We start from the raw sequence: 126,680 nt of genomic DNA, 5'->3' as shown, positions 1-126,680 counted from the left end.
ATGCCGTAACACACATAAAAAAAAAATAAAAAAAAAAAATATACCGACGAATTGAATACCTCCTTCTTTTGGGAAGTCGGTCAAAAATGGAACACCATCGGTTTTGCCGACTGTATCTAGGAGTACGTTTTTAAAATGTTTTAAAAGTTAGATATGTTTAAAATTTAAAAGAAAAATAATGTTACATACAGCCGCTTGCTTGATACAATGTTAGACTACATACTTTAGAACTTAGCTCCCGAAGGAAGCATAAATAGGGGAGAGACATTGCCGCAGAGAAAGCCAAAGGCGCTCGCGAAATTTTACAATCTTTTTAAAATAACCGAGTGTGCATTTACGAGTGTAACTTGAGTTTACATTACTCAAACATGTATGTAAACATATATTTTCTTCTCCAAAGAGCATGACAAAAAGCAAATTGTTTTAATAAACACGACTGAGACAATGTTGGCTTAATATGTAGTTGGAACCTACATCAGGCGAATTTTTAGTTGACTTTATAACCTCTGAACATTAAGGTTTCAACATATTCGAGGAATCAAGCTCGATCAAGGAACACAAAACTTTACCAATATAAATATGTTTTGTAACTTTGTATGCGGGCGGTTGTATGGCGGCGTGGGGGGAGGGGGGGTTTATTTTGAATTTGGAACTTTTACCATTTGAACAGGATTTACGAGCAAACTTGCAACTTACGAAAACATGTTTTCGCTTTACTTGAGCACTACTTAATATGTATGAAGTGGGGAACAATTATATTTGTATTGGAATATATCGGAAAATTAAAAAAAAGAAAAACGATAAAATTGTCCATTTTTAGGCGAAGTAATTTATGAAAATCGATCATCACTACCTACACGTCAAGGTTACATGCGTGAATTACAGTTGTTTTAGAAGCGTTCCATTACAGTTTACCAGATAACCTTAAAAACTCAGATATAGGAGCTATTTAAGATACTAAACAGATATTTACTGCATCAATTTTAATATATCTTAATACACCGCTGCATAGAAGCCGCGATGTCACACTTTACGAGGAACTCCCGCAATGAAGATTGATGTACGAAATGCGTTCCAAACTTTGCTGCGTTAGTCAAAATGTTATAAATAAAGTAAGAGTATACAAGCTTGACTTTAATCCCTTTTCCTTCCCACCCTTTTCTTATAAGTATAGGATTATAAGGGAACGTAGATTTGACGGTAGAGGAGACGTACAGGAAGGGAAAACATCATGTTATGTGCGTCTCCTCTGTCAGTTAAGGGTAGGCAACGCATTCGCTATTGCGATTGTCTATGGGCAGCGGTCGCTTCGACAAATTGGCGGATTCACGTGGCCACTTACTCATTTGTCATCCTATGAAAAAAAAGCTTCTTTATGTAACCTAATAACGTATGTGGTAACTGTTATTTTAAGAGGCATCTAAACTATCGCATCACTGTAGTGCGATTGTCGATTGTTTCGCAGCCAATTCAACTGTTTAGTTTCACGAATAAATATCTAGCAATGTGCACCATTTAAGCTCATAGGATTCAACGCGCGACTAAACAGTTGTGCGATAGTTTAGTCAAAGGCGCGCTCGCTAAGATTTAAGCACGAAGACTTTTCACCAAACGCTGATGAATACGTTACCTAATACAAAATCTTTGTTTTAAATTCTATTAACTGTTTAACAATATTTATAAATCTTAATTGGAAGTAATTGGATAGGAATTTCCTAACATAAACAATTGAAACGTATTTCTCAAATTGCCAAAACACATTACTATGTTTAAATCAACTCACGTGAAATGTTTTTGAATAAATTGTTTCTTGGGATTACGTCCTCGGCGGCGCAGAATCCGAGGTGGGATCAAATTAACAGTCGCCGTGCGGGAATCAATGGTGGCGTAATAAACAGAACGTTTACCACTACTATTGTATACTTACTCACTCTTTACTCGAATTTATCAATAAAATTCGAGTATGAAGCGAGTAAGAAAACAAGTCTTCAAGTGATTAAAATTTCATGTTCAGCATTTAAATCTACGCACACTTGTAAAGTGAATAATAACTATGATGTTATAAAATTAATGTAGTTTGTTCACAAAGCCGTGAAAGTCGCATAAAAAATGTTTCTCAACTTTACATTAACAGTTTTTTCTTATTTGATGAAAAATTTTATTTAGTATTTTCCAAACGAATGTAATTATTTTTTCCAAACTTTTTTTTTATTGGTATAGAATTTTATTTAAACGATATTTTTTTAAAATAAAATTATGTTCGAGTTAAAGTCAATTGTTCTATAAATAACAGAAACCTATGGTAGGGGTAAGAGACACTAAGAATGGAACCTTAAGCGTGAATTCCTGTTCAAGCGACGTGATGGAAGACAATTTCTTTGTTTTGTTTGCGGAAGATACTAAGAGATAGGGATTAGTGCCTAAATATACTTAGTTCCCTGATTTGGTTACTTATTTACCTACGTCTTCATGCTGTAGTTGCTTAGGTTTACTGTTTAGTATAATGAGTTAGGCATCTAGAAATAAATACTTAACTCGATACAAATATTCAAACATATTCTAAATTAAGTATCATTTCATTTAATTTGTTTCGAGGGTCTTGAAGCCTACCCAAGTTCGGGATGATAAGACCATAGTCGAGCTCGCTCGCCTAGTGCTACCTACCTACTACGCCTAGTCACAGACATGTCTTTGAAATTACTCGCCGAAATAAGTGGTCTCGAAGAGTGTGTACGAATCCCTTCGCTGTAAGAATGCCCGACAAATGTACTGTTATCGTCCGTGTGTAGTTTCCTTTTTTATTATTCTTTTAGGTAATGAAATTTAGGAGAAAGATTTGTATTTTGAAATAACTCAAAAACCACTAAGTCGATTTCAAAAATTCTTTCACCATTACAAAGGTAATATATCTGTGAGTAACATAGGGTACATATATATTTTTTTTTTATTTCACGCGGACCAAGTCGCGAGTTGTTACTGTCTACGAGTAACAACTCGCGACTTCGTCCGCGTGAAATTAAGACTAAATCTAATCACTTCATAATTTTAAAGCTTGTCTATTACCACGTCACTTTCATGTCAATAATATATGGTTTTGTTAACATGTTACAAAAAAAGTCTGAATAAAATCGCTACACGTTCAGTAAATACGTCGGCATTTATTTTAAAATGCCAACCAATCATTTGCTCGCGAAACATAAATCCTACGTTTCACTTGACGTTGGTTTAAATGAGTTCACTTGTCGGCCAAACAAATTACTTTATCTCTGAATAGCGATAAATCTGTTACATCAAAATGCTGCTTAATTTCACTGCAATATATAAAACCAAACTGATATGTGTTTTAATACATTGTTATAGGCTTTTGAGAAACGATAATTACTCCCACTAAATCATCTTGATACTTAATTTTAGTCATTCAGACTTTGGTCTTAGATATTTAGTAACCAAACTGTTTAATACTACAACGAGGCCCAACTTTAGTCCCTTTTCCTTCCCACCCTTTTTCTTATAAGAAAAGGATGGGAATGGAACGTGAATTTGACGGTGGAGGAGAAACATAGGAAGGGGAAATATCCTGTTTATGTGCGTCTTCTGCTACGTCATCCACCTCATCCGCTATTGTGAGTGTCTATAGGCAGCTGTCGCTTCGCCACTTCGGCGGATTCAAATGGCCTTTTGCTCGTTTGCCACCGTATAATAAAAAAAACTCTACACAACCCGTCTTTGCAGAGTACCAACAACCTTTTGACGATCCTAAGAAAATGAAGTACCTAATAATGTCTTTAGCAACAATTTGAACGCGTCTTACGGACGTATTTACACAGACATTAGCCTAAAGTGAGAAAGACAAAGTAACTTCTCGACAAGACGTCGCTTCGAGGCTTCAGTCGTAAAGACCTCGTGGAAACGCAATTCGTGTCGTATGCTTTGAGTGCCATTTTTCTACGCCATTATTTACTGCTCGCAATTCCGCTGGGACATCCAGTGAAATGTATTTGAAAGTTTTGTTCTTTGTAAATTGCGACTAAGTGAACAGTTGACGCAACAGCACACATTGCAATGCAAAACTTTAAGCAAATAAAAGTATGGAAAGATCGATGGTTTTTTTTTAAATCAGTGCGCTCAGTTTCGTTCTTTAGGCGAAGGAAAACAACGATGCAATCTGTGCATATCGGTGAAGATTATTGAAGATTTGTAAACTCACCCAAGTGGGCAACGTATATTACGACGAACATTTATGTATCAATGTGCCATTATTTTTCTTCTCTCGGTCTTAGATATGCCGTCGAATAATTTCGACAGCGATTGTTACTTCAATACCATGGTGCACCTACTTCATATTTTTTTCGTAGTGTTTTTATGATTATCGATGGCAAAATGGCACGCGTACCAATGGTTCGCCACCCCTGGTCTAGCCAGTGCCCTAATTACAGGGACATATAGTGTGTGCTGACGATGAATGACACTCAATAGTCAAAACTCGTTAATATTAGGTACATATGTTAACAATTTTGAGTCCTTTTATGACTTTTAACCCTAAATTGACCAACAATAACAGTTTCATTCGCAAATTCTAAACATTTTAACAGTGGTAGAGCTCGCTTTAACACCTTGCACGAATGGGTCGGCTCGCCCGGTGTAATACCACGACCACACAGAAGACAGGCGTGAAGTGGAAGCAATTCCGCGTTTCGTCCGATGAGTGTGCCGGAGGCCCAATTTAGTCCCTTTCCCGTTTCACCCTTTTCTTATAAGGAAAGGATTGGATGGTAATGTGGATTTGACGGCGGAGAAGACGCAAAGGAAGGGTACATATCATCTTTATGTGTGCGTCTTCTCCTCCGTAAATTTAGGGTTGGCGACACATGTGCAATTGCGGATGTCTATGGGCAGCGGTCGCTTCGTTATTTTGGCGGATTTAGGTGGCCGCTTGCTCGTTTGCCGCCTTATTGTATAAAAAAAATTACATTAAATTCTTTTATTTAAACTAAGTAGTTAAGTATAGTAAAATCTTTCCAAAGCAATCTTTATCGATTTATATCCCAGGTGAGGCATCCGTTCTGGAACCTATAACATTCCTAGAATACAATTTTAAAATTCCCCCCGTATGCGGCGCGCGGAATGTACTGCCGCTCGCCATTTTATTACTTTTTATTTTTTACCGCTTGTCACCGACCGCGCCGCGTTTAAAACGACTACGGGTTTCGAATTTCGAACGGAATATCGAATAGTTAGACTAAAATTATATTATGACTGTCCATTGAAAAAGAAAATGGCGGCGGCGAATATTCATTGGTTTTCCATTTTGAAAACAATAAAATATTTTAAATACTGTGTGAATAAATTTTATTGCGTTTAATGCAAAAGAAAAATAAAATAAAACTGCCAACACGCGAAATGCTTCTGTGTGAAAATTTTAAACGTGGAATCAGAGATGTTTGTAAAAAGCCACGTGTGAAATTACCTTTACAATACAAATAAACAATGATTTTTATTGAGTCTTTCAAAATTATTGTCGTTTAAAAAAATATAGATTAACCTCAAACATGATTATCTAGTCTACAAGGCTTCCACTTAGGCCAGAAGACTAGTTAAAATTTCCTATTCTCTTCGTTGTTATTATTCAAAAAACTAAAGGAACCAATTTTATAATTATATTCAGGTTTACAAAAGAAAGTTAATATAGTTATTGCTAAATATCAATTCGCGTGTTCAAAAGAAACGTATACCTTTGCAATTGCTAATAATCAAATAGAAAACCTTGATTCACAAAAGTCATACCAATTTTACATTAGTCATAACTCGTAAATCTATTTTAGTCTCCTTTCCTTTCCACCTTTTACTTAAGGGGAAAAGATGGGAAGAAAAAGTAGATTTAACAGCGGAGGAGAACCAAACGAAGGGGAAATATCCTGTTCTGTGCATCTCCTCGGTCAATTTAGGGTTGGCAACGCATCTTCAATAGCGGATGTCTATGGTCAGCGATCAGCTTCGCCATTTCAGCGGATTTATGTGGCCGCTTGTTCGATTGGCACCTTATGTTAATAAAAAAAAAAAACTCATGAGTCTATCAGCGCAGTATTAAAAGTGTGTATTTTCCTGCGTTCGTTAGTTACCTTCCCGTCGATATCGGGTTAACTCAGATGTTATCATTGTAACATACAGACATTACAATCTAAACTAATATTATACAGAGGAAAAATTTGTATTTTTCTATGTGTTGAAATAACTAAACTACTGGGCCAATTTCAAAAATTCTTTCACCATTAAAAAGTTACGTTATCAGTGATTAACATAGGTTTAATAACATAAGTCGCAGGAAGCTATAAATTGATTGTTGCTTTATGTGTAACAAACGTTATTGTCTTAGGTTTTAATACTGTTTAAGATAATTTAATTAATTTAATTCCTTTTTTTCTCGAAAGTAGAAACTCGATGTCATTTGTATTTAGTTCTTTTTAAAATTAAAAGTACGTCAACTTGCATACGACCAATAAGAGCAGAGCAAGCGGCTCGAGTGGCCTTTATTAGCTCGAGCGGGGTCGAGGCGCAGTTCAGTGCTTAGAGGGCGACGTTTGTAGTGACATGTTGTGGTGCGTGTTGGCAAAGTGGCGAGTCGATTGAGGAGAGTAGTGTAGTAGAAGTACGAACAGGTGCCACGAACCCGCTGCTCGGTCTTGCTTGTTGATTTGCTATGTGATAAGTGTAGATTCCGAATTATATTGTGTTAATCCGTGTCTCTAGTGTTTTAATGCTCGCACTTCACCCAAATGACGCCCACGAAACCAAGACTCGGTAGCAATGATGTCGGGGAGAAAGACCCAACTCCGACATGTTTATTATTATTTTTTTAATTCCACCAGGGCGAAGTCACAACTACCAGCTTTAATATAGATACGTAACGATGACCTATTTTGTTTATTACTAAGATATTAAAATATAACCTACTAGCTGTTCCCATGCGACTTCATCCGCATAGAATTATAAAAATTTCATTTTATTGTTCACATTTGTCAAAATATCAATAGCAAATGTCAAAATGACACGACATGATGTCAAATTATGGCAACCTTACTTCCTTAATGTTGGTAACAACTTATGATCTCTTTCCCACATTAGGGTTTTTATCCAAAATATTTACACCGAAGTTTAACGGCGTGAATATATATAGCCTAAAGCGTGACGTAAGTGTAGGGCTTTTTATTAAAAAAGAGTTATTCGAAAATATGCTGTGATTGCTGACATCTTAGGCAACAAAGAAGTATGTGTCTACGCTTTATTATAATAGTATAGATATCCCATATTTAGTATGAAAATGAAGATTTATTTTCTTGGCTAAGTATATCCTGATGGAATATTAACTTTCAATTTATCCTATTACTTTTAATGAACGAACATCAGAAAAGAAATTGTTATATTAACGAGAACAACAACGGATGTAAAATTATATTTAAATTGCAAAATAATATAAAAAGGACGTTAATTGGTTCTTCATTAGACGTAGTACGGACTTGTAATTGACTTCGTTATTGAAGCTGTGTTTTTGCATTTTTGGTCCCAGAAGTTAAGTGTTCTGGGTTTTAAATGAAATCAAACAATAAAATTTAATATTTTATTACATGTTATCTGAATGAGTTTTAAAATTGTATCAAGAATCGATAACATCTTTTTTAAAATAATAATAAAAAGGTTTATTAATAGCGCTCACCTTAGACTAAACTATCGCACAACTGTTTAGTTGCGTTTTGATTCCTATGACCTTATAAGGATGTGCGAACACTACTCGATTTTTAGTTGCACAAGTAAACAGTTGAATGTGTTGCGAAACAATCTACAAAACAGTGGCGCGATAGTTTAGTCGATAGTGTGCTCACGCAATAAAAGTTTTAGCTTTGCTTGTAATGTTGTTAAAGAAATTAAATTTTAAGAATTCATTAAATTAGAAAACCACTGTAAATAATAAATGAATATAATTATATAAGGAAGTAAATACATGGATTTAAATACTTCGCAAGGCAACTCCAGGGCGCTGCAGAATTCAATAAACACGAGCGCAGCTCCCATATAGGGTTGTCAATATTAGAGCGTTGAAATTACAAAAAATAAAATCATTACTACATTTAATATTTGAATACTCGGGAAATGTTTGCATTTGAAAAAAGTGATTTATAACAATGTAAAGAATTTATTTCTTTAACTCATTCACAAACTACATATGTTTATAGTTAGAAAATTTGTAGTTAATTCTACATTTTTATACAGTCTGTAAGTAATTTTCATATACGAATATGGGCGATTTTCAGGGAACAGTTCTAAACTACATTAGACTAGACTTCAACATCAAATATAATATCAATTAAATTTAGACTTCGGAAACTTATTTCCGATTGTATACAGTCGACAACCCTATCGATAACAGCGCCCGCGAGAACACTCGTCGTGGTTTACACCGACACTCTCAACATCTAAGACAGCGAGCTATTATGAACCAGAGTACTACCAACCATTATAGCAACATCCTTATTAATATTTACAATTTTATAACAATAATTAATGTTATTTATAGAATTGTTGTAATATGTAAGCTCCACACAGAAGACAGGCGTGAAATGGAAGCAATTCCCTGTTTCGTCTGATGAGTGTGGTGCCGGAGGTGTAATTTAAGTCCCTTTCTCTTTACCACCCTTTTCTTATAAGGAGAGGTTGTGAAGAGGAAGTGGATTTGACGGTGGAGGAGATGTATAGGAAGGGGAAATATCCTCTTTATGTGCGTCTCCTCCGCCGTCGTATAAGGGTAACGCATCTGCAATTGCGGATGTCTATGGGCAGCGGTCGCTTCGCCATTTTGGCAGTTTTAGGTGGCCGCTTGCTCGTTTGCCACCTTATGTTATAAAAAAAAAGTACAGCATTTGTCATTGTGAAGAAATTTTTATACCACTGTTTAAACTATAATTACGCGCGCACATCTTTCACTGAACGCACTGCTTTGTTTCGCTTTGATTCCTCTGAGCTTATATGGTGGTGCGCACACTACTTGATTTTTAGTTGTGGAACTAAACAATAGACAATCGCACCACATTATGGGATAGTCTAGTCAAAGGTGTGCGCCCGCTCTAACGCCAATAGATGGCTTTACTTGTCGTCAATCGTCGAAGCCATACAGATTTGAAACAATATCGAAGGGTAATCGTAATAATTAAAATTCTAAACTAAATTTTGCTCGTGACTTCGTCCGCGTGATATTAAAAAGTAATGTATATAGCATATATTATGTAATTATACTGTAGCTTTCTAATGTTGTAAGAATTTTTGAAATCGGTTCAGCAGTTTTTGAAATATTTCAATACATAAAAAATTCAAATCTTGCCTCTTGATATTAGAGGATTGATGGGTACTTTTCAGGGTTCACATATTGTGATCCTAATATTTTTAATAATTTTCAGGTGTACAAGAATAGTAGTTTTAATATTTAATTTTAACGTAGTTCGTATGAAGTTTTTTTTCATAAAAAGCTCGGCAAAGAATCATGTAGAGATTCCGACAGGAGATCGCGGTTTCCAATCATACATTCTCATCCCTCAGGGATACAATTCAATTCCGTACACATAGCAATAAGCACAGTGTAATAAAATATAGAAGGTTTTCAATTAAACATAAATTAATATACAACGTTAACTTATTTACTGTAATAACATAAACACAAGAACTTTCAGGTGTCACATTACTGATAGATTTTTATTGTTATACTAGGTTTCACCCGCGCCTTCATCGGTGTGGAATTAAAAAAAAAAACAAAAGTAAGTAGCCAATGTGTTCTAGAGTATCGTGTACATCTACCTATGCGAAGTTTTATCGAGATTTGTTCTGCGGTTTAGGCCACAGACAAACATTCATCCATCCAAACTTCCGCCTTTTTAATATTTTTCGGAGAAAATTTTTTCGTACTATTATTATACAGGTACCAAAAAACAGGATTCGTCCGATAAGTAAAAAATCGAAAGAATAAGTAAGAAAGGAAAGAAAACATTTTTTTTCTCCTCTAACTCTACCATCCTTCACAGTGCATTAAAAGAATCTTTATAAAAAAGTCTGCAAAACTTTTTAATTAAATGTTCCCTCTACTATAAATTAAACTGTGCAGGCTAACGGATGAAATTGTAAAAGCCTGTCAATACGTTATTGAACGTGTTGCTAATAAAAGACTTGTCAGACAACTTGATGGGTAATCGCTTCGGCAAATGACCTTTAGACACACGTCCGGTGTACAAGCTATGTTTACACTACACACAAACATGTATAAAATATATATGTGACATTTAACTTACTATATTACGCGAAAGTTTAGATGGATGTATGTTAGAGTTTGTAGCCTAAACGGTTGAACGAACGTCGTTGAATTTTGGCCTAGATGTAGTCTCACTAATATTATAAATGCAAACGTTTAGATAGATGGATCTTTGTCAGAGTAGCATAAACTGCTGATCAGATCTAGCATAGATCGGGTATATATGTAGAGAATAGTCTGGAAACACATGGGGTACTTACTTTTGTTTTTTTTTTTATTCCACGCGATTAGAGCCGCGGGGTATAGCTTGTTTAAAATATTGGAATGGAATTATCTTACATTGTTTGTCTTTATTGCTTTCTAGGAACATGGGCATCGCTAGGAGGAGTAGGGTAGGTAAATTGAAAATTACGTATAAAACTACTTAAATTAAATTCATATTAAAGGTAATAGCCCCCTTAGGCCCCACCGTAGGTCTAGTCTAGATCATCGGATGGCACACATGATGCACTATCTAGGTCTTTCCATGTTTAAAAAGATCCTTGGTTCATCTCGGTTCAAATTGTTAAACTATGCTGTTCATGGAACTTCTCAAAAAGTGTTTTAACTTTTTGTTTAAAATTACATTAAAGAAGAAAGGATAGTCTATGTTCCAAAAGAAAAAGGTATAAAAACATAATTTAGTTATTCCGTATATTTCGTATATTTATCAGGGACCTAATTCTTCTTTTAATTATAGCTTCAAATAATACATTATTTAAAACTCCATAGTTCAAAGACAAAACATAGCATATTCTTTCACAAATGTAAAAAATAACAGTACTCAAACAATTACTTCTAACTGTTGCTTTGAAATTTCGACTTAAATACCGCAATTAGTGTTCTGTGAATGTTAGTAACCCTAATTAGTGACGTTGCCGGTCTATTAGACCATTTACAATCGATTCCCTTCACCCCGCCTACATAATTACAGTTACATAATGCCTCAAAAGGTATTAGAGTGCTATTTGTTCCATAACATTAATTTCCCTTTTGTGTTCCGTTAGAAAATGTAATGGTACTGAATGGCAGGAACGAGGTAATTAGTAACCGAAATATTCTATTGAATTTAATCGTTTCCCCGTTCGACAAACGAGATGATGTTTATTTTGAATGCTAATTGTAATCGATTTTATTCGATTGTATTTATATGAGTTGTAATTTATAACGCTACAATGAAATTAATACATCAATACCTTGTCCGTGCGAATGGCGGCTCAATATGTACTGTTCCATACATTTCTATCAGCCATTGTCTCTGAATTCACTCACTTCTTACGAGTATCGACTTTCACACGATACATTCTTCAGTCTCCATCTTCCTTTGTAGCAACTTTGTTTTTTCTTTATTCTTAGATGAAAAACCTGAATTTACTGAAATGATAAAGCGACCGCTGCCCATAATTGATAGAGGAAGAGGCGCAAATAAAGATGTTTTCCCTTCTTATACATCTCCTCCACCATCAAAACCACTTTCCCTTTCCATCCTTTCCTTACAAGCAAAGGGTAGGCCTCCGGCCTCCGGCAGACACACTCAACAGACCAAACACGAAATTGGCCCCACTTGACGCGTGTTTTCTGTATGGTCGTGGTATTGCACTGGGAGAACAGGTCCATTCGTGGGAACACGTTAAGCGGCCTCTACCACTGTCAAACATGCCCTTTGAAGATGATCTTTTAATATCTCCATACATCGCTAACTTAAATATCGAAATAAATTCATGCATAGGAATATCTCCATCATAGTCTGTGGAAACTAGGGATTAAAAATATTTTTTTCATTTCACCCTTACTAGTGTTGCGATACAAAAATAAAAGCTAATAAAAATCTATGCTGTAGTCCAATTTTAATAAGAGCAATTCAAATATTGAAAATATCAACGTTAAGTGCTATCCGATATTCAGTTGCGACGGATTCGAGAATTTTTCGGATACTTTTTTATTTTGTATTTGAAATATTTAAAAATAACTGACTTAATGTGAGTCTGAAATGTTGGAAGTAATGGTTACAGAAAGCAAAAGAAGTAAAAAAAAAGACAAGTTAATATTGTTAGGAATAAAATTAGTACCGTGCTATAGAATTGGCGCAACTCTAGATTATCGGCATAAACGGCACGTCCCTAGCTGACAGCTGTCAATGTCACTAGAAGTATGGATAGATTTGGCGCGCATCCTAAGTCTTGACGAGAAGTATTGCTCTGAGTTAAAAAGCGACAGTATCAATAAAATAAGTTGTCTAATAATATGGAGAAGAATACACCACATAGAAGTATTTATTTAGTATATTACTTAAAGCCGATAATATACATGACAGTCAAACGGAGTAATAGCGAGAATGCGAAGCTTCTAGCTACAACTCTAACAGAGATACCTAAATACCCTAATGAATATGTTAGTCGTCACCAACTCATTATACGTCCCCACCGAGGGGCTCATAACCTACTAAGTAAGGGTGCCTAGGCCATTGTCAACCACGCTGGCCCACTGCGGGTTGGTTGACTTCACACATATCTTTGAAATTCTTCGCCGATATGTGTAGGCATCAGATGATTTCCTTCACCGTAAGAATTAAATTGAAAATATTATCAAACATTTTTAACCTCAATAACTCAAATATCCTTTTTAAATGAAATAATTCAAACAATACCAGCTGCATAATTTGTTTTGTCATTAATCTTAAAGCCAATAAATCAAGCATTTTCAAAATTTATTACCATTTTGTGGTCGCGCGTTGAATGCAAGCGAAAATCAGCATTTACGAATATCGGAGAATTAATTATTATATAATATTTAAGTTTCATAAACACGAAAATAATTTATTATAATTAAAATAGATGTTACGAACTGGGAGGTTCGCTAAAGATTCGTCTTGATTTAAATACTAATAAGTAATCTTGCATTTTATTATTTAGAGCCAATCGAATAGATATTCCTGCCTTCTTCAGCCTCTTCATAATTCTACCAATTTTTCCATACAGAAAATATAATATTTTTGAAGTCTCATCTATGCAATTTCAATTTATTGTTAAGTTATTAAATGCTATATTAAAATTCAGAAAGCGTTATTAGTAACGAAGAGCGTGAATAACGAAAATGAACATTATGATTTAACAGGAAGTGCAATCAGAGCGGCCATTGATGACCAATCATAAACCAATCTATTTATCTCGAATTTTGAATTTGTCAATATTGGATTATTTGATGACCCATTTTGATTTGTGTCATATAGTAATAATCAGACTGGAGGAAATATAATTAGTAATATTTGTGTCTGACCTTGTAGTTTATCTAGGCTAGTTAACCATTTTTAAACTCAAAATGATTAACTAGCCTAGCTAAACTTATTTTATACAGATCCGTTTAGCGGTTTAAGAGATTACCTTCTAACAAATAGTCAACCGACCAGAAATGCGAAAATGTAGATAGATGGATGACTGTTAGAGTTTGTAGCCTAAACGGGTGAACGGTTTCGGATTTGGTATAGATGCAGAGGATTATCTGAAAGAACTACTAGGCTACTACTAACTTTTGTTTTTTTTTAATTTTACGAGGACGGAATCGTGGTCGAAAGCTAGTTTATAATATTAGTAAGATGTAAGCGACAGACACAAAGGTATATTTTACGTAAACAAACTCAAACAAGCAACAAAAAAAATAAAACCTACGTTAAAAGTTTAATTCGCAGTTTATGTTATTAATAATGCATCAGCAATTATAAAAAAAAATTAACAAATCAGCAAATTGCAAATTCTTAGACTAAATCATTTTTATTTTATCTTAATTTCATTTCAAATTTGAATTAAGTATCAAATGAGACATCTTTCCCAAATCATAAAACATTCACGCTTCAGTTTTTACTCAATTTAAATAGCGTTAATTTATCACGTACAAAAATGAGTTAAAATTCAGACAACATAGTTATTGCACATCAACTGCACGATATGAACATTATGAGTTCAGGAAACGCAATCAGTACAGCTATTGTTTCCTTTAACATATTTTATATAGAAGATAAAGCAACGAGCGGTGCAACTGATTTTAAAAACAGCAAAGTACAGATGTACAGAATCATTCATTTTTCAGTTCATTCATTCACTAAATCATCTTAATGGAATGGAAAAACGACCAGGAGTTGGGTCTTCCATACAAGATTGCAGACTTAAAGCGAACGAGTCTTTGGATACTGAAGGTGGAGGACCGCGTTGGTACTAGGTATTGAATGTCGAGAACAAAAATCTCTTGTAGATTTATTTGTAAAAGCTATTGCTTTCGACTTCCGAGTGAAATTAAAAAATTTAAATCCCTTTCTCTTTACCACCCTTTTCTTAGAAGGAGAGGATGGGAAGGGGAAGTGGATTTGACGGTGGAGGAGACGCACAGGAAGGGGAAATATCCACTTTATGTGCGTCTCCTCCTCCGTCGGATAAGGGTAGGCAACGCATCTGCAATTGCGGATGTCTATGGGCAGCGGTCGCTTCGCCATTCTGGCGGATTCAGGTGGCCGCTTGCTCGTTTGTCACCTTATGATATAAAAAAAAATCTTCCCTCTTTATAATATTGGCATAGATACATATGTCAGAGTTGGGTCTTTCTCCCGACATCATTGCTACCGAGTCTTGGTTTCGTGGGCGTCATTTGGGTGAAGTGCGAGCATTAAAACACTAGAGACACGGATTAACACAATATAATTAGGAATCTACACTTATCACATAGCAAATCAACAAGCAAGACCGAGCAGCGGGTTCGTGGCACCGTTCGTACTTCTACTACACTACTCTCCTTAATCGACTCGCCACTGTGCCAACACGCACCACAACATGTCACTACAAACGTCGCCCTCTAAGCACTGAACTGCGCCTCGACCCCGCTCGAGCTAATAAAGGCCACTCGAGCCTCTTGCTCTGCTCTTATTGGTCGTATGCAAGTTGACGTACTTTTAATTTTTAAAAAGAACTAAATACAAAAAAAAGGAATTAAATTAATAATTTTATCTTAAACAATATTAAAACGCAAGACAATAACGTTTGTTACACATAAAGCAACAGTCAATTTATAGCTTCCTGCGACACATATATAACGCTTTTCTGTTCAATTCTAAAAGATTAAGAGGAAAGACAACATGAGTGTTTCGATAAGTGCGTTGAGTTATAACGTGTCATATAAAATTGTAATTTGTTAAATAAACATTAACAACAATAAATTGTGTAAAGGAATGCGAACGAAAATCAAAGTTGAATTCGGATTTGGAGCCGCGCAAGCAGATATTCAATTTCCGAAAGTAATATCCACGCCTTATGATTTACGATTCCTTACCAAGTTTGTCGTCCTTGCGTAATTTGATTTTGTACCTCGCTGTTTCAATACGCCTTTCTATCGCCTCGATCGACTTTATTGGGAACAGCAAGTCGATTGAAAAAGTAAGAAAGCGAACTAGGACATCGCTTGCGATAAAATAAATACAGCAGAACCTCGATAAGAAGTCTAAGTGTAACACAAAATATTTAAGGTTTTTAAGTTACCAAGGTTTGAGTTATCGAGGTTCTACTGTAGTTTACAGTATTATTTAGTCCTAGTAGCTTTGTTTTGGTTTCGGAGGGAAATTTTGAAATAACATTATCTTAACTGCTCTTGGAGTGGATCAGGCTTATGTGGGTTTTCGCTCATTAAAATCCCCTCTAGTTTTACTTAGACCGATTAATGATGTGTTAATCTACAGGCTAATTATGTTGTTTTAAATCAATATATCATATCATCACCAGCTCGCTATACGTTCCCACTGAGTGAATAGGCCATAGGCAACCAAGCTGGTCCAGTGCGGGTTGGTTGACTTCACACATATCTTAGAATTTCTTCGCCGATATGCGCAGGCATCACGGTATTTTCCTTCACTGTAAGACCGTCGGGAAAATGTGTAGTGTGAAATTCGAAAATTACATTGGTATATGGCGGGATTCGAACCCAATATTTGTAGTCACCAAGTCAAGCGCTTAAATCCCTGAGCCTCTTAATAATATATCTAATGTATTATATAAATATTGATAATTTTATTATGAACATTAATTACAAAAACCCATGATATTTATATAAATTTAATTTGATTCAAACAAAATTTTCGCTTCAAAATATTTTGTGCTTGTTTCTCTTTACTTTAATTTAAAACTGAATATATTTTAATATTGTCGACGCAACGTTGTACGTATTTATTATAAAACTTCATATCGAGCCGGTTTTAAAAGTGTGGCATAAAATGAACATTATAAATGAATAACACGCAATCACAGATTTAAATGGTGAATGAAAAGAGAATTTATTGGAGTAAATTCACCATGTGTTTGGCTCACACGTTTTATTTTATATACAGTTTATTTATATCTGACACTAGTCTTTCGCGACTTTGTCTACGTGAAATTAAAAAATTGTATTATAAAAAAAAGTATATAACAGTGGTAGTGCCCGCTTTAACATCTTAGCACGAATGGGCCGGCACGCTCGATGTAATACCACGACCACATAGAAGACAGGCGTGAAATGGAAACAATTCTGTGTTTCGTCTGATGAGTGTGGTGCCGGAGGCCTAATTTAAGTCCCTTTCTCTTTACCACCCTTTTCTTATAAAAAGAGGATGGAAAGAGGAAGTGGATTTGACAGTGGAGGAGATGCATAAGAAGAGGAAATATCCTCTTTATGTGCGTCTCCTCCTCCGTCTGATAAGGGTAGACAAAGCATCTGCAATTGCGGATGTCTATGGGCAGCGGTCACTTCGCCATTTTGGCGATCTCAGGTGGCCGTTTGCTCGTTTGCCACCTTATGTTATAAAAAAAAAAACAGCCTATGTTACTTAGCGATAACGTAGCTATTTATTGGTGAAAGAATATTCTAAATCTGCTCCGTAGTATTTGAGTTATTTAAATAACAATTAAATGAAAACAAAACATTATCTAATTAAAAAAAACAAAACACAAAAAAAAACAAAACTTACAAAATATATCAATTAAATTAAAAAAAAAATTCTTGATCAAAAGGAGAATGTTTAGCTAATACGACTTTCAGTTTGTCACTAAAGGCCGCGCTGGTTTTCAGCATCCCCTTAACAACTAGTACGAATACATGGTTCAATTAATACAGACAAAAATACAAATCTTTCCTCTTGATAATATTAGTATGGCTTTCTATTCAGGCCATAGACGTCCACGCTTTAATTATAAGTGAAACGACCTTACTCGTCAATGCTGGCCCAGTGAGAGTTGAATATACATCTCTGAGTTTCTTCACAGATGTAAGCAGGTTCCATCACTATGCTTGCTAATAAGTATGCTAGTAACTTTAACCTCTAAGGTAAACATTTAGTCTGTTACTTACCACATTCCCTGTTTATTTGAGATTTTTCTTAAACTCGTAAAATAATTATCTTAACGAAGCATTTTTAAGAAAACTCTTTAGTTATTTTTTTAAAGAAAAATTGGGAAAGGTTTATTTACGAGAGATACTAAGCTTGATAATTGGATCCTATTAAAAGTTAATCGGATTACACTAAAGGGTTTATGCGAAAACAACACAAGATGTTTAATAAGTTCTACGTATTTTTTTATACTATTAATAATTAGTTTAAACGACGACGCAGGACAGACGACGCTGGCGCTCTCTTGTGTCGGGGGCCAAGACCCACTTTGGGTTACTGCGTCAACGCAGTAAGTAATAATTAGTTTTAGCTTGCATTATTTGGCCCAATTTTAGTCCCTTTCCCGTTCTACCCTTGTCTGGTCAGGCAAGGATTGGATAGGAAAGTAGATTTGACGGTGAAGGAAAAGCATAGGAAGGGGAAATATCCTCTTTATGTGCGTCTCCTCCTCCGTCGATTTAGGGTAGGCAACGCATCAGCAATTGCGGATATGTATTTGCAGCGGACGCTTCGCTATTTTGGCGGATTTAGATAGCCGCTTCCTCGTTTGAAACCTTATTGTATAAAAAAAATGTGCCGTACAAGACAGTTTCGAGTCCCAGTTGAAGTCTACCATTTTAACAAAATCTTTTTTTTATAAAGTTCTAAATATTTCGCTAGATGTTATAGTCAATTTTTAGTATTAAGTGATATTACTTTTGAAAAAAAAAACAGATTGAATTGAGAAAAGAAAAACAATTGTAAAAAACAGATTTTTTTTATTTAAGAATCAACATTAATAGTTTATAATCATACATTAGAATTAACCTTAAATATATAATAATTTTCTATATAATGCAAATCTTCGAAGCGAGATACATTTAAAGGAGGTTTCTATTTGCTAAGTAATGAATAACACATAAAAAATGCTATCTTTCAAATAGAATGAAGGGAATTTTAGCGTTTATACGAAACAAAAAACTATCGTTGCCGATGTTTTTTTTTAATTAAAATAAACATCGTGTCTCCTAAGAAGACAAAAAAGTTTGCACTAAAGCCATTCGTACACAACGCTAAGTAAAATTTTGTAATGTCGATTTTAGTCTCGAAGCGACTTAATACAATAAGGTATGCAAGCGCACTTTTCCACTTTCCACTTGTATTTGTGCGCGGCTCACACTTGGCTTATAGTTGGTTAATTCGCTCAAAACTGGACTGTCATTGAACTGCGACCGGACGCAGGCCAAGTATGATCCGCGTTTTATTCGCTATGTTTGTACTGACCGAATAAACAACATGTGTAGAGGATTCGTCCTTTTTTTGTTATCATTTTGTTTTACCTATTTCAACAAAATACATTTTCATATAATTATGTTTGTGTACTTGGTATACAGAGCGCGCTACGCGATACTCACGTCGCGAGCTATGTAAAATTCCCTTGTGTACGACGGGGTTTAGTCACAATGAATAGAAACCTTATTTAAATTCTCACTATAAAATAGGACATTTTTAAAATGATATGGAAGAATTGATCTATAACTTAATACAATTCATTGGCAATATTTGGAATTTACAATGGTAGTCTTTGGATGATTTATTTACAGGACAGCGTTCCATTCTTCTTGTTATCTCTGTGGCACCTGGTGATAAACAGAGTTTGAGTTATGTTAAATAATATAGCTTAAGCCCACGACTCTACCCGTATAAGAACAAAATAGATAAGTAGCCTATGTTTCCTTCCTCTACATTTATGCCCAATTTAATTAAGATCCGTTAAGCGGTTTCGGCTTGAAACTCTAACAAACATCCGTCCATCTAAACTTTCGCGTTTATAATAATAGGATAAAGGGTGATAATGCAGACTTTTAAAGATAATATTTTTGAAATAACTGGATCTGTACAGACAGATCGGAGTGTAGAGCTGAGCAGATTTTTTTTTATCGCAAATAAAATTGAGTTTTACCTAACTAAAAACAAGTTATAAATTTAATTTACTTGTTCTTTATCCAGAGAAGTAACATTAAATCTTATTTCAATAGCTTAAAGGCCATTTTTATTTACGATCAGCTGTTGGTCGCGAAGTCGTCCGCGTAGAATTATACTCAGTGATGACGTAGCTTTTTGATGGTACAGTGAAATCGACCAAGGAATTTTGAGTAATTTCAATACATACAAAAATATAATTCTTTCCTCTTTATAATAGTATTGATTGATCAATTTAGGTTCTAGCGCGGATTTAATTTTAAATAGATTTATAGTAAGATATAGGTTAATCTTACGATGTCGTCGTGCGGCGGCGGCGAGGTGTAGGGTACTTGCGGCGCGGGGGCAGAGGGTTGGCCATCCCCGTGGACATCGCGTATGGTGTAGCTCTTGTTGTCGCTGGATTCCAGCACAACTCGCGGGGGCTCGCTGTCTGATGGTACGATGAGATAAATCTTATTATTTATAGCAAACATCCTGAGTATATAGAGACAACCTGCGTGACATTATGGTGAAATCCTAGACTGAAGATTGAAGATAAGTTTAACGATGTTATAAATATTACTTAGATCACAATTAGAGTGACCAAAAAATGTCAAAGTTAAACAGCTGATCGGCTTAAATATGCCGTCTGAAATATATACCATGCCGACACAGAGCACGCGAGAAATGAATTAGTACGGGTTGACCTTGCCCAGTAGGGCAAGGTGTTAATAAATTTCCTAACTCGCCGAATTACTGTTATGAATCACGGCCGTAAACAGTGTGACTAATTAAGGTAAGTTAGGGCAATCGTCCACTGCATAATGCGATTTTTTAGGCGTTGTAAGCGATAAAATTACAACGCTACTGCCATGTCTAAGTAATTTTTCATCACAATACACACTAATACTAATGTAAAATATATTTAAAGTAGTCTTTTTTCAGTCAGTTTGCATTAAAGTGCGTAGGACAATGTAAAAAATTCTGTGTTGTACTGCGTGTCTCAAACATCGGCGATCAATCAACGATCAAAAGTAGCGATGCACTCGCTTACTACACAGTGTACAATAGACCTAAGGTTGGGGCGCTAACTCCCAAGCGACCGTGTGGTGTCATTAATTTTTGCCGTAATATGGAGTTGCAAATTTTATAATTAAAGTATTTTTGATTTTTCGATGACGATTTCGTTATATTTGAGTAAGTTTAGTGACCTAAATATTTTTAAAACGGAAACATATGACTTTGACATTTAAAAAAAATCATAAATATACTTTAGTTACGTTTTAAAGTGAGAAATTTTAGTATCAATGATTTTATTTTGAACATATAAAAGATTCAATCTTGACTTGAACTGATATAATTTTGAAGTTAAAATGAATTCGTATAATTGAATTAAATTATTCATTATAAGTTTCCAAAGTGAAAGTTCTTCAGTGATGCATAATGTATTAACGTCTGACCTAATTTTAAAATTTATTAAATCTATTTGATTTAGGATTTGACTTCATTTAAATATGTTTTCCGTACAATGTGACATTTGGAATTAAAAAACAAAGAGTCTAGATGTTCTTCCAGACTATCCTCTACATCTGTACCAAATTTCATCGAAATCCATCCAGCCGTTTAGGCTACAAACACTAACAAACATCTCTATCTCAACTTTCGAATTTATAATATTCGTATCAAAATAAAAATGCAATAAACATTCACGTATTCTACATTAAACATAACTAAAATTAAGTATCTTTGCAAATTATGCAGTTTTTTCTCTCAAATCTCAAACAAATAAACCATTAAATGTAACTTACCGGCTTTAGGATTTAGTATATCAGGTTTGGTCTCCATCTTGTCAGCGGGCGCGGGATACGCGATGAGGTAACGTCTCCCATTAGCGTCAACTTGTACCACGCTTTGCGATGGCCTCTTACTAGTTGACGCATTATCACTACGCCTGGATACAAAAAAAATCTTTAATTAAATGCATTTAAAGTAACACCTATAAATGAAATGTACCAAAGAATTATGGTGATAATTTTTCATATATGATAAGGTGGCAAACAAGCAAGCGGCCACCTGAATGTGCCAAAATGGCGAAGTGACCGCTGCCTATAAACATCCGCAATTTTCAAAGACGACGCACATAAAGAGGATATTTTCCCTTTCTATGCGTGTCCTCGACCGTCAAATCCACTTTCTCTTCCCAACCTTTTATTATAAGAAAAGGGCGGGAAGTGTAAGCGACTAAAATTAGACGAGACGCGGTGCTAACAACATAAACAAAATAACTAGAAGAAAAGAACTAGAATTAATTACAGAAGTAAGATTGAATTAATTTTAATTTAATGATTGAAATGATACAGAATATGACAATAATGATGATAATAATTAATAAGAGATAAATTACTTTTTTAATACCAGGACAACGATGGCCGCAATCGCAGTTAGACAAGCTGCCAAACCTGCGAACGCCGCGGCGGCCGGGAACTTTGAGTCTGACCGCGTTGTGTTCTCTAAACAAACAAATATTATCTTATCATCATACTAATATTATAAATGTGAAAGTTTAGAAGAATGGATGGATGTTTGTTAGAGTTTGTAGCCAAAACGGCTGAACTGATCTCTATAAAATTTGGCATGGATGTAGAGGATGGTCTGGAAGAACACATAGGCCACTTACTATCTTTTTTTTAATTACACGCGTAAGGGGTCGCGGCCGAAAGAACTCGATAATTTTAGGAGTTTACTTACAAGAGCTTTACCAGCACAGTGTTAGTAAGGATCTTCTAGACGTCGGATGATTAATAAATGCTGAGTTTGAGAAAATTTTAAACAAAATTCTGGAAGATAACATACCTGTTTGTTTCGCGGCATCTCTGTAAACCATATCTCTTAGTATTACAGGATCTGATGCTCCTTTGTTATTTCTAGCATAAATCGCCAGCGTCTCGTCTTCACTTAACGTATCAAGCTCAAGTAAACTGATGTTCAGCCATACCGACATATCTAGAAGAAAATTAAACTTATCTTAACTAGACGCAACGGTTACATGTATCACTTTAGCAAGTAGATAAATTCTATTAAAAATATTGAAGAAGTCATTTCATTTCTAAACTTCATTTATTATAAGGTGGCAAACCAGCAAGCTGCCACCTAAATCCGCCAAAATGGCGAAGCTAAGCTAAGCTACCCTTTAAGATCCAAAATTGTAGATGCTTGCTTACCCTTAATTGACGGAGAAGACGCACTGAAGGATACTTACTCTTCCTATGCGTCTCCTCCACCGTCAAATCCACGCACCCTTAACATGTTATCCATGTAAGAGAGTAAAACAGGAAAGGGAAATGCTTTACAGATAGGCCTGCACGCATTTGAATGAATTTGAAAAAACGACCTCTCGAAATTTATTTTACCCGTAGAAGTTTCATAATTGAACTGACAAATAACTTGGAATTATTTATTTTTACAAATACGCACCATTTCTTTCAGCTGTCGCATTAACTAATATTCTTCCAGCATCTCCTAGTGCTTCTAAAGTGAAATGTTGTGACAGTCCACCATCATACCCGGCAGTACATTGTATCGCGAGATGAACTTCACCATTCTTCATTATCCTCTTTGCTGTGCAGTTCTTTGGTGGAGATGGACGAGCTATGAAAAGATTTTACAATTTAGTAATAGATGTTTTAATAAAAGAAGATATTTCTGATTTATATCTACTACACGAATAAGTATAAGTTTTAAAGTAAAGAATCTTATCGTTACTTCAATCAATATGGACTGGGTGGACAGAAGCGCCTCAGTATTTGAGGATAATTTTTAAAAAGTAAATGACAAAGGTCCCAAAGTCCTATTTTCTTTTTTATTGACCTAAGGTTCTTTTTTAATTTCCAATTTTATTAAGTGTTCTATGCATTTCGACAAACTATTATAAAATTTAACACATTTTAAATATTCCTTGAATGGGACTTCGGCGCATGTTGGGAAACCAAATGGATAAGTAGAAAGTTGAACGTACTAAGTTTTCTCGTTACCCATTCCATATTGGACGCGTTCGTGATTGCTCCGAGTTGCAAACTTCGCTCGTATTTTAAACCGTATTCGACGAAATTCAGCCGTGGACCGCGAAATTTGATATACCGGCACATTTTAATGAAGCTACCGGAATTAATCATTTTGTTTATCAGTTCTAACGGATTGCTTAGTTGGATGTTTATATTGCTTTTTGGGCGTCCCGCAAGGCACTAATGTAAGCCCTATCATAATTTAAAAGTTTTATGAATCACATTCGATAAACCGCTGCAGAAATTCAAAGTTACATGTGAAGTCAACAAGCATTGATTTAGTGTGGTTGACTAAGGCTAATTGAGGCCGTATAGTGACATTTTGATTATTCGATTTAATCAATTTTAAAATACCACATACTAATATGATAAATGCGAAAGTTTAGATGGATGGATGTTTGTTAGACTTTGTAGCCTAAACGGCTTAACAGATTTCGCTGAAATTTGGTATAGATGTAGAGGATAGTCTGGTAGAACACATAGGCTATTTTTTTTAATTCCACGCGGACGGAGTCGCGGGCTAAAGTAGTATTATATAAGTGGTTGGTGCTACATGATATCCAATTTTTCACATAAAGACATAAAGAAAAATGGAAACTTTGCATTTTCAAATCAATCCACAAATTAAAACTACACTTTTTTATTAATGCTAGATTTCATATTTTTATTATACAACTCATCAAAAATTAACAAGGAAAGTTGAGTCAGAATTTTTTGGTTATGGAAACTGATATTGAAAAGTTTTAGGAGCCTTCAGAGTTACTGGTTTGTAATAAATAAGTAGGGTTTACAGAGGCCCAAACTTTTAACTACAATATCGCACAGCAGTTGTGCGATTGTCGATTATTTGGCAGCCAATTCAACTGTTTAGTTACACAACTAAAAATCGAGGATTTGCTGCACCTCCATATTTGCTCATGGGAATCAAAGCGCGACTGATCAGTTGTGCGATAGTTTAGTTAAAGGTCTGCGCGCTTTAACTTATTATAAAGTTACCTGCTGGTACAATTTGAAAGACGCAGGGTTTCTTCTGCCGGCCAACAGCGTTGGTCGCGCGGCAGAGCAAGGCGCCGTAGTCACGTTCACTCGCCGCGCGGTACCGCAGCTCGCTAGCTGTGCCTCCCGTCGATACTTAGATAAAAATATATTAACATTATCACAAGCTTTTATCTCTCCACTACTGGACAAAAACCTGTTTGGAATACCAGATTAGTACATTAATTTGTATAGATGTACAAGGATAGTCTGGAAGTACACATAGGGTACTCACTTTTGTTTTTTATGTCCACGCGGACGGAGTTGCGAGCAAAAGCTATTATCTTACTAATATTATAAATGCGAAAGTTTAGATGGATAGATGGATAGGTGAATGGATGTTTGTTACTTTTTATCCCTGGAATAGTTACGATTCCCGTGGGATTCATTAAAGTTTTTTAATGTTTACTCGATCATTCTGCAGCAGTTCAACATATCTTACTGAAATTTGGCACAGATATAAAACAAACTCTGGAGTACACATGGGATAAGCTTCATCCCCGAGAAATGTCCGCTTCCTGAGGGATACGTAGCTTTTTTTTAATTTATATAGTTTGTTTTCTTGTCCACGCAGACAAAGTCGCGGGCAACAGCTCGTACCACATAATTTATTGCAATTATAGTATTTTGTTGAAATATATTAAGAAATAAAAGCTAGTTTACTAGAGCGTTCATTTTGTTTAGAAATCAACAGTGTCAGATAAGGCAATAGATTACGGGTATCATAAGATCAGTGTTTTCCTAGATACAATTGACCTCTTTGCTGTAACAAAAGTAAATTTCTGTAGTAAATATGTTACCATATCTAGCGGGTGAGACTTGGAAGCTCTCGCCGCTGTTGTTGAACTGCCAGTAGAAGCTGACGTCAGCGGGGTCCGCGCTCACAGTGCACCGCACGCGCAGAGACTCGTCGAATCTCGCACCGATCAGTAGAGGTGAAGGCTGCTCGCAAATTGGTGCATCTAAAGGAATAGTTGCTGTTAGAAGTTTTATCTCAATAAGAATATACTCTAGTTTAGAATTTCATAAGTACATAATTTACCCGACGTTCTTACGATGAAGGAAATCATCGTGACGCAACCTTCACCTATCAGAGAAGAAATTCAAAAATATATGTGAAGTCAACCAACTCGCAGTGTGCCAGCGTGGTTGACTATGGTCTAGGCACCTCTCAGTTAGGGTATGGTCCAAGCCCCTCACTGGGGACGTACATATAGTAATCTGAAGATAAACTTTTGGAACTATTAATGAATACGTACATTGTACTCTGAGATATACCGCCTGACTACTGGCCTCGCCGATCTGGTTTGCTGCCCTGCAGGTGTAGAGACCAGCGTCGCGTCTCATCACCCGCTGCAGCACCAGCGACTTGGTGCTAATGAAGACACCGGAGGACATGTTCTGTGTCACTTGCTGGTCCTAGAAATTGTGCTGATATTGTAATGAAAAATCTATGAACCATGTTTGAAATGCAAAATAACGTTCATTTTTATTACAATATGAATTATTTCTGAGTTGAAAGGTTGTCCGTGCGTTACCTATCTTAATGGACAGAGAAAATAACCTACAGAGGGAAGATATGTTCCGTCCCCCAAATCAATTAGGATTACATTTTGTATTATTTTGGCATTATTTGACCCGAGTCTTTAGTCTAAGAGTTAGAACGTGCGCACACCTCTGATTAAACTATTGCACCACTGTTTAGTTGCGCTTTGATTGCTATGAGGTGCGCACACTACTCGATTTTTAGTTGTGCAACAAAACAGTTGAATTGTCTGCGAAACAATCGACAATCGTACAACAGTTGTGCTATAGTTTGATCAAAGGTGTGCGCCCGCTTTAACAATAGCGTATTGATTTTTGCTCAGGTGTATTCAAAGGTCTACTCCTCGAATGCTTGAGAAATATTGGCCAATTTGCGCACCGCCGGCAACGGACGCAGTATTTTGTACATGATTATATTTTATGTTCCTTGTTTTAAACCGCAACGCTATTCGGTGGATCGGAGGTTTAGCGGGAAATTTCACGGCGGAAATAAGCCGTTTATTTCGGTTAAATTTGAAATTTTACCTTTCCCAGTTGAATTTTGCGGGTAACAAAACATTAGTTGGATATATTTTTAAGTAAAACGATTTTAATTTCTCTTAGAATCCGTATATTTGTGTATGGAAACTAAAATGTTATTTGATCTATTGCTGCAATACGACAGTAAGCAAAGTACGGTTCGAATTTCAATTAAAACTAGCTGCTGCTCGCGACTTCATCCACGTGAATAAAAAAAAATATTCTATATTACTCAGTGATGACATAGCTTTTTAATGGTGTATGAAATATATGAATTGAAATCGGTTCAATAGTTCTTCAGTTATTTCAATACATATAAAAATCATAAAATACAAAATATCCTCTTTATATTATTAGTATAGACTAGTTGTTGGTCGCGACTTCGTCCGCGTGAAATTGAAATAAATCTACATTTTTTTAATTCACACGTTCTTATGTATGTATGTTAGTCAGTGAAACTGTAGCTTTGTATTGAAATTTTTAAGTTATTTTAATATGTACAAAATCCAAAAATACATTTTTTTCTATTTATAATAATAGTACAGGTACGTATTCTTATTATTGTGTTAATAGTTGTGCGAATATATCTGTGTTAACTCACTCACGTTATGATACCAGGAGATGCGATGCTCTTTCGGGTTTGCTCTGATGTTGCACTCAAAGTACACGTCGTCGCCCTCCTTTATGTCATTGGGGTTGAGTGTACTGCCCAGTGACATGGTGAGAACTGGCCTGTCTGTGAGAGAAACTTCTCATTATCTTTCACTAAACCTTAGTACGATAGTGTCCAGTGTGATGAACAACTATTAAAAAAACTATTTATTCATATCACCACATTTTATCTAAAAAATTAACACTAAAAAATCAGTGTTTTTCCTACAAAAAAAAACACCGTCAAATAAAGGGTTAACACCGCAGTGGGTGCTAATATTGCTACAAATGGAGAAGCCATCTTGGATTTGATTTTCAATTGTTTTATATTTTCACCAGCTATGGTAACACTTTAACTCCAAAACTTTAAGGCTTAGTGAAGATTTGGTACGAGATATCTCCACTCAGCGATAACAATTAACAAAATAAGTCACTGAAAGTGTCATTACGCTCGAGAAGTTGATAAATATGTAAGTAATTTCAAGGTTAGAAGCGAGAATTTTCAAATTATCCAATATTGAACTAAAAATAAAATAAAAACGGGATATACAAAATAAATCAGCGTTATTAAAGGCACTTACAGACTACGCTCATCCTGAAAGAATCTTCTAAAGCCACCCTCAGAATGGGGTTGTCCGCCCGACACCTTATTACCGCCGCGTCGTCTTCCGGCTGAGGAAGCATTGTCAGCCTGCTTATTGTTGACGTCTCGTTCGAAAACTCCGTATTCTACAAACAAATTTAATAATAACACTACTTTGAAATTTTAAAATGTCTTATTTTTTATTTTTACTTTGATGTTTAATTACTTCTTAACTTTTATAACTAACGCAAATTAGATTTGACAAAGTCTTTGTTTAAATGTTTTATGTACAGTCGGGGAAACTGGCGATGTTCCACTTTAAAAGTGTCACTCAACGCAGCTTATAAAATGTCTGTATGAAAAAAAATTGGTTAGTTATTCAAGGCTAGTTACTTTTTATTCTTATTCCTTCGTTTGCACTCACTGCTATCTAATTAGTTATTTGTAGAAAGTAACGGTGTTTGTCTCGTTACAATGAACAAGGCAATTTTTCCTGAAGGACACTGTTAAATTCCGAGACTGTACAAAGCCTTCAAAAGTTAGAATCTTAAAAAAAAGTGTTTAAATTTCATCTTTCCCTTCTAAGTCTCAGTACAATATATGAAAAAGGTGGATTAATAATTCAACTATAATCTATTTTTTTTATGTACCTTTCCCCTGGTATATTTCCTGTTCTCTCTGAACCATGTGATCTGTGCGGGTGGACGACTGCCGTGCGACACGCACACGAGGGTCACCTCCGTATCCGCGGAGACTTGTATCGGCTTCTCAACTATGTACACTGATGTTGGACGAACTAAAACAAAATAATATTTTAAAGCCATTTTTTTATGCACGTGCAATTAAAAAAATAGCAAAAGACAGCCTATGTTACTTAGTGATAACGTAGGTTTTTAATGGTTAAAGAATTTTTGTAATCGGGTCAGTAGTTTTTGTGTTATTTCAATGTTTCCAAAATTAAAAATCTTTTCTCTTTATAATATTAGTCAGAAGTCAAATATTGCCAAACAAGTAAGTGACTATCTAATGTTCCTTAAATAGCGGAGTGTTCATCGATGAATGATTTTTATAGCATTACGAAAAGAAAGTAATTTTTCGTTTAAATAAATCTACATCAAAGAATTGCCGCAGCTCTTGAGCAAAATCCTGTCACAAGAAACTGATATACTCTAAATTATCTAAAATTGAAAACAGTAATCTGTTTTAACTAAGTTAAGCAAGTAGTAAATTTGCAAATGAGTCGGTGTACAGGAAATCTCCTACACGAATGCACATAAATCCATTCGAGACACTAACTACTTGGAAGCTTATACCATTAAACGTGTTGCAGTTTAGTACCAGACATGTACAGATACGCGGATACCTCGACAGAATTACGTAAATAATTAAGCAGAACGTATTTACCTTAGGATACACAAATTAAAATTATACTACAGTAGATATACATGAAATGATTGATTTGATAAGAACATTTACTTCACTAGCATTTAATTGGAAAACATTTGAAAGATATTGGAACCAAATTGCTTAAAATGTACCGAAAATGATTGTAGAAGAGAATAAAGATCTTAAATAAAGGTTATTCAGGCATTTCTTACATAGATAAAAAAAAAGTTTTGACAGGTTTCTATTCTGTAACTTTGATCCAGGATAGTAAAAAAAAAATATATTGGAGAAGAGAGCGAGCAGAGAATCGTCTGATATTAGTTGATTCAACGCCCAACACATTCCGAACACCAGAGGAATATCAGAAGTATCCAGACCTTATGGGAGATTTACGTTCTTTTCTTGAAGACCCCTAAGTCGCAATTGTTTGTAAAAACCATCGACAAGCTATTCCACATCGCAACGTGATATTTTCAATTGTGGAAAATATTGCAATTTACTTTGCAGAAATAATTAAAAAAAAACTTTAATTAGAGCATTAAAATATCTAGAAATGTATCGAACAAGCCGTAAACCAGTCAAAGCGTCTTTGCAAATCCTCGCTGCATTAATCAGGAGCACAGAAACGTGCCAAGACAAATTCGTATCTCACGATTTGTGTGCTCGGCTTTAGCGCAACTTAATTCTGGTAATTGCCTTTGCCGAAGCATCTCTGATACGTTCCAATAGCGCATCATTATATTTGAAACTAGAATGTTTAGCTTTAATTGCAGCTATACAAAGTTTTGTAGTACGATGTGAAATGTATGAGGATCTAATGAACAGATATTGTATGTTATTACACTAAATAAATAGTTACTTGCCAGGAAAAGTTATGAGGAAAAGTATTAGGAGGCCTAATTTTCCCTTCCCTTTCCACGCTTTTCTTAAGAGGAAAGGATGGGAAGGAAAGGTGGATTTGACGATGGCGGAGACGCATAGGAAGGGGAAATGTCCTTTTTATGTGCGTCTCCTCCTCCGTCAACTAAGGGTAGGCAACGCATCTGCAATTGCGGATGTTTATGGGCAGCGGACGCTTTTCATTTCAGTGGATTCAGATGGCCGCTTGCTCGTTTGCCATACTATATTATAAAAAAAAAGTTATGAGTAAGGTTTAATTCGAATACCAGTACCAGGTGCACAAGTTGCTAGCACTATATTTGATTATCCCACAACTTATCACTTAACTTGATATTTTTTGTACCACAAGGTGGCAAACGAGCAAGTGTTGAAGCGACCGCAGACCCTAGGCATCCGGAATTATAGATGCGTTGCCTACCCTTTATCGATAGAAGAGGAAATGCACATAAACAGAATATTTCCCCCTTTTATGCGTCTCCTCCGTCGCCAAATCCGCTTTTCCTTCTCATCCTTGCTCTTAAGAAAAGGGTGAAAAGGAAAAAAGACTTAAATTAAATATTTAACTGGCCTATGCATACTGTCTTAAGGATATTAAGATAAGATTTATTGCTCACTGGCGTATTGGTCACATTTTTCTTGCAGTATAATGCTTACAAATCTAGAAGTCGGCTCATTAATATGTAATCTACTCTACTTACGATGCATTTCAACTCTAGCCGTCCTCTCATGTGGACTGAGTAGTGCAGTGTTGGTGGCCTGACATCTCACAGTCGTGTTCAACCAGCTCCTCTCTGCGCCTCCGATGGAGATTTTACTAACAATCACTTTGCCATCGTTCTTAAGTATAGTATGGTCTTCTATAGTTCTATTGTTGATCAGCCACGTGAGCGTTGGTTGTGGACGACCTGGGTGACAAAAATTGGTAATTATACTGTGTTAAACTAGATGTAAGGTTAATTATTAGTATTTGAATAGTGGCATAGCTAATATTTCTTCTAAATAAGCTTGTCATTGTTTGTGTTTTTTATTGTTATAAAATGTTGACAGCATAAAAATATATCTATGAGTTTCTTCGTTTATTAAATTATTGTGCTCTTCTTTTATTCGCAGAGCAAAGCTAAATGTTACTTATTATGTAAATAAAAATGTAACACAATATGGAAGAACAAAACAGATTCGAAACAAAATCACAAATACCTATCAGACGAGGTTCGAAAGAGTTTAAAAAGTTTTGATAACAAGCGGGGCGAGTGGAAGCCAATCTTGCTAAATCCAATACGGCCGTTCCGAGGCGGTGAGCTCAGAACTTAGGTTAAGAGATACCAACTGTCACAAAGTTTTCTAGATTACTTCAATCAGCCAGCAAAGAGATCAATATAACACGCTACAAAAACTGAAGACTAACACTTTGTTTCTTTAAGATCATCTTGGGAAGAATAAAGTGAATAACAGCTTCACAATTGGATGACAGATACTAGCTTTCACTTGCGACTCTAGCCCCGATAAATTAAAAAAAAGGAAGTGATATAAGTATTATTCCAGTCTATCCACTACATCTCTGCAAAATATCATCGAAATCCGTCCAACCGTTAGGGCTACAAACTCTAACAAACATACCTCAATCCATTCAAACTTTAGCACTTGTAATATTACTAAGAAGTAAGAAATAAAGTTATGATCCTAAAGCCTCATCTATACTTCTATACTATTATAAGATCAACGTAAACACACACTTCTTTGTTGCTTAAGATGTCAGCAATTACAGCATATTTTTGAATAATTCGTTTTGTAATAAAAAGCCCTACACTTACGTCACGCTTTAGTCTATATATTTTCTCGTCATTAAACTTAGGAGTAAATATTTTGGATAACAAACCTAATGTGGGAAAAAAACCCTATGTTGCTGCCAACATCAAAGAAGCAAGGTTGTAATCATGTCATGTCATTTTGATAATTGTAATTGATAATTTGACAAACGTAAATCGCACGGGAACAGCTAGTTTTAAAACTAAAGTATCTTATCTACTTTATGGACATAAAAATTATTAACTAAAAGTTATGAAAAAAAAAAACATTTTCTAAACTAAGAAATTGAATCCAAGAGTATTCACGAAGTCGGATCGTCGTTTGTTTCAGTACTATCGAAGTAACACTGCTTTGAAAAATACGTTCGTTCTTCTGGAATTGAAAGATCATTTATATCGTGCAGACCTCATACGGTTCGAACCAGGTCGCTTATTGCTACTAAGATTGGATTCATTGTGTCTACAGTCTGAAAGCAAAACTACCGATACAATTTTTGACGTGTAAAATATTATACGGATATATTAATAGGTAAATTTTAGATATTGGTTTACTTCCGTCTATTGAACGTATAAATTAAACGATGACTGTGTAATTTATAGCCACAATTTGATACAAACGAGTTACAAATTAAAGTATATCAAAATTCATTGATAAGCTTAGAATTTTCCTGCTATCGTATACGTTTACACTAATCCATTTTTATTCTCTTCAACAAAACAGAAACTGCAATTTGTCATTACGGTAGTGGAATTCCACTGTTACGTGTTCAAACAATGTGTAATTACTAAAGCAATAGTGGTAGACACCAGCAAATTGTTACTGGTAGTGGTGCAGATCTGTTGCACGAACTGCTGACTCATCCAGTGCACCATGACAACACAAGACAAGCGTCAAGTAACCTTTCGTTTCGTGTGATGAGCGTGATTGCTGGAGTCTTAATTTTAATCCACGGTCTTATCCTTTTGTTACAAGTAAATGATTTGAAAATGAAGTGGAATTGACGGAGATGACGCAGGAAAGAAACTTCTTTTCATTTTGCATCCACTTGTTTCGCTATATCAGAGTATTCCGGTGGCCGCTTGCCTCTTAGTTAACCTATAATATGTAAAAGAAATTGCATGGTTATAACAGCACGAAGAAACTAAATAATTCATCAAATCAAATATACCTTCACCTAACCTTTACCGCTCGACCTACTTCGAGATAGACTTGAAAGCAAATCAATACACCATGGAAAAAGTCGAGGGCTGGCTCAATGGGATATGTATTGAAGCGTAGAATTATGGTACGAATAGCTTTCACTCAAAGGATATGGGAAACATTCTTGAATACTTCTGAATCAAGTTGGTAATCAAATCTTTGTAAGCGGTAGCTCCGAGGTTTACATTTGACTTGTAATCTATTAGTCCTGCATGTGAATAAATACGTATGAAATTTCTGATTAAAACCTGAGAATCCTAAACCATAAAATACGACATAACTTCTTCATGTTGACTTTTATAAACCGTGGAACGTGATATTTTTAAATTTCTGTCTTCTATAGGTTTACTATAATAATTTGAGACGAGATTCTTGATCGATTTTGTTTTTAATTGTGTTGCCATTATCTCCTACTACCATTTTTATTCACACACTCGTATAGTTAATTTATTCCTTAATATATTTTCGCTTTCACCATAATACAAATTGATTTACATATCAGCATGAAGCAGGTGAATACTTTATGTGCCCTCGTAAATATTGGTTTAATCTGTACGTGCTTATGTTTAGCGTAACATATGCTTTGGAATAAATAAATTATTATATGTATTCTTAACATGTTAGAGAGAATTTCAACAACAAGTACAGTCGGGCAAATCCGCGGTATTCCATTCCAGGATAAAATGTCTTGTTCATTGCAAGGAGACAAACTTCGTCTCTTCGTACAAACAACTATTTAGATACCATACTCAAACGGGCCACTATTATGTAACGATAACATCAGTCAGGGTCTTCTGTAAAAGAAGTTTCTCAATGGAGAAAAAATTTTATAATTCCAATGTTTCCTCTCATTTGCTTAAAGTTTTAAAGACTGATTGCAGATGAAATAAAAAAAATATCAGTGAGTGCAAAAAGAGATTACAATAAAAAGAAACTAGCATTGTATCACTAAATGACTTTTATAAGCTGCGTTGTTTTGATTCATGTTCCGCGACTCGTTTCAAAATGTTCAAACGATTGTAGCTTTTAAAGTGGAACACCGCCAGTTTCCCCGACTGTACATTGCTAAACAGTGGAAGCCCAAAGTTGCAAAAGTGACACATTTCAACAACGTGTAAAACTCGAAATGTATGATTTGAACCGGAAATATTATCGTCTTTCCGTCGGCTCGGACGGCTCAAGTCAAGTCCCCTCCGACTTGTTTACGTCGGTGTCTCGGCCCTTTGATGTTGCCGCGTGGCGTGTCATTTGATAAATTGGATCTTCTTATTCCTGTTTCTGTCAACTTAACATTTTACCTTTGTGTTTACATTTTTTTATGTCATATTTTTTTAATGTTTTCGAGTTGTCTTTTAATTTAACCGTTGTCGAATTTTGTTACAATTCATAAATTGCTTTGAAATAACATTACAATTAATAGGTTTTTAAATTATATTTCACATTGCTAGAGATTTAATTTACCTCGATGATATCTTTATACAGAAATAAATTACGTTTGTGTCATTTAGAAATTTTAAGACAAGCATAGATTGGAGAAATATCATAGAGAAAGAAAGATAAAATGCTTAAGACGTGTGAATATAAATTACAGCTGAGAGAGTTGTATGGAAAAGTATGTATGATACCAATTAGTATGAAAAAGGATCTAAATCTTTAGATCAAAATAAAATAAAGGCTATTAAGATACATTGACAAGACTTTAGTATTTTTGTGTAATAACCACTGCAACTTTTTAATGTGGTTTTGTATCGTGTTAACTCGAGATGATCAAAGCTAATGCAGTTCTGTGTACTATCACAAACACACACGACATATAAAATAAATGTACCTCTATTATTGCACTCGCTAAAGTAAATTACAGACTCGTAACTTTTGTTCAACGTAAAATAAAAATGAACGCGCACTGGACGTCCATTGTTGTCGTAGGTAATGAAAATAAATTTATAACAAACGACGGAAGCGAAGTCGCAGGACAGACGCCCAGACTATTTTATATAGTGGCTTATATCAAAAACTAGATGGGTAGAAATTATGTAGGTAATCTTTCTTAACACCACAATATTAAACTATAATCTAAGTAGTTAGCAAATCGATATTTTGTTCAGCGTCGAACTTTTCATACAATAAGTTCGTCAATAGATGTCGCTAGTACCGAGTTATGACACGATTTTGAATTTCATTATTTTTATATTTCGACATTAATTTATTTTTACGTTTCATTCAAACATTCATTAAAATGAAGAATGGCCCGTTTACATTGAGACCTAACACTAAGTGTAACATATTTTTAATATGGAATTGAATATATTAAGGTTTGAAAATACCATTTACACGCAATTTTTCACTTATTCTGTACAGTGAAAATAAATTACGAAATATACGTGACATCCAGTAACATTTCATACAGAAAAATATAAAATAACACGAATCATTTTCACGGACTCACAAAGGGCACAATCTAGAGGTCGAGATGTGACCAAGATTGCCCACCATTCCCGATATGTCGAGCTCAAAAGCCCAAACTACATAGTGTAAGTAATTTTGGCTCCTAACTAACATATATTTACTACCATTGTATGACATTAATTTCTATGGTCGACGATTTAAGTAAGATGTAACTAATTATTTTTTTTATTCTAGGGTTATACATGCGAAAAATTGGTATATTTTGACATGATATATCGACGTTTGTCACTACGAATCTCTTAACAGCACAGATGTAGAGCATAGTCTGGGAGAACACGTAGACTACTTACAAAGCTTTTACAGAATTTCGCGTGGGCGAAATCGTGGGCGACAGCTAGTGGTAATTTAATGATTTCGTTTTAAAAGTTACTAACCTATTAACTGATATAACAAAGGTAAATAAAATATCGAAATTTATAACAAAAAGCAATTTTCTTTCCTTCACCGCAGTACAAAGCACCCTTCCTTTCCATGCGGCCTCTGTTGTTTCATTCCTTTGATGTTTTCTTGAAATCTGTCATTTTATAAATTGAATCTCTTTACGTTCCGTTCATGTCAAGTTGGCCGGCCTTTGTGTTTGCAATTTGTGTTCTATTTGATAAGTCATCATACGAAGGACGTCTACTTTGGAAATCGTTCCAGAAACATCCTATAACATTTATCGGACATTTAAAATAATAGTTAATATTGCTTAACGCACTACTGTAGGGTTGCAGAAGTTTCCATTTATTTCACTAGCTGCTGCCATGCAGCTTCATCCGCATGAATTTATGATAATTTTATTTCATTGTTTATATTTGCCAAATTATCAATTGCAAATGTCAAAATAACAAACTATGGCTTTCTTACTTCCTTGACGTTGGCAGGTTGTAGTTTATGGCCCCTTACCCACATTAGGGTTTTTTTATCCAATATTAACCCTCTAAGTTTAATACCGTGAAAATATTTAGCTTAAAGCGTGATGTAAGTGTAAGGCTTTTTATTAAAAAAAATAATTCTTCAAAAATATGCTGTGATTGCTGACATCTTACGCCACAAAGTATGTTTACGCTTTATTATATTGAGTATAGAAGTATAGATTACATAGTGACTCATTAGTGTTAGATTCTTCTAAGTTTGAACAGAGTAAAACTCGAGTCTTACAGTTCAGAAACGCATTTCATGAAAACATCGAACCAAAACACTTACGAATGGTGAAATATAGCTTGGAAACCGGTCATACATACGCTCAGTTTAAACAATAAAATAAAGAATAAAATAAACAATAAAATACAATTAAAGTTTTGCCTAAACAAGCACAGTTTCAACTAAACAGTTCATGTGTTCAGTTAGAACTGACTGTATTGTGCTTTAATATATACAAAGTAAGAAAGGTACATATATAAATCATAATTATATGTCCTTTACAATGGTCAAACATAACCACTAACTATATTGTTTTAGTATATAATATCAAACACAATTGTCTACAACTACGAACAAACATAAACAGGGTGTCCCAAGACATTAACATTCGTCGTCACACCCGCAAACTAAAATATACCCGAACTATAGCCGATGAGAACCCAAAATACACATTCCGAGACACATTGGAAATGTTTGCTATTTAAACAACTTGAACGTTTTCACAATGGCTTCAGATATTTACTTGCCTATCAACTTAGTGTTTTATAATTAGAACTGTTGATATTTGTTGATATTAAAAAAATAGTAATAGCCTATAAAAAATAGCCTATATTACTTAGTGATAACGTAACTTTTTAACGGTGAAAGAATTTCAGAAATCGGTTAATAGTATCTAGAGTTAAGGAGAAATTAGTTTTAGTGGTAATTTTTATGTTTATCTTGCCTAAAATGTATTTTGTATATTCAAATAAATAATATTGCATTCGATGTTTGCTTAACCTTTGAAGTTTATACCTTTGAGGTTATAAAGCCCAGTTAAGTTATAATATCTCCGGTCTCGAGGCACCCGGCGGATCAAATTTATGTTGCTTGTTAGAACAAGCATCCGGCAACTAATACGTGTGCGACTACATAATTATTATTAATTATTGTATTATTCTAATCAATTGTAATTATAACTACGCTTTAAATTGTTAATTCATAAAAAAGTTAACTAACAAATCTAATGACGTGCCTTGTGCGAAAGATGGCGCTGTTTTTAATTGAAATAAATATTTGCCTTTTGTACTTACTTTCACATATTAAACAAGTTAAAATCGACTATGAATTACGAGAACATACTGTTGATAATAAGAGAAGAGTTTTATCTTACCGCCTCTCAATTCGCAGAGCAATGTGAAGTTGCCGCCCTCCTCCAAGGGTCCAATCACGCCCGCCACGTCTCTTCCGTTCTCGTCATACAACAGCAATTGATGGGGCGGCACTGCACAAATAATATACTGATTATAATAGATTCGTAATTAGCAGGATGTTTTAATAAAAGGTTTTTTTTAAATTTTTCTTTTGAGTCAGACAAGATGACGATAAAGATAGAAGTTGTGGTCATTTTTTGTGCAATAAATTAATCAAGAAAGAAATTACCAACAACGTTGAGGCGTATCTGAAAATTCCTTGTCGGTGAGTTCTTGAAGTCGACCCTGCAGCGGTAGATGCCCTCGTCATCAAGCTGGACTGCCTCCACGTTAAGTGACGAAGGTCGTGACATGGTGACGAAGTACGCCCTTCTCCCGAACGCGGCTGGGTCCGACCAGTGCAGCGCTTTATTGAAGCTGCGCCCGCGCACGTCAAAACTGAAAAAGATTGGATGGTTAGTGATTGTGAAAGTGGCGCCATCTTTGTTACGAAAAGGAATTGTTAAACATTGAATGCTTCTATGTGCAAATATTATTACGTTTAACTATTGTACCTCAAATCTGGTTATTCTGTGCTGGTCTACTCGTAATATTAGTTTCGTTTAGCTTTTGTTTTAATATTAATAATTCGAAAAACGTTGACCACTAACTGCCATACTACTAATCATGTAGTTGACTCTTTCAATTAGCTAAAATTTCTCTTATTAAGGGTTACTCTTGGTAGTCAAAGAGATATCCTATCCTATCATACAGCTCGATTTCATGAGTTAGTGACGTCATAAATATAGAATAACATAGGTACATTCAGTTTCAATAGAGGCGACATAACATCGTGTAGGTCAGTTCCGGTGTCGTCCCTCGAGCACGGCACAAGCGTTTCTATTTCCGCATGACGTCACAACATCCATTGTCAACTCTGTAGTGACGTATAACAAGTATGTATATTGAGAACTAGATATATAAACATAACACTGTTCAATTGAATTACTATTCTTTTATCATTACAACTTTATGCTCCTACTGAGGAATTTTGAGTCTATCCGGAGTTGCGGGAGGATAGAACTTGTCAACGCTGACATAGAACGAGTTGATAGTCCTTTATTAAGGGAAAATTATTCTAATTATGGGTGACGTCATCAGTCAATCAATGTGAAAAAATTATATTTTCGTTCATGATTAAAAGTAGAAAGCCACGGCTATAATATCGCGGAATATACATTTGTCTTATTTAAAATTCGTCCTTTATAAGTCAAATAACTTTCAATAATTAACATTAAGAGCGGGCGTACCTTTGACTACTAAACTATCGCACAACAATTGTGCGATTGTCGATTGTTTCGCGGCCAATTCACTTGTTTAACGCAAAAAATCGAGTAGTGTGCGCACCTCCATATAATCTCATAGGAATCAAAGCAAGTCACAGTTGTGAAATAGTTTCAGATGTGCGCGCGGTCTGAATACTGTTTTTATACGCATAATTCCTTTTCACAGATAAACCATGTTACTAAAGCTATAAACACGAAAATGTCTAAACTGATTCCGGTTGAAGTAACAAAGCGCCTACTTTAGGGGAAACGTTTTTTCAAACGCCTTATCTAAATCCATGTCACATTCATCAAAAGCCGTGCGACGTGAGCGAACGTAAACCTCACAGGCTTATGATGTTAATTAGCTACCGATGTTTGTGGCATTTATACTGTGAATATAGATTTTTTAACATACATTTACTCATTGACGGTTTGTTTAAGGTAACGTAGTTGTGAGGACAGAAAGGTATAAAATAAATGAGACGTCGTGATTGCAAAAATTTACCTTTCCAAGCGCGTCGCCAGATGATCTGGCTATCCGGAGGGTAGTAATCATCGAAATGGTAAAAGTACTTCGTAGTGGCTTCATTCTTTTTTACATTTTTTTGACTCTCTAAAGATTTGTATGAAAAAGCGGTACATACTGTGAAAACCCTCCTTGGGAACAAGGTTGACGTTAGAATCCGTGCTACTACCTTATAAAATTCAGAGAAAACTTTTCTATAACAAACAGAATTTAAATATATGTAGGCTTACTCTATGCCCATGGCGAACACCGAGCACTGGTAGAGCGGCCATTTTGACTGTTTTTTTTTCGCAATAAAATAACTTTACGATATAATAGAAATATTACATGACCTTGTAAAATCCTCGGAGCTGCAATTGGTACTGCCATAATCCAAAATTGAGACACAAAAAGTTTCGCGGTGGTTGAATAATTCCTTTGAGTCGTGTCGCCATAGCCGTCTAATATTACATTAGTTGTAATCCTTTTCATCCGTAATGAAACTTGCATGTTGTAACCTGTTATAAAACCGAGACACGGGGTCTGGTACTCGGTATATCAATACGATCCATTCGTCATCTTCGAAATTAATAATGTCGAAAATATTCTTGATTTGTAGTAGATGACCTTGTACTCGACGCAGAGGATAATTTGTTAAATCGAATCCCACTTCTGATGAAGTCTTTCGACTAACATCAGGTAATATTGGGTGATTTATGACATTTTCTTGTAGGCGTGGTACTTAGGTATTTCAATAAAATAGTTATCTTGATAATTAGTGTAGTCGTAATCCTCAATATCACAATTCATATTTCCACTAAATAATTATAGATCATAACGATATGTTTCGATTAAGATATTGAATTGACGTCCACCGAACACATGGTCGCGCGCGCAATTCATCGCGACTCAAATGGAACTGACTCGATTAACAAAATGGCCGCTCTACCAGTGCTCGGTGTTCGCCATGGGCATAGAGTAAGCCTACATATAAGAAAAAAAAAACATTCTGCCAGTAGCTGTAGTGTTTGGGCATAAAACAAATTCACTGTAAGATGTATTTGGGCAAAAAATGTTCAATACGCCGAGTAGATCGGTTCGTTACACACAGATCTAACGGGGCGGTGTACATGTATAATCAAACCACATAAATGTTGTTTAAATAAGAAACGAAAATATAAACAGTCATACTATCATAGAAGACTATGAGTTTGAAGAGAGAGAGAGAGAGAGAGAGAGAGAGAGAGAGAAAGAGTGAGGTTTACTAAAGATGCAACGTAATTGGCAAGAAATAAAGATAAAGGTCTGCATATTTGATCTTGGACTATCCAAATCATTTGCTTTATCCTCCTAATCATTTTTATATTATATGATGATCATTAGGCGTAATTCTGTTCACTAGAAATAGTACTCCAACATTCAATTGAAAATCCAAACAGAATTGAAAAGGATCTGGCACGAAAGAGATAAATATTTGCTAAACGTTTGATTACGCTAAACACGTATTGATTTCCAGTCGCCGTGCCCCGACGCCAGCTCATCTAACGAACCGAGACAGCCGTGCGGCATTTGCCAAAATCCTTTCACAGATTTTACTCACACTATGCTGGTGCAATTACTTTTGTAAGAAAAACATCTGCAGATCGCGTGTCTCCCATCTGCAAAGAAGGTTTTTTAATTTGGTATTTTCCTGCTTTAAGACTTGTACGAATGAAGTTTCTAGTGGTTGGTTTAACTAATTATTAAACGGCTATCACACAAGTCTATTTTTCCGGTCGCGGCATCAACTAGTTTCTAACCCATCGAGGGTCGCCTAAAATAGTCTTGAGTGCTGGCCGTTTATTAATTTCTTACAAAAGTTTAAACAATTTAACTCTTGTATTTAGTGTTACGTGTGACTCAAAAATTTAAACGATTTAAAATATTCGTCAACTAATTCAAAGCACTATTATCGAGAAACAGGTGTCTCTTATTTGAAGGTCTCCTCAAATGAACCGAACGTGCTAGTTACAGAGAGCAAAAATATGGATTCCTTATGCTGCTATCTTATGTGCTCTCGAAGGGCTCGGAGCTTACCCAAGTTAATGTGACTTGGCCATAGTCCACCACGCCTAGCACTGGTTGGTATCTGCAGTGAGTCCCATCACTAGATCAACTGTACAAAAATATGTCACTCTGTGTTTTTTTTTTCAAACAGTATAAGGCACTTTTATAAGCTTCTTTCTTCAGTAAAAACTCTTAAAATATCTATAATAAATAGCTAGAGGAACTGTAACAGATGACTTTAATACTTTTGGTAAAACGCCCGCGGCTGCTGTCACTGATATGAACAACAAAGAGACTGCCGCCTCGCTCTATATCTCGTTACGTTGACACAAAACTGATCTAATGGATATTATCATCAAAATATCTTTGAATAACGGTAGTTCGGGAAAACTTGTAAAAATTATTGAATGAAATGACAAAGTAATAAATTTGTTGTCATCTACTAATAAGGATGTGACCCAAGATTGCTTCTAATTGAGGTTAAAGTAATACAAACATGTTTTTTCCCTGCTTACTTGGTTATCAAAAGGATTAAAAAGAAGGTTGACTGAACCAGTATTCGACAGTGAAAACCTAACTAACATAACCATATTACTAATATTATAATTGTGAAAGTCTAGATGGATAGTTGTTAGAGTTTGTAGCCTAAACTGCTGAACAGATCTCGATAATATTTGGCATAGATGCAGAGGACAGTCTGGAAGAACACATAGGCCACTTTTTTTTTAATCTCATACGAACAGAGTCACAGGCAAAAGCTAGTATACATACAATTCTACATACAAGTGTGTCGTCAAAGTAACTTTGTATAGTATAATTAGAAATGGTAACGAGGCATACGATCAGGTCAGGCTGACTAATGGCACAATATTCTGGCTAAATGAACCCGCTCAGGTCATGACGTCACGAATGTTATTTGCTAGCTTCATTAGCTGCTTCGTTAGCTTTTTAAATTACTTGTATATGATCTTATTTACCGCGTCGTTGAGTTCTAAATGCGTAACAAAAGTAAATAAGCCCGCAACGCTCATAAATCTAAGGGAAATGTGATCTTTGTCGCTTTTTACTAGTAGAATTACTTTGGTGTAGAACAGGCCGTATAAGCGATGCCATTTTTCTATACTGACTAGCTGTTCCCGTGCGACTTCATCCGCATGAATTTATGAAAATATTATTTAGATGTTTACATTTGTAAAATCATCAATTGCAAATGTCAAAATGACATTACATTACATGACAAACCATGGCAATCTTACTTCCTTGATGTTGGCAGCTTGTAGCTTATGGTCCCTTTCCAACACATGTTTTATCCAATTTATTTACCCCCTAAGTTTAATAGCGTAAAACATACAGCCTAAAGCGTGACGCAAGTGCCCTAAACTTACGTTACGCTTTTTATTAAAGAAAGAATTCTTCAAAAACATACTGTAATTATTGACTTCTTTCGCCACAAATAAGGAGTAGCAATAAAGAGAAAATTTGATTGTTTGCATTGAATAGGCTACCAAATCGATTTGAAAAATTATTTCACTATTCGCAAGCTATTTCCGGGAGACTTGGGATATAATTATTTATAACAGATTTTTTTTTAGACGCTGCCTACAGTTAGTTGTAATTTTCTCTATTCAATGTTCAATTACGCTTTGATAACATTTTCAACAATTTTGTTGAATAAAAAAAAATCCATTTGAAGGATAAAAACAAGTGAGATCCTTTATGTATCTTTTATTTAGTGTAAATGATGGTGATATGCATGTATTTCTCGCCCTTAGGCAATAAAGGAAGAGCATTGAGGTGAGTGTTTGAAAAGGGGCCGAATACCTTCGTCTCGGCTTTTCGATCTCGGATTGTATTCAATCTTTCAGTACTGCCTTTGTTCTGTTATTGGAATTACAACGTTGTGTAGATTCGTTACAAAAAATATAAATATACAATTATTAAATGTTTATTTCAACTGCTTCGATATATTAAAATTACTTACATTTTACGCCATAGTTCATTGGAATGTTTTCTAATAAATTCTTGAGAAAATATTTGAAGTTTTGTACATCGATCAAAATAATACTGAAAAGATTAATCTTAGATCTTTATAGGTACCCATAGTGTTATAAATGTGAAACGATGTGGATGATATGTATCCCTCAATCGACTTAATGAAACTCTTCGATATTTGACATAAGTAGAACATAATCTAGAAGAACACAGACTACTTTCATTTTAATTTCGCGCGGACATAGTCGCGTTCCACAGCTAGTATTTAAATAAGTTAATTAATAGCTAACCGATACTGCTATTTTATTTAACATGTTTTTAATCGCAGTTAATAAAAGCGTTATCATCGTTCCCAACTCCATTATTTTCTCAGTCAGCTCACGTTCGGGATGCTATTCGCATTTAACGTTGTAATTACTTAGTAACTAGTTGTTCGCTTGTGTGGCATAGTCTTAATACTGGATGTTCGCTTGTGTGGCATAGCCTTAAAATTAGTTGTTCGTTTGTGTGGCACAGGGTTACTAGTTGCTCGCTTGTGTGGCATAGCCTTAATAGTGTCTGAGCTTGTATTCGTTGCGTTCTTGTTAATTTAAACTGAGAATTGCGCTCACAACTTTCACGTATAAGAGGTTATTTCGAAATTTCGATCGTTACGAAGATGTAGCATTTAATGAAAGAAAAACGTACATTTTCAATAATTACTTAAAAGTAGTAGGATTTAGAAAATATAGCAAGTAAAGAATTGAAGCAAAAAGCATAGTTTAATATAATTCTTTAAACTAACACTAGCTTTTGCATGTGACTTTGTTCGCGGGGAACAAAAATAAATTCTGGTAATATATATAATGTTCGGTATAGATAGCACGGGTTCGCCACATTCGGTGGCGAACATAATTTTGTATTTCGCGCCCCGGGTTTAGTGCGGGTAAGCGCGCTTATTTTATTTTTCTCGCACGGGCGGGTAGAAGAGTAAACCCTCTCCACGACGGACGGGCGCGGGGCCTGCGGAGAGGGGTGCGAAAAAAGAGGTCGGAATCGAGCACCCAAGCGGAACGGTCGCGAACTTGTGCGGATTAAAGTTGCTCTTTTTATAACGCGACGACACAACAGGCGTGTCGATTTCGGTAGCGAACGGGGTCGCTAAATTCGGTTTCGCGTTCGAAATTGCTGATACATCTTCAGGCAGCATCGCTGGGCCTATAGACTTGACTGAACCAGACTGACTCGATTGACATTGACTGAGACAAGGCACCTGCAGGAGGTGACGCAAATCCATCGAGCTGGTGAGTACCATTTTCTCCATGTACGTTTACAATATTATGCCCTCCGGTGCAATCGTAGTTCAAGGGTAGGTTGTGCCGCGGGACCCGAACCCGTTTGTACGGCACATATAACCTATGGTACTCTATACCATTATAGGTAATAAAATAATACCATTATAGGTACATTACATTATTACATTTCTGAAATGTTTACTGTAGTTTTTGAGTTTATTCATGGCATACAAAAATACAAATCGTTCCTGTTTTTAATATTAGTTTAGGTGTAGAAGGACAACTTTTTTTTTTATAATAACTATAAGGTGGCAAAGGAGCAAGCGGCCACCTGAATCCACCGAAATGGAAAGCGACCGCTGCCCACAAACATCCGTAATTACAGATGCGTTGCCTACCCTTAATTGATGGAGAAGGAGACGCACATAAATAGGACATTTCCCCTTCCTATGCGTCACCTCCACCGTCAAATTCGCTTTTCCTTTCCAACCTTTCCTCTTAAGAACAGGGTGGAAAGGGAAAGGGACTAAAATTATTAAACTTTAAACCTTATGTATAATATATATGTATACTTTTCAGGTACATATAAACAACTAGCTGTTGCCCGCGACTTCGTCCGCGTGGTATTAGAAAACATACAAACTATATAAATTACAAAAAGCTACGTATCCCTCGGGAACCGGACATTTCTCGGGGATGAAGCTTATCCCATGTGTACTCCAGACTTTGTTTTATATCTGTGCCAAATTTCAATAGGATATGTTGAACCGTTGCAGAATGATCGAGTAAACATTAAAAAACTAAATTAATGAATCCCACGGGAACCGTAACTATTCCAGCGATAAAAAGTAGCCTATGTTTTCTTCCAGACTATGATCTAAACCTGTGCAAAATTTCATTGAGATCCGTTCAGCCGTTTAGGCTACAAACGCTAACAAACATCCATCCATCTAAACTTTCGCATTTATAATATTAGTAAGATTGGTAAGATTCAAGATTTTAATTTAACTATATCAACAATGATGTTCTTAATTCAAGGAGGATACACCTTTTTGTCGACCTTGTCATTCCCTGTATTGTTAGGGTGGATACACACGGGTCGTAATGATGCTAAAGCCGCGTGCACAGGGATATTAGATTTGGGTCACTATTGTTGTATTTGCGAGTGACTTCTTGCTTGTTTATATCTTATAAGATAGAAACGGTTTGGTCTGACAGTTTAAATAAGGGACCCTTATACAACGCAAGTTTTAGTGTATATTGTTATTATATGGTTTTAGTAAATTGCATGTGTATATTTTAATCAGGAAATTTAATTGTTTTTTTATTGATTAAAAGTCTAGTGATTTTGCATTTCAATATCAGATTCAATTTTAAGCTAGTATGTAAAATAGTGTCAAAAATGCATAATATCAAGAATTTTTTTTTTAAAAAGCAAAGCTTGAGGAAAAGTTTGATCGGTTGTGGCATTTAGTCCCTTTCCCGTCCTGCCTTTTTCTATTAAGGAGAGGATTGGATGGGAAAGTGGATTTGACGGTGGAGGAGATGTATAAGAAGGGAAAATATCCTCTTTATGTGCGTCTCCTCCTCTGTCGATTTAGGGTAGGCAACGCGTTTGCAATTGTGGATGTCTGGCAGCGGTCGCTTCACCAATTTGGCGGATTAAGGTGGCCGCTTGCTCGTTTGCCACATATTTGTATAAAAGAAAATTAAAAGCGGTTCATAATTTCTTGCAGATACGAAAACTCTGACAGACAGTTCGTGTTCATAAACACACTCACATAGAGCGCACAAGGTTTTATAAGCTTCAATGTTTTGACTACGTTTTTACGGCCGCTTGTCGCCAACTCTACTTGGAAGTGACATACACCTCAATATGTATATAAAAATGCTTTTTAAAATACAAACAATAAACAAGAGTTTTGAAAAGTAAGGAATAGAATTTTGTTAAGAAATTATTATTACCTATTTCTATTATTTTAAGTTCGGTCTTTGACATAATGCAACATTTCAAAAAGACCATTAGATAATTGGCAAGACCTTTAATGATTAAGTAAAAAGTAAATAACAAAACATCTTCAAAGGCCGTGTGCGTTTCGTATCTTAACGTAGTATTTTAAGGAATAAAATAAATAGGTTTAGAAGACGCCTTTACGGAGAATGAGATAAAATCTTAATACATTTAATGCTTAAAGAAAGTCGGGTTTACATTCCGCATTTATTTCGTGAAAATGTTAAAACTTTGTGCTAGAACATGTGCCTAAATAAATGTGAAAATGTGTTAAGTATTTTATATATGTTTATATTTAGCCAAGATCCTGAAAAGATAGGATCATTGTTTGTTCTTTTCTCGAACACTGTTAGATCTATATCTGCTAATTAATTAAAGTAAAAAATATTCCTATTAAGCGAACGTACTATATCATACTAGCTTTCGCCAACGACTCAGTCCGCGTAGAATTAAAAAAAAAAACAAAAGTATAAAATAAATAAAATAAAAAAATAAAATAATGTTTAATCCTTGTCAACACTACAATTATGAAAAACAATGAGAACACAAAATAATGAGAAACGTAACTAATGAAATGAAAAAAAAAAGAAATATTTAAAATTAGCGTTGCAATGCTGACCGGATTAGGCAATCGCTCAGCCATAAATGCTGAATGAAGTAAGTAGCCTATGTGTTCTTCCAGACTATCCTCTATATTTATACCAAATTTTATCGAAATCTATCCAACCGTTTAGGCTACAAACACTAACAAGCATCCATCAATCCATCCATCCATCCGTCTAAACTTTCGTATATATAATATTAGTATGATTTTTATAACAGAGCGCTTCATAACTAAAATATCTTTATAATATCTGAAGTTATTCCTTATAATGATTAAAAATTAAAAATCAAAGTTTGAAAATGTCATTCGCCAGCAAAGTAACTTGAGAGAAAAGGAAATGTTTAGAGAATTTAAACTTTTGAACATCTGAACGGTGTTGTTAAAATATTAAAAAGGATTGAGATTTAAATGTTCTTAAGAAAAGTTTAATTTCATGTTCATTTTTGTTTTAAATATTTGCAATAATATTTGCTTGCTTTGCTTTAAAACTTGTAATAAAATTTAATTTCAAACAGAGGTATATTTGTTTCGTAGCCAAATCGTAGCGTTATTATAAGTTCGTAGTACTTCGTAGCACTGTTTTAGAAATTCGTAGTATTGAAAAAGTTTTATTTACAACTGCATTGCAATAAATTCCCGCTTCCGCTTATGTATTAGGCCACACTACATTAAGTATCGGGCGTAACGAGCCGTGTCGCGGCTCGACTGCTACGAGCGTCTAGTAAATGAAATTCACACATATATTATGTACATATAATGTTATTTATATACTATGTTGGCCGTACGTGTCGTCTTTGCGTCAATTACTCACACAGAACACTGGAACTATTTTAGTGAGCCCATCCGTCGAGATATCTCAAGTTAGATGAGGATCTTATTACTTGTACTTAATTATTATAGACACGGCCTCTACATTTATTTACTTACAAGATTAAACATTTACGTTTTCCGTTATCTTTTGAAGTTTAAACTCTATGCCATTACATTAACTGTCTGTTTTATTTTATTTTTTTTTACAAAATAATCTTTTATGTTATCGAATTTAAGACTTTTTATGTCTATGTGAGCTGAAAACTATTCAAAGATACTTATTCTGGGTTTCTGAAGTTCCCCTTTATTTTTAAATTATTCCAATACTAACTTAGACTAAGTAAAATTTACTAACAAAACAATGTATCTGTAAAAATTATAATAAATAAATAAAAATAAAATATCATTACCTAGTGATTCATTAGTGTCAGGTTAAACTAATTTTCTGAGGAGTAAAACGCAAGTTACCTAGTTCGGAAACACATAAAGATGTCGAACTAAAAACACTAACGGATGGTTAAAAGTATCTGGGAAACCGACTATTATTTATCTAATTCTAGTATGATATAACTCAATTTTAATTAAACATTTTCGACTTTTGACAACTTAATGTTAGGTTAGAATATTGGTTGGATAAAATAAGAGGCATCAGACGGAAGACTGGCGTGGTGCCAGCCCGCTCAGGCTTGACGGCTTGTTTGGTAGCTCGCCAGGTGGCGTGGCAGCGATGGATCACTTCAGCTATAATACGAGTTCAGGTAACGATTTAACGACCCATATGTTTAATAGCTTCAGCTTTTGAGACACAATAATATAAAATAAACCTTTTGTTGCTTAATAAAATCTATTTAGTTTTTGAGTTAATTCAAAATAATAAATTGTCATAAAAACTTGACCTCATAAGAAATGGTAGCAAAATGAACCTGTATCGTTCATTTAACAGTGGTAGTGTCCGCTTTAACGTCTTAGCACGAATGGGTCGGCACGCCCGGTGTATTACCACGACCACACAGAAGACAGGCGTGAAATGGAATCAATTCCGTGTTTCGTGTGATGAATGTGGTGCCTGAGGCCTAATTTAAGTCTCTCTTTACCACCCTTTTCTTATAAGAAGAGGATGGGAAAGGGAAGTGGATTTGACGGAGGAGGAGATGCATAGGAAGGGGAAATATCATTTTTATGTGCGCCTCCTCCTCTGTCGGATAAGGGTAGGCAACGCATCTGCAATTGCGGATGTCTATGGGCAGCGGTCGCTTCGCCATTTTAGCGGATTCAGGTGTCCGCTTGCTCGTTTGCCACCTTATGTTAAAAAAAATTTTCAAAAATACATTTTGTCACTAGTTTATGACCACGACTCCGGCTCGTGGTATTGACGATGAATCTTTCGCAGCCTATGTATTCTTTCAGACTACCCTCTATATCTATACATTCTATCTATCTGTATGATACATTAGAAGTTTGAAAGTAGCGCCAGTGGTGGAGAAATTGAGAAGTAAAAGGTTAGCGTGGTATGGGCATGTTATGTGACAAAACGATGGGGACATAAACCAGAAAGTGTTAAGACTGAATGTGGATGACTACAAAGGTAGAGGAAGACCGAAGAAAGTATGGATGGATTGTGTGAAAGAGGATATGCTTAAGAGAGGAGTGGATTCAGAATTGACGGCTGATAGAGATGTATGAAAGAGCAGCACATACTGTGCCGACCCTCCGTAAGGGATAAGGGCAAGTGGATGATGATATCCTCTATATCTATACCAAATTTTATTGGGAATCGTACAACAGTTTGGGAGATAAACTTTAACCATCCGTCTATCTAAACTTTGGTATTTAAAACATTATTAAGATTTACAAAGATGTCAAAGAATAAACATCTTATCAAAATCTATTTTAATTTAAAGGAAATAAATTTCTCGTAATTCTCCTTGTGTGTGCTTGAATCTCGGATTATGGGAATGTCTTCGATCGGTTCTGGTAAGACGCTCGTTAGGGTCGCGGGTAACGAAGCGCGCCGCCAAATGGATTATCAATAGTGAGTGCTACCGTGCATGATTACGCCTTTCACGCTACTGTGTAATCACTGAGTAATACGATTTGTGGGAAACCGTTTATTCCTCTTTTAAAATAAGGAACAGTTTTTTAAATAGTAACTGTTGATAATTATTTGAATTTAATATTAAACATATATTACCTACTATTATTGGAATTTGTAGGTCTAAAAGTAGAAGTGGTTTGTACCTTATATTCTAAATGGTTTACGAACTTTTTCAATTCATCATTTGTTATTATGTTCTAACTTAATTTTCAATGTATTAAGCATGTTATATTTGCTCAGCGTAAAAATGTTTAAAAAAAATAAAAAATGCATATTTAATTTCTCGCTACATCTTACAACTTGGGCCACACACTCATTGATATCGCAGCTTTGAGACGTGACTCTTGTCTTCGTTTCCTGCTTCGATGAAATTTCAATATCGTGTCGTTGTTACTCCCGAGCTGGGAGCGGACGTGTGACGTAGCGTGATACCAATATAATGAACTCGTACGTCTCTTTTATGCTAATACTATCTAAGAAATGCATAGAAATTTTCAACAGCATAACTCACACATGCACCCAGAGGTGTAGTCAGAGACCACGGGCTTTAACACAAAATTACTTACTATTACCAAAATCTTATAAAAATAACATTGATTTTAAATTGTCTTTCTAGATTTGATTTAAACCATTTCCCAAAACAAACATTAACTTAGGTTTCGTCCCAAGTACAAGTACAGCATTACATTAAATAACTTCAAGTAAATGTAAGGCTGTTTTATTGTAACTTGTAAAATCTTAAGTAATAAATAAATACCACAGATAAATTTTATGGAATATTCTCTTAGAGGAGATTCTTCAAATAAATCTTTACTAAGGGTTCCTTAAGTGACCATTTAACGACACCGTGTGAAGCCAGAAGTGATAACGTTAACTTAAAAACAGATAGTAATATTCTTCACTTACTTTACCTTTTAAATTGGTGTTAGGATAACGTATTGAAGGTAACTTAGGTTGGAAATAAGTTATTGGACCCAAACGTGACAACGCGTAAATGTTTAAGTTACGTATTTCGTATTAAGATTTAAAAGATTGCACTTTATTGATAAGGTGACTATATGGATACAGCTTTTGCCCGCGACTCCACCCGCATGTAATCAAAAGACAAAAGAAAGAAGCTTATAGGTTCTTCCAGACTTTACTCTACGTGTATTATAAATTTCATTGAGACCCCTTTAACAGTTTGAGCTACAAAATCTAACAAACATCCATCCATTTAGTAAAAGTAAGATAAGTTCTTCCTTTTTATTAAAGAGATCTCAAATTACAAAATAGTTTCAAAAGAGTGAAAAAGGACTTAATTTCAGTAAGTCGCCGCAGCCAGATTATGACGTCATCAAAGCTGCACAAAGGAGTACTAGGGCGTAAACAATCGAATTAATACAACAGAACTAAAAGACTTGACAAAGAATGAAACAGTTACCGTTAACAGCGCAAATTAATAGCGTTAAAGCTGTAATTTACTGAAATATATCTCCGTTAATTTTGGCAGTCCGGAGTTTCTAAGTTAAGGTGAATTCGTTGAATTTTTATTTACATTTAATCTAGCTATCACCCGAGAGTCCATCCGCGTGGAAATAAAAACAACAAAGTTGAGTACCCTATGTGTTCTTCCAAACTATACTCTACCATCACCAGCTCTCTACATGTCCCCACTGAGGGGCTCGGAGCCTACCCTAATAAGGGGTGACTAGGCCATAGTCAACCACACTGGCCAACTGCGGGTTGGTTGACTTCACACATATCTTTGAATTTCTTCGCCAATATGTGCAGGTTGCATCACGATGTTTTTCTTCACCGTAAGAACGTCGTGTAAATTATGTACATATATAAATTCGAAAATCACATTGGTACATGGCGGGATTCGAACCCAAGACCTGTAGATTATAAGTCAAGTGCTTAAACCACTGAGCCACCGACGCTCCAACTATACCCTACATCTATACCAAATTTAATCGGAATCCGTTCTGTCGTTTAGGCTACAAACTCTAACAAACATCCATCCATCTAACATTCGCATTTATTAGTATGGTATGATCAAAATAATTTATTAAATTAGAAATGTAGTTTTCATTAGATTTTAGTACATTATTTTCTAGACTGTTTTAATTATAATAGAGTTTCCTTCAAATCTCGAATTTCACTTCAAATTATTTTATTTTAATTGTTCGTGAATAATCGCCGTTGTAGGAATTAAAAATAGGTACAGTAATGAGGTCAAAAGGTACTCAAGATAGACCCGAGATTTTAACAGACCTTAATTGGACTGAGGTAATGACTTCTTAGTAATCAAACGGACTTTTTTCATTAATCATAACTGTTTTCACTGCCGTAACATTAGTATTAAAACTTACTGCTGTCTCGGTTTTATCATATTATTATTGATAAGAATATTTTAAATAAGCGCGAAACAGTGTAAGCCTACTGTAATGTACAAAATAGTTGCAAAAACTACGCATCTAGCAGTACAGTGGTAGTGCCCGCTTTAACATCTTAGCACTGCAGGGCCGGCACGCCCGGTGTAATACCACGACCACACAGAAGACAGGCGTGAAATGGAAGCAATTCCGTGTTTCGTCCGATGAGTGTGGTGCCGGAGGCCTAATTTAAGTCCCTTTCTCTTTACCACTCTTTTCTCATGAGGAGAGGATGAGGAGGGGAAGTGGATTTGACAGTGGAGGGGATGCATAGGAGGGGAAAATATCCTCTTTATGTGCGTCTCCTCCTCTGTGGGATAAGGGTAGGCAACGCATTTGCAATTGCTGATGTCTATGGGCAGCCTTCGCTTTGCCGTTTTATCAGATTCAAGTGGCCGCTTGCTCGTTTGCCACCTTATATTTAACAAAAAAGTAGTTAATTTCGTATAGTAAAATAAGCTGGGCACCTACCACGAAAATTTGCGAAAAAGTATTCATTGTCGACTATACTTGTATGAGATATATTGGTGTACTTTACGTTCGATTTTCTCGCTCGCCCTCCAGATCTCTATCCCAAAATTCTAAAGATTAGAAATCTATCCATACTTTTACTTTAAAATTAGAACAGAAAATTTTACAAGTTTGTAAAAAAAAGCAGTATACATTCAGCCATTAACAGAACACATTTTAAAACCGCTTAGAACACGCTGTTAAACGCGCTGTCAATTTTAAATAACTAAAACATTTTACCGTTTAAATACGTATCAACTACCCATAAAAATGATCGTTAAAGTCGCAATACACGGCAGAGATGCGTCAAGTTCTCTCAATCCAGTAAACGCAAACATAAAATCTCGTTGACACATTTTCATATAAAAATGTGCAAACGATGCCACGGATTTCGAAATGACATTGATATGAAAACTTCAGATTTTACGGAACTTTAGATTCATATTGACGTGTGTTGAAAGCATTTTAAATTGTGCATTTTTCATATAAATTACTATGCACAGTAAAGCAGTAGTGATAAATGCGATATTTTTTCAAGTAATCTTTTAGAAACATGCATATTATACTTACATTGCCGTCCATAGTGCCTATCATGAATATTCGTGAAAACGTTTCTAACGAAAATGTACAGCAATTGTTATAAAAATAGATTGTATGCATAGCTTGAATTTCCTGATACACCCTGTATTGTAGCAACTTCACTCGCAATATGACGAGGCAGCCAATGTCAATTGAAAAACACGTTGACATGGTGGGATTCAAACCCAAGACCGTAGATTACAAGTCAAGTGCTTAACTCCTGAGCCACTGACGCTCTTTCATGTTAGATCGGGCGTACATCTTTGATTAAACTATATCACAAAAGTTGTGCGATTGTCGATTGTTTCTCAGCTAATCCAACTAAAAAACAAATTTTTGCGTACCTCCATATAAGCTCACAGGAATAAAAGCGCGACTAAACACGTGCGATAGTTTAGCCAAAGATGTGTACGCGCTCTAAGAGTACGTATTTTATCTATACTATTATAATAGAGCGTAAACACACACTTCTTTGTTGCCTAAGATGTCAGATATTACAGCATATTTTTGAATAATTCTTTTTATAATAAAAAGCCCTACACTTGTGTCACGCTTTTAGGCTATATGTTTTCACGCAATTAAATATAGGGGGTTAATATTTTGGATAAAAACCCTAATGTGGGAAAGAGACCATAAGTTGCTGCCAACATCATGGCAGTAAGATTACCCAGGTTTGTCATCATGTCATATCATTTTGACATTTGTAATTGATAATTTGACACATGTAAAGAATAAAATAAAATTATCATAATTTTATGCGGATGAAGACGCACGGGAACAGCTAGTATAGTTCGAACAAAATTAATTACGTGAAAAGAAAAGAAGGCTTTAAATTTAATAGATTCAAGTTTAATTACTACTAAACAGTTTCTGAGGTTCTCCTTAACCTGTTTCTATATTATTCAATAATGGTCAGATTTATAGCCTTACAAGTGGGTACCGGGTTTATTATCCATAAATATGTGTTTTACTGTTATTGCTTTTGTATCGTTAAGTTAAATTTTAATGAAGTCATTTCACTTTGAAGGTCTCACTTTGAGTAATAACTTAGGTGTCGGGTCACTTTAAAATATAAAAATAATCATACAATGATAAGCTAAGTGGGTGTGTGCTGAGCTAAGTGAAATAAAAATTGTACTAAAAAGTAAAGCTTTTTATTCAAAGAAATAAGATAAGAAAAAAAGCATTGAAGCTTTTCAAGTGTTATTATTTATATTTTACACGACATTTTGTTTGATGTAGTACATTTTTAACTACAACTACTGTTAATTATTTCTTAATCTCAAGTGATACTTCTTGGTGCGTTCCAGCGCATTAAATCACATTTTTTTATATAAGAGAAGGGGGCAAACGAGCGGCGAGAACACAGAGATGGTCAACGATGCCCAGACATCAGCAACACCGGAGGAACTACAGATGCGTTGCCGTTTGAGGAAATTGTAGGCTCGCTTCTTGAACACTAGTTGTTGCTTGCGACTTTGTCCTCGTGAAATTAAAGAATAGTGCAAAATATAGCCTATGTTACTCAGCGATAACGTAGCTTTTGAATGGCGAAAGAATTTTTGAAATCGGTCGTTGTTTTTGAGTAATTCAAATACATACAAAAATACAAATCTTTCCTCTTTATAATGTTAGTATAAAACAAAACAATATTTTACCAGTTATAATCTATATAGTTGTGAATTTTCTTTTCATTAAAGCATTCACAGTAATAATTCTTCTGTCCGGTCAAACGTCAGGATATCGTTAGGATAATACAGGGCCGTATTCGTGTAATAATGACGCGTTGGTCGATGCAGTTTGTCAATCACTTCGTGTCGTGTCGTCTCGTATCGTGTTAATCCGTGCTGTTCGCTTCGTTAGCCGCGTCACTAACGAGGCATGTCGCCTCGCTCACGGCAGTTTCCGATATGTGTTTAACATGTTTTTTTTTTGTCTACGGGGTGTTATTATGGTTGGTTTGTGTAGATTAGTGGATAATTGTTTTATAATTAGGTTTTTTACCATTTGACGTATCTATAAACGTAAGCATGTCTGTCTGTCATTTGTCTAATTCATATTTATATTAAATCTACACTAAATGACTAATTAAGGACTCCGAGTTTTGTAGTAAATGTATTGCAATAGTCTGGAAGTTTCTGTATAAACAAACATAGACAGTAAGTACTAAATTTATTTTGATTCAACGTTAAAATTAATTTCTAGCGATTAAAAAAGTGATTATTTTTTATCTCTCAACTTTTCTCCAAAATATAATTTGAGAGAATTTTCTCACTCATTAGCATTAATTACAAAAACGGTTGTTTTTGCTTACGTTTTTAGAAATAATAAAATCAAGTTGAATAATTAGTTAGTGGACTCTGAATTGTTTTTGAATATTAGATTGTCTTAGACTGAAATTGTACAGTCTTTAGTATTTTTTCTTCGTAGAACTTGCTAGAATAAATAATACTTAAGTATGTTTACGAATATATAAAACAAATTCTATAAGTAAATTCATTGGCAATATTTTTTATGATGACGTTACAAGTCTAACGCCTCTCTTGGTCTTCTATCTCCGTCGCTTATTGCCCTCTCGCTTACACGCACAGCTGACGGAACGCGAAAATAAGTCATGCTTTTTAAAGCATGCAACCGTTCTTCGACTCATACATTATTACGTCATAATAAAAATAATATTTAGATGGACGGATGTTTGTTAGAGTTTGTAGCCTAAACTGTTGAACGAATCTTGTTAATTGCCAGACGTAGAGGATTTTCAAGAAGAACATATTATTTTTTTTTAATTCCACACGGACGTGTAGTCAGTCGTCACATGCTAAAGCCTTAACTTACCTATACAAAGGCTTGCCGCCCGCATGCCGGAACCACAGCACCATGTAGACCCTATCTTCGTTAGTGTCCGGCTCGATGTCGCAGGGTAGGTGCGCGGTGCGGCCGACCACTGCCTGCACATCCACCGTCGACACTGGAACAAAGTCGACTATATCTGAGCTAATTTGATCTGTTCACACCGTTGTAGATTTCACTTACATTATAATTTATAGTAAACTAGTTGTTGCTCGCGACTTCGATCGCGTGAAATTGAAAACAAAAACGCAACGCTTTTTAATGGTGAAAGAGTTTTTGTAATCACCCCAGTAGTTTTTGAGTTATTTCAATACATACAAAAATACAATTCTTTCCTCTTTATAATATTAGTATAGATTGCTCCAGGCAACTTTGTTGGAAATTAAAATAAAGAACCAAGTAATAGTGCAACAAAAGAAAATATGTGTTCTTCCAGACTATGTTCTACATCTGTACCAAATTTCATCGAGATCCATTCAGCCGCTTAGACTACAAACACTAGCAAACATCCATCTAAGCTTTCGTATTTATAATATTAGTATGATTTAATTACCTTAACACATACTTCATACTAATATTGTAAATGCGAAAGTTTAGATGGATGGATGTTTGTTAGAGTTTGTAGCCTAAACGGTTGAACGGATTTCTATGAAATTTGGTATAGATCCAGAGGATAGTCGGAAAGAACATATGTGCTACTCACTTTTGTTTTTTTTATTCCACGCGGACGGAGTCGCGAGCGAAAACTAATACATAAATAAGGATATACCTTTCATGAGACATTTTATAATGAATTATTTTACGGCTTACTGAATTACATTTTATAATTAAGATGTTGACCGCGATACATCTTTAACCCTCGCCCTGAAGGACCCCCGCAGGGTCTGAAACTGGTCGGTGCCTTCACCGGAAAAAAGTATGACGTGAGTAAGCCGTTAAAAATTTAATTAGGATATACCTTTCTTTTAAAGTATCATATTATTATTCTATTCGTAGTAAGTTTATTTTAAGTTTTTTTTTACTTTTTGTATTAATTAATTCTTTCACGGTGCATCAGCGGTTCGTTCAGCGATAAGTAAATTGATCATTCAGCCGTGAACTAAGTTATTGCTAAGCTATCTTGTTGCTTATTCAAAACTTAAACCTTTACAGTCTCTAAAGCATTTTAATTTATCTTACTAACGGATACAATCATACTTCTTATCTATACTATTATAATAAAGCGTAAACACACACTTCTTTGTTGCCTAAGATGTCAGCAATTACAGCACATTTTTGAATAATTCTTTTTTTAATGGAAAGCCCTACACTTGCGTCACGTTTTAGGATATATATTTTAATGCCATTAAACTTAAGGGGTAAATATTTTGCATAAAAACCCTAACGTGGGAAAGAGACCATAAGTTGCTGCCGACAACAAGGAAGCAAGGTTGTCATCATGTCAGATGTAAACAATAAAATAAAATTTTCATAATTTCATGCGGATGAAGTCCGCACGGGAACAGCTAGTATTACATATGAGTGACTTTGGATCGATAGATGTTAGTTACTACATATCTGAATAACGAATTAACGCAATTTGGTCAAATTTGGCACAGATGTATAGGACATAATCAGGAAGAACACATAGGGAAATTATCAAGTTTTTTATTATCCGCGATCGAAGTCGCGTGCGACAGCTAGTTAAAAATAAATTACAAACAAATTTTATTCGAGTCTCATATTTTAGCAATAAAATATATTAAAAAGTACTTTTTTAGTATTTCATGTATGAAAAATTTGCTTTTGTACACCATCCGCAGGCCATATGAGATTATGAGTTTCATTTAAAATTCTAATTAGCTTTTCCTAGTATTTATATACTCAAAAACTCATTTTGAAACGAATCAAAAATGGAATTAAAACTACAGACAAAATTATCCATTCGTTCTTAAGAGATCTCAAGATCGTTCACTTGACAATAAATGTTCTCTACATTCACCAATAACCAACAAAGTCAACGTAATTCATTGGATATCAGAGCGATTATTCGTTCATTCATACACATTAATCATTCGTTCATTCATAATTCATTCGATATCGAAGTCGAGTGGGAACCCCGGAGCCATAAAATGTAACCACGGATGCAATTTGTTACAAATACAGCTGAATGAAGGAGCAGACGTTTGTACTATCGTTCCTTAAATTTGACTTTGAATGACAGGACCTGTTAAACGCGCATATCCATCTCTTACATAAAAAACATACAAGTTCTACACATGTTTGTTTTGTCTATTTGTGAAATATTTTAATTCAATATGTGTACATGAAATCGTAATAGTTATAGATTATAGCACGATATTACGTACATTCGAGTACTATAATTCATTTTATTTCATTGCGCGGCCGCAGTAGCGTCGTACGCGGCCTAGTCCTTTCTCTGTAGTCAAAGTTCTTTAACATGTCCAAATAGCACACTTCTATTCTAATAAGTACCGTATTGCAATAGTGTTAAAGATGTTAATTCCTTAAATTGTTTCGACATAACTGGCATGAATGTTTTGTTCTCTGTACTATAAAATTCCAAGAATTTTCGTCAAATTTCCAATGAACTTCGAAGTTATTTATTCAATTGTTTCATTAATAGTTTTCATTGTTTGTTCTAACGGAGTAAGAAATAGACAAAGAAACATATTTTTTATTTTTATTGACTCAATATAAAAAAAAATAGTAATAAAAAAGGGATAATAAAATATATTGTCGCAATTATAAGACATTTAATAGAATGAAAAAATGCGTCATTTAATTTTTACTAGATAAGGTCGTTTCTTTTTACGGTACATAAAATAATCCACAAACTTATTATGGCAAATTCGCTACAAATGTTCACTTGTCGGTCGACTTGGACATCGTTACGTTTTCGACCTTTTGACCTTCATATAATGAGAAACTTTCAAGTACCATATTACCTTTGTACACGCTTTGAGACTGTATGTTTTAAGTTACTTTATCACTTCTGGTCCAACAAACAGCATATATTTTTACTATTATATTGTGAAAGGTGATATAATCAAAAAGAGTGTGACTGAGATGACGTATGCTAGAGTCATGTGGAGGACAAAAACCTGTTGTGCCGACCTTACAGGAGCAGGATGAGGAGATGATGATGATGATGATAATGATTTTACGAAATCACACCTTTAGGAATCGATTGTTTTTTTTATAACATAAGGTAGCAAACGAGCAAGCGGCCACATGAATACGCCAAAATAGCGAAGCAATCGCTGTCTATAGATATCCACAATTGCAGATGCGTTGCCTACCCTTATTCGATGGAGGAGGAGACGCACATAAAGAGGATATTTCCCCTTTCTATGCATCTCCTTCACCGTCAAATCCACTTCCCCTTCCCATCCTCTCCTTTTAAAAAAAGGGTGGTAAAGAGAAATGGACTTAAATTAGACATCCGGCACCACACTCATCAGACGAAACACGGAATTGCTTCCATTTCACGCCTGTCTTCTGTGTGGTCGTGGTATTACACCGGGCGAGCCGGCCCATTCGTGCTAAGATGTTAAATCGGGCTCTACCACTCTTAGATTGCTATTTGGCTGCCAAAAAAAACGGTATTATATATCTTAGATCTAAATAACATACTGTAAATGGAAAAATAACAAAATGTCTTGTTTATTCAATTCATCCTTCATTATAAAAAGTGTTTTAAAATGTTCAACATTAAACGTAATAACAAAGAAATATATCCAGTAGACAAACAGTCTAAACTCGAGCCACTCGCGTTGATGAAGTCGACGTCAAACGAAAAAGACTAACTGGGAGACAGTTTTGTTAGCTCTTTTTACTCGACGCTACACTCAAGTAGTGTCTTAATTAACTTTTTATTGACTCGAGACGAGCACTATTATTATAAGCACCTCGGATGAAATTCTTTAATGAAAAATATTTTCACAACTTTGTAAATGTTTTAAATTTCATATTTTCTTGTCATTCTATATTTTTTTGTTTTAAACATACTATTGTTACACTAGCTGTTGTCCACAAATTAAGATAAATATAGCCTATAATATGCCTGTTTATGTCAGCTACTGTTCAGTAAAGTCATGTCGGAATCGGAGATTACCCGGAACAAACGCGACTTTCGGACAGACAGGCAACAAAAATTAAACGCGATTAACATTATCAACGCAAAATACGCGCTAGTCGTGGAGTTGCGGAAACCGTAGCCCCTACTACTACTACTACTAACATTATCAGCAACGCAAATACACCTTCTTCCCGAAATATGGAATTGTTTCTTTTGATATTACAAACAGACAGTCCAGTTTTATTAAATGTATAGATAGATCATACTAATATTATAAATGCGAATGTTTAGATGGATGGATGTTTGTTAGATTTTGCAGCCTACACGGTTGAACGGATTTCGATAAAATTTGGCATAAACATAGAGGATAGTCTGGAAGAAGACATATGCTACTCAGTTTTGTTTTTTCTAAATTCCACGCAGACGGAGTCGCGGGCGAAAGCTAGTAATATATACAAATTCTCTATCAATATCATCAGTCTGTCTACACTCGTTAATAAAACAGAAATCCCATGAAAAGTCTGGATTCGCTTTGTATTTTCTTTTGTAGAAACATGTAAAATAAAGTCATTTTACTTAGTGTCTATTATGTAGCCTTGAGAATATATCTTAAATGATAACTAGCGATTGACTAAGTTCATATTTTAAGTGGTTACTTAAACAAAAGATGGTATGGCCTTCTTTTGTTTATATCAAAAACATGTATATATGAAAACAATAACATAAATAAAATAAATAAATATACAGAGAAATTAAAACGCTTTATTTATCTAGATTAGATTATCACTTTAATTTATCATATTATGTCATTATTTGCATTTATTTTGCTCGTTAAGATCTAATATTACGTTCAAAATTCTCTAAGAATCATTTTAATTAATATTTGCCAGCGAACGGTGAACGAATTTATCGCTCTTCTTTGTCAAGTGATTCATATTTCATTCACCGATTGAATGGATCGTTCAGTCATCGTTAATTTATCTGATTTTACGCGGAAATTCATCAGTTATATCGTTATATTTTGTAATTTCTAACAAGAAATAATTCTAATCTAACTAATATAAATGCAAAAGTTTGTATGTTTGAATTGATGTTTCAGAAGGTATCTGCTGAACGACTAAACGGATCTCCATTCAATTAGGCATAGATTTAATAAATTTAAGGAATTATTTTTAATTCTACGCAGACAGAGTCGCGGGCGATGCTAGTATGTAAACGTTTAGGCTTTTTAATAGAATAAAATGTCCTGGATAGCCTCATAAAGTATGTTAACCGATTTAAAAACGTCTCTAAACAAAAGCTCCTTTTATACCACGGTTTGTATCTACTGCTCGTATGACTATGTAATTTAATTATACAAGTGCAACCGGGCTGAGTGACTAGTATTACACATCAAGCGATTTTGAAGCTACGATACGATATGTCGTGTAATTTGTGCTCCTTATCTTGGTAATTACAGTATTGGTTGACATCGCAGGTGGCCGAAAGATATCGAGCGTGTAATACTGTTTGAAGGTAATCAGTATTTAGTGTTATGTTGCTATCATTTACTATGGTAAGTAGTAGAGTGTTATTACCTTAGTGGTTAAGATTTTTTTATAATATAAGGTGGCAAACAAGCAAGATGCCACCTGAATCCATCGAAATGGAAAGCGACCGCTGCCCATAAACATCCGCAATTGCCGATGCGCTGCCTACTCTTAATTGACGGAGGAGGAGACGCACATAAAGATATTCCCTTCCTATGCTTCTCCTCCCCCATAAAATCCACTTTTTCTTCCCATCCGTTCCTCTTAAGAAAAGAGTGAAAAGGTAAAGGGACAAAAATTAGGCATCCGGCATCACACTCATCAGACGAAACGCAGAATTGCTTCCACTTCACGCCTGTTTTCTGTGTGGTTGTGGTATTTCACCGGGTTAGATGGCATATTCGTGCGAAGATGTTAAAGCGGGCTCTACCAGTGAAATTGGACTTGTCTGCAAGTCCATGTTCGATCCATGAAATATACCAATGTAATTTACCCGACGTATTTGCAATGACGATCGCACAATTATCATGCTACTGTCAATTGTTTCGCAGCCCATTCGACTGCTGCACAAGTTCAAACCGAGTAGTGTGCGCACCTCCATAAACTCATAAGAAACTAAACAGTTGTATGACAGTTTAGTCAAAGATGTACGCACTTTAATGTGTAAAGTAAACCAATTATTTCTGAACCAGCGTAGTAATCAAGGCCTAGGCATTTCACTTTTACCCTTAACATAGGATACGCTCCTAGTTTTTTAGCGCGCATTTTTATAAATTCATGGAGTGGTGTATTATCAATTTTAAATTACAAATACTTCAGTATGCAAATAAAAAGTAATTGAGAAAATTTCCTTTGAAAGAATGTAATAACGGACGTACAGTTTGAAAAGAAATACTTCAATAAATAATAAATTGTAGCAATTACAGTAAGATGAAATGAAAAATGCTTCAGTCAGCTATCGAACCCTTCATTTTCTATCTAAAATCTCCGATATTGCTACACAGATTAAAAAAGAATTAATTAAAAAATCAATAAACTCGACTTAGTTAATAGATTTCGTGACAGAGTTGGGAACACATAGAAAGGGCAATATTCACTTTTTGTAGATCCTTCGTCGATTAAACTTAACGCATATGAAATCACAGATGTCTATGGACAGCGGGAACTTCGCTATTTCGGCGAATTCAGGTGGCTTTCTCGTTTGGCATCTTATAAAATAAAATTCAGATATTAATATAGTTGTAAATGATTATAAAAGCTTTGGCCGCGATTACGTCAGAGCATGATTAAAAAAAAAACATTCCAGGCTGTTAATTATCTGCGTTGATATTTTCAACCACATCTAAACTAATATAATAAACCGGAAACATACACTTATTTGTTGCCTAAGATGTCAGCAATTACAGCATATTTTTGAATAGTACTTTTTTTAATAAAAATCCCTACACTTACGTCACGCTTTAGACTATATATTTTCCCGCCATTAAACTTAGGGAGTAAATATTTTGGATAAAAACCCTAATGTGGGAAAGAGACCATAAGTAGCTGCCAACATAAAAGAAACAAAATTATCATGCTTTGTCATCATGTCATGTCATTTTAACATTTGCAACTGAATTTGACAAATGTAATCAATAAAACAATTTTTATAATTTCATGCGGATAAAGCCCCGCGGGAACAGCTAGTTTTGTTATAATTTTATATTAAATTCATTTTTAATAACAGGTTGTACTTTTAACTAGTTCATTTTTGTAGTGACAGAAATACAGCGAAAAAATAAGAATTCACATTTCAACTTAATATAAAAAACGCAAGTTATAAAGCGAGATAAAAAAATAAACGAAACGGCAATTATAACGAGTCGCGCAAATTGAGATCCTTTTGAAATTTCATTCTCCAGTTTATTAAGGTCGCATTTACAGTGAAAACTTTATCGAAGAATGTTCAACAGTCGTTCTGGCTGGCATGAGGGTCGTTCACTTTTACGAGAAATAAAATGGTCCACTAACATACCGTTGGGAAGTATTCGAAACGTATTTGGCCGACGACAATCTTTATGCGTCGGATCGTAACTTTCTTCTTGAGTTACATAAAACCCCGTCCTACGTAACTGGGACGTTTGCATTAACTGCAATACGTTTTACGCTTATAATACACGTTTATTTTAGTTGTAAATTAATGTATTTCTATGCTAATAAGGGAAATAAATAGATTTGTATTTTTGTATGTAATAAACTCAAAAACAAGTGGGCTGATTTAAAAAAATATTTCTCAATTAAAAATCTGTTTTATCATTAAGGTTACATCATTAACAATTTTTTTCTTTAATTCTGCATAAAGTCGCGCTAGAATATCTTACTAATATTAAAAATGTGAAAGATTAGATGGATGGATGTTTGTTAGAATGGTTATCTTAAAGTGCTGAACGGATCTTAATGAAATTTTGCATAAATATAGAGGATAGGATGGAAATAGGCATACGCTGATTACTTTTGTTTTGTATTAGACACGGACGGAGTAGCTGGCGAAAACTAGTGAAAGAATAAAAAAATCTTATCGGTATTGTAAATCAAAATGTTAAGAATCTAAAAATATTTTAAACTCATACGTATGTGATTAATTTTATCAAACTGGAACTAACTTCGTTAAAAGGTAAACGTATTGAAGTTTCGCCGTAAATAGTGAAGCCAGTGTCCGAAGTTAATAATAAAGTTAACAAGAAAACTGCTTCTGAGACGGGCGTTATATAACAAATAAAAATATCGACTAAGTTACGGCACTCTAATAAAACTTAACACGAAATACGCAGTAAACATAGTAAGAAAGTCTCTTTATTCATTTTTATTTACTAGCCTTCGCCCGCGACTCCTTCCGTGCGAAACTAAAAAAACAAATGAAAGTAGCCTGTGTTCTTCCAGACTATCCTCTACATCTATACCAAATTTTATCGAAATCCGTTCAGCCGTTTAGGCTACAAACTCTAACAAACATCCATCTAAACTTTCGCATTTATCATATAAAGTATATGCTTTAATTGCTGACATCCTACACCACGAAGTTGTGTGTGTTTTCGCTTTATTATATTAGTACAGATAGTATATAAGTATAGGTTTACAAGACTAAATGCCTTTGGTTTAAAAATCCGCACACACTTCTGTCACACATGTACATTTCCAACCATGAATACATCTTACTAAAGTTATAAATGCGAAAGTTTAGATGGATAGATGGATGTTTGTTAGAGTTTGTACCCTAAACGGCTGAACAGATCTCGATGTAATTTTGCATAGGTGTAGAGGATAGTCTGGAAGAACACATAGGCTATTTACTTTTGCTTTTTTATTCCATGCGAACGAAGTCGCGGGCGAAAGCGAGTATTGTATACAATTTTTAAAGTTTTTTAAATGTATACATTTATGAAACTGACTGTACAATAGTAAAAGACCTATATTTAGTGTTTAAATATTCAATCGATATGCAACGAGTAAGAATTCTCAAGACGGTTTATTCTTTTCTTGCGGGTATTCGAGAACTATAAATTGTTTCCCATTCTTCTGTTTTTTACCACTGTTATCATCACCATCATCACCAGCTCACTCTATGTCCCCACCGAGGGGCTCGGAGCCTACCCTAATACGGGGTGACTAGGCCATAGTCAACCACGCTGGCCAAGTGCGGGTTGGTTGACTTCACACATATCTTTGAATTTCTTCGCCAATATGTGCAGGTTGCATCACGATGTTTTCCTTCACCGTAAGAACGTCGGGTAAATTATGTACATATGTAAATTCGAAAAATCGAAAATCACATTGGTACATGGCGGATTCGAACCCAAGACCTGTAGATTACAAGTCAAGTGTTCAAACCACTGAGCCACCGACGCTCTTAGCTGTTAGCCACCACTGTTAGCTTTTTAACTATTTTGATTTAGTCTGTATTCTTAAAAGTTATTTAGTCTGTGCTATAAATCAATACCATTTTCTTCATTGAAAATTACAATATAAACTTTGTAATTATGATCCAACGCATTTTTTAAATATATGTTTCATAATTTTAAAATGAAAGAATTCTATTTCTTATGTTAATAATCGGTCAGTAATCAGAGGTCAGAAATAAAAGTGTTTTATTATCTCGGCTACACGACGGCCATATTGGTAGTAACGCACAGGGATGTTGGATACATGATAAAATGGTGTTATTGGTAAGGTTATTCTGTACAAATTGGAAGAAAACGTAAGAGCTAAGGAAGTCTAAAGTGACTCCCATAAACATTAGTAAGAAGTAAGATTTGTACTTAATACCGTTCACAACATAAATAATATTTACTTGCGTTACTTCCAAGACGCAAAACTAACCTAACAAAACACCAAACAGTCATTTAACAAGACTCTAGTTTCTAATGCAAGCTGTAATTAGACATCCGTAGTCTTGAATATTCGCAACATTTTCTACTATCGCTGACAGATACTGTTAAATATTTCTCGGCAGCCGTCCTGCCGGAAACCTAATATGCCTCACAGCGCCTCACACCACCTCACAGACCTCATACCGCCTCACGGAACCTCACAGCGAAGACATTAGCGTCGTATCGACGGAACCGTGAGCGTTTACCATTTGTTCCGACGTCGTATTTCCGGGGACATATTCTTATATGATACTGGAAACGATTTGAAAGAAATATTTAATATTCAATGTTTATTTTAATTGCGGAAGATATTTTTCTCTATATTCATTATACAGATATAAATAATTTAAGAGACTTCAGTTTGTATCATCTGTAGAAAAAATTAAGAACTGTAATTATTAATATTTACTTACTAGTTTTCGCCCACGACTCCGTCCGCGTGGAATTAAAAAACAAAAGTGAGTAGCCTATGTGTTCTTGTAGATTGGACTATCCTCTACATGTCTACTAAATTTCATCGGAATCCATTCAGACGTTTAGGCTACAAACTCTAACATATATCCATCCATCCATCTAAACTTTCGCTATTACAATATTACTAGTTTCGCCTGCTACTCCGTCCGCATGGAAAAAAAATACAAAAAAAAAAAATTAGACTATCCTCTACGTTTAGGCTACAAACTCTAACAAACATCCATCCATCTAAACTTTCGCATTTATAATATTAGTATGAAGTAGTTATTAACACATGAATTAACAAATAAACCACACTTACCAAAAACAATAATTCCATCGGGTAATTTAAACTTTAGTAAGACCTTTTCATCTCTATTTTATTAAGTAGAATGAGAGAAATGACAATGTAAACTTACTATCAGCCACGTATTACATTGTTTTCATGTCTTCCATAAACAAACAATTGAAACATCAAAACTTTCGATTTAAACAATAACGTCGTTGTTTTGTTTGAAAATATTGAACCGTATTTATTTAAGGACGCTTCCAGTATGTTTATATAAGTGTTACTCATGTCTCAGGGAACCACAATATGTTGGCATCGAGTCGCTCGTCAGTACCAACTTTGTCAATTTATCAAACACGTACCGTAGACTTCCGACATTATTCAATATCGACAGATTTAAATATAAACATATAAATAGTATTGCAATAAAACCGTTACTATTGGATACTAGCGAATAAACAAACGAAATTAGCCTGTGTTCTTCTAGATTGTTCTCTACATTTATGCGATCCATTCAGTCTTTTAGGCGGAAACTCTTACCTCCATCCATCTAAACTTTCGCATTTATTATATTACTAGCTGTTGCCCGCGACTTCGTCCGCGTGGTATTAGAAAACATACGAACTATATAAATAACAAAAAGGTACGTATCCCTCAGGAACCGAACATTTCTCGGGGATGAACCTTTACCTTGTGTACTCCATACTTTGTTTTACATCTGTGCCAAATTTTAATAAGATATGTTGAATCGTTGAAGAATGATCGAGTAAACATTAAAAAACTAAATTTGTGAATCCCACGGGAACCGTAACTATTCCCGGGATAAAAGTAGCCTATGTATTCTTCCAGACTACCCTCTACAACTATGCCAAGTTTTATCGAAATCCGTTCAGCCGTTTAGGCTACAAACTCTAACAAATGTCCATACATCCATCTAAACTTATACATTTATAATATTAGTAAATTAGTAAAATATGATATGATTTTTCTTAAGTTACTATCAATTATTAAGTTACTTTTGTACTGTCTACCTTAATCACATTTAAGTTTCAGCATGTTGTTCTATTTCACTGTAAGAACTTTGGTTAAATGGACGAGTATTTTAATAATAATAATAATAGCTAGACAGTTGGATTAAGGGCCCGATTCAAAAGGCAAGCAAAAAAAGGAAACCGCACGACTAGTGAGGAGGTTCCTGTCTCTGCCCTGACCACTGGTTGCTTGAGTCATCGGATTCCGCAGCCGGTGGTGCTCTATTTTTTATATAATATATTTTATTTTAATATTCTTGTAAAATGTATTATATAGAGAGTAAGAAATAAAGATATATAGAATAATAATAATAATCATTACTATGTAATCGAAGAAAACTTTCTATTCTGTATAAAAAACTCAGAAACGATAGTTATTCGTTCCATTTCAGATAAACAGCTGTTTGTTCCAAGTCACAATTCAGATGTATATAGAGAAAACAAAAAAAGTTCAAGTCTCATTGAGACTAGGTCAAAGCCACAATTGTTTTGAGCGATTGCCTCACAGAAGCCACGTCGGCAGAAAAACTGAAACGCTCTGATGAACTGTGCAATACTTTTCTAAGAAAAAAACGTAAATTACTACTTCTGAACGTGGCCTAATACAAGCTTACACAAGGGATATAAAGTACAAGCGAAAATCGCTCTTGTTTAATAAACCTTAGGGTACATTTAGTATTAGCGTAGATTATCGGTTAAAGCTTTAGATTTAGGATAGAAACCTACTTACGAAACATTTTTAGGGTTTCGAAACTAAATAGGCAAATAAAAATGGTAAAGTATGAAGCAAAATATAAGTAATTGGTTCTGTATTATTTGATTAAATTTTTACGCTTGTACTTTCTTAGTTTAAGAATAAATAAATTTCTACATGTAACATACGCATAATCTACTTGTGTAACGACGTTGAAAATAATCTTATGTATTGACAAAAAATGTTAATATATGTATTTTTTTAATACTTTACTAGCTGTTCCCGTGCGACTTCATCCGCATGAAATTATGAAAATATTATTTTATTGTTTACATTTGACAAATTATCAATTGCAAATGTCAAAATGACATGACATTATTACAAACTATGGCAATCTTGATTTTCCTTGATGTTGGCAGCAACTTATGGTCTCTTTCCCACATTAGGGCTTTTATCCAAAATATTTAACGCCGTGAAAATATATAGCCTAAAGCGTGACGTAAGTGTGGGGCTTTTTATTAAAGTAAGAATTGGTTAAAATTATGTTGCTGACATCTTAGGCCACAAAGAAGTGTGTGTTAACGCTTTATTATAATAGTATAGATATAGAAAAGTAGATATTCAATAAAGGTTTTAAACATTGTATTGCGGAACTCTAAACTGAAAACCATTACGCTGGTCCGTCACGCGATCATAACTTCCTTTGGCGCATAAAATTTGTACGAACCGGATCTTAAGTAAGATTATCCTTATTTAAGAAGAAAAGTTAATAAAAATACTATACAGTTGATATATTGCGCCAATAGCCTAAGGGTTTAGAGTACGGACTACCGATCTTGCGGTCGAGAGTTCGAATCCCGCCATTCGACTATTGTGAACCATATAACACAAGCCTAGAGCTTAGTTGGAATGGTTAAAGGAAATATTAGTAAATTAACAAAAATCTACTAATATTTTTATTAAAAAAAATACTATAAACTATTTATATACTAACTAGCGACACGCCCCGGCTTCGCAGGTCCAATGCATATACGTAACTGTGTACATCATTAGAAACGTTTTTAATTATTAGCATTTCGTTGTATCGTTCGTATACCAAATTTGACCAAACAATGGTATTCAATCTATAACGATATACTGGAAACATGCATTATTTTAAGCTGAAAAATAATCAAAACCGCAATTATAAAGTTCAGTTTTTTTAATTCGATCATTTACATATTTATTTAAATAATTTAATATCCATTAAAAAATTAAATGTAAGAATACAACCCTGCAATTAAAAAAAAACAATTTTCCCCGAAAATTACCTCCTAACAAAATTGTTTCTATTAAAACAAGTTAGGGGATGGTATAGTTAAGCTACATAAATCACTTAAAGTATACTTATCAGCAACACAATCTTAATATAAGTAATGCCGATACAACTTGAAGTAACGCCATAAACTTGGAAAGGAACCTTGTATAAAATTACTATTTATAACTTAGTCTCAAGGCCTTATTTAGGCATGCTATAGACGATACAATTTAATATATGATGTCTAAAATACTTAGCCATAAACCTTTTTAACGTATTACTGAGAAAAAAAATCTTTCCAAAGTCAACATTCGTCATCACCACCAGCTCACTATACGTCCCCACCGAGGGGCTCGGAGCCTACCCTAAGTAAGGGTGACTAGGCCATAGTCAACCACGCTGCAATGCGGGTTGGTTGACTTCGCACATGTCTTTGAATTTCTTCGCCGATATGTGCAGGCATCACGATGTTTTCCTTCACCGTAAGAACGTCGGGTAAATTCATCACTTTGACTAAAATATTGCATAACTGTGGTGCGATTGTCAATTGTTTCGCAGCCAATTCAACTGTTTAGTTGCACAGCTAAAAATAGAGTAGTGTGCGCACCTCCTGATAAGCTACAGGAATCAAAACGGGACTAAACAGTTGTGCGATAGTTTAGTCATAGGTGTGCGTACGCTCTAAAGGAGAACGTGGACTTTGGCTTCATAGCCAAAGCCTTCTACAGTCTATTATACGCTTTCCTTGGGTCTTACTTTGTAAGTTAAACAGTACTTTGTGTTTTATGGTTCTATGGTACCTAGTCCATTTGTTAATCAATAAACTTTTATGTGGCATCAAAATCTAGAAATAAGCATTTTTTAAATCGATCTGTTAAGTAATTAAAAATAATACAGGATTAAAAAAAAAATGCGAGAGTTTAGATGAATGAATGGATCCAGAACAAATAATAGAATCTCGCGTTTTAGTATGGACTAGCAGTTCCCGTGCGACTTCATCCGCATGAAATTATGCAAATTTTATTTTATTGTTTACATTTGTCAAATTATCAATTGCAAATGTCAAAATGTCATGACAAACCTTAGTAATCTTGCTTCCTTGATGTTGGCAGCAACTTATGGCCTCTTTCCCATATTAGGGTTTTTATCCAAAATATTTACCCCCTAAGTTTAATGTCGTGAAAATATATAGCCTAAAGCGTGGTGTAAGTGTAGGGCTTCTTATTAAAAGAAGAATTATTCAAAAATATGCTGTAATTGCTGACATCTTAGGCAACAAAGAAGTGTTTGTTTACGCTTTATTATAATAGTATAGATTCAGAACATAGTCTGGATCAATTATTTTTTTTTAAATTCCCTGCTGGAGTCGCGGGCGATAGCTAGTTTTATTCTAAAGCAATAACCATTAGATATTACAATTATTATGTAATTCGTTTTCACTTAGCGCTAAAACAATTTTCAATTTGTTCAACTCTGTAAACACGAAAATAACGAACGCGTTTTATCTTTTTACGTGCCCTCTTTTAGATAAAAAAACACTCTTTTTTGTTTTGCGACGTTTAACCAGTGACCTCGTCTTTAGTAAGGTTTTTTTGAATGGATGAATTTTACATACATATTTAGATGAACAATTTCACACTCTTTTTAAAAATACACCATACACCGATCATTTTTATACTTTAATCTGTGTCTATATAAACATCCTAAATTAGAAATGAATGAATCTATACTATTATAATAAAGCGTAAACACACACTTCTTTGTTGCCTAAGATGTCAGCAATTACAGCAGATTTCTGAATAAATCTTTTTTTAATAAGAAGCCCTACACTTACGTCAGAATTTAGGATATATATTTTCATGAGATTATACTTAGTGGGTAAATATTTTTGATAAAAACCCTAATGTGGGAAAGAGACCATAAGTTGCTGCCAACATCAAGGAAGCGAGGTTGTCATCACGTCATATCATTTTGACATTTGTAATTGATAATTTGACAAATGTGAACAATAAAATGATTTTTTTATAATTTTACGCGGATGAAGTCGGATGGGAACAGCTAGTAATGAATATGAAGAAAATGTATTTTTGTATTTATTGAAATAACTCAAAAACTATTAGGCCGATTTCAAAAATCCTTTCACTACTTAAAAGCTACGTTACTTCACAAGTACCAAGGCTTTTTTTTGTTGTCGCGGGGAACGCATTCACGCACTGCACCGTCTATGCTGCGGAGGCAGCAGGGACAGTTTCGTGTACAAGTACTAAGGCTAAATTTTTAAATTTCATGTGGACAAAGTCACGAACAACAACTAGTAAGTAATATTTTAATTTATAATATACTAGCTGTTGCCCGCGACTTAGCCCACGCAATATTAAGATAAAAAAGTGGCTCGTCTATGTCAGCTATCCTTCAGGGAACGGTCAAAGCGACCCAGCCGTTTCAGAGATTACCCGGCTTTACTACAACAAACGCGGCTTGCGGTCAGACAGATAGACAGACAGACAAAAAAAAATTACAATATAGTATGGTTTTTTTTATATAAAATACATTTTGTTATTATTTAATTTGGGTAATAAACACGTCAAAGAGACCACATACAAACCAAAAGCCGAACGAACACAGGGTTCTATTTTAGTAAGATTAAAATTACTTAACATAATTGGCACACGTATGCTAGGACTTCACAAACAGTGAGTGAATACGGTAACGGAAATAAACGGTACTTTGATCATATATAAATTCGAACCGAAACTGTCTTTATACCTTGAATAATTCTTGCAAATTTATTCCGAACGATAGTGATGGGAACAAGTTTTACGATTTTGAACAAAGAACTAATGGAAATGTAATCTGTAATCGTAAATAAAGTAAATGGAAAGAGAAAAGAGAATGAGGCATTGTCCCACCACTGGTTAATAGAGGCTAACCATCAACTTGCCCTAATCCCTTATGGAGTATCAGCACAGTATGTGCTGCTCTTCCATACATCTCTATCAGCCGTCATATCTGAATCCACTCTTTTCTTAAGCATATCCTCTTTCACACAATCCATCCATACTTTCTTCGGCCTTCCTCTTCCTTTGTAGCCATCTACATTTGTTCTTAACACTTTCTGGTTTATGTCCCGTCTCGTCGCATATGTCCATACCACGCTAACTATTTGCTTCTCAATTTCTAATTGAGGCTCAGATGGTTTAAAATGACGTCACTGTATAAGGTAACAAAATCCGATATTTCCATCACACATTTTACACGTTGGATTGTTATTAGACTATTTACAATTTGGTGGGATAGACCCTAAGTATCTTTGGCTCTATCACTCTTGATATGTACAGTCAAAGAAATAAATTCATAGGCATACTAATATTATTAAAAAAAGAAAAAAACTCTAGACGGTACAGAAATGTTGGAATTCTAACGAATTATTACTGCTCCTTTCTTCCTCCTCGAGATTCATTCTATCGATGTTTTCTTTTGAAAAGGAAAGAAAAGAAAAAAAAACTTCTAATTTCAAACCAATTTAAATAATTCATATCTCTGCACATCACTAATGTTTTTATTTACCAAAAGGCGTTGCTTTCACTGCTCAGTCAGCGTAAATCAAAAGAGCAAAGAGCCTTTGAACTCTCGGAATGATCTATTCGTATACTGACAAATATACTTTGAAAATTGTATGCGATTAAGTTTGAATTTCGTGTAAACTTTTAGTCAAATTAACAATCGATTTGCAAGATTGTTCACTTTATAATCTGTCCTTTTCTCACTTCGTAATATTCCGATGTTGCTTCTCTTTCATGTAAAGAAATGTCATAAGGTCACGTTATTACATCTCTTAATTCAAAAGCTAAATTTTTATTTTGAAGGTTATTTCGAAATAGCTACCGCCCGCGATTCCGTACGGGAAATTGAAAAAAAAAATTCTATATATTCCAGACAATAGTTTAGGCTACAAACTCTCACAAACATCCTCAGAGTTTGCAGCCTCCATCCATCCAAACTTTGACATTAATAATAATAGTAAAAAGTAAAATTCGATTTTAACTATAGCATATATTTACTAATTTTATTTCTTATGTAGATCATGGTTTTCAATTAAAATCTTACAGCTCCTAGACTTTCAGAATAGCAATATCAAAAGCATATTTGCAACAGGTAACGGAGAAAACTAATTTCAAGTTGAGTACAATTTATTATAAGGCAGGAGCTTGTATTGTGAAGTTATTCGCGAAATTTTAACAAACAAGGCAATAATGCAGTCCGTTGGAATTTAATTTTGACATGAATATTTCAGTCTACTTAAGACGAAACTAAGAATTTTTAAAAATGCAACATTTATCCATTCCCTTTCTATTGTTGATAAATATCTAGACTCTTCTAAAATCTATCTATACGTGTAATAAAATTGGAGTGTCTGTCTGTAATATCAAAAGAAAAATTCCAGATTTCGGGAAGATGTATTTGCGTTGCATATAACGAAAATTGCATTTTAAAATTTTTTCTTTGCCCGGTCCCGAAGCCGCGTTTGTTCCGGATAACCTCCGAAACGGCTGAGCCGATTTCAACCGGGCTTTCAATGAAGGGTTGCTGACATAGACGGGCATATTATAGGCTACTTTCTTAATTACGCGCTGTCTAAATGGCGTAATTATTTTTGTGACTGATTTGTCACTGTTCGCCTTGTACAGCTCCACTGGGTTTGAGGTGGAGGCGCTCAGCATAAACCTCGTCTGGCGTAAGGGGTGGTCCGATTTTGATGGGACTTTGAATAAAATGTAGCTGGTAGAAGGTAGTTCCACGGGGAAATGTGATAGATGACTTTTAAAAAAATCCGCGCTAACTAACTTTGCGGACGATAGCTCGTCTTCAATATTTTCTATAAAAGCTTTCTAGTCTTATTCAAGAAAAATAGTTTACGAGATACGTTAGCTGTAAATTTGTATGTTGGGGTCTAATTTACATAAATATCCTTCGCCGGCGTCGATTTGAATATTATGCTTAGAATTTGAATGAAATTCGCGTAAAATACGTGTCATAATTTCACTTGTAAAATTGCTCGCTTTACTAAAATTCCGTTTTTCACAAGATGTTACAATATTAGTTTCACGATAACTACATAAGTTAAAAATTACCACATATCATGAATTTTACAAAATTAGCGAAAATATACGGATAAAACATTTGCTCTTTAAACTTTAATAACTAAACTAGAATAAAATATTCTAATAGTAAAGTGTACATTTTCAAATTAAAAATAGCGCCATCTAGTAGACATGAATTGAAAACTGTACTATATAGATCGCTGTTTTATTCAATTTCACTTAGTTGTGAGATATTTCATTACGTGATAATCTATCCAGACTTGTAGTAATTCCAAATATTTAATTTCTAACATAAAGAGCGTCAAATGCATAACATATTCAGTGTTACTAAGAAGTTATTTGTGCTATTTGCAACGAGCAAGATAATATGATGCAGTTCAAAGGAATTTCATTTAGATTTTGGCATAAATACTTCGGCTTGCCGTGGGTGAAGCTAAGAATTTACATAAACAAGTACTGTTACGTACGTAGATTAGACATTTCTAGGTTATGGTCTTTGTACGAAACAGTTGTAGTTAAGTTTTAATTTATTACAAATTTTCAGTTTACTAGTAAGTATATTGTAGACACTTTTCCAATACAAAAACGCGTTTAAAACGATTTCTTCAATCAGCATTTATCTTTACTATTATAATAAAGCGTAAACACACACTTCTTTGTTGCCTAAGATGTCAACAATTACGGCATATTTTTGAATAATCCTTTCTTTAACAAAAATCCCTACTCTTACGTGACGCTTTTGACTATATATTTTCACGCCATTAAACTTAGGGGGTAAATATTTTGGGTAAAAACCCTAATGTGGGAAAGAGACCATAAGTTGCTGCCAACATCAAGAAAGCAAGATTGCTAAGGTTTATCATGTCATGTTATGTCTTTTTGACATTTGCTATTGATAATTTGACAAATGTAAACAATAAAATAATTTTCATAATGTCATGCGGATGAAGCCGCACGGGAACAGCTAGTTTATTATAATAAAATTAATTGTCAAATAGAGAATATTATCTCCTTGCCTTTAATTTAAACTACTACTATGAAAACTTAAACTAAACTACCATCTATGTTCGATTAAGTACACCATCGTGTTACTGGCAAGTTTTTTTACCTAATATCTGACTGTAACTGATATTCTATTTTCAAAACTTTAAACTCCAATAACTTCATCAAATCAGTTTTGTTCTATCTTCAATACAAGTCTTAGTTTGGTTAGGAATCAGTTCTAAAACTTTCAAATACATCTCCGATATCTTTATTTAAAGTTTGTTTCGCTTCGCGTCTTACAATATGAGATATGAGGTTCATGAATCTTAGTTAGAAGTCAGAAGTTCTCAAACTTTAAAATAATACTTTTATATTTATATTTAAAATATTACTTTCCTACCTATCATAGTTAAAAGGTTGACTAGTTTAGATAACTATAATCGTAATATTAGTTCATACTAATAGTATTATTATAAGTGCGAAAGTTTAGATGTATCTTTGTAGCCTAAATGGCTGAACAGATCTCCATGAAATTCGGCATAGATGTAAAGCATAGTCTGGAAGAACTCATACTTTTTATCCCGGAAATAGTCACAGTTCCCGTGGGATATATTGATTGTGTTTTTTTAATTTGTAAAAAATGTTTTTTGTGCAATTTTACGTCACACTAATTAAAAAAATATACTGTTCCTTTTAACAAAATCGTCATAAACGTGCCGTTTTCTCTACAGAAAATCAACACAGTATGAACTACTATTTCAGACATCTCTATCTATATCCTAAAACAAAAACTCCTTTGATATTTTTATAAAAAGCAAATATTACAAAGGAACAAACATAACATTACATCACGACGTGCTCTCTAACGATTTCAGAATTGCGAATGCACGCGCCGACCGGGCACAGACAACATTCAAACATTCGATAAAATAAAGAAGAAAAAAGAAGATTCTCGAATGATGGTGTACTATCAAAGATTCTTGGTAGAGGTTATAAATTACTGATTACATTTACTTTTCTTATAAAATAAAACTTATGAAAGAAACATAAACCTGCCTGCGACCTCGTCTGTACAAAATTAAAAGACTTAACAAGTAGCCTGTGTTCTTTCAGACTATGCTCTACATCTGTTCGCAAATATCAAGTTCATTTATTTCAAATGTTTTTGAGAAATTAACTAAAGATACTAGTTTCAGATCCTTCGGGGGTCCTTCTTCAGGGCGAGAAGTCTTCTTCTGGATTAAAGCGTGAGTTGAGACGTCTGTCGGTATGTCTCAAGATAGTTTAAACAATTTAAATTACTTAAAATGGATTGGATTTCCAATCCTTTTAAACTAGATTTTGACTATTACTCTATCCACGCGGGATTATAAAAAAAATGAGGTTTATGTTCATCTGTATCAAATTTAGGCATGTAAAGTTTTCGAGATAACATCCATCCATCCAAACTTTTATAATATTAGTAATATTTGTTACTGTTCAGATTTATTATTTTAAGACATCAAAATAGGATTGTGTTTTTATATTTTCAGTAGGGAGTTGGAAGCACGCTACAATATGTTATTTTATCTGCGAAAGCTTTTAGAGTTCGGACGTTACCTGTTTCTTTAATTTAACGATGGCACGGAGCACGGAGCACGGGGTAAGGGACGCGGGACGCAGGGTACGGGAGCTTCGCTTCAAGCCAGGGTTTGTGGTTTGAAATAAAACAATTGACTGTCTACGTTTTATTCATGTTGCTCTTACATTTGATTTAACTCGTTTTTTTTAATTTAATTAAAGAAAGGAATAAGGTTCGTAAAGGTACCTTAGTGTAAACTTAGCATGAGAAATTAATAACGGCGGCTTAAGTGACTCTGAGTTATGGAATTAAACATACGACAGAGCGGCGACGACTAAAGGACATCTATAATTTATTCAAAGATTTTTCTAACTGAATTAAAACATTTTTCATAAAAATTAACCTCAAAATGAAATTTATTTGCACACTCTAAAAACATGACTTGTATCTTGCAATGGTTTATTTGAAACAGACTGAAGTCGGAACCACATTTTACAGCTATCTGGTGTAGTGAGTGAACGCTTGCATTTATTACCGTGAATACCGTGAAGTGAATATTGTGCCGTTTTCTATTTTTTAAAGACCAATTTTAATCAGACTTTAACGTTTTTAAAGTAATTTACAACAGTTAATCTAATAATATTAGATTCAATAAATTAAAAACAAAGAAAAAAACAATTACAGAAACAAAAATCAGAGAAGATAAAAATTAAAACCAAAATAATGTCTATGTTACATCACATTTAACATGAATTTCAATTCTCCGACGTTGGTTTGAATGTTATGCTTGAAATTTGAATGTAAGTCTCATAAAATTCATGTTATAATTTACTTTACTTAATATCTAGCGTTACTGAAATTGTTAAGAACATACTCAGACTTACAATTTACAAGATTAATTCAATGCTTGTACAATTTGAATGTGAACTCAAAGTGGCACTCAGAGTGTCCAATAAAATATAATACTTATAAAAAAATATTAACAACAATATTAATTTAAATGACTATTCCTAAAAAATAAAATAAGCAAAAGGTATAGCTAAAGTATAAAAAAACTCGTGACTGGCAAGAAAACTTTTTTTTTCTATTCCTAGATGGCAGCACATGCTATTATAATGTTTGCAAACAATCTTAAAGCTACACGTTATGTACATTTTAATAATTTGAAGGTTAAAATGTAAGTGCCTTGTTTATTTTTAAGTGAAGCCACTTTTTCCTTTCCGGCGCAAATTGCGCGGTATTTTTCCAGTTGGATTTGCGTACATTATTCATTGAGACCGCGTCGAGCGCCCGAGCCGCCGGTCATTTGCATGTTGTCTCGTACATTCAGACGTCGACTGTAAGTAATAAATATTTTGATGTTCTAACAAGTGAAAACGTAGAAGTCGTTTTGTAGGAAAATCTGATAGATACTTTTTGTATTAATTAGAAAAAAAATGAATAATCCTATCATATCCAAGGTTTGGTTACGTCAGTCATAAATTGGTATGCAGAGTATGAAGCATTATTTATACCGAAAATTTTTCGTTGAATTAAAAAAAACATTTTGGGGTTTAAAAAATGTTTATTTCTTTTAGCATTTAATATAATAAGTTTATTCTTTAGCGAACAAATTTAAGTGGAAAAGTTGTAGAAACACATCATCAAGGGTAAAAACTTTTTCAATTTGTTCGAACGTGACTGTTTATTATATTTATATTATAAAGTCTGAAGCATTAAACCAAAATAAGGTAAACATTAGCTAAATATTGGAAATAAAAGTTGATTTAAAAAGAGAGACTTCGGAAAAAATATTAATTTTAAAAGCAAAGACTTAGGTTTAATCTTTTTTATTACCTTCATTTATCAAATAAAGTATTAAAAAGCATAAAGCAAGTGGAAAAAAAATTTTTTTTTGAGGGCAAGGGGGGGCTTTTTTTAGGATTTCACTTGAAATTTGAAAAGTTACTATACATTATAAATTCATATTTATCGTATAAAAAATCCCTAAACCTTTATTGAATTGACTTAAAAGTTATCGTATCGATATTCGGATTTAGGTATTTTTTTTTAAATTATATTAAAAATAAAATTTTAATTTCCGTGCACTCTGCAGTGAGAGACGTCGTTAAAGAGAAACGTCTCGTAAAAATTAACTCACGACAAGTTTTAATTAAGCGAAAGCTTTTTTGTGGCCCCCGTTAACGTTTAGAATACGTTGGCTTCCCTTAATTACTTTTAAGGTTAACTCCCGGATTTACTTTAGAAAAAATCTTAAAGCATCATGTATTTATTAGATTTAGAATTCAACCTAGAGTAGAAAATGTGGAATTTATTCACAAATAATAAAGTACAAATTTTTGATCAAGCGTATCTGAACAACGGAAGAAAAAAATTTTTTTGTTTTTTTTTTAATGCTTTCATTAGAGTTGAGATTAAAGAAAATTTAACTTTTAGTTTACGTAAGCGATATTTGAATCAGAAATGAAAGGTGTTAGTTCGTGAGGTCGCAGTAAAAAGAGGGTAATCCTAAAGATTATTTCGTTAAAAGAGTTTTGTCGCGTTCCCTGCAACATGGCTTTAGTGATGTCAGCGCTGTCCAACTCGGTTTACTAGATATTTAATATTGCGTTAAAAGTGCTTTATGTGTAAATAATTACTCGGTAGTAATATAAATATTTAAGCTGCGAGTTATCCTGGATGCAAGAGGCACAGAACCGATCATTACGATCTTTGGGGGATAGGCCCAGCAGTGGGCATCATATGACTGAGTAGATAGATAAATAGAATGTATTGTGTAATAATGTGGTTTGAAACCGAGAAGTCAGAAGAGGGAGCCTAATACGACAGTTTACGGAAAATTTTATTAAGATCATCAACAAAATTTGTAATAGAATGCGACGCCCTTTTCGGGCATGAAGTAGACTGACAAATGTCACATAAACTTTGTCGATGACGTTACGATTTTTTTCTTCCAAAAATTCATACTAGACCCCAGTTACTCTCTGGAGATCCTGGGACAAATCGCATTTCTACTTTTTACGCGACAATTGGAATGTAAGTAGTATATATATATATATATATATATATATTTTTATCGATAAAACAGGTACATCCCATCCCTATTACAAGCGTCGCTATCTCCGGTATGTCTATGATATCATTAAATGAAAACACCAAAGAGTATTTCGAAAAAGGTCGCTTTAAAAAATTTCTATGTAAATGTTCAATGCGGTTGACAGTACGGAGATTTTTTTGTCTAAAGTTTGCCTTTTAACAACATTTATAATATTAAAAATTTATACAGAAACGTATCTCTGTTTTAGAAACCTTTGTATACCAAAAACATTGTTTGGATTTGACGTATTATTCATATTTTATTTAAAATTAATTTAGCATTTAATTGTCGACTTTGAGAACAAAGGATTTTTAGATAACATTTTTTTTTCCTTTTTTAGTTAGTACATTTTTTTTCATTTTAATGATAGTCAAGGCAAAAGAAGAGAGCCCTCTACTATCACATCACGTGAACAAAAGTGTTCACATGATGGGTTGATGGTGGTGGTAGTAAAGTAACACCACCACATGATGGTGGTGGTGTTCACAAGATGACACTTTACTAAGAAACTATTACTCTTTCAGTTTTTATGCTTTGGTATTGTGATTCCAATTAATTTCTAAATATATTAACTATCTATCATAAATATGTCATTAACATTTTAAAAAAAAATTAAAGTTTTAAGAATGTTTGCTGTTTCTAACGCCATCTATTAGAAAATTTAAAACTAATACAAAGTGTTTAATAACTTTTATAATGATCAAATTGACGTTTTATATATTATATATGACAAGGCAGAAAATTCAAGCCCTTATATCAAAATATTTTTACTAGAACTGATTATAAAATAACAAACCTCAAATACCAGTAGAAAAAATTTTGAGATCTCCATTTCGTGCCATTACATAATCTTGTAAAAATCAAATATAATCCTAAAGAGATAAATAAAACTATAAATAAAGTAAGAGACAGGTCATAGCTACTATAAGTTATAGAGCGAACACATCCCAGTCGGTCCAACATAAACGTGATTTATGAAGGCCAACGGAATATCATTCGATTTAATACCTTTATTATTAAAAGTATTTTTGTTACCATATGGGGACAGGATTCAACAATCATGATTTAATTTCATGACAAATTTGCTTTTGCACTAGACTTCTTCCACGCGAAATTAATAAAATAGTAAGTAGCCAAGCGCTCTTCCAGGGTATGCTCTACATCTGTGACATATTTTATCCAGATCCGGTAATCCGTTTTGTTGTTGTTAATATGTAACAAACATCCATCAATCCATCGCATTGCCTTAGCATTTCTGTTTCTTTTTAACATTTCCTTTATTCGTTACAATAAAATTCTTAGAGACGGCGCACAACTTTGACTAAACTGTTGCCTATTGTTATACGATTGTCGATTGTTTCGCAGCCAATTCAACTGTTTAGTTGCACAACTAAAAATCAAGTAGTGTGACTTCCATATAAGCTCATAGGAATCACTCTGAGATTAAACAGTTGTGCGATAGTTTGGTTTCAGGTGTGCGCACGCTCTTACTATTCACTGTCTTCGTTTAACAAATCGCGTGTTCGTACAATTTAAAGTTCGAATCACAATAATTTTCCCGCCAAAACAATGCCAGAATCAAGGCGTTATCGTTGTAGGACGTCTCGTGCAATAAAAGTAAAACTTCTTTGAATACTGTACTTTGAAAATTGTTGAAGTTAAAACTATTTGTGTGTCTATGCCACTGATCTGTGTAAATGGATAGGCGATTGCTTAGAAATTTTAGCTTTTGCATCGTTTTACTTAAACGCCAGTTTTAATATTACTGATTGTTAACTCTATCTCTAGTTTTCAGTGTTATAAATTTTCTTCTAATTTTGCATTGCTCACAGGCTGAATTAAAATCATTATTATTTAAAAGTATATGTCCTGGGCCTGTCCCACTACTGGCTGATAGAGGCTCAAATAGCTTATAAATGACGTCACTGTTAGACAGAGTACTAAAACCCGATACTTTATCACAGATTTTAAAATTGAATTATTATCTAACAATTTACAAGTATTGTGGGATAGGCCCTAAGTATATATTTTTGAAATCAAAATGCTTAACCAATTTTGCCTTTCATATTCACCCTCACATTTTAAAGTCAGTCATAAATATGTAACAGGACTATTTATATACCTTTCGTAACACCCCATTTTTTTTGTTATAACATAACGTGGCAAACGAGCAAGCGGTCTCCTGATTCCACCGAAATGGAAAGCGACCGCTGCCCATAAACATCCGCAATTGCAGATGCATTGCTTACCCTTAATTGACGGAGGAGGAGACTCACATAGAAAGGACATTTCCCCTTCCTAAGCGTCTCCTCCACCGTTAAATCCTCTTTTCCTTCCCATCCTTTCCTCTTAAGAAAAGGGACTAAAATTAGGTCTCCGGCACCACACTCATCAGACGAAACACGGAATTGCTTCCACTTCACGCCTGTCTTCTGTGTGGTATTACACCGGGCGTCCCGGTCCTGCAGTGCTTAGATGTTAAAGCGGGCTCTACCACTGTTAAATAAAAAAACAAAAGAGCAACTCAAACATGTTAAAAATAAAACACACAGCAACAATATAAGGGCGAGCCCTTCCAATATTTAACTTGTTTCAAATTAGCATAACAGTGTGCAAAAGTTTTTGCATAACAAATAACCGATATACCAGCTCTGGCAATATCTCCTCTCTTATTACGTATCGCGTACTCGTATATTGGAAATTGTTAATGATGTGTGTCTTTAACAACTTCTATATCTCTTTATTTGATCAAACAGGAAGTTATAAGATGCCTTATTGAAAAACAAAAGGAAAAGTATACTTTGAGTTTTTATATGAAACTCATATTAAATGTTACATCGTAATATCTCTTGAAAGATAGGCATAACAAAAAACAATATGGATCTGTCCCACCAATGGCTGATAGAGGCTCAGGTAGCTTAAAAACGTCACTGCCAGATAAGGTAAGAAAATTCGATACTTCCATCACATATTTTTCACGTTGGATTATCAGACAATATACAATTTGGTGGGACAGGCTCTCAGTAATGTGTCCTGGACTATGTGTCAAATTTTATCGATATCCTGAGTCGTTCTAAAATACCTTCAAACAAACATTCAAATATCCGCATTTATACTATGAGAGCGTGCGTACACCTGAAACTAAACTATCGCTTCACAGTTGTGCGACAGTTTATTCAAAGGTGTGCGCCCGCTCTTAGTAAGATAAGACGATTATATAGCCAGACCGATAAGGTCGCCCGCGATTTCGCTAACACTCAATTTAAAAAACGTAGTTAATAACATTCCCGTGTATATCAGCTACCTTCACGTCAAAGTATCGTCAACATTGGTCCAGTCGTTCTAAAGATAAGGGCAGATAGACAAACAACCATACAGACGTTATTTTTTGTTTTTTCGTTATCAGCAACGCAAAAAAAATCTTAATATTACAAACAGACACTCCAATATTTTATACAGAGATAAAAATATCATTATAATATTTTAGCATTAAAAAAACTTATATAAGTAAATTTGAAAAATCTTTCAAACATACTTTTAGCAAAAGTTTTAGATCGAATGTTGTTTTAACTACTCTACAGTTTTTATAACTAGCCCGTTTTATTCATTTAGTTGAAACTTTGTGTAGGCGATATCGGCCAATTTTAATGTTAAAGTAATTTCCGGAAGCCGGTGCAACGCTCACGTACAAAGTAAATGCAGGATAATGTTGCGCATAACTTAAGTTACAACTTCGACTTTATTTTACATAGTAGCTAAGAATAATTTCTAAGAGATATGTTTTGCAATTAAATAAGGAATCTTAAATATAAATTAACAAGGTGTTCCCGTGAGACTTCGTTCGCATGAAATTATGAAAATTTTATTTTTTTGTTTACATTTGTCAAATTATCAATTACAAATGTGAAAATGACATCACATGATGACAACCTTTCTTCCTTGATGTTGGCAGCAACTTATAGCCTCTTTCGCATATTAGGGTTTTAATCCAAAATATTTACCCCCTAAGATTAAAGGCGTTAAAATATATAGCCTAAAGCGTGACGCAAGTGTAGGGCTTTTTATTTAAAAAAGTATTATTCAAAAATATGTTGTGATCGCTGAGATCTTACGCCACTAAGAAGTGTGTGTTTACGCTTTATTATAATAGTATAGATTAACAGTGTAATTTTCAAAATTAATCGAATAAACAAATTCATAGAGAAAAAAACTAGATGGCGTTGTCGTCACTTTATAAATACTGGCAATTGACATTAAGTTCGATGGAATAGCTAACACCCTCAACAGTGATCACGTCTATTCTTAAATCATTGTTTTCTAGTATTATTTAACTTCCTTTCTTTATCCTAAATAGATATAATTTATCAGTAACGTCGCGTGCAATTGATTGAAATAGTTTCCCGGTCAGTAGGTCGGGCGTATCGAAGAAGAAACGACGTTGAAATCAGTCTATAAATCGGTCTTAGAAGGAAATTACCGACAAATTGCTTATTGACATTATGTCGTGTGGAAGTTGAACGCTCCTCTTCCGTTAGACGTAGCTAGTTATAGTTAACGACACAATTCTATCTTACTAGTATTATAAACTAGCTTTCGGACGCAACTCCGTCCGCGTGGTATTAAAAAAAAACAAAACCATATAGCCTGTGTTCTTCCAGACTATCCTCAACATCTATGCCAAATTTTATTGAGATCCGTTCTGCAGTTTAGGCTATAAACTCTAACAAACATCTATCCATCCAACCATCCATCCATCTAAACTTTCACATTTATAATGGTATGATGCGAAAGTATAGAAGGATGGATGTAAGAGTTTGTAGCCTAAACGGCTGTACGGAACTCGATGAAATTTGGCATAGATGTAAAGGACAGTCTGGAAGGACACATAAGCCCTTTGTATTTTTTAATTCTATACGGACAGAGTCGCGGGCTAAAGCTAGTACAGAATGTTATTTATAATACAAGTAATAAAACAATTTAATCTCTTTACCCTTCCCATTTCCATGACGGAGAAGAAAGGTCGTCTTTCAGTGCCCTACTCCGTCAAATAAAGATACACAATGCATCTTCAATTGCGAAGTCCTATGGGTATTAGTTGCTTCATTATTCCGGCATGGAGATGGCCACTTGCTCGTTTAAACCTTATGTTAAAATATACCTAGACAATAAAAAAATGCATAAAAAATGCACAAAATACACTGCTAACTATTCCAAATATAGAAGAAAGCGTGCTTTTTCAAAATATGTAAATAAATCAAATCGTCTGTTATCTAATGAAATGATTACAAATTCGCATTCCCGAGAGACCGCAGAGGGTTTAAAGGGTTGTTTCAAGTTAACATATTGGCTTTCCCACATAGTTCAGAGTTACAGAACAATTTAAACGGTGAATTTAATTTTCTGTAAATACAATGGAAGTTTATAAGAAAATAACAGTTATCTATACTTCTATATTATTATAATAAAGCGTAAACACACACTTTTTTGTTGCCTAAGATGTCAGCAATTACAGCATATTTTTGAATCATTCTCTTTTTAATAAAAAGCCCTATACTTACGTCACGCTTTAGGCTATATATTTTATGCCATTAAACTTAGGGGGTAAATGTTTTAGATAAAAACCCTAATGTGGGAAAGAGACCATAAGTTGCTGCCAACGTCATGTAAGCAAGGTTGCTACGGTTTGTCATCGTTATGTCATTTTGACATTTGCAATTGATAATATGACAAATGTAAACAATAGAATAAAGTTTTCATAATTCTATGCGGATGAAGTCGCACGGGAACAGCTAGTGTTTATATAAATATTAAACCATCTAACAATGTTTCAGTTTGTACTAGGTCATGGTTCACTATGGGATAAGAACGGGCGGACACCTAGGGCTAAAATATCGCACATTGCTGTGCGATTGTCGATTGTTTCGCAGCTAACTCAACTGTTTAGTTGCACAACTAAAAACTCGAGTAGTGTGCTCGTCCATTTAATGTCATTGGAACCAAAGCGAGACTAAACAGTTGTGCGATATTTTAGTCAAAGCGCAGTAAGACCGACGTCTCTTAAATTCATACCACAAACCCAATATAGTTGCGCTATTATCCTAAAAAATGTAGAATTAAATTTGCAATTAATTATACAAGAAAACCGCATTAAAACACTACTACTCAAAACAAATAACAATCGCAAACCGCTATAATAATAAGATATTGATTATGAAAGTGGAGGGCAACATCGGGAAAGCTTTTAATACGAAATGCGCTATCTTTTCGTGTCCGACGAACCGTGCTATCGTTAAATTAGAAGAGCAAAGAACGTTTGAACTCGTAAAAAGGTCTATTCGGTTAAAGCGGTATGCAAATACATAGGTCGGAACAGCGAAAAATTTTGCATGGAAATTTTTCGTAAAAACAATTTTATACCTTTTGTATACGAAATCTTATGTAAGCCGATTTAAAAATACAAAAATATGTGGATATTGCTTTTAGTTTTTATTATAATAGAGTTTGATAATAATAGTAAAAGCGAAGACTTTATTTTAATATCTAAAAACTACAAAATGAATCGGACATTATTACAACTTAGTTCTGACCATGATAATTATAAACATTTATTTCAAGATTGAAATCAACGCCATGTTTGATTACAAAAAAGTAACGAGTAATATTTTTTATTTATTTTGATCGCCTTATAAGTAACTTACAACTGAATACTGAAACGAATCTTAAATACTTCGCTTCGTAAGCGCCGCTTACAATCTGATAGATATCAAAATTAGTAAGAGATTTTTTACTTCAAGCATTAGGCTTATCATTAAGGCGTTGTTACGTGTTTCAGTATTCGTTTCAGTAAGTAAACGGCGTTTCAGTATTCGGCCTTAATATACCAAAATTCCAGTACTTGTTTTCATGTTTTCCTATTACCGGAAATTGGTTGTTTACCTCCGTTCACATTTCGAAACAAAGCTTCAATAATCTGTTAATCTGTGAAAGAGAAACGTGCGAAGGATCCATTTCGGCCACGGTACCGTCGGGTGCACTCGGGTATTATCGGGTACGATCGTTCTATCGAGTTTGTTAATCGTATTTTCTTGTTTTCGTCAACTTTAATATATTCTTTATCCGAAATTAGTTTGGTACGAACTGGTTTTTTCTGGTATTACTCGATTTTTCACTAATTAAAATTTATAGAAATAGCTAATGCATTTAATAACTATGTAAATAACATCAATTGTTTTTTTAAACCGTAAAAATCTACCTTTATCCTATACATTCCACTATTTTTAATGTAAATTATGTTCCATTATACGAAAAAACTGCATAAAAACTGTAAAACTTTTCCAACCGCTCTATTAAATATCTTTTATAAAAACATTACAATTATAAAGTGATTTAGTTCGCTGATATTTTTTTAAACTTCTCCTTAAAGCAAACTATTTTACATACATTTTTGCTCCTTTTGTTAGCTTTGAAAACTTTGTACAAGCACAATATCCGGTAAAATTAAAAAGTAATTACGATAAGCTGGCAACCCTGTGCGCGTACATTTAGCGGTTGAAGCTTTGCATATTTAAATTGTTCGAACTCTTGCAGGATAATTAATTTATTTTAACTTAAGTTATACCCGAGATTACTTACAACTACAATGAATAATCGTGAGAACGTTTTCGTGACATCGACAACATATCGTTTAAGAATTTGTGTAAACCAAAGTCATTTAAAAAATATATAGACGAGGCATAATGAACAAAAGTTCACCGCTACTTTCTATGAATGATTCATGTCATTTGTCAAGTTTAGTGCCACTTCATGGCCTTGTATTGATTTGTAATAAAACATTTCACAAAATTATAAAAAACCCATCTTTTGTTATAAAAAAAACAGATTAAAAATTATTTGATGACATCTATTGGCAATTTACTTGCAATTAATTATATTGATATAGGATGTATAAATAGATGGCATTAGTGAGATTTTGTAAAAAAATCAAATGAAGTCAATTATGCCGCCTCTAAATATTTTAAAATCTCAGATTTTTATCGACGACGTTACGTGTACATTCTCGCAATTATCACACAAATAGGGGGCGCTTCAATCGTCTTTTTAACGCATCTAATGTATGTAGTTCCATATTTTACAACACCATAAGGATGATTTTAAATCTCTGGTCAGTACTTTACGTTTTTTTTTTTAATTTTACATTGTTGACATGATCTTTTTTGTCTACAAAGCAACGCGGGCGCCATTTTTCGGTCATCAAAAATGGATTGTATGATGAAATAAATCTCTGTAGCCGACGCGCCGTAATTTATTTGATCCAGCGAAATATCACGAGAGCATTGCGCCGGCTGAAAGCTGACGTTTGCGTAAAATATTCATAAATTGTTTGCTTACGATTTGAGCCTACAAAAATATGTGTGCAATGACGTCACGAGGTTAAATCGTCATTTTAAAGCAAAGAGATTCAAAAAATATAGAGTAGGCATAGTTGACACTTCACTTGAAACGTTTTTCGACTAATCTCACTAGCGCTAACTGGTGTCCGATAGTAAAAATCAAAAACAAACATTGCAACACTGAGAAGCGTCTTGGCGTGTCAAATTTCAAATTAAGATATTACCATACAAAGAAGTTACCAGTGAAGAAAATGCTGTTTCCTATGTCTAATCTATGTATTTCTCGATTTTATTTGTTTTATACGTGTACCATATAATTATTTTTAGTTAAAGGACTAATATTATTAACTAAGTAGCCTATGTCATCTTTCAGACTATGTTCTACACCTATGATTTCCTCGATATCCTTAGGCTATTTTGAAATATGCATAAAAACATGCATTCATTCAAGCTTTCGTATTTATAAATATGATAGTATGAAAATGTCTTTACCTTGTTTTAATTTGTTTTTAAAGACAGCTTTTATTTAACTAATCTGAGTTCTTCCTAAACTAACCCCTCAGATCGTTTACAAAAAAAATCTATACAAATACAAAGAAACTAAAGTAATTCAATCTAACAAGTTTGAAAGTTCTTTATATGAATAATAAATATAAATTCCTTAATGTCGGTAAGATAGGAATTCGTTTCCAATACAGCGGCCATAAAGTTCTCGAAAGTTCTCGAAGAAAATAGTTTAAAACTTGTAAATTCGAATGGGAAATTGATTTCGATCAATTTCAAATTATTAATTCTTCTTGATCAAACTTTATGAAGTGTCTTTGCCCTTTTACAGGTGTAGAAACTGCTATCTCGTTTTCTTCATAAAGAGTAAGAGGGATGGAAATATTTTTGTACTGTCGCGGAAATTCACTGTGTTTCATTTACACAAAAATTGAAGGAAAAAGGAATTGAACATTTAACTAGACAAAATCTGCCTCTTCTTACAATTAATAGTACTTAATTATTAATACTTAATATTGGTACTTAATAGTACTTAATTAGCCGTATACTGCAGATTTACCTAAGCTATTGGTTATTGTTCCGTTCAGTGAAACGTTCAAAAGACTATTCTTTAAGTTGTAACATCGCCAAATTCTCCAATTGTACATATATTTCGTCATTAGACAACCGTAAATAAAATCTTTAAGATGCCCAGAATAAACTTCGTAGATACTTAAGCAATTTTTTTATTTTGTATCTATTCACACGCTCACTGCGTAACAGGCCGATATCGACCTGACGCGGTAATTAAGTTGATGCCGACGAAGAAAACTATGTCCCTTACATTCAATATAATGTATACATTAAATTATGTTTCCACAAAGTTATTGCAATTTAATAAAACCTAGTGCTGGTGGGTCTAGAAAGACCTGCTACGCACTTACGGATATATCATTCGGGGCGCATTTTGGCCCGCCGCCGCACCAGATGAAGAATTATGATTTTACTTGCCGCAGGAAACATGTTTACAGTTATGACTTACTAGCTTTCGCCCGCGACTCCGTCAGCGTAGAATTAAAAAAAAAGCAAAAGTGAGAAGCCTATGTGTTCTTCCAGACTATCCTCTAATGCCAAATTACATCGAGATCCGTTCAGCCGTTTAGACTACAAATTTTAACAAACATCCATCCACCCATCCATACATCCATCCATCCATCTAAACTTTGGCATTTACAATATCAGAAGAAAAAGATAGCTATAATTTTTGACTTCAATTGTCACATTACGTCTTTTGACCAAACACTCTCATCCATCTTTCAATTCCACTCTAAATTGATAACGCATAAATCTGGACGAAATTTATTAAGGGCGTTACCTTTACTGTTATTGTTATGTAAATCAGCCGTCCTTCGCCCAAGTGCCGGTCAATTATGTCCTCGGGTAATATAGGTCCGGTTAAATCTCATAAATAGTAATAGTTTCCGAAATTACGCACTAAAATGTAATTTTAGCGACCATTCGTAAATCTAGAGATAAAAAAAATATACAGACGAGGCAGTTAATCCAATTTATTCACCGGTACTATTTTAGTTGTCAAGTTTAGTGTCATCCCGTGTCTTTGTATTGACATGTAAAACATTTTACAAAATTAAAATAAGCTCCATTTCTTTTGTTACAAAGTAAAATATAAAAATCAAAATGTTATTTAATGACACCTATTGGTAAATACAATTAATTGACATGTAGTTTTCAAGATCTATGAAAACATATCGTAAGTGAGACTATGTGAAAAATGTTTCAAGTAAAATGTCTATGCCTACTCTGTATATCTTTAAATCTCTTTGTATAAAACTTTAGTGTAAAAAAATAGTTAACATGAAAATGCCAGACATGTGTCGCGTTGTATTGCACAGGTTATATTTTCATTTCACAAATCGTAAACAGGCTGATATAATGCCTAAAGTTTTAAAAAAGTGCTCTCTCGTATAAATTGTCTTGTCTATAATTACTTAATCTATACATGTAATAAAATCGGTGTGTCTGTTTGTAATATGAAAAGAAAAATACCCGATTTCGATAACAGATTTGCGTTGCTGTTAACGAAAATCGCATTTAAACATTTATTGTCTGTCTGTCTGTCCGCAAGCCGTGTTTGTTTCGGGTAATCTCCGAAACGGCTGGGCGGATTTCGACCGGGCTTTCACTGAAGTCGAAGTCGCGGACAACAACTAGTCTTATTACATTTACTAGAGACTTCCTTAAGAAAGGAGTTACCTTATTAAGAAAGGAAGAGGCAGTGTTACCAAACCCTCAAATCTGCACCTCTAATTTAGATGAGTTTTACCTCGTGCATTAAAAAATAATATTCTACGTAAGTTTTTTACTTCATTTTCCTGTTATCCGGGAACGTTGCAAATAAAAAATGTCATGAGCTGGTCAGCTTGTAATCCTATAAACCTCGGAAACATGGACACATATTGCTCGTTTTCTTTAATCCAATGGAGTGTAAGCGAAAAGCCCTCTGATGTTAGTAGCTGAAATTTATCTTATAATTCCCATATTATGGTATTAAAATGTTATACTTCTTGCTATCCTTACTAAACTATCGCATAACTGTTTAGTCTCGCTTGCCTATGAGCATATATGGAAGTGCGCATACTCGATTTTTAGTTGTGCAACTAAGCAGTTGAATTGGCTGCCAAACAATCGACAATCGCACAACAGTCCCTTACTATTGAAATAGTAATAAAGTATCTGTCTAAGTTTTTTATAATAAAGCCCTTGATATATTTTATGAGCTGTCGTCTGCAAACTTCGTTAGTGCAAATTTGGACCGCCCCTTGACAGCGCGGATTTAAAAAAAAGTAGCCCATAACATGCCGTCTATATTAGCTACTCTTCAGTGAAAGTCCCGTCCAAATCGGTGCAGCCGTTTCGGAGATTACCCGGAACAAACTCGGCTTGCGGACAGACAGACAGATAGACACTTTTTTTTTTAAATGTGATTTTCTTACCAGCAACACAATCACCATCTTCCCGAAATCGGGAATTTTTCTTTTGATGTTACAAACAGACACTCCAATTTTATATATAGATAGGAGATAGATGCCTTAATTGAGGTATATCTTTTATTAACAGCAAAGGATTATAATGGTATATATCTTGTGGCATGGGTAATTCATTTATACGCATCCGGGGTAGCGCGGCGTAAATCAAGCTAAGTGATATAAACGATGGCCGAATAGGGCTGCCACCGAACCACGCACGGTCAATGTTAAATTTAATTTCATTAAAAAAAATAATTACAAATACTTATTGATCGTATAGCGAAATTGTGCCTAATCAATTCCTTAGTGGGTAGGGAATTTAATTCTTTGACAATGTCCACTCCACTAAAGACATACAACTAATGTAACCTATAGACAGGACAACACAAACCAAACTGTATAACGCCGGCATGTGAAGAGCTATATCCATGGTTGGTATATCTTACGTCCGTTCTATTGTTTTATTAGAATCTCTACATAAAATCGTTTGGCTCCTGTGGTTTACAAAATGATTATTATTGTAAGCAATTAAATATCTGACATATTAAAATATTACCTTGTCTATCTTATTGCAAATATCTAAGGGCAGACACTTTTAGAGCGGGCGCACATCTTTGACCCAACTATCGCACAACGTTGTGCGATTGTCGATTGTTTTGCAGCCAATTCAACTGTTTAGTTGCACAACTAAAATCGAGTACGCACCTCCATACAAGCTCAAAGGAAACAAAGAAAAACTAAACAGTTGTGCGATAGTTTAGTCCAAGGCGCGCTCTTAGTGTCATGTAATGGTTGTAGCTTGTTTGTTAACTTCTACTTAACAAAAAGTTATAATAAAAAAGGTCATGTTATTGACAAAACTCACTTAAAATCGCTTCATTAGTACGAAATTTTGAAATGAATGAATCATTCGAAGAACCTCTATATTTGGACACAAACAGTCTTTGTTATAGCAGACATGTTTGTCAGCATAAGATATATCATTCCAAAACACTTCGGAGAAATTCTCGATATTTACACAATATTTTTCTTGAAGACAAATTTAGACATCAAAATTAACATAACATGTACCATTTAGAAGTAACGAAAATAATAATTTAAAAAAATTAAGATGAAATGGAATTCGTCTTTGGAAAGATTTCGGAACATTCTGTGTACCTAGATTGCGCGACGATTTTTTCCGTAGTCGAATGAAATTAAAAATGTAATATGGCTCATAGAAATATCCACTAGTGCAAACCAGTTCTAAGGCTCATCGTAAACAAGAGAATTTAAATCGTTGAAAATAAGTATCCTTACACAAGAATCACACAAATCCGTACACGATGTTGAATCGTCGACGCGAGTTGTTCGGCCAGTATAGTCACAGCGACACGGCCGACGCATATTTACTTTCAAATGTACAGATTTACTCCGCCTTTAAAACCGCAGCGACTTCTATCAAGCAAGCGACTGTCTGTAGCAAAGACAGATAGAATTGACGACGCTTGCTGTTGTACACCAATGACATTTGCGTAGTTTAGCGACTAAATTCAGCAAGTTTATATCATTGTATACAAGAGGCCTCAAGTTCGAGTGCCTTTAAAATGTGTTCCGCCGGGGTCGTGCTCTAAGCCCACTAATCCCCCTACTTGCTTAGTAGACGCGTAAACAGATTGGCTTGTAATCAGCCTCGAGCACACACTATTATGTAAATTAGGCTGGCCGGCAGTTTAACGTCAAAACGTTACCAAGCTTGGCTTTTGCTTAAAATCCATCTAACATAGTATACATACAACTGGAATTAGTTTTAAAACTAGTTTAAATATAGCTGTAAATAACATTCAGTTTTAACTGAACGGTCAAACTGTTAAGTTAAAACTGTACATATGTAGGCAAAATTTTAACTGTCAGTCGATCAGTATAGTTAAGCGCCAATAGCCTAATGGTTTGGGAAGGACTACCAACATTGCGGTCAAGAGTTCGAATCCCTCTATTCGACTATTGTGTGTGTATCGTAAAGGAAATATTTGTGATGTAACATAAAACTACTTGCATAAAAAAAGTTATAAACTGTGAAAATAAACCTGTGTGTAGGTAAATTATTAATTATTTCAATCCTTCAGTTCTAACTGACAGTTTTAATACATACTCGTACATACAGACAAAAATATACCAAGTATCTTATCTACAACTTAGTTCAACGTTTCCTTTGAGCATACATCGAGCGACCAATATTGACCGCATATCCTCCCCTTCAAACCCCCGTACCCCTTCGCCCGTATTTACTAGACCTCGTATTTACACGAACAGGATCCTTTCTAAACTTCAAAAGATTGTATTAATCTTACCAATGATAACATTTCACAGTTACAAAATCTATATCTATACTATTATAATAAAGCGTAAACACACATTTCTTTGTTGCCTAATATGTCAGCTATTACAGCATATTTTTTAAAAATTCTTTCTTTGATAAAAAGTTCTACACTGTCGTCACGCTTTAGGCTATATGTTTTAACGCTATTAAACTTAGGGGTAAATATTTTACATAATATCCTAATGAGGGAAAGAGACCATAAGTTGCTGCCAACATCAAAAAAGCAAAATTGCCATAGTAAGGTAATTAGTATTTTGACATTTGCAAATGATTATTTGACAAATGTAAACAATAAAATAACCTTTTTATAAGTTTATGCGAATGAAGTCGCAGGGTAACAGCTAGTTATAAATAAAGCGTAAACACACACTTCTTTGTTGCCTAAGATGTCAGCAATTACAGCATATTTTTGAATAATTTTTTTTTTAATAAAAAGCCTTACACTTACGGCACGCTTTAGGTTATATATTGTTACGTCATTAAACTTAGGGAGTAAATATTTTGGATAAAAACCCTAATGTGGGAAAGAGACTATAAGTTGCTGCCAACATCAAGGAAGCAAGGTTGTCATCATGTCATACCATTTTGACATTTGTAATTGATAATTTGACAAACGTAAACAATAAAATAAAATTTTCATAACTTCATGCGGATGAAGTCGCATGAGAACAGCTAGTAGTAAATAAAATATCTCGCAATCGGTTTCAATTGTTTAGAGACGAATAAAAATATAGTCTTTGCATTTATCCTCTTTTAAAAGATAGGGACGACGTTATTTTTGTGCATGTGTCGATTTTCACAGTTATATTGAGTTTGAGAAAAATATACTGCAAATAAAACTGCTGAGAACATTTTGATGTTAACGAAAATAAGGAATTTCATCTCTTAGTACAATAATATAATAAACGCTATTAATTTTCGCGAAATTCGTAAATGCATAAACTGTAAAAAATACAAATTTGGTCTATTTATTTGATTGAATTTTTATTTAAAGTTAATAAATATAATTCAGTAAAAAGTATAACGAATTTTTTCGGAAGAAAAATGTATAATAGGGAGCGTGAAACTCGATTGGAAACCTTGAAGGGGATTTAACTTAGATCAAAGAAAACAAGGATATCGTAACATTGGAATCGTTAAAGAAAATTATGTAATCGATAACTTCACCGAAGATAAATCAAAGGAATTTAATTTGAGCAAAGAAATATAAACAATTTTATACAGCATTCAATACATAATCTTTTATAGTATATAGTCTTTTTTCGACTCTGTTCTACATCTGTCCGAAAATTCATCAAGAGCATAGTCGTTTTTGAGATACACACAAACACTCATACATAACACTTAAAAATGCGAAGGTTTAAATATTATTAGTGTTTATATTATTTAAACTTTCGTGAGACATATAATTAATTATTTACGACTTACTCACGTACTTTCTTTTTCCGGTGACTTTATTAGTGTTAATTATTCGTAGTTTTAATTATTTTAGTTATTAGTAAATAGTAAGATTTAGAAGTATATCTAAATCGATAATTTCATATTCTTTAAAAATACTTTAGACTAACTGTTGCTCGCGAATTCGCCCGCGTGAAATTAACAAATATAGCCTATGTTACTCACAGATAAATTACCTTTCTAACGGTGAAAGAATTTTTAAAATTGGCCCAGTAGTTAGTTAGTTTTTGAGTTATTTCAATACATACAAAAAACACAAATCTTTCCTCTTTATTATATTAGTATAGACAACCTATAGTGTGTCTAAATAATTCAGATTAGTTTGACGATTCATTTCAAATGTAGTAGGGATGGGTTGTGTAAAATCAGTCATGAATCTTATCGATTTTCGATTTTTATTCTTATAGAAGTTGGAATCGATAGATTTAAAGTTATAACTTATGAAATAAAAAATCAATGTTTTCTCAAATTAATAATAACCATAACAAATAATGAAAGTAAAAAAAATGTTTATTACTACTACAGCCGTACGTAATCGAATTGGATTTCGCTATTATTTCTGTCATCGCTAAATTCTCTACACTATAATCAATACTTGAACAATCAATGTGTGTGTATGTATGTAATTAGTACGGCTGGTTACCGTAATAATTACATATGTTACTTGAGTGCGAAGGAGCCAACTGAAAATCAGCGCAGGATCGGCTTAGTCCGTCCTGCATACACCGAGCTGGCTACCTTTTGCCACGATTGTGTTTTCTTTAGAATAAGTCCTTTTATGTAATTTCTTTTTCATGGCAATAAATACATATTCATTCATTTAATCATGAAATATTAAATTAATATACTGTCTTCCAATATCCTCTATGACAAATTTTATCCAATTGTAATAAAACGAGCTTACACGTGAATAGACATTTGAGAAACATTTTTCAAAGATAACTTATCTGTTCGCCGTAAATATAACAAAGGAGATTGGTTTCTTTTATCATTCCAATTGCTCGGTTAAGTTGTACTTAACGAGTTTTCCGAGAAAGCACTTACATGGTTTTTTTATTAAACAAAATCACACAAAGACTCAAATTGAAAGACAATAAAGCGGATAGTAAAGAGAATTTATTATGTAATTGTTGAAAATATGTTAAAAATGGTTTTATTTGATTTTCCTAACGAAGAGCTCTAACTAAATTAAAGGTAACAAGGCTTTGGTCGACCAAGCTGATCCAGATATCTTTAAAAATAACGTGAGATATGTGCAGATTGTATCACGATGGTTACTTCACTATAAAAAAGGATATATACATATGAAATTCGAAAATCAAAAAACATCTATACATGGCTGGGATACAGACACTGTCGATACAGTTTTCCCCTGTACTTTTAGAGCTTGTGCACACCTGAAACTAAACTATCGCACAACTGTTTAGTACCGCTTTGTTCCCTATGAGCGTAGGTGCGCACACTATTCTATTTTAATTTTGCTACTAAACAGTTGAATTAGCTGCGAAACAATCGACAATCGCACAACAGTTGGGTGATAGTTTACTCAAAAGTGTGCTGCCCGCTCTTTATTGCTAGGCAATTGACAGATCGATTTTATTAATGTGAAAAATCTTCGAGCGTCGGTAGCTCAGTGGTTTAAGCACTTGACTTGTAATCTACAAGTCTTGGGTTCGAATCCCGCCATGTACCATTGTGATTTTCGATTTTTCGAATTTTCATATGTACATAATTTACCCGACGTTCTTAAGGTGAAGGAAAACATCGTGATGCACATATCGGCGAAGAAATTCAAATATATGTGTGAAGTCGACCAACCCGCACTGGGCCAGCGTTGTTGACTATGGCCTAATCACCCTAATTTAGGGTAGGCTCCGAGCCCCTCGGTGGGGACGTATAGTGAGCTGGTGATGATAATGAAAAATCTTATGGTGATTATTAAATAATTCAAGTAAAGTATAAAACAAGCTTATAGATAAACTTCCGTCTTACGAAGCGAATCATGACTTGGCTGTTTACTGAACGCCCGTATTTACCTACATCCAGATTGCGAGCAACTTTTGCACAACTTCTATCTGTGGATATAGTGATGGCGGAACTGAAAGTCGAACTCCTGATATACGTACAGATTCAATACGTATATAAAATTTTATATCAACGTAGACTGGCAGAACTTTGCTGTAGATTTCTTGCTAAAACGGCGAGTTTAAATAACAATTTTACCCTCCAACAAGGAATCTTCGTAACTGCACTTTTCAAACATTATGATTACGTTTACCTGGACTAAATAAATGTTTTAATATAACCCTTTCCTGCAAGTTTGTCCGCGCGGCATTTAAAAAACTTATCAAGTAGCGTGTGTTCTACATTTTTGCCAAAATGTATTCAAATCCGTTAAGCCGGTTTGAAGATAAACCCATCCAAAATTTCTCATTTATTTTACTACTCGCTTTCGCCCGCGACTCCGTTCTCGTGGAATTAAAAAAAAAAACAAAAGTGAGTAGCCTATATGTTCTTCCAGACTATCCTCTGCATCCATACCAAATTTCATCGACATCCGTTTATCCTTTGAGGCTACAAACTCTAACAAACATCCATCCATTTATCTATTCTTTCGCAATTATAATATTAGTATTAAGCATGAATGTAATCTGTTTAAAAATTGAAAATAGCGCCATCTAGTGTACCTTAATTATAAAATATTTCCAGCTCAATACCTAAGTATGGTTTTAAACACAATTTTGGCTAAAATAATATTCTTTGAAATGCAAACAAGCGTTTGCTATTGGTTTATTACAATGGCTTCGCCTATTTACGAGTCGACCGCAGTTCAGTCAGTCAGCTATCAAATAAAAGGCAATTAAAAGTCGGCAAATTGAATGGTAACTATGAATATAGGACGATGCCTCAAAAGTTAATTTTAGCACAGTTTAATATTGAAATGTGGTTAATGTGTTCAAAAGTCGACAACGGTTAAAAAAGAACAATTTCATTTATCAACTAACTCTGAACAAAAATATTGTTGACTAGCTGTTGCTCGCGACTTCGTCCCCGTGGGATAAAATAATAAAAAAACATAGCCTGTATTACTAACTAATAACGTAGCTTTTTTATGGTGAAAGATTTTTTAAAATCGGCTCAGTAGATATTGATTTATTTCAACACGTACAAAAATATAAAAATAGAAGTCTTTCCTCTTTGTAACATTAGTGAAAAAATAAATATATAATTCATTAAAAAAAAAAAAAAAAAACAAAAATAGTATATTTCAAAAAGAAAACATCTAATTTACTTTAACTTTCCGCAACAGAAAGCATAACACGAAAATTTTCAAAAAAGGACTCGTCAAAAAAATTTATCAGGCGTAAAGTACACTAATAAACATACTTTGTCGAAACAATTAAATATCTTCACAGATTAAGTGACCCACCTAAATATTCAAAGTCCCAAACTGCATTAAATAAAGCGATATTCAAAACATCAAAATTTCTTTACACCAATCAACGTAAATCTCGCAACGGATTTAACAAACAAAATGTATCAAAAAGGGTGAACGTTCCGTATACTTCGAGAAGGATCTCATTAGGCGGACTTGAATTAATAAAGTTAAGCCGTTAGTCCGTCAAACGTTAAAAAAAAATATTTACACAAATCCGCCGGAATACTAAGCACGCACCGAGGAGAAATTCTGAAGCTTTATCTACGTTTCATTATGGGTTCGAGTAATTTGCCAAGTATAATATGTCTATTGGGAGCTTTTATTATGTCATAGAGCTTTTAATGGGCATTGAGAAAGTGATTAGTCTAATGCATTATGTTGTTGAACTTTTTTGAACTTAGATTACTGTTAGTATGCATAACATTTTGATGTAAAACGCTTACTTAAGCAGTGTCTTACAAAATAACAATTTATTTTAATTGTCTATTAAATTACATTGTTTTTACTCTCTCTCTCTCTCTCTCTCTCTCTCTCTCTCTCTCTCCATCTCTCTCTCTCTCTCTCTCTGTCTTCTATTCCTATGTCCCCAAAGTGGGACAGAGGCCGTCCACAGTACGCCGCCAGCTCACTCTGTTTTGGACTCTGCGTTGTATCTCGGACCATGACAGCCCGATTACCTTCAAGTCGGCGGCCACTGAACGCCGCCAGATTTGTTTAGGGCGGCCACGCTTTCGTGTTCCTTGTAGGATCCACTCCAGGGCCTCCCTGGGAATGTGGCTGGGTTCCCGGCGAAGCGTATGGCCAATCCATAACCACTTGTGTTTAATTAATAAGCTAACTTACGCCCGCGTCTCCGTAATAAATAAAAAAAAACAAAAGTAAGTAACTACGTATATACCAAATTTAAACGAGATCCTTTCAGCCGTTTAGTTTACAAACTCTAACATCCATTAATTTAACTTTCGTGAGATAAAATAAATCAAATGATTATTCGACTTCATACAAAAACAATTAAAATCTAATTATCGTCCACAAAGCCTTGCCAATCCACCGTGTAACCCGCAGCAAAGAGCGGACGGCCATTGTAAACGCCGACCGGTGTAAACTGGTGTATATTGGTTTGCACCGGTTCTGCGTTTGACAGGCAATATGCCTTTGGTTTTACTTTGTCGTGATTCCAATTTCCTCCGGTGATAATGTTTTGTTTATTGACAGTTATAATTTACTAACTGAACTGACAACACGTCTCGATGCAAAAAATGTGATTCTAGAAAAAAAAATTTAATTAGATATTTTAAATTCCGTGTCTTTTCGATCATTGGCGTTTTTTAGCGTTTGTATTTATTGTTGATTTTTATTAATGTATAAAATATTATACTCTCGGAATAATAAAATCATGTTACCGTAGTAGTAGTCCCTTTCACGTAGGAAGTCATGCTAGTATTGGGATAAAAATTCTTCATACTTCATACTTTTTTTTTTATAATACGAGGTGGCAAACGAGCAAACGTGACCTGAATCCACCGAAATGGAAAGCGACCGCTGCCCATAAACATCCGCTATTGTAGATGCGTTGCCTACCCTAATTGACGGAGGAGGAGACGCACATAAAGAGGACATTTCCCCTTCCTATGCATCTCCTTCACCGTCCAATCCACTTTTTCCTCCCATCTGTTCCTCTTAAGAAAAGGGTGGAAAGGAAAAGGGACTAAAATTAGGCCTCCGGCACCATACTCATCAGACGAAACGCGGAGTTGCTTTCACTTCACGCCTGTTTTCTGTGTGGTCGTGGTATTACAACGGGCGAGCCGGCCCATTCGTGCAAAGATTTTAAAGGAGGCTCTAACACTGTTGAAGTATACTTTGTATACTTACTATTGGGCGTGGATACGCCTAGTTAGTTTTAACATTTCTGTGAAAAAATATCACCACTATGTTGAAGCTGAAAGTACAAACGGATTATTTCTAAAAATAACGTTTAGTTAAGCTTATTTTAGATGCTAGATAAGAATTTTACTAAGTGCTGTAAGTTCTAGACTTAAATAATTTTTAAACAGAAAAATTATATATACAAATATAATATTATTAAGAGGAAAGATTTGTTTTTTTATTTTTGGTATATATTGAAATAATTCAAAAGCTAATGGGCCTATTTCGAACATCCTTTCATAGATCGTTGTCACTGAGTAACATAGGCTAATTTTTTTAATAAATTTTAAATTAAATTTTTCATAATCCAATTGCACGCAGGCGAAGTCACACGCAATTGCTAGTATTTAATAACGTAATATAAAATTCTCCGAAACATAAACAACAGTAAAAATAATCCCGTTTCATTTTATTTATGAATAAAATAATTTCATACATTCGCGAATCATTAATTTCAGTTAGTGAGATTTAGGCCGGGGTTTACCGGATGCAGATAAATGATTAATGTACATAATCGAGGTTAACTTCATGAAACCGAACGTTATCGTTAAATGAAATCGATTAATTAAGTGTTATCGAAGTTACAACTCTTTACATCTCGAGTATATCGTAAACTAAACATTGAATTCGGAATCGTTTTTACATTTGACAAACCGATTCATCATCATCTCCCCCATCCTACTACCGTAGGGCGCAACGGGTTTTTGTCCTCCGAATAACTCTATAATAATATATAGGTTCTGTGGTCACTTATTGCTTCTTCATATTAGATCTTTTTACTGTTAATTAACTGTTAATAATGTTGCTAGCGACTTCATCCGCGTGAAATTAAGAAATATAGCCTATGTCACTCACAGATAAATTGTCTTTCTAACGATGAAAGCATTTTTAAAATCGGCCCAGTAGTTTTTGTTATTTTAATACATACAAAAATGCAAAAATCGTTTTATAATATCAGTATGGATATATAATAGTAATTTTTACTGTTATTTATAATCTATGCTATTTATTAAATGTGAACTTAAACATTGTTTAATAGATTGTTCTTTTGTTTGTGGTGATATTCCAAAGTGTGGTTAAATGTAATCGACCAAGAGATGGCGCTGTATTTTGTTATATTACATTTTTATTAAATGAAATTATTGTAAGACTGCAACCATTATTAAATATTATAATTTATTACAAATGTAACAATATATGTATATTACTGGCTGCATAGACATTTTATGGAATAATAAAGTAAGAAAAAGTAAAACGGAAAACAAAAGAAAAAAAAATTAAGAGGAAAAAGAAAAATGAAGTGAAGAATTTTTGTTATGTTGTAAAATGAGTTTACGAGTAAATAAGAATAAAGATAAATTTACAAAAAAAAATGGTGTTAGTTTTTTGAGAAAACAAAGTGTACATTTTAATACAAATCAAATAATTTCCGGTTTAAACAACAATAAACGCAGATACGTGATGTTGAAATAGACAAAGGATCCAAGCGATTGAAAATCAAGAGGTTCAGCTTAAAACGAGATTTCTCGGTAGCCGGTGAGAGCGGTCGATTGGAACCGAGAGATATAATACCTACGGTAACTCTGATATTGTAAATGTAATTCTTTATAAAGAAATGCATAAATGTGATTCTTTATGAACAATTAATTACCAGAATTTGACAAAATGGCACCGGTATTTGCAAATGCATTGCCTGCATTGACGAAAACAGGATAATTCCCCTTTCTATGCATAACCTCCCCTATCAAATCGACTATCCGCACATAATTGAAAACCCTAAATTAGTTAAAAAAAAAACAAAATTCTGAATGAGTCCACCAGGAATGGAAATATGCCGTAACACACATAAAAAAGTAAAATACAAGATTCTTTACCTTCTTGAGCATTGATTACATATATGGGAAACCATTTTTATAGAACGAAACTCCATTCATCCTACGCTCTTTTAAACGTATCCATTTCAATGTAGGTCGCAAAACAGAACTTAAAAAGGCAACACAAACGTAGGTCGTACGGATTTAAAAAAATATATTGTATAGAAATGTTCCCGTTTGACACAGTATCGTTTAAAAAAACTTTCTAAAAATAGTGACAGGTATTTATGATGTAAACCACCGTAAATATATTAAACTCCTAGTCTATTTCGTATAACTATATAAAACACTCTAAATTAACAACAAAGCAGTTTGTTACTACTAAGCTTTGGCCTTTATATCACATTTCATTGGGATCCGTTGAGCCGTTTAGGCTACAAACTCTAACAAGCATCCATCCATCGAAACTTTTGTATTTAAAAAATATTAGTAAGATAACTATCTAATATTAACGCCTTTCAATAATAACATAGCAAAGTTACGGGAAGATAAATTTTGTTAAACGACCAATACATTTAATTTTTTTTGTAGAATTTTTTTTTCGTAATGAGTCATGTGAATTAGCGTAGTAGTCAGATTCAGTTAGGGTTTTGAATGGTGGAAAATCGTAGATAGAATCTTAACATATTCATTCATATCAACTTAACAATTTTATCGAAATTATAAAACACTATCTGTTCCCATGCGACTTCATCCGCATAAAATTATAAAAAAAAATATTTTATTGTTCACATTTGTCAAATTATCGATGGCAAATGTAAAAATGTCAAAATGACAAAACATGATGACAATCCATGGCAGCCTTGCTTTTTGATGTTGGCAACAACTTATGGTCTCCTTCCCACATTAGGGTTTTCATCCAAAATATTTACCCCCTAAGTTTAATGGCGTCAAATATATAGCCTAAAGCGTGACGTAAGTGTAGGGGTTTTTATTAAAAAAAATTATTAAAAAGATATGTTGTAATTGCTGACATCTTAGGCAACAAAGAAGTGTGTGTTTACGCTTTATATAATTGTGCCGTACAAACGGGTTCGGGTCCCGCGGCACAACCTACCCTTGAACTACGATTGCACCGGAGGGCATAATAATGTAAACGTAATGGGGAAAATGGTACTCACCAGCTCGATGAATTTGCGTCACCTCCTCCAGGTGCCTTGTCTCAGTCAATGTCAATCGAGTCAGTCTGGTTCAGTCAAGTCTATAGGCCCAGCGATGCTGCCTGAAGATGTATCAGCAATTTCGAACGCGAAACCGAATTTAGCGACCCCGTTCGCTATCGAAATCGACACGCCTGTTGTGTCGTCGCGTTATAACAAGAGCAACTTTAATCCGCACAAGTTCGCGACCGTTCCGCTTGGCTGCTCGATTCCGACCTTTTCCTCGCACCCCTCTCCGCAGGCCCCGCGCCCGTCCGTAGTGGAGAGGGCTTATTCTTCTACCCGCCCGTGCGAGAAAAATAAAATAAGCGCGCTTACCCGCACTAAACCCGGGGCGCGAAATACAAAATTATGTTCGCCACCGAATGTGGCGAACCCGTGCTATCTGTACCGAACAATAATAGTACAGACTTCGTCTGCGTGAAATTTAAAAATATAGCCTATATTACTCACAGATAAATTACCTTTCTAACGATGAAAGAATTTTCAAAATCGGCCCAGTAGTTTTTGAGTTATTTCAATACATACAAAAATACAAATGTTTCTTCTTTATACTAGTATAGATAACATAAATTTAAATGCAGGCAGCTTATTAAAGCAAAGCTCCTCGTTAAAAACTGAATAAACATTAAGAAGTTATAGTGTCGAATATAAAAAATAAAAATATTTACATAAATTTCTCGCTTGCATACTGAGAAGGCTAACTCATTTAAGTTACGTTTTATTAAGTTTCAAAAAGAAACTCTTATTTTGAGAATATTTCAAACTCGAAACTGACAAAAATTTATTTTTGCTAATGAGAACTAATTTGTTGTAACTAAGCTGTAAATAATATTTACAGATATTTGGAATATAACACTTTACATTCTACTAGCTGTTGCTTGCGACTTCGTCGGTGTGAAATTAAAAAAAAAAATATAATAAATATAGCCTACGTTACTCACTGATAACGTAGCTTTTTCATGTGAATTTTTTTTTAAATCGACCCAGTAGTTTTTGAGTTATTTCAATACAAAAAATACAAATCTTTTCTCTTTATAATATTAGTAAAGACTAGCTCGCGACTTCGTCCGCATAAAATTAAAAACTTAATAAAAACGTATCCGTTACTCAAAGATAAATTACCTTTGTGACGGTGAAAGAATTTTTAAAATCGGCCCAGTAGTTTTTGAGTTATCTCTAAACCAAAATACAAATCTTTCCTCTTTATATTAGTATAGATATATACGTGTTTCTAAAAGTTTTCTTCCCCAGTTAGTATGCATCAGGCACGCTAAAGACTGAGGTCTTTATAAATTCGTTGCATGTGGAATATTGGAAGTCAGATACGCTTTACAATGACATTTAGTCCGATTCTGTGCTTGATTTAAATAAAGAAAAAGGATATATTTTCTTCTCAAATATTATTTTTAAAATAATCGATGTTATAAATGATGATACTATCTTCTATCTATACATGTAATAAAATTGGAGTGTCTTTGTAATATTAAAATAAAAATTCCAGATTTCGGAAAGATGATTGCGTTACTGATAACAAAAATCCCTTTGTAAAAATGTTTGTCTGTCTGTCCGCAAGCGTTTGTTCTGGCTAATCTCCGAAACAGCTGGGCCGATTTGACCGGTCTTTCACTGAAGGATAGCTGACATAGACGGGCATATTATAGACTACTTTTTATATTAACATTGCGTGAATTTTTTTTAAACCGTCCCAGTAGTTTTTGAGTTATTTCAATACAAACAAAAATACAAATTTTTCCTCTTTATAATAGTAGTATAGATTACTTTTTGTTTCAGAAATTGTACAGTATTCCTCGTACAAAATAATACTTTCACAATCACGTAAACAACTCTGCGAGCTCTACATGCAATTAATATTAATTAGACCCCACAAAGCCGGATGCCATTGTAAGTAGCTTGTCTACTGCTATTCTAGTGGTTACTTTGTACGGTTCGAAATTAGTCTGTGTATGGCAGGCAATATATACTTTTATGCAATTTTAAAATAAAAGTGGTTTTTGTCCTTGTAAAAGTAAAATACCTAAAAATGATCGCACATTGATTTTTAGTTGTGCAACTAAACAGTTGAATTAGCTGCGAAACAATCGACAATCGCACAACAGTTGTGGAATAGTTTAGTCAAAGATGTGCGCCCACTCATAACCTTTGAAGTTTCGATAGACTTATGATTGATTACGACAGACCGATAAGTTTGTAATAGATTATCTAGGAATAGATGTTCTCTACAAAACTTTTACTCGTGGGTGTGTGAGAGTATTAACTCTTTTATTTTAGTAACGGAAGGAAATTTTCAAAAGATATTCTAATTTTAAGGGTAATACAGATTTATACGAGATTTCTACTCACATAAAATCTATGTTCAAGTTCAGCTAAAAGGGTCCTGGGATCACCGAAGGTCACTGACACTCCACACTGAATATTTACGAACCGAGAGAAATCTATAGTAGTTAGTTATGTTCCTAGAGGTTTCTATAACTGTCGCTTGCGACTTCGTCCGAGTGAATTTAAAATAAAACATAGCCTATGTTACTCAGTAATAACATAGTTTTCTAATGGTGAAAGCATTTTTTAAATCGGTTTAATAGTTTTCTAGTTATTACAATACATATAAAAGTACAAATCGTTTTTCGTTATAACATTATTATAGACTAACTGTTGCTCGCGACTTCGCCCGCGTTAAATTAAAAAAAATATAGGAAGATAGTCTTTGTTACTCAGTGATAACGTAGCGTTATACTCGTAAGAATCAAAGAATTTTTGTAATCGGCCCAGTAGTTTTTGAATTATTTTAATGCATACAAAAATACAAATCTTTCCTCTTTATAATATTAGTATAGAAGTATAGATATAGATATAGATAAGGGTGAGTCTATATTCGACAATGACATGAATAAGAAAAAAATCCTAGGAATGACATGAATAAAAAAAGGACACTAACCTAGTTAATTTCAACAAATGTGATTATGTAATTAAGTTTCCAGATTCCGTATTCCCATTTATAATTCCTTTCCAAATTAATTACTTTGCCGGTAAATAATTTTGTTATTATACAGATAATATACGGTATTGATATCTTATTAAGTTTGCTTAATTAATTACGATGTGTAACGTAATTATTATCTGTAACGTTAATTACGATTTTGATTGCCTTCCTTCTTCATATTGTATGTCCTATTGATAGGAAGTACCCCCCTTCACCCTCTGGCCATCTAAATACATAGTCAAAGAAATAAATTACCTACCCACTAAGGATCATCATAGAAAATTGTCACAATAGGAGCTAAGATGCAGCACGTTTAATCATACTTATATTACAAATGCGAAAGTTAAGATGGATGGATGTTTGTTAAAGTTTGTAGTCTAAACGGCTGAATGTATTTCGATGAAATTTGGTATAGATGTCAGATAGTCTGGAAGAACATATAGGCTATTAACTGTTGTTTTTTTTTTTTAATTCCACCCTTATGGAGTCGCGGACGAAAGCTAGTTAGTTACACAGTGAACGTCTAACCTAGTTCACTCAAGTGGGTAGGAAATTAATGTCTTCGACTGCATATATATTTATAGCGACTTTCATAGATTCTTGATCCTAGATACCTCAACTAACGAGTGGTACGTAGTTTTAAAGTTAAATCCACATTTATGATTCAAATACTTGAAAAATAACTTAATAGAATCATTCTCTTACAGATAAATCACAACTTCTGTCTCCGGGCGACATTATTCTGTTCCCGACATGCAATATACCTCATGCATTGAATTTATAAAGGACTCAGTACAGCGTACCTGCGGCATACAAAGTTCCGATACATTTCAAAACTATACCAATGCGTTTGGGAATGGGGAAACTGACACAAGATTGCTTATTTCTTCTACATTTTCGGAATATTCTATTTCATTTTTGTGATATCTATTTTATACTAGCTGTAGCCCGCGACATCGACCACGAAATATTAAGATTTTAGCCTATTATATGCGCGTCTATGTCAGCTACCTTTCAATGAAAGTTCGGTCGAAATCGTATCAGTTTTTTCGGAGATTACCCGGAACATACGTGACTTACGGACGGACAGATAGACAGAATGACAAACATTTTTATATTCGGTTCTCGTTATTAGCAAAGCAAATACATAATGACACCAAAAACGTCAAATTAAGGCTATCTCAATACTTAATATTATAAATGCGAAAGTTTCGATGGATGGATGGATATTTGTTAGAGTTTGTAAGCTAAACGGCTGAACGGATTTCAATAAAATTTGGTACAGATGTAGAGGATACTCTTTAAGAACATATAAGTTACTCATTTATGTTTTATTTTTAATCCCACGCGGACAGAGTCGAAAGCGAAAACTAGTAACGTATAAAACGTTAAAAAATCGACATCAAAAATAACTTAACTAAAAATAAATTCATTCAATTACATAGTTCTTTTTAATTATTTCGCTTTTTGTTTCTATTCAAAGATACAAAAAAAAGCAAAATTTAAAATACAGGATAACTGGTCTATTTAGCAATTTAGATACGCGGTAAATAAAATACGCAAATTCGTTTGCGTCAGAGAAATTCGCCCGTAAAAAGAGGCGATGTCGAAAAAATATATATTTAACCATTATTTAAATATTCCTTAGGGTACTTAAATAAATCTGCATTAAGTAGACGGGAACATAGCTTGGGCTCTGCGTAATGGTGGGCCTCATCTATATGAGACCTTGGATAAAACCTTTGTAATAATGAATTAAAAATATTTATTTAATATTAATGACTTTATATTTGTCTGTCCGAAATAACTATTAACGAGAGACTATCTGATAATGTGGTATAGTTACTGCCCGCGATTCCATCCGTGTGGGATTAAATAAAAAAACAAAACCGACTTCCAAACAAAATACACTAAAAACAAAACAAAATACGCTAAAAACAAAATATTCTCAAAAAAACAGTACACTAAAAAGTAACGAAATTTTTCCTTGAAAATAGTAAACCTACCTTATTGTAACTGTTATGTCTATATTGTACAATTATTATTACTTTGATGTCGGTGTCAGCCGAGGTAAGCAGTGATATTTCTACGTAAGGGTTTTCACATTTTTCCAATACCAATTGTATTGTAACAATTAAGTAATGAATCTACATTGACTGACACCGACTTCAAAGTAATAATAATTGTAAAAAAAGATATAAATTATTTACTTGCTACAACATACTGCATAAATAGTTTATGACAAAAGTATGCAAAATTTGGTGGTACACTTCTAAAATTTAGCAGCACACAAAAGTGCTGCGCCACAGCTGAGAATAACTGTTCTAGACTGTTCTCTAGATCTATACCAAATTTCATCGAATTCCATTCACCTGTTTAGGTTATAAACTCTACCAAACATCTATCCATATAAACTTTGGCATTTATAACTTTAGTATGATTATTTTTTATACCGCGCCGACAAAGTTGCAGACAACTGCTAGTCATTAAACTGCAGAAAATCATACTTAAGTTATAATTATGAACATTTAGCTGGTTTCATGTATGTATATAGTCTGTGGCCTAAACTGCCTAAAGATATAAAAGATAGGCTGGAAGAAAACCTAAGCTAGTTTCGATGCCGGAAATAATTACGTTTCCCGTGGGATACATTAATTTTATTTTTTCAAGTTTACTCGTTAATTTTGCAACGATTCAACATACTTTTGGCACCGATAAAACAAACTCTGGAGACACATGTAATACAGTTCATCCGCACACATTTCTGCTTCACAAGGGATATTCATTGTTTTTTTTATAGTTCTTATGTTTTTAAATACCGCATGGAGTCGCAGGTAACAACTAGTGTATACTAATATTATAAACAGAAAAGATTTGTATTTATGTTTATGTTGCAATAATTAAAAAACAACTGGGCATATTTAAAAAAATATATCACCGTTAGAAAGATAGTTTATCTGTGAATCTCAGGTAGATATTTTAACTTCAAGTGGGCGAAGTCGCGAGCAACAACTAGTATGTTTATAAAATCATTATAGGATGTGATAAAACGACACAGTTTCAAGGAAGTTCGTTTCCCGCGATAATAAAAAATAAACTAAACTAAATCTCACTTATTACGTTACTGCCACTCGATAATTCCCGAGAGATCTCAAAAATTCATAACAACGCTCGCCGACGCTTGCTCGGAATAAAAAAAACTAAAGCCTTACCTCCGGGGAATATCTCCTAATCAGGTATCAATACATTCCGTGTATAAAACTGAATATATACATTTCTTATATATTTTATATTTATCGGTAATAGCAAACGAGATTTCCGTTCTTATAACAATTATTTTTAAGTTTTAAACAGGCTTGTTCCATTGTGAGATTCTGAAGTCGTAGACATATATTTTAGCATGTCAAAACATAAAAATTTATCGGAACACAAAATAACAAATTATTAAATTGTCACTGCATACTCCAAAAAATGTTATTAAACACTGTTCAATTAAATAATATATTTTAACCTCTTAATTGCCTCTGATTAATATTATGGACGTCAACTATGCGTTACGAATATTTAATTATTTATTCTAAAAGATACGATTTCGATGTTGTTTCAATAACTATGATTTGTCTAAAATCCGCACTTTAAAAGTTCAACATTTGTTTGAGGTAAATTGCGTTTCAAATACTAAAGTTTTTATGGCAAGGCCCTCAGTTTTTCAGTGTTTACCAAGTGATTTGATTTTAACAGTGGTAGTGCCCGCTTTAACATCTTAGCACGAATGGGCCGGCACGCCCGGTGTAATACCACGACCACACAGAAAACAGGTGTGAAATGGAAGCAATTCCGTGTTTCGTCTGATGAGTGTGGAGTGCCGGAGGCCTAATTTAAATCCCTTTCTTTTTACCACTCTTTTTTTATAAGGAGAGGATGGGAAGGGGAAGTGGATTTGACGGAGGAGGAGATGCACAGGAAGCGGAAATATCATCTTTATGTGCTTCGCCTCCTCTGTCGAATAACGATGTCTATGGGCAGCGGTCGCTTCGCCATTTTGGCAGATTGAGGTGGCCGCTTGCTCGTTTGCCACCTTATGTTATAAAAAAAGATGATTTTTTTTATTTATATCACGAAATCTCTATTTCCGTGCGAACAAGTAATTAAGGTATCTCTATTGTCGAATTAATTGCTTCACATCAGAAAATAACCTTATGTACGCTATCAAATTTAAATCTAGTTTGAACTGGAAAATTGAAATCTATTAGAAGATACGAGAGTTTCACGTTTATTAGAAAAGTTTGCGTACTTTACAAGGTTATGTTAGTTTACAATTAACTGTTTATCGGCGGTTGGAAGGTTACAACATCTTTAACCTTTGGTATGCTATACGCAATCATGTGAACAAAATGTTTCGAGTTACAGTTTTACTTGATTTAATTTACATGTAAAGTAATATAGATGACTAGCTGTTCCCGTGCGGCTTTATCCGCGTTGAATTATAAAAACATTATTTTATTATTTACATTTGTCAAATTATCAAAATGACATGACATGACAAACCTTGACAATCTTACTTTCTTGATGTTGGCAGCAACTTATGGTCACTTTCCCACATTAGGGTTTTTATCCAATATATTTATCCCCTAAGTTCAATGGTGTGAAAATATATAGCCTAAAGCGTGACGTTAGTGTAGAGCTTTTTATCAAATAAATAATTGTTCAAAAATATGCTGTAATTGCTGATATCTTAGGCGACAAAAAAGTGTGTGCTTACGCTTTATTATAATAGTATAGATATCGAATATTTGCACAGTCAAAGAATTAAATTCTCTTCCCATATTATCATAGAGCAAACTGTAAAGAGAGTTTTCTTACTAATAATTGCGGAAGTTTAGATGGATGGATGTTTGTTAGTTTGTAGTCTAGCTAAACGGATCTCGATAAAATTTGGCATAAATATAAAAAGTAATCTGGAAGAACGTAATAGACTGCATACTTTTGTATTTTTTTAGACGCAATAATAGTCGCGGGCAAAAGGTGGTATTTAATAATATTATTGAAACCGGCGCCTCCGGTTTTATCCGCCGCCTCTCTCTTACTTTATTCTCAAGAGTTGAACGTAATAATAAATAGGGTGAAATATAAATTTATAAATCTGGTTTATTTTAAGACTGGTTGGTAGTTACTACTGTACATATAATAAAATTAGAGTGTCTGATTGTAATATAAAAACGAAAATTTCAGATTTCGGACAGATGATGTATTGGCGTTGCTGATGACAAAAATCGTATTTGCAAATTTTTTGTCCGTCTGTTAGTATGTGTGTCAGTCCGCAAGCCGCGTGTAACGGGTAAACTCCGAAACGGCTGGGCCGATTTCCACTGGACTTCCACTCAAGGGTAGCTGACTTAGACATATTAGAGGCTACTTTTTATCTTAATATTGTGTGAACGAAGTTGCGGGCAACAGTTTTGCCCGCGACTCAGTCCGCGCGGATTTAAAAAGAAACTTAATTAGTAACATATGTGTTCTTCCAGACTATGTTCTACACTACGCCAAATTTCAGAGAGTTTCTTTGAGTCTTTCTAGAAGATACGTAGTACATACCATCTATTTTTTTATCATGTATAAACCAGTGCTTATCCACTATCCCCCCCTAGACCAAAGTAAAGATATAGTCGAAGGATGGTACCCGCTAGTTTAGCAAGTACCTATTCACACTGCTCTTGATGGCACCCACGTTATAACTTGACGGGAACACTGACGCCGGCAACTTCCACTCCTTTGCTGTGCGCACGAGAAACGATGTCTCGAATCGCTTCGTTCGAACCCGCGGCACTTCAACTATGAAAGGATGGAGAACGGCCGTACGTCCAGATGTCCGATAGTAAAAAGGGGATGGAGGAATGAGTTCGTACAATTCCTGCGCACATTCACCAAAAAAAATCGCATTTCTAACATTAATAATAATGCTTTGTGCTTTATTAAGGCAACGTGTTAACTTTTTCTCATTCTTTTATTTAAATTTAAAAGTGTTTCAAGTGAATACAAATTAGACATTTTAATATATTCGCATTAAACACACCCTTACTAAATAAAGAGTAAAATCTGTCTTGAATACGAGATTAGGTTACCCTTCTGTTGCGTCTTGTTTTTTCCCAACAGAAGTTCATTTCGTATAATTAACGTTCAGATTTATTCACTCATTGTTTTAAAAACTTTTTTTTATCAAATTTGTATACCAAATGACCGATGATTTGTGAACGTACTAGCTTTTGTCCGCGACGTCTTTCGCGTTTATGTACAAAAAACTTGGTAAGTAGCCCATGTTTAGACTATGTTTATATCTGTGTCAATTTAATCGTGATCTGTTAAGTTGTCTTGGAGATGTATTAACAACCATCTATACATCCAAACTTTTGCATTTATAGTATAAAAAATAAGGAGATAAGTGTGATTGTGGAAGGGGAAATAAAAAAATGGTTATAATTCTAGTTCTTAAATCTTACATAGCCATATTTTTAATATCTTACTAATATTATAAATGCGAAGGTTTAGATGGATGTTTGTTAGAGTTTGTAGCCTAAACGGCTGAACAGATTTCTATGATAAATTGGTTAAGATAGAGATGTAGAGGACATTCTGGAAGAACGCATAGGGTACTCACTTTTGTTTTTTTTTTTATTCTAGCTAGAAAGCTAGTATGTTCATAAAACATTATAAACTTTGTTTTTAAAAACTAAAATAAAATAAAGTGTATTGTGTATAATTCCCAGTAAAATTTGTTAAAAACATCCTTGAGAAATAACAATGATATTGTAGATACGTATGTGTTTCTAATAAAACTAAGGTCGACAACTTTTTAACAGCAATAAAAAACTTAAAATCTGCAAAATTTAACAAGTCAGACGCTAATAGCATTATAAATTAGTTTACTCTAACTAAATTTAGTTTAAAATGTTGCCATCTTAATTATTTCAATAAACCCCACGTTCCACGACCGTAAACATGTAACAACCGTAAATGAATACTTACCAAACATCTGCCTTTCCAATTTACCCCCCGACGATAAAAACTCTACAACTTTTATTACCGCTGTAATCGCGCCTCCAAATATAATTCAGCTAGTAAACCGCTCTTTTTCACTAGTGTTGTTCGATATCGATGTCGATAAAATATAATACGATGTAAATTTAAAATGCTCTAACAGCAAATGTTAAGCATAAACATTACTTTACCGAACGATACTTTATTGAAAATAAATTACCGCCTCTTGAAATTAAAAAAAAAGCCGATTACATTGCGATGGCATGGTAATGCCTATAGTGTTAAAACAACAATCGATAAAAGTTTAACTGTAGAAACTCTTCTATTATATTTAGAATTACGATAACATGTTAATAATTACAATTTCCAATTTTCTAGTTCATATTTTTTTATCGATATTAAGATTATCTTATCGATTTAAATCGACAAACTGTCACATGCCTAATGTCTATTTATTATCAGGTGTTGGCCATATTTTTTATTTACGCTCAGAGCCGGCGCGCTCACTATTAGCTTGAAACTATAAAACTTTTCTCGTCTCTCTTGAATCTAGAATCGTTAGAAAAAAGTGTAGAAAAAAACCTATTTCCTAAAATTACATTTTTTCCTTTTCTGAAGTTGTTAACTTAAATATTTGTTGTTGAGAATTTTTTTTTAAACAAATTTCCACCTGACAAGAGACAGGTTAAAGTAACGTATTGGCTCTTAGATTATAAATTACATGAACTCACCCAAATCTTCATTCTCCTGAAGACAGAAGCCATTGTCCAGTAAAATTGTCAATAACAGCACACAAACTATACCACCAGACATGTCCGCCATCTTGGATTTCAAGTATTTAACAGCATTGTATTTTATAATTAAAAATGGCTATCACTTAAACCGGTGTTTACCTGAAAAAGAAAACATGCATACTTTAGTAAATTAGTTGTTAAAAATAAGTGTTCTTCTATCAATTCAAAACGTACATTATAAAGAACCTTTCGAATTGAACTAGTCGCATAAAATGTTACAAGTACATATTAATTAGTTTTTGCACGCGACTCCGTCCGTGTGGAAAAAAAACCTGTGTTCTACCAGACTATCTTCTACATCTATTCCAAATTTCATCGAGATCGATTGAGCGGTGTAGACTACAAACTCTAACAAACATCAATCCGAACTTCCGCATTTCCGCATAATATTAAAGTACAAAGTAAAAATTACAATGTCAAAGTAATCTACTAACCTTTTATATATAAATTCAAAAATTACTTTCTGGTATATGCAACGTACATCAGATTCCTAAACATTAAATTTAACGTCGACATTAAAATGACAAACGTTCAGAGATAAAAATGTGTAAATATCGGAGTTTTTGCGCTGTGTCCATTCTCGCAGATTAACGGACAAACATCCTTGCAAATGTATGTTAATATACGCTATCTGACCACACCAGTGACACTGTATTTGCATTGTGTTTTGCAAAAACGGTTGACTTAGTTAAATTCAAATCTATACTAATATTATAAAGAAGAAATATTTGTATGTTTATATGTATCGAAATAAATCAAAAGGTATCGGACCAATTTCAAAATTAAAAAGCTAAGTCGTCATTGAGTAACATATGCTTTTTTTAATTCCACGCGGACTAATTTACGAGTAATAAGAAGACAAAAAAGTTGAGGGTTAATATGCGAAATAGGAACTAACAGGCGTTCGAGGGAACTTTTCAAAGGGGTGTACTAGATAATTTTTGGAAATCTGCGGTAAGCTTTCAAATTCATTTTCATGTAACATCACTGTTAAAATCACGAATACTTAACATGAAACAAAACTGTTCCGTTACTAAATCTTTACTTTAAAAACTGTTATCTTTATCCTGCCTAAGTAATAATGACAATTCTGCAGGATTTAATCTATGATCAACAACCCAGACGAAAGAAACTGATTATCTGTAAATTTTTCATACAACGTATGTATTATGATTATTCCAGCTTTCGCCCGTGACTCCATCCGCGTAGAATAAAAAAAAGCCTTTGTGTTCTTCCAGACTATCCTCTACATCTATACCAAATTTCATCGAGATCCGTTCAACCGTTTAGGCTACAAACTCTAACAAACATCCATCTATCTAAACTTTCGCATTTTTTTACATAAGTGAGATATTGAGATTGTCTATAAATCCATCTATACCGCGTTATCCGTAACATATAAAACAATAAATATACTTCAAATATCTCAATATTAAACACATTTTGTGATATCACTATTAGCCAATATACTGTTTTATCGAAAATTCGAATCTGGTAACGCGAACGGAACGAGGTTGATCAAATATATTACAATATCGACCGAACTAATGAAAGTCACATTATATAAATATCTAATCTTTATTCTTACTAATAATAAAAATGTAAAAGTTCAGATAGATGTTTGTTAGAGTTTGTAGCCTAAACGGCTGAACGGGTTTCGATGAAATTTGGTATAGATATAGAGGATAGTCTGTAAGAACACATACTCTATTTGTTTTTTTTTAAATTCCACGCGAACGAAGTCGCGGGGAAAAGCTAATATTAGTAAAGATGTCTTTAGACAGCGGTCCCTAAAGCTTATTTATTTTTTGAATCATAACTACTTATCACGTTAAAAATATTCAAATCTCATACTTCATTTGGTTGTCTAAATTACATAACTATCTCTGATAGTTTCTGATCTGCGAGAGTCAGTTACTAACAAAGTTCGCAAACTCCAAATAGAGTCAGCAGTCAATTACAAGATACGATATTCAGCTGTTTGATAAACCATTAATTCATCGGATTTTATTCATTTGTTGACTAGCTTTTGCCCGTGACACTGTCCCCGTGATATAAGTAAGTAGCCAATGTGTTCTTCCAGGCTAATCTAAACATGTGTACCAAATTTCATTGAGATCCCTTCATCATTTAGGCTAAAACTCTAAAAAACATCCATCCATTTAACCTTCCCATTTATAATATTAGTATGATAGTACTAAATTCATTTTTAATTTATCATTAACTACTAAATTAGTTTTATTTTACTATTGATTGGTAAATATTTCTAATAGTTCATAATTTAGCCATGATTGTATCATTAGTCGGTTTGTAAACTAACAGAGAATCAAATTTTACGGTAACATGTTGTAGAAAGATGTTTTACTAAACATAAAAGTATATATTTCCTATGTTACAAAGATAAATTAAAAAGAGCACAGATAAAATAATAATTTTCATATTTCATAGCACTAGTATATTATACAAGAATATATGAAAAGTTTTCTCAAAGCGTCTGTCTAAAGGCGATAAGCTTAAAACTATTAAACGGATTTCCATGTTCGGTCATAAAAACCTACACTAAGTTTGTTCAGTGACACTAAACAAGTTACATTAAAGATATTGACTTCATTTTTTTTTTATTAACAAGCTTTCGCCCGCGGCTCCGTCCGCGTGGAACTAAAAAAAAAAAAGTAAATAGCCTATGTGGTCTTCCAGACTATCCTAATCCAAATTTCATCTAAATCCGTTCAGCCGTTGAAGCTACAAACTCTAACAAACATCCATCCATCCATCCATCCATCTAAACTTTCGCATTTGTAAAATTAGTATGAAGTATGATGTAAATACGATGTTTTCGTTACTTAGGTTCTAATTTTAAACTTAGAATAAAGGATTTAACAGAATTATCAAAAATTTCTATTTAAAATCTTTATTTTTACTTCTCCAAAATAATACAAGCACTGTCTAGTTATTGCTGAATTGATATTTGTTAAGTAACTTATACCGATTCTGCATATTCAGTTATCTTACTAAGAAAAATAATTTTACACGCATTTAAAATTAATTAAACCTACAAAGCCAATTGTAAAATAAAATTTATCATAAACATTTTAGTTTTACATGTTAACGAAAGCTTTATATCAAATATGAAAAATATAGTATAAAAGTGAATAAACTTACATAACGATCCTTTAAGCAATTTTCCGTCAATTTTTAAACAATAACTGTTGCCTTTCAACTTCACTTAGCTAAGTTATTCACAGACAAAGAGAATCCAGTGCGCGAAAAAAGTTCGCCGAAACACGATCGGCGGGAACTCGTGAAAAACGAGGTCGAAACGACCATCCCTCCCGAAAGCTCGTTGCGCACTGAGAAAATTCCATGTTCACACCTTCTACGAGCTGCCGTAGTATAACCCGGATGATTTAAAAAATACGCCCACTTTTAGCCGTAGTATGCGTAATATGGTGTATTCAATTTAGCCCGTTAATATTTGGAGAGTCTCAAGGATTAAGATTGTAAAAGCCAATGCAAGTTTTTCCCTCACCGGCTAACGAGCAGATTGTAAACAAGATTTGAATTTCATTTTCTTAGTCAATTTATAAATATTTTTTTAAAAAATTCGATCATTTTTTTATTTTAATTTCGTACAAAGACTAACTTTATGTTATTTTTCTTTTATGAGTAAAACAAAAGGATGAATTAAGAGAAACCTTATTCTTGTTCCTGCTTAATTAAAATAGTATTTAAAAATCACATAAGGAAGAAAATAATACTGTTCGAAATAAGGTGTTTCGTTCGTTCTTCTATTTTTTGTAGAATTAGAGCGTGCACACTTGAAACTAAACTATCGCACAACTATTTAGTCGCGATTCGATTCCTATGAGCTTATATGAAGCGCAAACTACTCGATTTTAGTAGTGCAACTAAACAGTTAAATTGGCGAAACAATCGACAATCGCACACAATTTGTGCGATAGTTTATTCAAAGCTGTACCTCCGCTCTCATTCTTCACTAGCTGTTCCCGTGCGACTTCATTCGCATGAAATAATGAAAATTGTTTTATTGCTTACATTTGTCAATTGTAAATGTCAAAATGACAGATATGGCCATCATGTCATTTGTCATCACAAAGCATGGCAATTTCGCTTCCTTGATGTTGGCAGCAACTTATGGTCTCTTTCCCACATTAGGGTTTTTATCCAAAATATTTATCCCCTAGGTTTAACCCTTAAATGCATGATTTTTATTTAATTATGAAATAAATATTTCAGAATATACGTTTCAGTCACAGATTAGGGGAAGAGTAATTAAAAAAATCTTGGTTTTAATTAAAACTATACTTTTGTTTGTAGACTTTTGACAACAATATGCATTTAAGGGTTAATGGTGTGAAAATATATAGACTAAAGCGTGACGTACGTATTAAAAAAAGAATTATTCAAAAATATGCTGTGATTGCTGACATCTTAGGCAACAAAGAAGTGTGTGTTTACGCTTTATTATAATAGTATAGATATACGGATTTTTCCCGCCATATGCAATCGACAAATACTAAGATGGCCGCCAGGTGCAATCGTTTACATTGATATCTCGATGTATTTGAAGTCGTCCTTTGAAGTTTTTTATTTAAAATCTCTCAACGATTGACAGGAAACATCGAGGAAATTGTAAACCGAAATCGCTTCCTTTACTTGTTTAAATAAATAAACATGCATTAGCTGCAGTTATGCAATTAAGGGGTAAGCAGAAAGTATTGAAATATTGACCTAAATAAATGCATGTAATTTATATATTTATCTCACGATATTTCCACTCTACATTTATTAGTTAACTAGCTTTCGCCCGAGACTCCGTTCGCGTGGTATTAAAAAAAACAAAACCAAGTAGCCTATGTGTTCTTCCAGACTATCCTCTATGTGTATGCCAAATTTTATTGAGATCCGTTCAGCAGTATAGGCTACAAACTCTAACATCCATCCATCCATTTAAACTTTTACATTTATGATATTAGTATGAAGTATGGTGAATGGAATTATAAGTCTGTCGTTTACATTTCGTTGTAATTTTATTTTCAACATTGCAATTTTACTGGAAAGATTTTTGTGAAACTTTCGTAGGATGTTCTGGGAATTTTCTGTCAATTTATGGTCAAAAACTTGAAAAATGATTTATTTACATTACAAGGTGACAAACGAATTTACTTTCAATTGTATAAAAACAACTGGCCGTTTCCGCGCGGCTTCATCCGCATTTAATTATAAAAAAATATATTTCATTGTATACATTTGTTAAATTCTTAATTGCAAATGTCAAAATTACCGTTGCCATAAACCTTGCTTCCTTAATGTTGGCAGCTAGTAGTTTATAGACCGTTTCCCATATGCTGGTTTTACCAATTTATTTACCCCCTAAGTTTAATGAAAATACATAGCTTAAAGCCTGTCGTAAATGTAGGGCTTTTTATTAAATAAAGAATTTATAAAAATATGATGTGATTGCTGACATCTTACGCCACAAAGTAGTGTGTGTTTACCCTTTATATAGATAAAAGAGAGTCGTGTTAGTTACACTTATTTATAAATCAAGAACGGCTTTACCGATATGGCTGAAGATTGGTGAGGATGCCGGTTAGAGCCTGGAGACGAGCATAGGATACTACTACTATGTTTAGGGATGGATGTTTCTCTCTCTCGATGAAATTTGGCACAGTTGTAAAGGATAGTTGTAAGAACACATATGCTATTTTCTTTTGTTTTTTTTAAATTCCACGCGGACAGAGTCGCGGGCGAAAGCTAGTATCAGTGTAGATATAGATTAACAGTTTTAAAATCATATTAGGAATCACATACAGACAGCAAACTCGTCTTTTACCTTCCAAATGCTATACTAAAGAATCTGATTCAATGGTATTCGGCGTTTCCTTTGATGTTCAATATACAGAAATTCGTGTTCTCTTTGTGACCGACCTTTTGGTTAGCAAATTCTACCGATTACCTTACCCGGGTCGAAATACGTTTGGATCTCCAAAATACGTTGCTGAGAACTTTTTTATTAAAACCGGTTAAAGAAATATGAATCCAAGATCTATTTTAGACTATCTTTTAAACTATGTAATTCTGAATAAGTTTTTTCCATAGTTTAGTTGCAGAAAAATTACGTTCATCATCACCAGCTCACTATACGTGCTCAACGAGAGGCTCGGAGCCTACCCTAAGTAAGGGGTGACTAGGCCATAGTCAACCACGCTAGCTCAGTACGGGTTGACTTCACACATATCTTTAAATTTCTTCGCCGATATGTGCAGGTTGCATCACGACGTTTTCCTTCACCGTAAGAACGTCGGGTAAATTATGTACATATGAAAATTCGAAAAATCTAAAATCACATTGGTACATGGCGGGATTCTACAAGACCTGTAGATTACAAGTCAAGTGCTCAAACCACTGAGCCACCGACGCGTCTACATACGCATATATCTAAACATTTCGACTCTTCAATAATAACGGAACGTATTGACGCTTTAGTTAACTGAACAGCGAAAATGGAAAAAAATGTATCGTTTTTATGTACACGATAACATTTTATGTTTGACAATGAAATGTACATTCCAGTTTACGCAGACATCAAGTTCAGACACAACTGTAAAATGAATACGATCGCATATTCGATTTTATTACTAGGATAGCTGCAGAAATAATTCAAATTATCCAAATTTTACTAATATTATAAATGCGAAAGTTTAGATGGATGGATAAATGTTAGAGTTTGTAGCCGCTGAATGAATCTCGTTGAAATTTGGCATAGTCATCTATGGATAGTCTGGACACGAAGGCTACATACTTTTGTTTTTTTTTTTATTATTTCCCCGCGAATGGTGTAGCAAGCGAAAGCTAGTATTAATATAACTAGTACTTAACTGGCAAACCATATAGCAGTTTCCGCCCAGGGCTTAACAGAAAATAGTCCTGCAGGCTTGCAAATTTCTCTAACACTTAACTTATTCTTTACTTGGAGTCTTTTCAGACTCCTTGGTCACTTATCAATGACCATGTTCACAAGCCGCCGCTACACTTCCCTGCACTTAATTGCATACTTAGTTACGTAAAAAAGTGAAGTTCCCCCGAGTTATGGTAATAAATAGGGCAACATAGAAATATCTTAACTAAGATAGTAGGATAATGATGAAACCCATGCAAGGGCTATCAAATCTACTACGAATTAAACCGTAGCAATACGAGATACCTGCCCTTTAGACCTAGCCGATGTCCTACATCGGTGCTTTTATACATTTCCAAGTATAGTCTGAAATCATCGACATAAGTTAAAAAATTAAGGAAAAAATTCAAGCTGTATCTAGGTATAAATATAAAATATAAAACGTCATAGATAATAATTTGTTTTTGACATTTAATAAACTATATTATGGCAACACATTTTTTGCGCTAGTAATAAAAGTATTGTAATAAAATGCTGTTGGTTTATTACTCCATATATAATATCGTAAAAGTTATTTTGCGTGTTTTTTAGAAATCCAGGATTGTACACGAATAGTTAATTAATTTTGTACCTTTTAATAATTAGGAACATCTATTTCTCAATCTATACTAATAATATAAAAAGGAAAGTTTTGTATGTTTGGATTTTTGTATGTATTGAAATAAATCAAAAACTACTAGGCCATTTTCAAAAATTCTTTCATCATTAAAAAGATACGTTAAAGTGAGTAACATTAGACATATTCTTTACTATTTTTTTAATTTCACGCGGGCGAATTCGCGAGCAACAGCTAGTCATGTAATAAAAAGCCTATTGACAATATAAATTGTGCGTCTCCTTATTCTTACAGTTTACTTATAAATACGTGGACCCTTTTACCACAACTTAAACTTCACATAATAGTAAAGTTTGTACACTTCATTACTCATCATCTCCCCTGCCTTATCCTACTCCCGTAGGGTCGGCGCACCGGGTTTTCGTCCTCCAAAGCATTCTATCATCCGTCATCTCAGTCATCACTCCCTTCTTGATCATATCACCTTTCACGCAATCCATCCACCTCTTTCTACGTCTACCTCTACCGGTGTACCTCCACATTCATAACTAACGTCCATACACTTAACTACTGTTTAAATAATAATTGTGAGGTTATAATCTTCGTAAACACAGCGTGCATAATAACTTGACGTAGCAGAAATTGATTTAAATTAGTGCCGGTTGTAAAACTTGACTAACTCACTTTGAATACGAATGCTTATTTTGTATTCGAAGGAGATTGAAAGTAAAATTGAGGTGAATTCATTTTGTAAAATAAAAACATCAGAACCTGCTCCGAGTGAATAAACTACAAAAGCTTATAAAAACTGTTTTAATTTCCTATGTAACTAATACCGTACCATCATTGAATAAAGCAGGGCCAAAGGTCATACTCAAAGATGTTGCGACCTCTAAATACAATAAAAAAAATGTAAGTGAAAAAATAACATACAAACGAATTGAGTACCTCCTTTTGGGAAGTCGGTCAAAATGTTTTTTAATAAGATAATGATATATATTTACACTAGAGCCGTTTTCGATATAGGTAGTAACAAACATCCATCCATCTAAATATTTATACTACATACTAGTATTCGCCCGCGACTCAGTCCTCATGGAATTAAAAAATAAGAAGCTTATCTGTTCTTCCAAACTAACCTCTACATCGATGCCTTTCATTGAGATCCGTTCAACAGTTTAGGATACAAACTCTAACAAACATCCATCTAAACATTCGCATTTATATCATTAGTATGATAAACAGATTCTACGTATTCTAAAGTTGGTAGCGCGCCTTTCTTTAATATCTTTAAATAAATTCACACTACCAAGACAGCATAAAGTCGGAAAACGCGAAGCATTTACGACAGGCTGTAATCACGCATCGATTGGACTCGACCACCTGCTTCCCTTTATTATTAATTCACACGTTGTCTTGAGTCTTCCAGTAGGCTTTGTCAACATATTACCGACGAGAAACCTTTTTTGTGAAAAAAAAGATGACAGAAAATTTATTCCCAGTTTATATGCCTTTAGTTATAGCTTTCAAAATGCCTTAGCGGACGCACTTTGACTAAACTATCGCTCAACTGTTCTGCGATTGTCGATTGTTTCTTAACTAAAAATATAAGCTCATAGGAATCAAAGAGACTAAACAGTTCTGCGATATTTTAGTCAAAGGTGCTCATAGTTGATAGCCTATTATGGTCAATTATACTAATATTATAAATGTGAAAGTTTAGATAGATGGATGATTGTTAGAGTTTGTAGCCTAAACGGCTGAACGGATTTCGATGAAATTTGGTGTAGATATAGAAGATAGTCTGGAAGAAGACATAGGCTACTCATTAACCGACTTCCCAAAAGAAGGAGGTACTCAATTCGTCTGTTTTTTTATGTTTGTTACGGCATATCTCCGCCGCTAGTTGACCGATTTTGATAATTCTTTTTTTATCCGAAAGGTAATGCTTGCAGGTGGGTCCCATTTTTTTGTTTACTTTAATTCCACGCGGACGTAGTCGCGGGTGAAAGCTAGTACAATATAAGAATCTTTTCGAAGCCGGTTAAAAGATTTATACTTGAATGTAATTTAAAAGCTATATATAAACGTTTACAATTTTATTGGCACTATAGTTTATGTTCGGTCGGAATAAATAACGTGGCTTCCGTCGCGTGTCGTATCACAGCGGTAATCGACTGACAGAGCTCGTTGCGACGGATAAATAAACCATTGGATGCATTCTGAGCGCATTCTACATATGTCGTATAATATCGCTTATTGAGATACATAACATTTATTCAGACAGATACTTCATGGATGGATGTTTGCAAGAGTTTGTAGCCTAAACGGCTGAACGGATTTCGATGAAATTTGGCATAGACGTAGAGGATAGTCTGGGAGAACACATATTCTACTCTGTTTTGATTTTTTTAATTCCACGCGGATGAAGTCTCGAAGTTTAGATATTGTAGGTTTACATTTGATCCCCTTTTGCCTGGATTTCAAAATTTATTCTATGTTAAAATCT

At 34.1% G+C, this 126,680-nt stretch overlaps 1 protein-coding gene across 1 annotated transcript; it reads right to left on the bottom strand.

The window, feature by feature from the left end:
- Positions 1 to 19,033: 19,033 nt before the first annotated feature.
- LOC106110172 (nephrin-like) lies at positions 19,034 to 119,970 on the bottom strand. The gene is made up of 18 exons (XM_013291901.1): positions 119,796 to 119,970; positions 116,571 to 116,732; positions 57,126 to 57,273; positions 38,370 to 38,578; positions 38,101 to 38,211; positions 31,049 to 31,255; positions 28,715 to 28,860; positions 28,063 to 28,210; positions 27,436 to 27,566; positions 26,026 to 26,185; positions 25,567 to 25,728; positions 24,728 to 24,862; positions 23,145 to 23,318; positions 22,524 to 22,673; positions 22,075 to 22,180; positions 21,479 to 21,621; positions 19,985 to 20,121; positions 19,034 to 19,345 (listed from the first exon to the last, which is right to left on the bottom strand). The coding sequence occupies exons 2-18, from the start codon at positions 116,659 to 116,661 to the stop codon at positions 19,331 to 19,333; spliced, it is 2,373 nt and encodes a 790-aa protein (XP_013147355.1). The 5' UTR covers positions 116,662 to 116,732; positions 119,796 to 119,970; the 3' UTR covers positions 19,034 to 19,330.
- Positions 119,971 to 126,680: the final 6,710 nt, after the last annotated feature.

The sequence above is a fragment of the Papilio polytes genome, unplaced genomic scaffold (genome assembly GCF_000836215.1).
Source record: "Papilio polytes unplaced genomic scaffold, Ppol_1.0 DF820844.1, whole genome shotgun sequence".
In the NCBI taxonomy this organism is placed as follows: domain Eukaryota; kingdom Metazoa; phylum Arthropoda; class Insecta; order Lepidoptera; family Papilionidae; genus Papilio; species Papilio polytes.
The sequence above is the reverse complement of the archived record's forward strand: the minus strand, read 5'-3'. Positions and strand labels throughout refer to the sequence as shown.

What these genes read in the sequence shown, in the direction of transcription:
- LOC106110172 (XM_013291901.1), bottom strand. Translation starts at nt 116,661, where the DNA reads ATGGCGGACATGTCTGGTGGTATAGTTTGTGTGCTGTTATTGACAATT. An exon ending in GGCGGCAAGCCTTTGTATAG is followed by an intron (nt 38,579 to 57,125) that starts GTAAGTTAAGGC and finishes AATCTTTTTCAG; the next exon opens with TTTTGACGTGCGCGGGCGCA. An exon ending in AGTCTCACCCGCTAGATATG is followed by an intron (nt 24,863 to 25,566) that starts GTAACATATTTA and finishes TTTTTATCTAAG; the next exon opens with TATCGACGGGAGGCACAGCT.